The sequence below is a fragment of the Schistocerca americana genome, chromosome 1 (genome assembly GCF_021461395.2).
Source record: "Schistocerca americana isolate TAMUIC-IGC-003095 chromosome 1, iqSchAmer2.1, whole genome shotgun sequence".
NCBI classification, from domain to species: Eukaryota; Metazoa; Arthropoda; class Insecta; order Orthoptera; family Acrididae; genus Schistocerca; species Schistocerca americana.
In genome coordinates this window covers 312609925-312731820 of record NC_060119.1, presented here as the reverse complement: position 1 = coordinate 312731820, position 121896 = coordinate 312609925, and the positions used below count along the sequence as shown (strand labels likewise).

Below are 121896 nucleotides of genomic sequence, written 5' to 3'. Positions count from 1 at the left end.
TCATCAATTTTCTGACTGGTTTGATGTGGCCCGCAACGAATTCCTCTCATGTGCCAACCTCTTCATCTCACAGTAACACTTGCAACCTACGTCCTCAATTATTTTCTGGATGTATTCCAATCTCCGTCTTCCTCTACAGTTTTTGCCCTACACAACTCCGTCTACTGTCATAAAAGTCATTCCCTCATGTTTTAACGGGTGTCATACCATCCTGTCCCTTCTCCTTGTCAGTGCTTTCCATGTATTCCTTTCCTTTCCGATTCTGCGCAGAACCTCTTCATTTCTTACCTTATCAGTCCACCTAATTTTCAGCATTCGTCTGTAGCACCTAATCTCAAATGCTTCGATTCTCTTCTGCTCCGGTTTTCTCACAGTCCACGTTTCACTACCTTACAATGCTGTGTTCCAAATGTACATTGTCAGAAATTTCTTCCTCAAATTAAGGTTTGATACTAGCAGACTTTTCTTGGCCAGGAATGCCCTATATGTCAGTGATTGTCTGCTTTCAGTATCCTTCTTGCTCCATCCATCACTGGTTACCTTGCTGCCCAAGAACTAAAATTCCTTAACTTCGTCTGCTTCGTGACCATCAATCCTGAAGTTAAATTTCTCGCTATTCTCATTTCAGCTGCTTCTCATTACATTCGTCTTTCTTCGATTTATTCTCAATCCACATTCCGCACTCATTAGACTGTTCACTCCACTCAGCAGATCACGTAATTCTTGAAACTTCCTGGCAGATTAAAGCTGTGTGCCCAAATCGAAACTCGAAATCGAGACCTCTGCCTTTCGCGAGCAAGTGCTCTACCATCTAAGCTACCCAAGCACGACTCATGACCAGTCCTCACAGCTTTAATTCCGGTAGTACCTCGTCACCTATCATCCAAACTTCACAGCTCTTCGGCAGACCTTACACAACTAGCACCCCTGGAAGAAAAGATATTGCGGAGACATGGATTAGCCATAGCGTGGGGGATGTTTCCAGAATGAAATTTTCACTCTGCAGCCGAGTACTGGCTGAATTAAAGCTGTGAGTCGTACTTGGGTAGCTCAGATGGTGTAGCACTTGCCCACGAAAGGCAAAGGACCCGAGTTCGAGTGTCAGTTGGGCACACAATTTTAATTGGCAGGAAGTTTCACATCAGCGCACACTCCGCTGCAAATTGAAAAATTCATTTTGGCATATAATTCTCCGTTCCTTTCACTCGGGATAGTAATGTCATCAGCAAACCGTAACACTGACAATCTTCATCACTGCTTCTTCAATGTATAAATTGAACAGTAGGGACGAAATACTATTTCCCTGTACTACACCCTCTTCAATCCGAGAACTTCGTTTTTAATCGTCCACTCATATTATTCCCTCTTGACTCTTGTACACTATAGGTTACCCCTACATTTCGGAGAATTTCGAACATCTTGCACCATTTTACATTGTCGAACGCTTTGTCCAGGTCGACAGTACCTAAGAACGTGCCACTATTTTTCTTTAGGCTTGCTTCCATTATCAACCGCAACGTCAGAATTGCCTCTCTGGTTCCTTTACCTTTCCTGAAGCCAAACTGATCATCTAAAATAGTTTTCTCTTCCATTCCTTTGTATATTATTCTTGTAAGCAACACGGATGCATGAGCTGTTAAGCTGACTGCGTGATAATTCTCGCATTTGTCAGCTCTTGCAGTCTTCTGAATTGTGTGGATGATATTTATCCGAAAGTAAGCTTGTATGACGCCAGCCTCATACATTCTACGCACCAACATGAATAGTCTTTTGGTGCCATTTCCCCCCATGATTTTAGAAATTCTGATGGAATTTATCAATCCCTTTGATACGCCCTGCTAAACCCACAGGACAGGACAGGTAGTTTAAATTGTGGAAAGGGGTCAAAATAAGCGGCTGTCAGTTACACTTGAACATACAGCTTTATTCATTTGACCAAACGTTACAAGTACCAAGAAAATGTTTTTAAAAAACACAGCACTATTTTTTGGAACTCAATTACCAGCTGAATGCGCCATACAATCTCATGCCTTAAGGGCAAGACCACTTTAGTTTAAAATCGGCAGAAGCCCAATAACTTAAGACTCAAACTGAAATCAGAAATTTAATAGGCAGAAGGCCTTATATTAAATCAGTTCTTTCAATTAGGCTGAAGGTCCAAACAATCTCACACCTTAAGAGTAAAACAACTTTAATTTTTAAAAAAAGTCGACTGATGGCCCATCTCTTAAGACTCAAACCAAAATAAATTTTTGAAAAGCCAAAGGCCTTACGTTAAAACAGTTCTTTAATTAGACTGAAGGCCCAGACAATCGTAGCCTTAAGGGCAAAAACACCTTAATTTTAAAAAAGTCGGTTGGAAGCCATACAAATAGAAACAACAAGAACAATTAATAAAAGGCAGTACACCCAATGGTGCTCAGAAGTTTCCGGGGGTCGGCCTGGAATTCAAACACTAATGCTCGCTTAGGTGAGACAAGCAGTCAGCCCAACCACTCTCGATACGACGACAACCCAACTGACAGACAGTCAACATACCCACTGACAAGATAACTTCCGCTCCACCCGATCAGCACACAACAGGGAGTTCAATGGAACAACGTAGAAACTATTGGCGCCCACAACTAATAATACATCGAGCTGTCAAACTACACGCTATGCTGGACAGCCACAACATGATGAGGAAAATACGCTGCCTGAATTTACGTCAATGGCCAGAGCAGATAACCGGAACGTTAACGGACACAAAGCAGAAGATTCCGCTGGTGCACTTCAATTCAAAACAACCAAGTACAGTTAACCTCCACCGGAGGGTGCCTAAAATTTGCCAACTTGAAAACACACGTTGTGCTCGCGGGAATATCCCAACAGCCGACAACGAAATCCGAACGACACAATGTGAACAGTCATGACTTGCTGGTAGTTTAAGTCAAAACCCAACTTTCGTGTCCAGGATCGGTGTGCCACGGACCTCGTAACAATGAGAACAGCAGCACACACTCTGACTGTGCGTAGACACCGCCAGTCGTCCCGGCCAAATTACGCGCTGCGGAGATTTCCTCGCTGCTCCACGCCAACTGACCAACTGCCCAGGCCCAGAAACGATGAAAGGACCTAGTATACATTGGCTGATGAGACGACCAACCGAACGACCAACCAACGGTCGTCCTGCTCCAATCCCCCCTCATCGGACAGTTCATGTGTGACGCCAGCGGTCGGCGAGCACTGGCTGTCGGCGCCTCACCAGCGCTCCATCCCCCATCTTCACTGCTGCTTCGTCCCGACTGCACTGCTAGTACGTCCCGAACAAAGTAGTCAGACACATGGCGACTGGAAATACTATCGGTCGCTCCAAAGATAGTACGACAGGGTGCTTATCAAAACGCGCTGCTACTGCCGCTCGTGGGCAAGTAAAGCAGGAAGCTAGTGATGCCAGTAAATGGAATAAGAAAAGGAGGCGGCAGTACCGCAAATGAAGATGAAAAACAATAAATGGCACGGACACGAGCCGTGCACGGCTCGCCCTTCTGCCTTATTTCATCTTAAATGCTCCAAAGCTCTTTTAAATTCCGATTCTAGTACTGAATCCCCTTACTATTCTGAAACGTCTCCTGTTTCTTCTTCTATCACATCCGACAGATCTTCCCCCTCATACAGGCCTTCATTGTACTCTTCCCGCCTATCCGCTCTAGCCTCTGCATTCAACAGTGGAATTCCCATTGCACCCTCAATGTTATCACCTTTGCTTTTAAGGGGCTCCGGAAAGGCTCAAAATCATGAAAAGTTCAATTTTTACTTTTTTGCGTTTTCTGAATCTGCAGGCTATTACCTTTTAATAGATATATAATTTATTCAATTCCGAAGACTACAACTATTTTTAATTTTTTTTTTTTTTTTTGAAATGTGTTCTACATGGGCGTGACCCACTGTGGCGCTGTTAAACTGCTGTCAAATGGTGTTATTATTAACGTCCGTGTTCATCAGGTACATTTTAGTGATGTGAGATAAAGTATGTGTTGTGGCTAACCTGTGATGGTTCGATATATATCGCTGGTGTGATTGTCGATTGTTTCATGTTTATTTACTCTGTCGTTATCTCAAAAATATTCGTAATTAACTCTGTTTCTTGAGTCTCTGTTTTGTTGAAGTATAATAATGAGTAAAAGTAAAGTTATTAGAAATCCTCTGAAGGCTTTTAAGAAAAGGAGAAATGTTGGAAAGCCAAAGGTATGTGTTATTACTGTAAACAATAAAGACGATAACCAAGTGAGTGAACCTAACCTCTCAAGTACACCTGCCCATAGCAGTCAAAGTGGGAAAGAAAATACTTCACAGAAGAAGCTTGGTTCAATGAGTGAAAACTATGAATGTTTTATGGGCGAATCGGATGTGAATGAAATATTTGATATGTCGGTTCTCAAAGGAATTTTTTCAAACTGTGTAAGATGTATTCATTGTAGTGAAGTTGGTCTGGAACTCTCCACAATAAAGCACATAGGACGTGCTAGTGAAATACAACTGAAATGTGATAAGTGTTCATACATGACCACCTTTTGGAACAGTGTTGCAGTAACTGCAACTGAAGAAAATGGTAGCAAAATTTACGAACACAACAACGAGCGATGCTTGCGTTAGAAAAGGAACGCCTTCGGGCTGCAGACAGGGCTGTAAAGAGTCTAGAAATACAAGCAAGAGTAAACAGGAGGAGGAACAAGAGGAAGCTGGAGGAGGAGTTTGCAGAGGATGAAGATAATCCATCCTATGGACCTGGAATGCACTAAAAAATTAATCCAATCTTTGTCGCTCGATTCCCAAAACTTTTATTTTCTCATACTAATTACATGTTTTCTAAGGATCTTCCAAACATATTTGTTTCAAACTTTCAGTAAATGTTACACAGTACTTTCTGCATAATTTAACACAGCCTTTTTCCAAAAAACTGTATATTTTTGAATATATAAATAAAAAATTGCAAAAAAATGTTGTGAATTTTCATTACAATTGAAAAAAAAATCATCTTTAATAACTGAACTAAAATTTTGTAAAATCCCTGTGTTAAGTTGTAGCCCATATTCCAATAAATAATCTGTAAAAAGTTCAACTTCCTAGCTCAAATACTTTGTGATGAAAGATGTAATTTATAAGCGTTATTTTAACATTGCAAGTATAGGGCGTTCCGGAGCCCCTTAATTTCGCTGAAAGTTGTTTCGACTTTCCTGCATGCTGAGTCAGTCCTTCCGACAATCATTTCTTTTTCGATGTCTTGACATTTTTCCTGCGACCATTTCAACTTATCTTCTCTGCAGTTCCTGTTTATTTCATTCCTCAGTGACTTGTATTTCTGTATTCCTGAATTGCCTTGAAAAGTTTTATACTTCCTTCTTTCATCGATCAGCTGAAGTGTTTCTTCTGTTACCCATGGTTTCTTTGCAGTTACCTACTTTGTACATATGTTTTTCTTTCCAACTTTCGTGACTGCCCTTTTTTGAAGTGTCCATTCCAACTGTACTGCCTACTGAGCTATTCCTCATTGCTCTATCTATATCCTTAGAGAACTTCAATCGTATTTCGTCATACCTTAATACTTAAATATCCCACTTCTTTGCGTATTGAGTCTTCCTGACTAATCTCTTGAACTTCAGCCTACTCTTTGTCACTACAACATTGTAATCTTAGTCTGTATCTGCCCCTGGATAAGCCTTGCATTCCAGTATCTGATTTTAATGATTCAAATAGATCTAAGCACTATGGGACATAACATCTGAGGTCATCAGTCCCCTAGAGCATAGAACTACTTAAACCTAACTAACCTAAGGACATCACACACATCCACGCCCGAGGCAGGATTCGAACCTGCGACTGTAGCGGTCGCACGGTTCCAGACTGAAGAGCTTAGAACTGCTCGGCCACACCGGCCGGCTTATCTGATTTTAAAATCTCCGTCTGACCACGATGTGATCTAACTGAAATCTTCCCATATCACCCGGCCATACATATCCCCTGCTCTTGTAATTCTTCAGCAGAGTATTCCCTATTGCTTGCTGAAATTTATTACAGAACTCTGTTAGTCTTTCTCCTCTCTCATTCCTTCTCCAATTCCATATTCCTCTGTAACCTTTTCTTTTACTGCTTCCCGTACAACTGCATTCCAGGCCCAATGACTATTAGATTTTCATCTTCCTTTACATTTTAGTATCCTCACGCGCTTTCTCTATATCTTCATCTTCATCTTGCGACTGCAGCACGTATATCTGATCTATCGTTGCCGCTTTGCTGTCGATTCCTACAAGAACAACCGTATCACAAAACTGTTCACAGTAACACACTCTCTGCCCCACCTTACTATCTTTCCACTCATAACGAATCCTTCTCCCGTTGTACCGTTTTTTGTCGCTGTTGAAATTATCCTTTACTCATCTGACCAGAATTCCTTTTCTTCTTTCCATTTCACTTCACTGACCCTACTATATCTAGATTGAGCCTTTGCATTTCCCATTTCAGATTTTCTAGATTCCTACCACGTCAACCATCTGACATTCCACTCTCCGACTCGTAAAATTGGTGTGTAGAATTCGTTGATAACGCAGTCTTTCTCTCATGGTCACCTTCCCCTTGACAGTCCCTTTCCGGCGATCTGAATATGGGACTATTCCAATTTTATGTTTAAATAGAGAGATCATCATGACATTTTCCATTTACAGGCCACAAGTCCTGTGGATACCCCTAATGCAGTGTGTTCCATTGCCTTCCGCATCCTCGTGCCGTTAATCATTGCTGATTCTTCCACCCTAAGGACAAGAGAGTGTCCTGAACCTTTGTCTGTTCCTCCGCCCTCTTTGACAAGTCGTTGGCAGAATGAGGGTGACTTTTGCCGAAAGCCTTCGGCTGCCAAGGCTGATTATTAATCAAAATTTAAGCAGTGGCGGATTTCGAATCTGGGACCGAGAACGTTTTAATTACTAATCAAAGAGGCTACCCCTTTAAAAAAAAAATAAGGAAAAGCTTTTTTTTTTAAGAAAACAAAGACTCCAATTATACTGGTTTCTCCTTCCAGTAAACAAAAATGATTCTCCTTCGTCTTGTTGGCGAAGAAGCAATCTTTTGGAACAAAAAAAGTTTCTCAAAGCCAAAATCAAATTTCTTTTTCCTTTAAGAACAAATTATGAGGAATAAATAAGGAAAAGTTTTTTTTTAAGTCGTCGTGCGACTTGTAGTTAAAGACCAGTTCTTACATGAGCTCCTGAAGTGTCTCCACCTACAGCATGCCAGCTAGTCCAAACGTGTCTTCTCATGGCGTAGGCGTGGGTTCTGGGTAGCAGATCTATTCCGTTCGGTTCGGTTTATACGGTTTTCAGCTTCTCAGGGCTTGGACGTTCCAGCTACTAGGTGGGTCATCGAAAGTGCTCCGTAAGAAATTGGAAAAATATTGTTTATAGTGTGGGTTGCGTATCAGGACGCAGTGTCGTTCGTTGAGATAAGTCCAATATCCTAGCGTAGACTTGTCGCCAGAAGTAAAAAGATAGCGGATCGTGTGGCCACAGATCGAATTCACGGAGTGAGTTTTGGCGGAGGGGTAGAAAGTCTTATCGGGGTACAAAAGCATGTGGACGTCGATCTGAGCCGGTGTCTGCCGAGTAAGAAACGCCAAAATTCGCCGCGCAAGTGTCCAGACGTCGAGCGCTGTGCCACAGTGGAACCGGTGGACATCCGTGTCATCCACTCCACAGTGGGTGCAGAGGGATGAATCGGCGAGATGGATGCGGTGCAGACGATCTCGGTTAACTTGTTTGGCATTCACGGTGATGTACCACGCTGATTCGAGAAAACGCGCATGGATCGCCTTCCATATGTGTCGCCACACATACTGTGGATACTTACGTTCGATGGGGTTGGACGGGCGGCACTGTTGTAACAATTCGGAGACTGTTTTTGTGAGGTACAAACGTGTAAGTGGTAAGGACCGGTAGATATAACTGAACTCCAGGAAAAATCGTTGGATGTAATAAAAGGGGGTTGGAATGGTCGATACCAGTACTGGGGCGGACGAGGAGACCGGTGCAAAGTTGTGAAGTAGGAGGCTAGTAAGGCTCTGCGGGCAACGATGCCAAAGTTTTAGTTGGGAACTGACGTGTAGTGCCTTGACACAAGTCGACACGTGCATGAGTCCCACCCCGCCACGATCTCGTGGCAGTGCAAGAGATTCATACTGCACCTTGAATAACATCCCCGAGCTGACGAAGGAGCCGAAAGCCATCAACAGTCGTCACGCCAGGAGATTTGGGACTGGTAGTACTTGAGCCACATGTGGTATACGGGAAGCATGATACATGTTCACGTATTGCGCGCGTTGGATAACGTCGAGAGCTCGTAGCCGGTGATCTGCGAGATTTGCTCTTATTGTCTGTAGCAAGCGTCTACCATTGATAGTCGCTGAGCGGCGCAGGTCTGCTGTGAAATCAAGTCCAAGACACCGTATGGTGGCTGCGACACCAAGGGGGGCAGCGCATCTCTCCGGCAAGCCCTCACCAATGAGCAGGACCTTGGATTTTGACACGTTGAGGCAGCTCCCCGACGCTTCGCCGTAAGTCGCCACCCATGTCAGTGCTGCTCGTACTTCATCTTCGCTGCGCAGATATAGTACTATGTCAAGTTCTGCAAGGTTCGCAGGAGAGCTTCTGTAAAGTTTGGAAGGTAGGAGACGAGGTACTGGCAGAAGTAAAGCTGTGAGTACCGGGCGTGAGTCGTGCTTCGGTAGCTCAGTTGGTAGAGCACTTGCCCGCGAAAGGCAAAGGTCCGGAGTTCGAGTCTCGGTCGGGCACACAGTTTTAATCTGCCAGGAAGTTTCATATCAGCGCACACTCCGCTGCAGAGTGAAAATCTCATTCTGGATAGTACTATGTCGTCTGCGTAGGCTGTACAACAAAAACGGTGGCCTTGCACAGCCATGCCTTCCAAACGTTGGCGCATGCCCTGGAGCAGGGGTTCCAAGGCGAAAGCATACAAAATTGTGGAAAGAGGGCATCCTTGTCGTACAGATCGTGCGATGACCAGGGATGGTGAAAGGCGACCATTGTACATGATTTTAGAAGTTGCACTACTCAACAGGCGCATAACCACTGTGACAATACCGCCAGGAAAACCCATATGCTGAAGAACTGTCCGTAAATAGAAGTGGTCAACACGGTCGAAAGCCTGGCTAAAGTCCAGTGAAGCCAAGGCGCCAGGGAGACGCTGATGATGCACTAATGCTATCATGTCTCTGTAACGGCAAAGGGCCGTACGGATGTTGTTGTCGCCTCCTAGGGAAGTCTGGTCGCAGGATATGACGTAACGTGCGACCTTCTTGAGTCGCGATTGCAGGAGCCGTGTGAATATTTTCATGTCGCTGTTGAGCAAAGTAATTGGTCGGTAGTCCTGGACTCTCGATAACCCGCGCGGTTTATGTACGGGTATAATAATGCCTTCTAGAAAGGCGCTCGGGACCACTGTCATCGGTGACATCAGCTCTTGTGTGATTGCCGCCCACGTGGAAGCCAACAAATAGTGAAAACTTTTATAAAATTCAATCGGTATACCGTCAGGTCCAGGAGATCTGTTATTGGCACCCGCCTTGATAGCGTCTACCACTTCATCTGTGGTTACGTCGTCTTGGAGGTCATGCACTGCATCCTCCGGAAGAGTGTTCGTAGTAAGCTGAGCGACTTCTGTGATCAGTGCTGCAGAATGCGGTACGGCTGCGTATAGCCCGGCAAAATGAGCATGGAGAGCACGACCGATGCTTTGTTGGTTGTCGTGCCGGCGCCCTTCCACATCAGTGAGGACTTGGATCAGAGCTCGTCGTCGTCGTTGTCTTTCCTGAAGGAGGTGGTACATCGACGGACGTTCTTGAGGGATTCGATTAGAAGCTCGAGAACGGACTACAGTGCCTTCCAAGTTACGCCGCATGATCAAGGAGATCTGCGCCTTCGTACGATGGACCATCGACTGCCGGGCTGGCGAGAAAGGCATCGTCGTTCAGTCACGTAGAATGGTGTAGTAGAAGTGCAGGGTATTAGTTTGCCACGCCTTTAATTCCTTCCCATAACTCATCAGAGTCTTCCTGAGGGTCGGCTTTGCACAGGAGAGCCACCATGATAAGGTGGAGTCATAGGCTTCTCGACGATGGTGGCAGCGTGCCCACGCTTCTTCGACCATACGGCGACAGTCTGAGGAGGTCAGGTGAGCGACATTGAGTTTCCACAGACCACGACTATGCCACACTTGCTGTCGGGCGAGAGTGACGTCACAGAGGTACGCATCATGGTCTGAAAAGGCCAAGGGCCAGACTTCCGCATGACGTGTGCCATCAGCAAGGGAGCGGGGAACGTAGATGCGATCTATGCGGCTTGACGAGTGAGAGGTGTAGAATGTATAGACCGGTTGAATTCCGTGGAGTTTCTTCCATGTGTCAACAAGTCGTAGACGGTCGATGACCACTGAGAGAGATGCACAAGGGGAATGCCACGGGAGTTGGTCTGCGGGCTCTTGTGTCGAGTTAAAATCTCCACCGAGTACCAAATCGTCCTGCGGACCGGTGAAGAGGGGTGTGACGCTTTCGGCAAAAAAAGTTTGTCGGTCATGACGGCGGCCAGTGCCGGACGGAGCGTAGATATTAATAATACGCACGCCGAACAGTGTGAGGGCCATACCTCGCGCAGTGGGGAGGTAGATGACGTCCTCTGCAGGGAGTCCGTCGCGTAGCAGGATGGCGACGCCGCTACCGGTGTCGGATGCGGGGGAAACATGGGCGTTGTATCCGGTGGGAACTAGGAAGTCAGCCATAAACACCTCTTGTAAGAGTGCTATATCAACACCCGCAGAGGAAATAGTGTCTCGGAACATGGCCAGTTTGTGGGGGGCACGAATGGTGGCAAGATTCATCGTGGCGATACGATATTGCTGTGTACGGCCATCCTCAGTATTTGCCGAACGTGCGGTAGAAGTAGCCGGCAGGTGGAGACCCGCCGGTGGTGCCGCGGTGGTAATAATTACTGGCGGGGCGCCAGCCCCACTGTCGCCGAGGTGGACTCCTGTGCAGACACGCTGGCAGTCTGTTCCACTTCTTCTTCAACGTCATCGGCCCAGGAAGCTGACGACGTGGACATGTGACGGTCACGTACTTCCGGAACGGGTGTTGTGGATTCCGAAACATGAGTGGCAGGGGGACCGCCGTCATCATTCGTTGACAACGGCGAGGACACGTCCTCGGCTGGGAGAGGAGGCGTCACAGGAGGGGCGCCTGTTGCTGCCACATCGCGTGACTGTACGCAGTGTGGGAGATCACCGTCAGACATCAGGTCGACATCTCGCGGGGCCGTCTGAGAAAGGGCGTTATCGGAAGGCGTTCGTCGTCGTTTCCTGTGTTTGCGAGGCGACCGCTGTTTTCTGATGTGGCCTTCTGAATCAGAATGTGGTCGCCCGTCATCTGACGCCGAACCTGTCTGGACAAAGGCAGACGTCGGCACGACACCGAGGTCGACGTCCATCGTTCCAACAGGAACATCGGTTTCGGCCTGCAACCCGGACGGTCCTGAAGCGAGCACTGGAGGCGACGACGTGCTTGTGTCCTCGGCGCGTTGTGCTGCGGCGGGTGGCGTTGACGATGCTGCTGGCGCAAGCGAGATTGATACGACGGGGTCCTGTGCAACCTTGGCGTAGGTGATGGGTAAGGACGTGACCGTCGAAGCCTGGGTCTCTTCACGTAAGCCGGCCGCGGTGGTCTAGCGGTTCTAGGCGCTCAGTCCGGAATCCCGCGACTGCTACGGTCGCAGGTTCGATCCTGCCTCGGGCGTGGATGTGTGTGATGTCCTTAGGTTAGTTAGGTTTAAGTAGTTCTAAGTTCTAGGGGACTGATGACCACAGATGTTAAGTCCCATAGTGCTCAGACCCATTTGAACCATTTTCTCTTCATGTACGTCTGTATTAAACGGCGGTGTAAGCATTCTGAACGTACATGTCCCTCCTGGCCACATCCTGCGCACGTTCGTGGCTTTCCATCGTACATAACGATGGCCCTCACACCGCCAATCAGCAGGTACGATGGGACATGTTTCGTCAGCTCAATTTTTATTTGCCGGACGCCATTTAATACGGGGTAGGTCGTAAATGTTTGCCACTTCTCCGCGACGTGACCCACGACGGTGCCATATGGTTGGAAAGCGGCAATGACCACATCCTGAGGCACCTCGAACGGGAGCTCAAACACCCGCAATGTCCGGAGACCGAATCCAGCATGGGCGACTGTCACGGCACCCATATGGCCATCAGAGTGTTTAAATTTCAGTCCGGTGGCATGACGGTGAATTATGTCATTGCAAATTTCCTCCGTCGACATCTTGATGTAGACAACACTTCCAGTGATGGAAAAATGTATGCCGTTTACGTCCTGGGGGTTCAAACGTAGATCCTCACGTACGAACTGTTCGACTTCGAAAGCTCTGGGTCGTGGATGTTCGGCCTGAAACGTTATTTTGATCGTTGCACGGCGGTACGAGTGCGCCATGGTGTACGTTAGTACTGGACTCGATAGACACAAACACCGCGACGCGGAAGTAAACACCACCGAGAGCGGAGCGTCGGTCGGCGCGCGGAGCAGCTCCGCACGCTAGCACGGCTGCGAGCCGACTGTGCCCCTAGACCACAGCCGCTACCAGTTATAATGCCTACCTCTAAACTACCTCCGTCCCATGACAGGGTTGTGGAGCAGCAGGATATCGTGGAAAATGAATGTTGCAATCATTTGGATACAGACTGTCGGCAGAGGATAGTGTATATCTGGAGGAACTGTGAGGGGCGGCATTTGACGTTTCCTTCCAAGATCCGGCGGTGGCTCGATTGCATTAAGCATGCACTGCGGCATGTGATGATGCATTGCGGTCGAAAGGCTATGTACTGGCAATGGCGCACCATGGAATATCTCTTTATGTTACAGCAACCAACGCCAGGACGTCAGGCTGAAATTCGCCGACTAAATTCAGAGAAAAACCACTTTGTTTACATGACGCCATCCTCAAGGCGCCCTTGTGTATGCACATACTAAAGACCGAATCAGGGCCATACGCTGCATCTAAGAAGGTCGCGCCGGCCGCGGTGGTCTCGCGGTTCTAGGCGCTCAGTCCGGAACCGCGCGACTGTTACGGTCGCAGGTTCGAATCCTGTCTCGGGCATGGATGTGTGTGGTGTCCTTAGGTTAGTTAGGTTTAAGTAGTTCTAAGTTCTAGGGGACTGATGACCATAGATGTTAAGTCCCATAGTGCTCAGAGCCGTTTGAACCATTTTCTTTTTTTTAAGAAGGTCGCAGGTGTCGAAGAGTTTTGATCCTCATGCTGGATATAGCAGATGGCCCAAATGGATATCGCCAACACATTCTTTGATCATTCAGGTGGTTCTACGCCACAGAAGACCATGATGTTACTCAGACAGATGAAATCCTCCACTTGCTGCCTCAGACCCTCGATGGGATACAGTGGCGACCCTCACGGTCTCCATAACAATGGAGGACGTCGCCGACTTCCTCGGTAAATGGACGACCAACGAATCGCTGGGCCTAGATGGTCTGCTGATAGCGTTTTATCGTATGTTACACGATGTTATGGTGCCGCGGTAGGTTATGATATGCCAAGAGTTGTTGAAACTTGCAGTGCAGATGCTACCTGCCTTTGTTGACAGCATTCTTATATTGGCCCCCAAGGTGACTGCTGGAAAGGGATTTCAGCATTACCAGCCTCTTACGCTGTTTACTGGCGATTTCAAGATGTTTACGAGAATTCTGGCAGCACCAATTCGTCTCTACCAGAAATGTCTCGGTTGTAACAGCAACATCCAAACAGCACTCAGTGATTACCACAATGGCATCGCACTGGCGGAGGCTTGTCGTGTGTGTATGGCCTTAGTGTCAGTGAACTTCGACCATGCTTTCGGTAGGGTATGTCACGATTATCTTGAGAAAGTACTGCAGCAACTGGCCTTCCCTCACTCCTTCACAAACGCCATCAAGCACCTTCTCCATGACATGGCTCCACAGGTTACAATCAGAGGATGCACAGTGGGCAAGAGCACTCTTTCCCACTCTGTGGAGCAAGGTTGATCCCTGTCGGTAGTTACATATGCCATTGCCATGGAGCCATTTTTACACAGACTACAATGCCGGTTACAGGGACTTATGTTGAAAAACTGTACCTTTGTCCGCCACATGTATGTGGACGATCTGGTGTTTTGGTGCATATGCCAGATGGATTGAACTGCTCAGTATGGTGCAGTCGCCAGAAGCCGCTTGAAAAAGCGTACTAGTAACGTGAAGTGAAAAATTTTATAGCAAAGACTAAGTTAAAATGCAGATTATCTCTCAATAAACGGTTTTACATGTGAAATGTACACAGAATTTCAACTTCAATGCAATTATCATGTGGTATACGTCGGATTCTGTAAGGTCCATTGTACATCAGAAAGAATTTGTGACTCAAGTGTTTCTTCTTATGTGACAATGAATGAGCTTTAATGAGATCTTTCTGACCAATATATAATTTCTTTGCATTTGCTTTACCATGTAGTTTTCTCCTTTTGTCTGCTGCAGTTTTTATATTTTTAATAGCCAAATCAATTATGTATTTGTGTCGAAGTCTATGTGTATTCGGAAAAGGTACAAGCTCTCTGATTCTGTTTGGTGGTTCTTCATTCTTCAGTACAACAATGGGTGGTAAAGCAAGTGGAGTCGTGAGGCATTGCATTCAGCACATTTTGAAATAAGTGTAAATATCTGTCCCAATACTGATGCTTTCTGTGACAATAAAGTCTGCAAAGCTTATTGATTTCTTTCATAATCCTTTCAGACGGGTTACAATGTGGTGAGTACAATGAAATAAAAGCAGGTTTGGATTTATGATTCCGAAGCATGTGTGACCAAGCAGCAGATCTGAATTGCGGTCCGTTATTGGAAATGACATTTCTAACGTGTCCAACTTCATGTAAGAAATTTTTAACAAAGGCGTTGCATACAGACCGTCCAGTGGCTTTACGTAAAAGTGTGAAAGAAACAAATTTTGAAGTAAGTTCAACAGCGACTAGAACGTACGAAGATCTATTCAATGTTCTGACAAAGGGTCCCAAGAGATCACCAGAAGCAAATTCTTTTAATTTAGAAGGAATGATAGGAAACAACGGAGCACGATATGAGATTGTAGATGGTTTAGCTTTTTGACAAAGTTTACAAATAGACAAGACTCTACGAATTCTCTTTTCCATATTGTTAAAATAACAAGTCGTCCGAAAATATGAAAACATTTTCTTGGACCAAAATGTGCGTAGCTGAAATGAATGTACCAGATGAGCTTATTAACAAAGCTTGTCACCAACAGTGCAGCGTTTGAAGAGATAATAACGCCGAATCTCTGTGTGTGTCTTTTCATGCCACTTATTTTTTATGTCTTTCCAAATCGGATCTTTATCTTGTTTATGAGCAATGTCCTTTAAAGATGTGGTGATGAAGTTTTGAAAGGCGACTTTCTGAATGTAAAGAATACTGAAATTTTTCTCGAGGTTGCCTTTTGTGTTACTTTTTGCCCAGCCGGTGCGCGTGACAGTGCGTCGGCAACAATGTTCTCCTTTCCGGGAATGTAGACTATTGTGAAGTGCAATTCTTGCAGAAACAATGCCCAACGTTTTAACCTGTCATGATTTAATTTTGAAGACATAAGAAATTGTAATGCACGATTATCTCTGTATACTTTTACGTGCTTACCAGAAAGAAAGAAACGGAATTTGTTAAATGCCCAAACGATAGCTAAAGCTTCTAATTCAGTAACGGAATAATTTTTTTCAGATTTTATTAGCACTCGGCTAGCAAAAGCAATGGTTTTATGAACAGTTGTGTCATTTTCTATGGCTTCTTGAAATAAACGGGCACCAAGACCGATCCGTGCTATGGCAGAAATCTTGTGACAGATTTGGATAAGCTAGTATTGGTGCGTTAAGTAGTGCTTCTTTCAAAGAATTGAATTCCAACTGTGCCTGTTCGTCCCACTTAAAAATAGTATTTTTTCCAGTGAGAGATAAAGTTTTGGTGTAACTAGAATTTGCATATTCAGAAAACGACGATAAAAATTTACGAGACCTAGAAAACTGCGGATGGAACTGGAATGGCTCTGATTGTTTCTAACTTTTCAGGATCCGGCTGAATGCTTTCAGCAGAAATAATATGCCCCAGAAATTTCACCTTTGACCTACCGAATTCAGACTTTTCCAAGTTAACTGTAATTCCAGATTCTGCAAAAATACGTAACACACTGTTGAGAATTCGATTATGTTGTTCCCATGACGCTTCTGCTATTAGAATATCGTCCACATATAAAGTGATGTGAAGTTTTGAGAACTCAGGTTATATGGAATTTAGCCCACGAATGAATGCTGCGGAAGAAATGTTCAAACCAAAAGGAAGTTTCCGAAATTGATAACAAACACCGAAACAAAGAAAAGCTGCGTATTTTCTGCATTCTGGACGAAGTTCGATCTGATAAAAGCTGGATCTGAGATCAATAGAAGACAACCCTTCTACACCTTTAAAATTTTGAAGAGGTTCTTCCAACGTTTGCGGCCTGTCTAAGAATGATGATAGTATTGATTTGTCTCGAATCTAAGACAAGCCTGATCGATCCATTTTTCTTCTCAACAACATGTCATGGATTGTTGTATGAGCTTACTGCAGGCTCAATAATGCCCTCGTCAAGCATGAATGTATTTCTGTTCTAACACAGTCCCTATAATGTGCCGGAATTACGTATGGCCTAAGACAAAATTTAGTATGCTCACGAACACAAAATTGGTGTTGAAATCCCTTGATTGTTCCTGTTTTGTGAGTAAAAATTGTGGAATGTGCTTGTAAAATCTCAAAAAGGTCCTGCCTATCAGTGTCATTACAATTCTGAATTGTTTGAATTTTATTCTGAATTAACTCATTAGTATCAAATACGCCGTCGATATCATCCCTCTCAATACTTAAGGAGTGATTGTTAGTGTCAAGTTCCGTCGAAAATTCCGAACTGTTGTCTAACAGGAGGTAAAGCCGATTAATTTCCTCGTCATGGTTTGAGAGCCAATCTTCAAATTTCGAAGCTGTTGACTTACCTTCTTTCTCTAAACTTATTTCAGCATCGTGAAAGTTTAAGATTGCTTCGTATTCACTCAAAAAGTCTACTCACAATATAATTTCTGTTGACAATAATGGAACGATAAGGGAGTTCATAGAGAAACAATGGCTTTGACAAAAGAATTCTAAGTTGGTTTGTTGGCATACATCTACGCTTTTACCAAAGATTGCACCTTGTACGTAATGTAATCTTACGTAACGGAAGTGTGGGGCAATCGTTCGATTTGTTGCATTTGCTAAAGCCTGTTTCACTAATTATTGAAATTGAACTGCCAGAGTTAAGTACCGCCGTAAATTCTACATCATTTACTGTAATGTGAATTACGGGATATGCAATGTTGTTATGTTTTACATCGTGTTCCTGGAGTAATATGTCCCTAATGTCTTCCATTTTTACGTAATTACTAGCTACAGCAGCTACGTCGTCAGCTTCATAAGTGCGTTTTGTGGCTGCCTACTTTCTCTTTGTTGGCTTGCGTCGTTATTGGGATTAGGAGACCTAACTTCTATAAATTCACCTTGCCGAGAGGGCCCTGCCCTGTTTGAATCCCGCCAGTTCTGATGAAATTCTTGTCTGTCGCTATGATTATATCGTCTGTTATCATGTCGGTAGTTTCCATAGTTTCTTTTTTGTCGGTCATGTAGTGGAGAATTTCTCCCGGAATCGTAACTGCGTGGTGGACCGTTTCGTCTGCAGTTATTCTGCCTCCCTTGATAATAATAATTTTGGTTCCCATATTGTCTGTTTCTCTGATTGTCTCTGTTACAATCATTACTGCGAGGAGGTGATCTTTCCCTGTAATTATTATTACTCTGCCAACGGTTGTCATATGGGTGGTGTTTGTTTTGGTCACGATTTGCATTGTAAGAATAGCCTTGTCATGTCCAGTTATTATTTCTGTCATCGTGGAATTGTGACGGATGTGACCTGTAATTGTTGTGTTCCTGTTTTCGCGTCCAGCGATTGTCAGTGTCAATTTCCAATTATTGGAACAGTCTCTGAAAAGCTTCGATGTCGTCTTTGGAGTCCTGCCAAAACAATATGTCGTAAATGTTGAGGCAATTTGATTAAGCAAATGCGAATAAGTTCTGAGGGGCTGTATGGGTTTGACAGATACTGATTCTTGTGCAACATGTCTTCAAAATATTTGACAAGACGAAAATTCAGTATGTTCTAAATGTTTCATCATTATGATGCTATGTTTTATGCAATCTTGAGTAGCTTGAGACCAGTATGCTGAGAGGAAGGCATGATAAAATTCTCCTTCACTGTGACAATCGTGAATGACCGATCGCATTCTTACAGCTGGTTCGTTCTCTAAGGAGCCACACATAAATTCTAGTCTGTGCTCTAATGACCAGTTGGGAGGAAAACAATGAGAGAATTGATGAAACCATGCTTGTGGATGAATGCCGTTGCCAGAATTCTTAAATGTTTTGAATTTACGTGTAGTAAGAAACAGCTTATAGTCAAAATCATCATGTCGGCGAGTCGCATATCGGTCATTGTTCCGTCGTTTCGGCAGTTCCAACCTTGCCAATTTCTTTCATAATTTCCGAAGTGCCCTGCGTTGTGGGTGTTCCGTATTTTTATATGCCTCTTCGGTATTGGAGCGCGAATCTCCTCTGAAATATGTAATTCTTGTATTAATTGTGCCAACTGATCCTGTACTTCCCGGATTTCTCTTTTGTGTTGTGCATTAATTTGATTTTGATTTTGTTTAAATTTCTTAATTTGTTCATACTCTTCTGTGTCAGTGAAGCCTACGGGTCTTGTGTCATTCAGATCATCATCTACCTTTGTAGATAAGTTAGTGAACTGATCCGAAAGTTCGGCTGTTTTCTCTGATAATGAACTGATTTAGTCTGTGTGTTTTTCTGAACCAAGGTGCAGAGTGTCCATTTGTGTTGAAAGCGTATCTACTGTGTCCTTTAAGTTTTCCTGAATTTTTGCAAGTTGCGTAACCGAATCGGTAGATAAAAGTGAGTCAATTTTAGCTTGCAAGGTGTCGTGATTTTCATGAACAATAGTTTTCAGCTCTTTTATGGCTGCTTCGTGATTCTGTAATGCATTTTCATGACGCGAAAAAATAGGTTGAAAATGCTCAGAAGTTTGTGTTTTTACGTCATTAGAGACTTTTTGACATTTCGATTCGATGTTATGTAGTTAAATCTTCACGTGTTTGTTGAAGTGTTTCTTTAATTTGTTTCTGATTTTTTTTCCATTTGTTGCTGTGTTTGTCTCTGATTTTGTTCCATTTCTTTATGATTTTGTTTCATTTGTTGCATTAATTGCAATAATAATGTGTTAGTGTCTGGAATCTGTGCATTTGCACTGGCAACATTCGCATTTTGAAAAGCAGAAAATGTGTCTTGACTTAACTGAGAAAAAGGTGAGGCCGCAAAACCTGAATCTACGGTATTTTCAAGATTGTGTCCAGTCATTTCGGGTTCCTGAGGTGAGCTGTTGCCGACCGATCGATCGACAATACTACCATGTTCATTAGCTGTTTCACTGTCTACACGATTATTTATTGCCTGATCCATTCCCCTATATACAACTACCAAATTACTATGTTGAACATTAGTTAATTCATTACACGGTGGCGCTAACACACTGTCATTTCTCAATTTACTTTGGAGCCTAGTATTACGTTTTTCACACCCTATAATTGTCACAATATTTCACATGATAACACAGAAAAGCACAATTTGAAGAGTAAAATAAGAAAACACAATAACATAGCAGTGAAAATAATATCTAGTTAATTGCAAGCGCAGCTGTGAAATACTTGATGCAAATCTACAAGCATGCTACAACTGTTTTACAGTACAACAATGAGAAACTACAACTTCAAAGAAAATTCACTCTACAATTACGCGCTAGCAACAAACAATAGCTACACTAATTACACAAACTACAAGAAAAAATCAAAAGATTCCATTGAGGTATCCTCGTCTAAGGGTCGACATATGAAACGTCCCCTTTTGACAATTTATGAATGACTGTGCAGGTAAACCTCTTACGTTATTTGATTTTCAAACAGCCGAGCAAAAGTGAACGTACTCAGACATTTCTCTCTTTACTTGTTCTCATCAACAGTAAACTGACACACACTATATTTTTTATCGCAAGGCAATCTGACTTACAATAATCCCTATAAAAGAATGGCCCTGAGTAACAATAACCTATACCTTTCATGAATCTCTTACCACACAAAAATCTTCGTTACTCAAACTACTGCAATACAGCGAGCGCCAATACTGCCAGCTAAATAAAAGATTCTAACTACGGAAGGCATTAACTGCTGATAGGCATAGTCATCAAATGAAAGATTTTGATAGAGAATAGGCAACAAACAATGTAGTTACCAATATATATATATAGAAAAAGGAAATTTGTAAGACTGGACGTCATGAACTGATATATATATATATATATATATATATATATATATATATATATATATATATGTGTGTCCAGATATATATCTGGACACACGTCCAGATCGCCCGACAGCGCTTTACTTCGGTGATCTCAACGGGAACCAGTGTATCCACTGCGGCAAGGCCATAGCCTATACATTTATAGAAAATAGTAATTATCCACTCTTGTGCTTGAGGTTCCGCGTAAAATGAACATGTTTTACAACAAACCGATGTTAAAGATCTGAAAATGACAGCAATGACTATTGGAACCGGCAACCTTAAATAAGGAACTTTTTTGTACGATCTTGGCTTTTGAATGGTTTTTAACAATTAAAACAGATAGTCCTTCTGTACTCTGAAAATGAGGAAATTGGACAAGTTACTTTATGTTTTTAAATATTTTAGCGATGACAAAACGTTTATAATGGACAGAGTTTTATCCACTTGATATCTTGCACGTGAGGTTCAGCGTAAAATAATCAGTTTGCAACAAAAGGATGTTAATGACCTGGAGATGTCAGCAATAATGGTTGAAAATGGGCGTCTTTAATTAAAAAAGATTTATACGATCTTAGTTTTTGAATGGTTTTCTTTAAATAGTATAACCGTTGTACAATCGTACTTGCAAGTTGCAAATACATTTGACAGCCTAGTAAGATTTCTGCTAATTTTTAAAAATGGGTTACATGAGAGAGTAAGTCCGAGTATACCTTGAATCAGACTAATAACGCAATCTAACTGCAAACAGTTTGTGAACAATCACCTAGGCTGTGAACAGCACCAATTTGCGCAACGATTTACAATGGACGTAACAAAACCTAACTGAATACAAGTGAAACAGAAAAATCCCAAAAGACATCTCACCTTACGTGAAACATGCGTAAGTGCTTGCTATAGCCACGTTCAGCGCTGGAGACACGGGGACCCAGTCGGTTAAAATAGCTTACAATTACAAGACACCACATGATCTTACTTTACGTCGAACGAAGGACTGACACTCTCTCAGTTGCGTCATCTTCAACATCTACCCCTTCAAAATGCTTCAAATGGCTCTGAGTACTATGGGAGTTAACATCTAAGGTCATCAGTCCCCTAGAACTTAGAAATACTTAAACCTGACTAACCTAAGGACGTCACACACATCCATGTCCGAGGCAGGATTCGAACCTGCGACCTTAGCGGTCGCGCGGTTCCAGACTGAAGCGCCTAGAACCGTTCAGCTTGAACAGCCGGCTCTACCCCTTCGATAACCTCAGTCCACCTGTGTTCATGGAGCAGTTACCCATAAAAAGCACTCATAATTCACGTGGAAATAGTTCAGCGCGCAAAACCCTTTCCAAACAAGATATTGGAATGAGAGTTGGCAGTAAGCATCAATCAATACACAGTTCGGCGCTACTGTCGAGCACTTATTTATATCACTAGTTTCTCATTTTCCTTTTTATTATTCCGTCCTCCACTTCTTTCAGTACTGGTGATATATCTTCAGTTTCCGATGATCCATAACGTACTGCCATGTAGAACAAAGGAAACAACTTCCTTTCCAAGACAAATTTCCTTAGAGAGGACAAATATGACCCTTGGAAAAACAGCCAATGCTTCTGGAGGGGCAGAGCTGACGTCACAGTGCAACGGTCGGCACCCTAGCAATGGCTGCCGCGTCTGCGACGACAGATAACCAGGAGGCAGTGACAATCTGAAGCGAGCACAGCCGGATCGCCGCTAAGGTCAGTACCAACTGCGTTCTGTGCTTGTAGTAAGCTGATACAGTGCTGACGGTCACTGGGTATTTTCTTTTATACAGGCACTAAGGGCGAGAATACTTTCTTACATCCTGATTAAGCGTAAAATGGGAGATGCTCATTCTACTCAAGCAACCGCCAAGGACAAGTGATGTTATTAGACTAATAGCCGATGCACACGTGTACACGGCATCAATGGGGAAACGGGATAAGTTTTACTCAGAAACATCAACCATAGAAAAATCTAATGGCTGACATTGCACGAAAGATTTTGTTTCCATATACAAATAATCATTTCGAGTCTCCACAGTCTGTACTATTTACATTGTAGACATCACCCTTGCTTTAATAAGTACAATGGCGAACTATTTGCAATTAAAAACATTAAAATACTCTCTGCCTGACTGCCAGTTTGGGTTCCTCGATTAGGACAGAAACGCTTAGCAAATTCATGAACATGAATCTAAAGCATACAACGAGAAAACGCATCCGGCGCGATTCCGTTATTTTCGTTATGTACTAATAACCTATTGCGTACCGAAGTTTTACCTTGGAGCTATGCTGTATTTACACTGATACACTACAGCATATAGCAGCAAATACAACTAGAGTGTTATATCTTTCGAGAGAGCGTCATAGAACTACACCCTGCTCATGAATGTGGCTCTACGTGTTTTTATTGCTTAGTTGTTGAACGCTGATCGAAGAAAGAAACGTTTTCCTGTAAGAAAATGTTCTGTGCATTCCCCCTTGACAAATTGTAAAAATGTTAAATATCCCTCCGAGAACAAATAGCTTTAATTTGTTGACAAGATTGATTTTGAACAAAATCCTTTCGGACATACCGCTGCGTCATTTTCATACATCTGTTCTCCACAAGCCACGGAACACTGCGTGACTGACTTTACCATACACGATACTGTTAATCCTGATTCCTAATGCCCTAAACTATTTTATTCATATTGATATTGGCAGCAAACCAAGCGGCACATACATGAAGAGTTACTCGCTTAGAACACTTGTTCCACAGTATACAGTTATCGTATGTTTCTTTTTTTTTTTTAATTTCCAAACACGTTCACAGGGATAGATGTAGTTATAGTAGCTCCGAAAATCGACAGGAAATCATTCCGTCAAAGTGACAAAACTAGTTCAAAACCCATGCGAACAATTTCAGAGGAAACCCAACTCTGCAGCTCCAGAACGTAGAGAAACGTACTTTACTTGTAGTAGATGACGCCACGCAGCTCGCCTCAGTCGGCGCTTAAGGTCACAGGTTATCAAGAGCTACTTCTCGCGTCCCCAACCTCAGGAGGCGAACGCCCTCTCGGTTGGCAGAGGCTTTAATTACCGCCTGGAGCGTCAAGGCGGATTGCTGATTAGAAACCAATGCGGCAAAGGGCTCTCCTGTTCGACACTCATCCATTCATTCAGGAGATGAATGTTCACAGTGACTTGATCAATCGGTATTGTTTAGCCCCGTAGACTGTAACGTTCTTCTTCTTCCTCATCAGCTTCTTTGCCTTTTTCCCGTTTCTCTGTGGCGTCGACATGAGATGCGGAAATATTACATTTGATGGCCAGATGCCCTGACGTCAGCACTGCCCCACCCATCACAGCCCCCACACCAACCCTTCCCCACGACAGAACCTGTGTAACCCGCCTGTTTGCGTCCAGTGCAAATCTCACGTACAAGTTGTAAGTAGGCTGTTTAGGTTTCATATTGGTAACGCCACATAACGCTCTATATGAAAATCACTGGCTGTGCTGTGGGCAGTCTGTGGCTGGTTGGCATTGTTGTAATATTCGCCACTGTAGTGTTGGGCAGTCGGCTGTTACCAGCGCGTAGCGTTGCGCAGTTGGAGGTGAGCCGCCAGCAGTGGTGGGCGTGGGGAGAGAAATGGTGGAGTTTTGAGAGCGGATGATCTGGACGTGTGTCCATCAGAGACAGTAAATTTGTAAGACTGGATGTCATGAACTGCTATACATATTATGACTTTTGAACACTAATAAGGTAAATGCATTGTTTGTTCTTTATCAAAATCTTTCATTTGCTAACTACGCCTATCAGTAGTTAGTCCCTTCAGTAGTTAGAATCTTTTATTTAGCTGGCATTAGTGGCGCTCGCTGTATTGCAGTAGTTCGAGTAACGAAGATTTTTGTGAGGTAAGTGATTTGTGAAAGGTATAGGTTAATGTTAGTCAGGGCCATTCTTTTGTAGGGATTATTGAAAGTAAGAATGCGTTGCGCTAACATATATTGTATGTCAGTTTAGTGTTGATCAGAATAGGTAAAGAGCGAAATGTCTGAGTACGTTCAGTTTTGCTCAGCTGTTTGAAAATCAAATAGCGTAAGAGTTGTATCAACACAGTAATTCATTAATTTCTCTAAGAAGATGTTTCAAAGTGTGAGAACGTTTTCTAAATATTTGCATAGAGAGTATCTATCGAGGTATTCACCTAGATAGATTAGAAATCCGCCTGTATACCACATCCAGACTGGCTGGCTCGCCAGCTATTACCGTTAACCCGTGAGGTTAATTCGATTCGTGTCATGCTCGCCTTCCGAATTTCGAACGCTTTCGGGTATCTGAGCGGATTAAACCTGCAACTTCAGGGAGGGTAACAAATAGCAGATTTTAACTTATTGTGTGTGTACAGTATTGTAGAAAGAACGCATGAATAAATTTTTAGGTGATTTGGGCGTTTGCACATGCGAAATTAAGGACTCACAGCTGCCACCTCTGGCAACACCAACGGTTCTAACATGGCAGGGCATCGAGTCGAACTGGGTCTGGCTGACATATACGAGTCCGTCCTCATATGGTGCTTCAAACGACTCATGAGCTGTGCAGTGCCTATGTGTGACTGCAGGTGCAAATATTTATCCACCAAATAATTGTTACAAATTCAAGGTGAAACCTTCGGCTGTCTTTTATTTCGCACAATTAGCTACTAGTATCGGTCAATGACCATTGTCAGGCTTAGCTGGCATAAACGACAGCAAATTTACACCATAGTTTGAAAAAAAAGTAACTTTCTCTTTTGAGCCAACCATAGTACGTAAAAATTTGTCACTATCATAACTGCGTAGGATTATTTTCGTCAAAGCTTCTTGATTTTTTTCGTCACAGCTTCTTGAGAAAATTATCGTACACAGTTATTGTGAAAATTTTTTTACGTACTATGGAGGGCTTAAAAGAGCAAATTACTTTTGTTCAGATTATGATATAACTTCCTTGCTGTTTATGTCAGCTATGCTTAACAATGGTCGTTGACCGGCAATAGTTGGGCATTGTGCTAAATAAATTACGGCTGAAGGTTTCATCGTGAATTTGTAACAACTGTGTAGCGCCGGTTCCTCGTCAGTCTCATAGTAATCAATGATCGCTTGTTTTAAGTGGTTCTGAGATATGAATAGCGTTCTGCAAATTACGACAGTCGGACACCTTCTGTGTCGGAGTACGTCAGCACAGCAAAAAAAACATGGCGTCTTGCGATATCTAGTTGGAAGACGACGCCACGGAGATGAATGCAGGCATATCCAGCAGCTGTAACACGTCAGAAACCTTATGGGTGGTATCCGAATTACCACCCATGGAACTAGTTGTCTGGGGGAAAAATTATACCAGCGGATGAAGAAAACAGGATAAAGAAAAGGAGACTTATAGAAACCAGAATATAGTTACAGATTGGAAGAGATTTCTCAGGCTCGAAATATAGAATGACATGGACCAATAAATAAGGATAGAATGGAAGAAAATTTTCCTAAGTAAATGGAATCTAATAGTTTCACTCGGTGATTTAAGAGTAAGGTATACACTGAGGTGACAAATGTCATCGGATCCCCCATACTATGGTGTCAGACCTCCTTTAGACCGGCATATTGCAACAACTAGACGTGGCAAGGACCCCGCAAGTCGTCGTAAGTCCGCTAGAGAAATATTGAACCACGCTGCCTTTATAGCCACCCATAATTGTGAGTGTTGCCGGGCATGAATTTGTGCACGAGCTGACCTCTCGATTAGGTCTGATGTCGGACAATATGTGTGGCCAAATCATTCCCTCGAACTGTTCACAATGTTCTTCAGTCCAGTCGCGAACAGTTGTGAGCTGGTAACAAGGTGCATTGTCATCCAGAAAAATTCCGTCGACGTCTATGAAATAGCTACAAATCGTCACCAAGTAGCCAAACATAACCATTTCCTGTCAATGATCGTTTCAGCTGGATCAGAGGCCCCAGTACATGCCATGCAAACGCAGCCCAAACCATTATGGAACCACCACCAGCTTGCGCAGTTCCTTGTTGACAGCTTGGGTCCGCGGCTTCGTGGGGTCTGCGGCACACTCGAACTCTACCATCAGCTCTTGACGAACTGTTATCGGAGCTCTTCAGAACGGTCACGTTTTTCCAACCGACGCGGTCACGAGTCCAGGAGAAACGCTGCGGGCGATGTCCTCGTGTTTAGCAAGGGCACTTTTCTTGGCAGTCTGCTGCCATAGCTCATTAACATCACATTTCGCCGCACTGTCCTAATGAATACGTTCGTCGTAAGTTCCACATTGATTCCTGTGGTTATTTTACGCAGTGCTGCTTGTCTGTTACCACTCACAACTTCACGCAAACGATACCGCTCTCGGTTATTAACGGAAGGCCGTCGGCCACTGCATTGTCCGTGGTGACAGGTAAAGACAGAAATTTGGTATTCTCGGTACACTGTTGACACTGTGAATCTCGGATCATTGAATTCCCTATACCTACGTTTGTAGCATTTGTAGACTTAGAAAAAGCTTTAGACAAATTGACTGGAATACTCTGTTTCGAATTCTGAAGGCGGCAGGGGTCAAATACAGGGAGCGAAAGGCTGTTTACAAATTGCACAGAAACCAGATGGCAGTTATAAGAGTCAATGGACATTAAAGGGAAGCATTGGTTGGGAAGGGAGCCTATCCCCGATGTTATTCAATCTGTGTATTGAGCAAGCAGTAAAGGAAACAAAAGAAAAAATTGAGTAGGAATTAAAATCCATGGCGAGGAAATAAAAATATAACATTGTAATTCTGTCGGAGACAGAAAAGGGCCTGGAAAAGCAGTTGAAAGGAATGTACAGTGTCTTGAAAGGAGGATATAAGATGAACGTCATCAAAAGCAAATTAAATCAGGTGATGCTGAGGGAATTACATTAGGAAATGAGACGCTTGGAATAGTAAGTTGCTGTCTGGGAAGCAAAATAACTGATGATGGTCGAAGTAGAGAGGATACAAAATGTAGACGGGCAATGGCAAGGAGATCATTTCTGGAGACGAGAAATTTGTTAACATTGAGTATAGATTTAAATGTAAGGAAGTCTTTTCTGAAAGTATTTGTATGGGGTGCAGCCATCTATGGAAGTGAAACATGGACGACAAATAGTTTAGACAAGAAGAGAATAGTAGCTTTCGAAATGTGATGTAGATCAGATGGGTAGATCACGTAACTAATGGGGAGGTTCTGAACAGAACTGGGGAGAAGAGGAATTTGTGACACAACTTGACTAGAAGGAGGGGTCGGTTGGTAGGACATGTTCTGAGGCGTCAAGGGATCACTGAATTAGTATTGGAGGGAAGCGTGCAGGGTAAAAATCGTAGAGGGAGACCAAGAGAAGAATATACTAAGCAGTTTCAGAAGGATGTAGGTTGCAGTAGTTACCTGGAGATAAAGAGGCTTACACAGGATAGAGTAGCATGGATAGCTGCATCAAGCCAGTCACTGGACTCAAGACCACAACAACACCAACGATTTCCGAAATGGAATGTCCAATTCACCTAGCTACAATCATCATTAAGCTTTCAAGATCTGTTAATTCCCATTGTGCGGCCATAAAGACGTAGGACACCTTTTCACGTGTAGCACTCGAGTACAAATGATAGCTCCGCCAATTCATTGCCCTTTTATATCTTTTATACGCCATACTACCGCCATCTGTACACGTGCATATCGCTATCCCATGACTTTTGTCACCTAGGTGTATGTGTCTGACATATTACTTTTGAAGTACACATTGTGAGTAGTAACGTTCACATACTTACAAGGCTGTGGTTGAAGAAGCTGTGAGCTCTCCAAGGGTGTAAAAATTAAATCAACGACAAGAAACAAATAATTGTATGCCATGAGAGTCCAGTTAATTGATCATTTGTAAAAGGACGGAGATATTTACTTATGTCATAAGATGACACTGAACTCGCCAGTAGCGAAATTGAAGTCCTAACTTCTTCAGATAAAGTTCTTAACTCTGCTGTCTTTATTTCTATAATTTTCACCACAAGACTCTGCTCGGAAGTTTCGTTACTGAAGGCACCCTAGCTGTTGAACTGTTCGACGTAGATGACATGAAGAAGTGTAATTCTATATCTGAACTCCGTCGACTCTCGTGGGCGCCATAAGAGTGAGGGTAACCGACAATATGTGCTACTTTTCTCTACTCGCTTAGACTTTGTCCACCGTTATTTTCCGTAAGTGCTGACATTTTATTGTGGCTGCCAGAACCGGGAGTTACGCAACCGTCCATTCGGCTGCGACGCTACCCCGACACTCCTCACGTACGGCTGGAAATTCTGCTAACTTGCTAGGCGCCCTTAAGCGTACGTGCTTTCATGAACTTGGGATGCAGCGTAACATTAACCACCCGCGTGCTACGTGCACCGTATAACTCCCATTTAACTTACCCTGCGTCACACTGTGGTTTTTAATAATATACCATCACCCTCCTTATTCGTCGTTTCCTCTTCATTCTTTTTTTTAGGAGGGCGTGCTAAAAAGTAATGTCCATAAATTTGTTATGGGGAAACTCTTAAAGCTTTTGAAATAAAACAAACATTATTAACATTATACATATTTGTTCTTCATAACAGCTGCTAGACGGCTCCGAATTGTAGCGTGTAACCAGCCGATGTGTAACGTAACTGTATCGGTGAGTGAGAAACAGCTTGCTGTAATAGAGTTTCGAATTCGAAGAATTTGGCCACAAATGGAAAACCATCTCCTTCATCATGACAATGCCAGTCAGCAAACGAGCGCTGCAACATCCTCCACACGGGCCTGACTCGCCCCCATACTATTTTCATCTGTTTGCAAACTTTAAAGAACACCTTCGAGGACTTCACTTTGGTAGTGATGCAGCGGTGCTAGCAGAGCAGAACTTGTGGCCTCGTCAAGTAAGACAAGTAAGTTTTACGGTGACGGCATCAACACGCTGCTCTCTCGTTATGAGAAATGCGTTCGTCGCTAGGACAGTTGAGAAAGCAATATTCAGCTATGAAGAATGAAGATATGTAATAGAATGTCAATAACGTTTCTTTTTTTTATTTAAAAAAAGCGGTTCTAGACGCTTCAGTCTGGAACTGCGCGACCGCTACGGTCGCAGTTTCGAATCCTGCCTCGGGCATGGATGTGTGTGATGTCCGTAGGTTAGTTAGGTTTAAGTAGTTCTAAGTTCTAGGGGGCTGATGACCTCAGATGTTAAGTCCCATAGTGCTCAGAGCCATTTCAATTTTGTTACAGTGCAGGGGGAGCTTAAATATCCAAAACATCGTCCCAAATAAGACCACCCGTTGCTGATCCTCGTTGTTGGATATTTGTACGCAAATAAGGACACAAGGCTTTAAAAAAGAAAAGTCCCATATTCTCACATGAGATAGGACTGGACGAACCTAGAGACATGACCACTTTACTTTTGCCTATAATTCTGAGAGTTCAAGGTTTAGCCTCTCTCCTTATTAACAGGCTACCTTACCCCTATCCCACCAGAGGGAGACACCAAAGCTGCGATTGCCACAGCGGCGCCACCGGCAGAAACGGAGGGCGACTGCGTCACACTGCGCGCTGTGGCGCGCTCTTCAAAACAGCAAATTTTACCACGGCTCATTATGGTATGAGTGGGACAGCACAAACGATTTAATTCATATTTAACAGGAAGAATGCAGAAGTACAGTACAGATAGCTTGCAAAAATAAGCTGAGTCCCCTAACTGGGGAAGTATTAAGAATGGTGTCCCACAGAGTTCAGTCTTGGGTCCCTTATTGTTCTTTATATATATTAGTGACTTGCCCCTCTATATTCATGAAAATGTAAAGCTAGTTATTTTTGCTTATGATACAACTATAGTAATCACACCCAACAAGCAAGAATCAGCCGAGGAAGTTGTAAATAACGTAGTTCAGAAAATTATTAAGCGGTTCTCTGCAAATGGACTCTCACTAAATTTTGAGAAAACACAGTTTATAAAATTCTGTACAGTAAATGGCATAACACCATTGATAAATATAGACTGTGAACAGAAGTCTGTTGCTAAGGTAGAATATTCAAAATTTCTGGGTGTCTGCATTGATGAGAAATTGAATTGGAAGAAACATATCGATGACCTGCTCAAACAATTAGTAAACATATCAGTTAGTAAAAATATGAGTAAATTAGTTTACTACGCCTATTTTCATTCACTGCTTTCATGTGGCGTCATATTTGGGGACAATCCGTCATCCAGAGAGAAACTATTCACTGCACAAAAGCGTGTAATCAGAATAATAGCTGGATCACCTTGCACATATTTATGTAAGGAACTCGGGATACTCACAGTAACTTCGCAACACATATATCCACTTATGAATTTTGTCATTAATAACGCATCCACATTCAAAAATAACAGCGAAATGCATAGCTACAACAATAGAAGAAGGGATGATCTTCACTATTCTGGATTAACTGTCACTTTGGCACAGAAAGGAGTGAATTATGCTGCCACTAAAATCTTTGGTCATTTGCCAAAGTGTGAAAGATAGTCAACCAACATTTAAAAGCAAATTAAAAGAACTTCTGAATGAAAACTCCTTCTATTCAATAGATGGATCTTTAGATATGAGGTGGTAACTGTAAAAAAGGGAAAAAAGAAAAAATTATTAATTTATTATTTTGTGTAAAGAAAACTTATGTTAAAGTGACATGTTCCACATCATTACGAAATGTCGTATTCACGATCTATCGAACAACGATTAATGAATGAATGAGTGAATGAATGAATGAATGCTCGCTTCAGACAAAGACTGGTCGCAAGATATTTCATTCTACATCCAGTGTCGATGATAAACAATACTTTGACTTTCAACAAAAACAAAATGTCTAAATGTGCCCTTTGCATAAAGAATTTTCCAATTAAACTGGTTTGGTATTCATTCCAATGGCGTAACAGAAAAACACGCTTAACTGTCAGTATTTCTCTCTGCGACTGTCTACGGATATTATTGCTCACTTTTTTTTGTAGGAGCGCTCTATCTAATTAGTTCATTCACTTCGACATCTTGTGACACTTTTTAGTCACTGAAGATTCTGTTAAGGTGGCTAGTTAATTAAAAGTTGTTTACGAAGCAGTTATAGAGAGAAACAAAAATGTTTTTCAGTGTTACACTCGAATTTGGTTCCAATCTGACGGGAATGCATTTGTTACAGGGATAATACGTTTTAAATCATTCGGATGAATATAATACAGACAATAAGACATGTTCATAGGGTGCCTCCTAATCCACCTGTATAATTTCCAGATTGAATCAGTTCAGCCATGTGGGCCACGTGGAAGATACCTATTCTGAATCAGTGCTGCTGTGGCTGCTCTCTCAAGAAGGGAAGCATCATTATTGGAATCCTGGGTATAGTAAGTACAACCTATTTATGACTCATATTCACAAGGAAAAAAGTTAAAGACTGCGTCCTCCTGTTCGTGTGCCTAAATTCGTTTGCCTTTGACCGAACATGATGCACAAAAACAGTCCTTGGAGGGTTGACGTCAGTGATGTGAAACTAAAGGAGTGAAAAGAGTTGTAAGCAGGCTGTATAGGTTGTTTTTTTTTAATTGGTAACGCCACGTAGCGCTCTGTATGAAAATCACTGGCTGTGCTGTGTGCAGTCTGTGGCTGGTTTGCATTGTTGTTGGCTATTGTAGTGTTGGGCAGTTGGATGTTAACAGCGCGTAGCGTTGCGCAGTTGGAGGTGAGCCGCCAGCAGTGGTGGATGTGGGGAGAGAGATGGCGGAGTTTTGAGAGCGGATGATCTGGACGTGTGTCCATCAGAGGCAGACTGGATGCCATGAACTGATATACTTTTGAACACTATTAAGGTAAATACATTGGTTGTTCTTTATCAAAATCTTTCATTTGCTAACTATGCCGATCTGTGGTCCCTTCAGTAGTTAGAATCTTTTATTTAGCTGGCAGTAGTGGCGCTCGCTGTATTGCAGTAGTTCGAGTAACGAAGATTTTTGTGAGGTAAGTGATTCATGAAATGTATAGGTTATTGTTAGTCAGAACCATTCTATTTTAGGGATTTTTGAAAGTCAGATTGCGTTGCTGCTAAAAATATTGTGTGTCAGTTTAAACACAGTCATTGATAATTTTTCTAAGGGGACGTTTCAGAGTACATAGGCTTAGGTACAAAGAGTAGCTCGTTGGATTTGCTCTGAATTAGAATGTGATATAACTGTAGGTAACTACAAAATTATCTTTGTCATCTCGTAGGACTGGGCGTGCTGTCTGTGGTTCGCATCTTCTATTCTTCTCTTCAGACAAAGACTGGTCGCAAGATATTTCATTGTACATCCAGTGTTGATGATAAACAATACTTTCGTCGTAACTCGGTGTCACATCATTGAACTAAATTCAGAGTTCTCCAGAGGCGGAGTGAGACAAAACCGATTACGATGTGGATCTCTAACCATCAGCCGTACTGGCAGAGACAGGCAATACTGCCAAAACGACAACATTGAGCATGCTTCATGTGACACCTGATGAAGACGTCGAGTTACGACGACGAAAAATCGTTTTACGATACGCGATCCACAGGCAATACACCCAGTTATACGAGATGACAACGGATGGCCTGGGAAGTTTAAGAAAAGAAAAACTATTTTTCTATCTTAAAAATTGTTTCGTGTTGCTCTGCAGTTTATATTATGTTGCATTTTCATTACACAAATATCGATGATAGTCATCCTTCCATTATCCGTTATAAACTGTTGAGGTGCATATTTCAGTGACTGTTAACGAAAGAAATGTGCTTCTGATGAAGTCAGTATATTACAAAGACTGTTTCATGGGATACAGGCAATATTTCTGGAACTGTTAGTACGAAGAACTTAGTGATAAACTTTCTAATAGTTAAGGAGGTTCAGCCAAGTGGTCATACGAGAGGAAAAAGACCTTCGAATAATTAGCAACACATGCAGCTACTCCAGGGTTTGGTGGGTGACGATACTGCTCAATGTTGTCGTGTTGGCAGTACTGCCTGTCTCGGCTAGTACGGCTGATGGCTCGAGATCCACATCGTAATGGATTTTGTGCTCACTCCGCCTCTGGAGAACTCTACTGTGAATTTAGTTCAATGATGTGACGAAAAGACGCATAATCTCAAGCAGACTCACACATACGTCGCTATTACTACATACTTCACAGTTTTCTTTCATGCGTATTGTTGCATGTTTGTTCTGTGATACATTCGAACATTGCTATTTGTAACCATATATCAAGACAGTCCTTAAACGGAAAACGCCTTCGTATTCCTCATGTATTTTTTGCGTCTGATCTTGTACAGTGATTAATTAAGTCGTAATAACTTCAGCAAACATTATGCGTATTTGTTTTAATACAGAACTATTCTTGTGCACAAACAACAGTATTCATCAAGTACGCAGTGGTTCATACACTGTACTTAGTTTTGCTCTGCTGGCTCCTCGTATTTTCCACATAATTAACGGCAGTGTAGTGGAGTATAATCCGATGAAATGTTCACTGTTCGCGATCACCTCTTTTGACTGGTCATTCTGAGATTATTATATTTAGGTGACGTATCGCTAAAGATTGCGTTCTGGCCCTGATAGACCAGAAAGAAACGCACCGTCTTGTAAGCAAACAATGCGCTCAAATAAGAGCAGATGGTCTCTTTTAGATTGCGTGTGCGTTTGAACCTTACAAGATGGTTTCGGGGAAACAAATTTTCTGCAGTACGTGCAGGTAAATATACATTCAGTTACAGACCTCAACAAAGATCAGATGCTTAAGTCTGTTGTTATGCGGATGAAAAGATCTGTACGTATGTGTGAAGTACTAATTTCAAGTACATGATAAGCAAATGTAATTTTATAAAGCGATTAATTTGATGACAAATTTGTCTCTATTTTACAGGTACACGGCTTAGCGACTATCACCGAGACAGTTCTCCGTAAGTCTGACGTTTCATTCATTCTTCTTTATTGTCTCAATGTATTAGTTCCTTTAATGAATCTTATACGCAGTTGCATTTCCACGTCGTGGTGTAACATTAATAAAGTTTTTGCATTCACAGCTGCGGATTCTACCTGGTGTCTGTTCATTCGGACAGACACCCCTCATTCATATATTTTTGTTTTTATTTTTTTTTCTGAGAGTGTGCAAGATTCTGCTGTTCCTGTGTGTGTATTTTTCGACTAACGCGTGTGTGTGTGTGTGTGTGTGTGTGTGTGTGTGTGTGTGTGTGTAGTAAGGTATAGTGGTTGGAGTGATAAGTCCTAGCCGGCCGGAGTGGCCGAGCGGTTAAAGGCGCTACAGTCTGGAACCGCACGACCGCTACGGTCGCAGGTTCGAATCCTGCCTCGGGCATGGCTGTGTGTGATGTCCTTAGGTTAGTTAGGTTTAAGTAGTTCTAAGTTCTAGGGGACTTATGACCACAGCAGTTGAGTCCCATAGTGCTCAGAGCCATTTGAACCATTTTGATAAGTCTTAACTTGTGTGAGAGTGTAGTGCTTTTTTAATTATTTTTTTTATTTTTTAGCAGGGCGAATGAAATGTCCGATGGTGTGCACACGGAGACGGTAGGGAAGATGTCCTGTTCGGAATCGTGTGCGTGTGTGTGTGGAGGGGGGAGGGGGTGGAGGGGCGCGAGTAGAGGAGATATCTGTCCTAACTTACATATGCACAAATTTTTACTTCGTTGAAGCTATTTCATTATGACACTGTTGGGGTGATAATGAGAGGGAATGTTGGTTCTTTTAATTGATACTGTTTTCTTGGTCGCCAGAGGTCACTGTCCTTTATCTGCCGTATGTTTTATTAATGTAAATAACGTTGACTTGCTGATGTTTGTTTGGTAGCTTATTAAGAAGTTCTTGTTGTGACTGACAAATTAATTTTGAAGTTTTCTTTAAGGAGATGATTTTTCTTACTGAATATGATTATTTTCATATTTGTTTCTATTGTGGTGCTAGTAGCTTTCTTACCGGAGGTTTCCTGCAAATGTTTTCGGTGTTTTATGTTCTCCATATCTTACAAGTGAATCCTGCAATTCTTCGCAAATGCAAATATGTATGGGAACTTTCTCTCGCTCTTCTCCTCTGCCCTCTCTTTGGCCAATTCTTCTAGTCACCCCTCTGTAAGTCACCTCCTCCCCCTCTCTCTGTTCAGCTCCACCTTCTCCCTCTCTTTGTTCATTTCCTCCCCCTCCTCCCTTATCTTGAGCCTTGATTATTGTTACTGTAAACGAATCATTCATTGCTAATTGAAGTCGTTTAAGATGAATGGGTAAATCGGTTTGGATCATTGGTAAATGTAGTATGAGAGACACCTTTCTAGCTGCTGTATCTGTCAGTATAGTACCTTTAATGACAGAATTTTACATAGTTTCAATCTGTGAACGGATAGGATAAAAAAATTCAGATGATTCAAATCACATGATAGCATTCTAATCACAAGCTAATAAGACATAAATACAACTTCCCTCTTTTCTGCAAAACTGATGGTGAAGAACAAAACAAAATAGCCCTTTACTGTGTATACAATTTTTGTTTCAAAATATGGATAAGGAGAAACAATCTGTATGGGAGAAACAGCTATGAAGCTGAAACCAACTGCGCAAAAAAAAAAAAAAAAAAATAAAAGAAAAAAATCGAAACTACACATTTTCACAGCCTAGCACATTATTTTCTTTCTCGTAGTCATTTTTAACAATAAACCTGTACATTGTCGTTTAGAAAAATATATAACTATGTCTGTGTGTCTGTACGGTACTTTGCAAAAATTTGAGGTAAATCGGCCAAGAACTTTTCGATATTTTTGCAAATACCATTTCCTCTTTCTGTGTTTAATATGTATCTACGTATTAGACATATCAGAAAATATATAGCCTATATCTTTCCGACTGCCCATTATTTATGAGGTCTGTTCAAAAAATTACGGAACATTCGTAATTTCGTGCCAATGGTGTATTGGAGGAAAGTGCAGTTGGCATCCCTGCACACGATTGTGTTTAATCTATAATTGCCAGTAGTTTCACTGTTGTAATTCCGTTAGTTGTTGTTCAGTGCTGTACTGAGTGGAACGTTGTGTTACACTATTTGTGAATTTCGAGATGGCAGAGTTAAAGAAGCAACGGGTCTGCATTAAAATTTCCGTAACACTCAAGAAAACCTTTACAGAGATATACCAAATGATGCAGGAAACCTACAATGATGAGCGCTTACGCCCCACTCGGAGTTACGAATGGTCCATACTCTTTAAAACTGGCCATACGGAAGTTACATGTGACACTCGTTCAGGACGCTCTTCCACTCTGCCAACGACGTTCATGTCAGGAACGCTAATGAAATTGTGCATGCCCATCGAAGACTGACTGTCCGAGAGATTGCATAGGAACGTAACTTTTCATTGGATCATGTCACAATATCCCGACACAGCTTCTTGGAACGGATCGTGTTGCCGCCAACTTCGTCCCACGGCTCAATAGCCAAGACCAGTGAGACCTTCACCTCGCAGTCTATGAAGAGCTTTTGGATCGCGCAAATGAGAACGAGGTGTTCCTTAAGTGAATCATATGGTCCCTGCGGTCTTTTCTTTATTTCCAAAGTTGAAAATCCCGTCGAAAGCACGAAGATTTGCAACGACAGACGAGATAAAAAAACTTTGCATGCAGCACTTCACGCGATGCGGCAAGAGGTGTACCAAGACTGCTGCCGGAGGTGGGGACGGCGTTGGGAGCGGCGTATCAATTGTAGAGGTGTCTATTTCGAAGGAGACCGCGCACAATAAGTAAAAGGTAAGTACAGAAAAATTTTATGGACAAAGTTCCGCGGTTTTTTGAACAGACCTCCTATGTTAAAAATATATAGCCTTCGTCCGTGGCTGTGTTTATAGTATCGTACAAAAATCTGAAGTAAATTTGTCAAGATATTTTGGAGAATTTTGATAACGTTAATGTACTGTATATATTAAAAACATATAGCATGTTCAAAATGGCTCTGAGCACTATGGGACTTAACTGCTGGGGTCATCAGTCCCCTAGAACTTAGATTTACTTAAGTCTAAACATCACACACATCCAAGCCCGAGGCAGGATTCGAATCTGCCACCGTAGCAGTCGCGCGGTTCCAGACTGTAGCGCCTAGAACCGCTCGGTCACTCAGGCCGGCTCATAGTCTGTGTACTTCCCAAAGTTCACTAGAACATCAAGTAAAAATTTGAAGTAAACTGAAACATTCCCCTTTATATATTACATACACATTTATACATTGTGTATATTAAAAAATACGTTGCCTATATGTCTGAAGGTCCGTTAGAGTATTTGTTATGTAATAAATTTGAAGTAAATTGTTCAATCTCTTTTCGAGAATTTTGCTAACAAAGTTAAATAATGACTTGTCTTTATGTAGTAACATAGACATCAAATGTTCTGCTCGGCTGTCCGAAGTATAGACGATCACATCTGTAGGTAAGGGTAGATTTGCTATTTTTATCACAGTCTTCCTCGTCCTTCAAACCTTTCAGTATTGAATCATTACTTAAGTAAGTTATTTTCATTTCTTGTTTAATAAAGATGTTATCAGTGCTGTATGTCAGCTAGTTTCTGTATGTGTCTACCAGCTTGACTATTGAGGTTTTGGGCTGTGTGCTTGTGAGGCTGTTCTGTTGTTACCGTGTGTAATTGTGGTGAGTTTTGTGGGTTCCTGGATGTGTGTCTTATTTTGCCTTACTTGTTTAACTTGTTTGATTTTCTTGTCTTACTGAATTTATTATTTAATTTGGTGACAAGAGATTATTTGCATCCACTGCTGTTTGCTGTTCAAGATATTATATCTAACTCACTATTGTAATTGTGTTTGTTTAGTGGCACTGCAATGTGAATAATATGTATCTGATGAATGCTTCTCTTTGGGATTGTGGTTTGGTGTAGCATTTTGTCGGTTGTGGTGTTTTTTCAGTATGTAATAAGAGTTTTTATTTTTTCATTTCTGTTAGAATTATCTTGGAAATTTATTTTTCCTCTCTAAAGTGAACTCCTTGATTCTGTGTAGTGTGTTTACGTCTGTGTGTAGCTGTTCTATCACTATTATTAGTGTTTGTGGATCATCTGCCAAACATGGAATGTAATCCATGTATTTCTACCAGTGTGGTAGATTACATTTTTCTCTAAGTACTTATTCTTTTATTTTGCTCATGAAGATATTTCCTAACTTCCCTTAACTGGGTGACCCCTTTGGCAGTCCTTTCTCGTGAAAGTAGAATTTTTAAAAGTTTCAGGAATTACTGCAACCAATCGCCGTTTTTTCTTCAATTTTTATTTATTCATGACCCATTTCGAATCACCTGGCGATTCATCATCAGATGATACAATTTAGTTTGGAGTATTGTGGGGCTCGTGCATCAGTATCGTTAAATACGAAGTAAAACAGGCACTTTTCCACCGATGGCGACTCCCACATCGTCATGGGAGTCATTTCCCTTGTAGATCCTGCACTACGCTACACAATTTTTTCCTCTGCAACTCACATATCGTGCTTGTGTTTCGAAATGCCTGTCACGCTTTCTCTCTCTTGTTTCAGAATGTGATTCGTGCCTGACAACGTACAAATTCAACACTGGAGAAAGTAAGTACCGTAGAATCCTACTTACTACTTATAATCAGTTTCTTACATCAATTTTTTTTGTTTGAACTGAACATGTTTGTTCGCAGGTGTAAGGGCATCTGCATGTTATGATATTTCACTCACATACTGAAAATAAGTGCTTCGCTTAGCTTAAAATAAGAAGCAAACATGTATCAGCAACGTAGTGTAGTTGCTAAACTTAAATTCGACCATTATAGTTCTTCGCTCATAAAAAAATTTAAAAAAACCACACACACACACGGGGCTATACTCTCATCTGAATCTTTCGTTAACATCCTGAAGACTACAACGCCACGAACGACACGTTATTTTTATAGACATCCGTCCTAATACGAGTTAAATGCAGCTCTCCATCCTAGTCTCTCTGTTCAAGCCTCTTCTTTTCTGTACACCTGCAGCGCCTTAGACTCATTTCAGTCCGTTTGGTACATTCAAGCCTTGATCACTCACTATAGTTTTTATGGCCTCACACATCCCTACCGTTAGTATGTTAACTATTCTTTGGTGCTTCATGGCGTGTCGTATCAACCATGACATTTTACGCTATAATGCACTTTTATCTCCTCTTAGACTGAATAGCTCTTCATTAGATATTTAATCTACACATCAAATTCTCATTCCATACAAAGTTACTCTACAGAAGAGACCTCCTAACACTTATATTTATTAAAATTTTGTATTTGAGGAGATCCACAGCCTCCACATACTTAATATATGTAAGCTTGGTCCGTAGTATGCTATAGTATGATTTTTATCTACGCAAGATTAAATAAAACTCAATTACCCCCTACTGCAGACCATATTTACTTTTATACTTAAATTTATATTCTATTTTAACATATTTGTCTTTTTCAGAAATGATTCTTTTACGGTTGCTGGTCTACTCTTAATGTCTTGTTGGACCGTCGACAGTCATTTTGTTAAACCCATAACAGAGCGCGTCTATTACTTTGAGCGTCTCCTTTCCTAAACTATACATAGTTCTTTCAGCATCAACTGACATAATTTAGCTACACTCTATTGGCCTTCTTCTACCCATATTTATGTTTAGCTAATAACCTCTTTTTTGCAAACTTCCATCCCGTCTAAGGAGCTGAGCATTACAATACAGGGGGACTAAAATAGAATCATAACAGTATATCTACTACACAAACGAAGATAGAAACTTGAGGTGGATTTCAACTTTCATATAGGCCAAAAAAGTTTTTATTTTCAAAACAACTGTACAATCTCGCAGGGGTGTATATTGCACTTTCATACACATAAAACATTTGGATAGTATTTACAATTATGCTAGGATCGCAGTTTTCATTTACCTCTTACGTATGTTCAAGGTGAGCATCTGACGGACGATTAACATTCAGACGATAATGAGACTCATCTCTGTTGCGAGTATGTCTAGACTTACTGTACTCACTGTTGTTGTGGCCCTTCGCATTTCCTCAAAAGTTGTTGGAAGGGCAGGTGTACAAATGGAATCTTTCACAACCACCCACAAAAAAACCACAATCCGTGAGATCAGGCGACCTTGGAGGCTAATAGCGCAATGAAAAGTCCGTACACACCTACACATCATTTGAACTGTCCTCTCGACGAAACCCAGACTACACAGTTGTAGGTGAATTGTATCTGTAGAAACAGAGAGAGCTAAATATCTTTTGTTGCTGTGGTATTGCCATCTCGGCTGGATGCTTACTGAGTACTGAACAAGCACCATGAAGGACCCCTACTGGCAACTACAAGAACCATCAAATAAGAAACCACAGAAGTGATAAAAACATGCAAAGTAATGTACATCTTACATCTTTACATAGAGCACTCGCTCGAAGCAATGAGAAAATACTAATCACAGAGAGCTGTGCTGTTAATGATTGAAATCTACTAGTGCTTTCAGTATCTTCCACTGAGCTGACCGAGCGAGGTGGCGCAGTGGTTAGCGCACTGAGCTCGCATTCGGAAGGACGACGGTTCAATCCCGTGTCCGGCCATCCTGATTTAGGTTCTCCGCGATTTCCCCAAATCGCTTCAGGCAAATTCCGGGATGGTATCTTTGAAAGGGTACGGCCGACTTCCCTCCCCATCCTTCCCTAATCCAATGAGACCGATGACCTCGCTGTTTGGTCTCTTTCCCAAACAACCCAACCCCCCAACCCAACCACCACTGATATGACATCATACCTATATCACTGATGAAACTCGAGGATAGTTGAGGGTAAGAGGGTCTGAAGTGGCAGGAAACAGTGCCGGGATGAATGTCCATGGTTTACGTACAGCATGCCTAAACTATGTTTCAGCGATCGCATGATATAATTGTCTTCATCTTCTGTGAGTCGGCTTAAAACACTTTTTGCGTGATTACATTTACTTGGTTTTATCCAAACTACAGCTTCGCTAAGTTTACTGAGACTACCAGTCTCCTAAATGCTCTGAGGACATAATATAAGACGTCGAAATGTTCCTCCTACATAAACTGAACTGGACGAGGTACAAGTATGCTTGCCCAGTTGTATTGGTGAGTGTGTGGTAGCGAGAGAGGGCCCTACCTTCAAGTGGCATGCAATGATCCTGACTTATTTGCACCCTTAACTATCCTCAAATATGTGTGATGACATACCGGTGAAGACACAAAGTACTGGCAGTACAGCACAGCTCTCTGTGATTAAGATTTTCTCATTGAAAATAGAGCGGTGGTGGGCCTATCACAGCAGGTGGCATATCTCCACCGGCGGCAGGCTGCCTAGTGGTGCAAGCTCATCAAATGGAGCAGTGGAGAGTCTGTCGCAGCATGCGGCGCATCCGTACTGGCGCCGGACTGACTAGCGCAGTGAGTTCAATGAACGGAGCGGTGGTCAGTGAACCGCAGCATGTGATGTATCTGCACCGTCAGCGGACTGACTAGTGGGGCGAGTATAGCAAACAGAGCAGTGGTGGGTCTATCGCAGCATGCCGTCATACCAAACCTCTGGTGGTGCCAACCCAATGAGACAAGTTTGGACAACGTTAGATATACATAAACAAAACAGGCACCATCCTTGCATAAGCGGAGCCCACTGGACTCCCCCTCCCCCTTCTAGGAGTCACTAATCTTAACACTTTACGTGTGCTCTTGACAAAAGAACTGTCTGTATTGGACAGCACTTCTTATATTTAAACTCACTGGAAACGAACACAAAATACACTACTGCCTTTTTGCATTTTCTTGAATATATGAAATGCATTAGTGCTAGTGCTCACCCTAGGTTAGCACTGTGTCTTTCATCAGAAATTTCATTAGTGACGACAGGTTGTGTCCGGCAAAGAAGCGAACGTAAAGCTCAGCACAGCTTTCATCTATTATCAACACGATGGTACAGGGAAGCTCACACTTCTGTTCATCTTCTGTGAGTCGGCTTAAATCACATTTGGCATAATAACATCCACTTGCGTCTTTTGAAACTCCGACTTCGCTAAGTTCACTGTGACTCTCAGTCTCCAAAATGCACTGAGGACAAGATGTAAGATGTCGAAATGTTCCTCCTACGTCGATTAACCAAATTAAGTAACATATACATCGGCTACAATGGGCTTCACTATTTTATGCCGCGATACCTGGTAAGCGCTCTTATAAAGGTGATGGACGATACATTCAAAAAATGTTCTCCTTTGAAATTGATAGCTCCGATCATTGTGCCGAAACTCAGTGCAGCAGGACATGCCAGTTACTGCTTGTGAAGTCAAACTATTCAGATACTTTACACCATTAAATGACTGTAATTCCGTCTAGAAATTTTCGGGTTGCTCCCTTTGCAGAAGAATGGTGTAGTTGATTGCTCTAGCCTCTAATACAATCCTTCCAACTCCGTTTCACTTCAGCACTCTATGGATGAGACTGCTGTACTCTCTCTTTAATCGCTTGATGATTTCCGTATCTAGAATCCTCTGAATCTCTTCATCAACGGCAAGCTTCTTAGCTGATGGCACACAGGAAAATTTTATGCAAGATACGAGGTTTCGTTTTTAATTTGCTAACACATCTTTTCATTAGTCTGGTCAGGAACGAAAATATATCTTGTTAGTAGCGCAATACCTCGCCAAACTTTTCCTTTTTATGCTAGTCAGGTTCTGTTAACATATTCTGTTTCGCTTGAGTACCTGCGGCAGCATGATTCACATCATTCCACGCCATCACGTCGTTATCTTTCCGGCTAAACTGCGGAGTCCCAACTCCCGTGTCTAGTTTTATGCTAAAAAAAGAGCTAAGGTTCACACTCGCAGTCCTTCACAATCTTCATCTACAATTACTTCAGAGAAAATCTTCATTTCTTCTACCTGATTCTTCTACAACATCTAATTGGCAACATCTTTCCGTCATGCAGTCAGTATCGAATACGATTCTAAAGTTCAAAAACGAAATAACAATAATAGCCTGCACAAAATCTTCTAACAAAATTTTGTATATTTTTTTTAGAACTCGATCTCAAAATGGCTTGCTTCGATTCCAGAAAGCGCTTACAATTCTTAGTCCAGTTAACGGAAAAACTGACGTCCCCGCGCTTTGAGCTCTTGAAATAATTTTTCTGTTACTGCACTAGCCTCCAGGCTAGAACCTAATTCTTTCACCTTAACATCTGTTTGAATTCGTCCTTGGTATATTGCTCATCTTCACTTAATTAATCTTCCGTAATGTCACGTCCGTTGTGCGTAATCTATCCTGCTATATGTGACGTCACGTCCGTGTGTTCAGTTTCAGAGGGGGATCACGCCTGAAACTGAAATCAGTTTTCCTGCGAATTCCGGAGTGGAATCGAGTCATTTTTCTTCTGCGCTGTGGCAATCGGTCGTCGTTCCTCTCGAATTCGCGACGACAGCCCTGTCGCCTTTCACACTGCTGCCTGCGGTCGTCTTGTCTTCTTGTTTCGCTGAGATCAGTCAGTCGATTTGAAGCGAAAGCCCGTTCATTGCTATATTCATTTCACGATGCATCATTGACTCAATTTAGTACATCGCAATGATTATTCTCATGCCGTCTTCTTCCGGTGTCAAGGGCTTCACTCTCATTGACATACGTTTCGATATTTTTGTATCCTACGAGGCCTAATCTATCACGAAGAGTCAATGTGATCACTGTAAAATAATGTTATGAGTTCCGTATCCTTGATGGGCTGATCCAAATATACTTCAAGGAGCTGATACGTATGCAAAAATTCAGCAATGGCACTGCCACTGCAGCTGCAGCTACAATGTGGCGACGTCAATGATTTTGGCTTGACTGCCCACTGTTGTTCGGCAGACCAAAATACATTCGAAAAGGCAGCCTGAAATTTGCTCAAATTATGCTGTAAGCCAGTCCAATCACCAACGTGTATCGATGTCTTTCAAACTGATCATAGACAGATCTGATTTTTGTTTATCAGAATGCGGTTTGCGAACGCATGTCTGAATTGACACACAAAAGCAACAGACGCAGCCCTTGAGCGTTGTGAACCTGTGAAGCGGTGTGTGTTCGCAAGACTAGTACCAACAATGAAATTTGTTGCTGCACTCAGCGTACCCCAAGGTATGTCCTGTATTTCTAACATGCGAGCTGTTGCATGTGTTCTAATTTAGCGGCCAGATTCGTATGTTATGCCTGTAAGTCAGCTACAATGATAAAGAATGATTCTTTATGTTGCGAACTTCAACTCTTTACTAACGAGATCTCCATGCTGTGTTTAGTGATTTTATCTTCCACCTGACCGGTCGCGGTTTTATTGTGCATACGATCTACGTCTTCCTCAGAGTTTAGTGCCTCATCTGAGTTTTCCTCCATCATAACTTCGTTATGTGATTCTTCGTGTTCTCTAGTGATGTGTTGATGAGTTCCTTTCGCGACTTACCAAATTCTTCTCGAAATTCTTGTGTATTCTCTTTGAACTGATCCTTCACCCTATAAAACTTCCGTTTGAATTCCTGTTGGAGACCATCAGTTTTCTTTTTAGTCTGCTGTCGGCAGTTCATTCGGGATCCGAGTTCGAAGCTCGGTCCAGCACACAGTTTTAAGCTGCCAGGAAGTGTCGTATCAGCGCCCACTCGACAGCAGAGTGAAAATTTCATTCTGGATTATTCATATTCTTGATGTACTTAAACAATTAACTTAGTCCAACCGTCAATGGTTCATGGGTAATCTGCATTCCTCTTAAGAACAATCTCTTTTCGCCATTGTAAACAGCACTCATCTGAAACAAAGCTTTCTAATCAGGGCGCTTATATTAACTAGTTATTTAAACTGATTAATTAGAATACAGTAGAAGTGGCTGGTATGGGTGTGTGCGATTTTCGGATGTCCAGGAGAAGCTCTCTGCCCCGACTGTTGATGCACAGTGAGTAGCAATCAAACGCAGCGTCTTCAGTTATTTTTTGTATATATTCTCATCTCTGTCTTCTCCTTATGGAGTTTTTACCCTCTACAGCTTCCTCAAGAAGTATAGAAACTATTCTTTGATGTCTTAATAAATGTTCCATTATCTCGTTCCATCTTCTGATCAATATTTTCCACATGTTCCTTTCCACGCCACCTCTTTGGAGCACCTCCCCTTTTCTTGCCATATCACTCTACCTAATTATCATCATTCTTTCATAGGATCACGTCTCAAACGTTTCGATTTTCTTCCGTTATTTTTTTTAATTGACGTGTCTACCATCTCGGTATCACTATCCTTTGGGCCTTCATGGCCTACTCGGGAGGAATTAAGTTTTTTTGTCAACAATGAAAGCAGATCGAATGTACTGCAGTCCGCGAGCAGAGAACGAATTTGCCATGCATACGTGGACTGCACAATGCAGTTGAAAATTCGAGCAGGAACTGTACTCTGAGCTGCACGGTGCGGGTTTACGAGTATACAGGGTGTTTCCATAACAGCGTACAAAAATTTAACGGCACATAGAGGGTGCTCCACTGAGCAGTTTGAGGTAGGGAACATGGCGTCGGAGACGTCAGCTTAAGGAGATAACAGGAATATAAATCAAATTACTGAGTACTTTTTTATTTACATTAGTTACCTGAAAATATCATCATTGACACGACGAACGTACCATTTCTACTGTATCTTACAAACTGTATCTTGGCGTATCAACCAAGATCAACTCAACATCACTATTTGGCGGGGAGATAAAATGTCACTGAACTCAAACGAAATGAGAAAATTTTATGAGCATCTTAGTCTACCGTTAAACGTGTGGCTATTCAGTTAAATCAGACCTTTTTTTCCTCTCTACAATTTGCCAACAATCTGTTAGGCGCCCCATTAGAAATTCATTCATCCCCGAGTAATACGCACTAACACCATAGCTCTTAGGCAATAGTATGCACACACAGGTATTGAATTGCATTGTGGTAGTCAGATTAAATTGAAAACGACAACTTGAAACGCGATATACGCCTGAACGCAAAGGCAGACAGGCTACAGCCATATCTTTCACAATATTTTCCATGGGGTATGGTTTCGAATATGTCATGTTGTTGTTGTGGTCTTCAGTCCTGAGACTGGTTTGATGCAGCTCTCCATGCTACTCTATCCTGTGCAAGCTTCTTCATCTCCCAGTACCTACTGCAACCTACATCCTTCTGAATCTGCTTAGTGTATTGATCTCTTGGTCTCCCTCTACGATTTTTACCCTCCACGCTGCCCTCCAATGCTAAATTTGTGATCCCTTGATGCCTCAAAACATGTCCTACCAACCGATCCCTTCTTCTAGTCAAGTTGTGCCACAAACTTCTCTTCTCCCCAATCCTATTCAATACCTCCTCATTAACTACGTGATCTACCCACCTTATCTTCAGCATTCTTCTGTAGCACCACATTTCGAAAGCTTCTATTCTCATATAGCAGATTAAAGTTTTTGTGAATTACTTGGATGTAAATATTAAATAATGTGCATACAATAAGAAAGGAGCCGGAGGCTGTAAAAGGAAAGCCGGCAGAAAGAGGGACGGTCCCTGGAAGAGCGCTTAAGACCCAAGCTTACCCGCTGGAGGGACATGTGCGCACACCCACGTGGCGAGAGAGCTAGTAAGCGCAAGCTCCGACCGGCCACTGCAGTTTGCTGAAATCACCGAAAATTATGCTTCGAAAGGAGTGCAAGAGTTCGTGTAAGGTGTCAGCGACACTGCGTGCTTCCCCTGGAGGCTGTCGTTCTGACTCGAGTTCGCAGTGATGACCACATGTCTCGTCTCCACTGATCATTCGTTACACTTCCTTCCTTGGCATAACGCTGCAGATGTTCGAGAGAGTGCCATTCTGTGCATGCTTCCTGTGCCTGTTGGAGACTGTGTGGCGCCCATTGGGTGCAACATTTTATGAAATTTCAATCCGTCCTTTAAGACGGTGCGAATACTTCCGACTCTCAGTCCGACCTTTGCGGCAATGACTGCTACCGTAATTCCCCAGTCTCGAATAAGGCCATTCACCTAGTGAACTACGGCGACGGTAATGCGACGTGGCGTTCCAGACCGTGCTTCATCGGCCAACGACATCCAATTAATTCCTGCTCCGTGTCAGGGAATGCGCTACACCCCTTTGCTCTTCCTTTGAAGCCCCTATTTCAATTCAATCTGCCGCGCGGAGTGACCGCGCGGTTTGAAGCGCCATGTCCCGGACTGCGCGGCCCCTCCCGCCGCAGGTTCGAGTCTTCCCTCGGGCATGGGTGTGTCTGTTGTTCTTAACGTAAGTTAGTTTAAGTAGTGCGTAAGTTTAAGGACCAATGACCGCAACAGTTTGGTCCCTTAGGAATTCACACACATTTTCACTCCATTCAGCGCGACAAAGTGCAGTGGCCCGTCGACGCATGCGCTTCCTCGTTCTGTCGTCATGTTGGTGTGCACCTCTGTCTCCTTAGAGGATAGTTTTGGACCTAAGCGCTCATACAGTGACCACGACCTCTTACGCTGCAGTGGTTTCCATTTTACAGCATCTGGCTTGTTTCTTTTCGAATATCCCTGATATACACTGACATAATGGCGAATTTCTTTCTGCATTGTTCACTTTATGATGTTCACTGCTTTTTCGGGCAATGGTATGAGTACAGTGTTATTTTGTGTGCCCGACTAACAGGTACGGGGTTGGAACTGGTGCCGGTGGCCGAGGTCATCCACGGCTCCGTTCTCGTCTTGTTCGGTGCAGCGCTTGTACTCGGCAGCATTATGGTGAGTCCATGTCGCTAAAAAACGTCTTTCAAATGCGGTACTGCAGAAAGATACTTTGCAGATTTTTCACCGAGCGTACATTATGTCAAGTCTGGCACACTTAGTTGCAGTAAGTTCTCAGCGATAGAATGCGCTTTGCCCACTTGCAATAGCGACCGAAACGTCGGTAGTTTTACATATTGACAATGCTGTTAGAAACCCAGAAAATTTTTATTGACTGTGACAATGGCCGCAGAAGCCTACGTTTACATAGAGCAATTTTGTCGCAAGATATCGAATTTTACAACTGTAGTCAACAATGAACATGGATGACCATCCGGTCTGCCGACCGCTGTTGGCAAGCGGGGTGCACTCAGCCCTTGTGAGGCAAACTGAGGAGCTCCTTGATTGAGAAGAAACAGGTCCGGTCTCGGAAACTGACATACGGCCGGGAGAGCGGTATGCTGACCACATGCCCCTCCATCTCTGCATTCAGTGACGTCCGTGATCTGAGGATGACATGGCAGCCAGTCGGTACCTTTGGGCCTTCATGGCCTACTCGGGAGGAATTAAGTTTTTTTGTCAACAATGAAAGCAGATCGAATGTACTGCAGTCCGCGAGCAGAGAACGAATTTGCCATGCATACGTGGACTGCACAATGCAGTTGAAAATTCGAGCAGGAACTGTACTCTGAGCTGCACGGTGCGGGTTTACGAGTATACAGGGTGTTTCCATAACAGCGTACAAAAATTTAACGGCACATAGAGGGTGCTCCACTGAGCAGTTTGAGGTAGGGAACTTGGGGTCGGAGACGTCAGCTTAAGGAGATAACAGGAATAAAATCAAATTACTGAGTACTTTTTTATTTACATTAGTTACCTGAAAATATCATCATTGACACGACGAACGTACCATTTCTACTGTATCTTACAAAATGTGCTGAAACTGACATCGTCGAACAAGATTCTGACGCACGCTTATGAATATCTCTTGTGTGTTTCGAATCACATCACAGGCAGTGCCAGTTCTGGCAGCTAATTCCATCTCCTTATCAACTGGGGTTTCATACAGAAGTGACTTTAGATACTTCCATAGGAAATAATTAAAAGGTCAGGGTGTGTGACCTCGCAAGCCATGGAATAGGGCCTCCCAAACCAGCGACCAGGAAACGCTGTACGGTACTGCTCCATCGAATTGTACTGTACGTCTCTGAATAGCACTGACTAATAAATGGGTACGTCGTTGATTCATAGCACGTTCTGTCATGGGACAATGTAAATACGATACAACAGAGCCACCTTGTGGACAAGAAAAGTAAGTAAAACCCGCGTCATGACTTCCTGGTAAACAGGCTCGTTCTGCTTGTTTCCTTGCAGGAAATAAAGAATGTACACGTAAATAAACAGCACAGTATGTGCAAAACTGGACACACGTTAGTTGTAAATCTGCTGGAAAGCAGTAGTGCTAGCCAAAGCGGCAGACAAGTTTACTTCCATATCTCCTTAAGCGGACTTCACCGACCCCAGGTTCCGTACCTCAAATTGTTCAGTGGAGCATTCTCTATGTCCTGTTACGCTCTTAAGGCAAAAGCACTGTGCACCCCCAGGCAGTACAGCATAGCTAGTGAACTGACGAAATTCTTCAAGCCAGTTCGAGATGTTTATGGATGATAAAGAGGTGGGAAGAGCGTAGTGGAATGCTCGCTGCGGGTGTAAATGAGAGCATACACACACATACACACACACACACACACACACACACACACACATACACACACACACACACATAGAGAGAGAGATAGAGAGAGAGTCCGTACAGCCGCATGTGCGGTGACAGGTGTCGAGTTGCCACGTACCTACGCATACGAGCTACATTCTTTTGTTTCTAATTTTCGATCGTGGCATTATCGTAGATTTATTACGCTGATTATCGCCTTATTTCGACTGTTACACTGAGAGAAAAAATAAGTTTTATTAATAATATTATTTTGTCAGAACCCTTGCAGAGGCCTTGCGGAGGCCCAGGGCTCCACGGAGTACACTTTGAGTATCGTTGCTGTAGACGATCTGGGACGTGGATGAGCACTGCCCTTGACAACGGCAGTCAGTCTGCGACTGCTGCTAATCAGTTCCTCGATTGCCTGGACATTATCGTCTAAGACCGATGTTGGCGGCCTTCCTTCCCCGTCAGGATCACCTAAGTCTGTGTGACCTTGGGAAAATTGTTCGCATCATTTCATTACAGATCAACGCATTACTAAATTTGTACTAAAGTATCTCATGGTGAATCCGTCTGCAGTTTAAATGTTTCGTCCGCAAGAATCGTACAGAGTCACGTCCTTTGGACTAAGTTTCCAGTTCCCAAGCAATTACACTCATCCATTGTATTTCAATTGCTCTCCATACTGCAGCAGAACTGTCTGCACGAAACCAGGAACACACACTTTTGTCTGACAATCCGTCAGTGTGTACCGGTCGCACTGTGGCATTACATGTCGAACTTGATTTCGGAAGTCCTTTTGTACATATGGAACTGCAAGTGAGCAGTTCCAAAAGGCCAATTACAGTTGTACAGTGTGGGGCAAATAGAAGTGGTCCGGGCGAGTGGATACGATTGGATGTGAATGTATGCACATAACAACACTCCGTGACGCGGACACCACGTGTATGCGCGCTACGTGATACACGCCGTATCAGAGCGTTGCGCGGGCTGTGTCAACGAGACTGGAGCAGCGCAAAGGGGACGATGGTACTCACTGTGGAGCAGCGAGTATTCGTTGTGAAAAGTTACGTGATAACAACGTCGTATAAACGGTGTGGTTGCTTGTTTGCTGAGAAGTTTAACGGTGTCAGTGCCAGCAAAGACTGCCATGCAACGCTTAGTTCTAAAGTGGTGCCAGATAGGATCTGTTTCGAACAAGTCAAAAACCGTTCCGAAACGTGCCCGCATTCTAGAAAATGTGGGTGCAATTGACCAAAAAATGCCTGAGAGTCCTACCAAATCAACTCGATTCCTGTAGCAAGAGACCGGCACGTCATGTAGATCAAGCGAACGAATACTCCACCTGGACCTGGAAATGCATCCCTACCGAGTGTCTGTTTTTCATATATTAAAACTAGCGAATGTTCCTCAGCTCTTACAGTTTTGTGAGTGACTATTCCTTGAGGTAACAATGGCTGACGGACATGGATCTGTTCTTTATGTGCGATGAAGCCTGGTTTCACCTGGGTAGTTATGTCACATCACTGTATCACAGTTTCTGGGCAGCGGAAAATCGGAAAATCAGCGTGACTTCCACGAAACACCATTGCTTGATCAGAAGATTGCGGCTTTGTGCGCGTTCTCTGCACGCCGCATTATTGGTTCAAATGGTTCAAATGGCTCTGAGCACTATGGGACTTAACTACTGAGCTCATCAGTCCCCTAGAACTTAGAACTACTTAAAACTAACTAACCTATGGACATCACACACATCCATGCCCGAGGCAGGATTCGAACCTCCGACCGTAGCGGTCACGCGGTTCCAAACTGACGCGCTTGGAACCGCACGGCCACACCGGCCGGCGCATTATTGGTCCCATCTTCTTTCATTAAACGCTATATTCGGGGCATTACATTGCCAACATTTTGAAACCATTTGTGGCAGAATTACTTCCAATAGAATGGAGCAACTGCGCATACAGTCGCCCGAACCTTCAAGAACATTTACACAACCTTCACGCCTGACAGAGTTGTTAGCAGAGGTTAGTCTGGCCGCTCAGGGCACCTGATCTCTCAAGTGTGTGATTACTTCGTATGCGGTACCCTCACGTCTATGGTGTACCGCAACAACCATCATAGTCTTCCAGAACATTTTGGATGAGATTGCAACAATTCAAGCAGTCCAGTTTCGATACGTGTTCGGCAACTTGCTGACCCGGGCTCAAAAGCACCAAGAGATAAATGGCGGTCACGTTCAGCATATGCTGTAGTCAGGTTAGTACTGTATTTCGTTTCCTTTACTGTATTTCTTTGTACCCTCGAACTTTTATTTGACCATTCTATAGTTCCCAATACGGGTAACACTTGGAATAACCTTTAAGGGCCGTTAACATGGGACAATGAGACGAGTTTTCCGATGGCAATCTTTTTTTCCTGCCCAACAGTCTGTTTGCTAGGAGGCTCTCCTCTCTTAAATATGTTTGAAAAAGATTTGAATAACACAGATATAATTCTTTTGCAGAATGGTACTGTTTTAACTACCTCACCAGCTTTATCCCCAGATCTCTAAAATCATTTCTTTAGTAAGTTTAAAATTTTAAACTGAAGCTGTTGTGTCGTCAAAAGCCTTTTCCGGCCTAATATAAAATCAACGTCCAAACAAATTTTTTTTTTTTTTGTCTGACATAGCTTTGATTCCAATGGCACTTAAATGTGTTAACAAACTTTTTATAAATATAAACATATATTTGCAGTTTTGTGAGTGATATTCCTTTACATGTGTGTTTAGGAAAATTTTATGTACAGTTATGTGATATTTTATAGAATGGAAAACACGTGTGTCATATAAGATCCGTCACTAAGCAATTTGGCTTCATCCAATCGGAAAAGAGTAAATAACTTTTCCATTGGTGGAATGCGGATACAGCGAGAGAGCTTTAAATTTGACAGATATACTACGGACTCTTTAACGTGACAGTCGACCACAAGCGTAAAGAAACGACATGACAGTACGGCACATGGACATGAGAGGGGCAAGGGAGGAAGTTACACCTCCCTCTCGGGGGGCGGACAGTCTACACCTGTGCTTGGTGCTTATTAGTATCTTTACTCATTTCAAAATAAGAAAAGATTAGCAACTCACAACACAAAGAATTTGGTAATGACTACTGCGCAATCGCTTGTTAAAGTTGACAGTGTTGTAAACGAGAGAGAACAGGCCAGATATTTGCCGGTATCTTGCGTAACCATAATTCAAAGCACCCCCACATAAAGCAGCTACATTAGAAAGTGTCTACACTATATGCATTGACTAGAGTCAGAACTCGTCACACTGCAGTATCTGGAAGCCGGTATGTGTATTTACTTCCCTTTTTGGGTGGCTATTTGGGTGCAATATTCAGTTTCACCAACCGCGACACAGTCGCGTGTACAAACAGTGATCCAATACTGACAAATGTTTTTTATTCCATTCTTTGATCACAATATCAATTCTTTAGACGATGACCGGTTTCAGTCCGTAATGACCATCCTCAGATCTTTTTTACACCATTATGGCCTTATCACTTTAGAACATGGTGTAAAAAAGATTTGAGGATGGTCATTACGGACTGAAACCGGTCATCGTCTAAAGAATTGATATTGTGATCAAAGACTGGAATAAAAAACATATGTTGGTAATATTCAGTGATTTATGATAACCATCATATTTTTATTTATCCCAAGATTATGTACAAGAGACGCTCATTTCAGATTTCCTCTCGCTTGTAACATTCATTGCCAGATTCCACTTTAATTTGAAGGATAATTATTATTGCTCTGGTAGAAATAATGTTAGGGTCGACCCTGTTTTGTTAGAAATAACAACAGACCACAGAACATTTGTAAAATGAAAAATAAAATCCAGTAACAATGTATTGATTCGAATATTGTGGTTGACTTGTGAGTCGCAGAAGAACGTATATTTCATGACGTACCGAAATCCATGTTTAAATAATTACTTATGAGTACAGAATCGCTGACCTACTCACAGAAACGGAGATCGCCTTGGATGAAGCAGACGCTTCCTCGATAACGACAAATGCCAGCAAAGAATTCACCCATAATTACACCACAATGAGACATAATCTGTGCTATGTCTTCCTTGCACGCTGTGTGGTTCTTTAGTGGATACAAGAGCGAGGGACACAGGCTGTTCGTGAACAGAGAATTAAGATAATAATTTATTCTACATCTAATATCAAACAGGAAAGATGACAAACAACATTTTTGTAGCTTCAGTCGCTAACAGTAGATTTTAATGTAGAAAAATTGACAGATACAAAAGATTTACACATCTGTCATACTTCAGTACAATTTCAGAACATGTCGAGACCTGGCTACTATGAAAGTCTGTAAATGTCATTCAACTGGCAAACACACAAAATGGGATCAGCGCACGATTGTTCGAACTAATATACACCCACCGCTGGAGCTCCTGAGAGGGCATGCTTGCATCTCATTGGCAGTGGCGTAATAGTTGGTGGCAGCGCCCTCGTACCGGGGTGGTGGCTGTGGAAAACGCGCCGGCGCAACTGGCGGCGCGAGTATTTGAAAGAGGGTCCGACTGGACAGCGGGCGAAACTGCAGTCTGAAGGTAATGTAGAGCTTCAAGTGTGCACGACGATAAAGCGGTGTATTTGCGGTGAATCGGCAGGAGGTGTCGCACGTGGTGTGGGGGTGGCTGCTGGCGCGCACCCTCCTGTCGCTGCTCACCCTCTTCCTGGTGCCCGTCAGCGTCGGCTTCCGGGTCGCTGCGAAGGACACCAGCGCACCCATCCTGCTCGCCGCCGGCGTCGTCGAAATAGGTAATCCATAGTTAGCTAGTTACTCCGTTAGTTTCATGTACCATGGATCATTTTCCACGATAAATCGTAATGACGTGGAAAGAGCCATTGTACATTCAGTTTACAAATTAATTTGTAAATGTGACTACATGCTGGCCGTTTATAAATTGCTATTTTTATTTTTATTTTAAAAAACCTACAGATGTAATGTTAGGAAGAATTTCACTAACAGCTGGTAAAATTGTTTATTGAAATACAACAGATTTTGCCGTCTAAAGCCACATCATCAGTTGCAAACTACATCGTAAAGAGCAAAGTAGGTGTCACCACATTTTGAGTAAATTAACATTGTATTGTATTGTATGTTGACCGGGGACCTAGAAACGACAGAGAGGCTCCGTCCCCGCCGCAGCGGCAGTGTTCCACAACCCCACGACGACTACTGCAGACCACCCCTCCGCAGCCCCACACCAAACTCGGGGTTACTGTGCGGTTCGGCCCCCGGTGGACCCCCACAGGGAACGTCTCACACCAGACGAGTATAACCCCTATGTTTGCGTGGTAGAGTAATGGTGGTGTACGCGTACGTGGAGAACTTGTTTGCGCAGCAATCGCCGACATGGTGTAACTGAGGCGGAATAAGTGGAACCAGCCCGCATTCGCCGATGCAGTTGGATAACCGCCTAAAAACCATCCACAAACAGGCCGGTTCACCGGACCTCGGCAGAAATCCTCCGGGCGGATTCGTGCCGGGGACCAGGCGCTCCTTCCCGCCCGGAAAGCCGTGCGTCAGACCGCACGGCCAACCGGGCGGGCATAAATTAACATTAATAAGGGAATGTCTAAAATATACACACAAAGTTACAAGGTCACAGGCATACTTATCGCTCCTAACCAAAACTTCCTATTCAGTGAATATTGCCAATACTATGGCGAGGGAAAGTAACGAAGACATGCTCCATTCATTTAGGACAATTGCTGACAGTTGAAACTTGCGGTTGCAGAGCCATTAAAAATTTTAAAGGGGCCGGATAGCCGATAAAAAATAATAATAGCATTCTTTTAAAGGTAGCGACCCGGTGGTCCTAGTCATGAGTAAATGACGTGACTCTGTCACATGGGTAGCTTCCCTTCCGCTACCCAGCTATTCGCCCTTTGTCGTTCGATCGGACCGCTTTTGCTTTGCCCAACACCGCGTCGCCCTGCCGTCATACAGGTAAGACACTCCCACTTCATACACTACACACAATAATTTGAATTGGGCCGTGACTAATCATGTTAACACTGTCATTTTTTTGTCGCCAACCTGGCTGTTTTAAAAATGTTAACGTCCTCTCACTACAAAACATTTTTGTTTTTTTCTTTTTAGATGCAAGCAAATTTTAGAGCATGGTTCTGTCACCGTGAGTTTCACCTATCAGCAATTTGTCCTTAATAACTGGAGTACATCTTCGTTAACTTTCGCTCGCCGTAGTATTGACAATATTCAATGAATAGTTAATTTTGATTAGGAACGATGGGCATGCCTATGACCTTTTAATGTTATGAGTATATTTTCGACATTCCTTTACTAATTTGAATATCCACAAAATGTGGAACACCGTATTTTTCTCTTAACCAATAGGTTGTACCTGACGATGGGGCTTTAGGCTGCGAAACAGCTTGTGTTTCAATAATCAACAGTTTTACCAGCGTTCAGTGGAATTCTTCCTAACAGCATGGCTTTCCGCAGCTGCGGATACCCGGGATATAAAATAGCTTACAGGTGTGAATTAATAATTCCTACCCCGCCACCTTTTATGCATTACAATAATAGAAATTCTCCTACAACATAGCAGTTGCCACGGAGAAAATGTTTCAGTTTGTTTTCAAATTTCACTTTGCTATCTGTCAGACATTTCATATCCCCAGGTAAGTGATAAAAAATTTTAGTTGCATCATTGTGAACTCCTTGTGCAAAAGACAGCCTTAGTGTGGAGAAACGAATATCACTTTGCATTCTACTATTACAATTATTTACGTCACTGTTCCTTTTGAACACCAGTGGATTATTTACAGAATACTTCATGAGGGACTAAATATACTGTGAAGCAAGCTTTCCTTCAAAAGATGAGCTATCCCAGAACATTATTCCATGTGACATTTTTGAATGAACGTATGAAAAATACGTAACCATACTGATTTGTCTCTTCCAAAGATTTTCAGTGATTCTAACTGCAAATGCGGATAAACTGAGTTGTTTTAGCAGTTCACCAAGCGCTTTTTCCGGTTTAAATTCTTATCAATATGGACACCAAAACTTTTTGAAGTTTCCACCCTATTTACTATTTCTTCATCATTTTTACGTTTATGATTGGTGTAGTACACCTAGATGTGCAGAACTGAATATGTATCTTTTTAAAGTTGAGAGTGATATCATAATACAAAAATATTCAGAAAAGTAGCATAAGATCGCAGGGTGAGCACAACGTTGCCGAAAGGGTTTCTCTCCTTCCATCTTCGCCTGAACATAGAAAGAGAGGGCATCCTTTCGGAAACGCCGCGTTCACTTTGCGACCTTATCCGACAGGAAACATGCGAAGATTTTATTGAAACGACAAGCCGCGAAACATTCGTGGGTATATTAATATGTAGAAGCATCAGTAGGGACCCAGAAGAATAGAACACCAAGGAAAAAGGGCTCAGATTAAAAACGGCGTAAGACATATTTACTTTCTTCACAACAGTTCAAACAGTAGATCAAATAAGCAGCGATGCAAATAAAACAATTATTCAGCAGTAAGGTCAGAATTCGGGGTGAAAAGATATCAGTCATAAGATTCGCTGATAACATTCTTATCAACAATGAATGTAATGAATAACTCCAGGATCTGGTGAATGCAATGAATAGTCTAATGAGCGTACCTGTGGATTGAGGGTAAGCCAAAGAGGAGCAAAGACAATTAAAACTAGCAGAAACGAGCTTATCGACAAACTCACATTCAAAAGTGGGCATCATGGGTTAGAAGAAGGCATTCCGCTGCCTTGGAAACAAAATTAGCCATGATGGGCGAATCAAGGGGGTTGTATGAAATAGACTAGCACAGCCGAAGAGAACATTACTTGCCAAAATAAGTGTACTGATATCAAACGTAGACCACAGTTCGAGGAATAAGTTTCTAAGAATGTACGTTTTTATAATAGTGAATCAAGGAAAAACAGAAAAGATCATCGAACCGTTTGAGACGTAAAACTTTGAACATAGCTGCTAAGGTTCAGTAACCGCGTCAGAATTATATTAGAACAAATAAGCCCTCGGTCACAAATATTAAGTCAAAATTGACCAAGTTTCGACGTTACTATGAGCGTCGTCTTCAGAATTAAACTAACTGTTCTAAAACATATTAGGTATATAATACATTAATAAAATTAAAGTTTGTACTGACTGGAAAGAGATGCAGTACTTACAAGTCACATTTTAAAAAATCTAAGCCGGAAAGGCGACGTCATGAATAGTTGTAAATAAGATGGCGAGCCGCTAAGTGCTGCTCGTACTTGAGAGAACAAGGGCTGCAACAAGACTGAGGTGCCCACGTTAGAAAGTGTGGGCAAGTAAACATGGTGTCGCTTTGAGCGCCATCTAGTAGCCGCAGAAGCAACTAGGCTACTGTATATTCAAAATTAGACACATGAAATTGTGATGAAGCCGATTCAGGCATAACGTAAGCACTAATAATAATAGGATGAAGTCACATATTTATCTGCTTTAAACAGAGATACATTTTGTAACGTAAAAAAAGTCAATTATGACACACAAGAAAACAGCAAAGATGTAACAGGAAAACACCATTTCGGCAAACTGCATGAGTAAATCTGACTCAAAGATCAAGCAATGGCTTTATACAGTCGAAAAAGCTTTTATTTCGCAGCTGCAGCTGTTCGTTGAGAATGAGGCCATCATGACGAGAGAGACGTTTGAAAATCTCCAACTCCTCTAAAACATCTAACCTACGCCCCTTCTTTTCGGTATGTAGAATATTGCTATCGTCTATGGCTTTAAGCACGTGTCCAGTAATTAAGAGATGGTGAAAGCACGTCCAGTTTGCCCTACATAATAGGAGGAGCAGGTATCACATATGATACGTTTGAGGCATGTTGCTGTAGGAGGACATTGACAATACAAATAGGTATTATAATAAATGAGGAGGTTTGCTTCAGGATCGGCAAGGAAAGGAAATATGGAAACATCGACAAGAGGAAGGGACAAGATAACAGGACATGTGTTAAGACATAACCGGATAACTACCATGTACTAGAGAGAGCTGTAGAGGGTAGAAATTGTAGTGTAAGCCAGATAGTGGAATATTGCACGTCCAACAAATAATTCCGAACGGTAGGTGTGCTCTGAGATGTAGTGGTTGGCACAAGAGATGTGTCGCATCTTCATCAAATCAGAGAGGACTGAGAGAAAAAAAGGAAAGTTAAGCAAAGAGAAGGGATGAGTACTTGGGAAATCTACAGCACCCTTCTGTATCGCACGCAGCACTGACGCAGCGGGCCTCCCGCAGTCTGCCTACGTAACAGTCTTGCAATTGTTACGCATCACCGTTACGTCAGACACATCGATATTGCTTCCAACTGCTTGATACATCAATTGAGATTAGTTTTCATGCGATTATTTCTGCATAGGTTCTGCTGCTGAACGGTATTCTTTACGAACATCGAATCTTATGGTTCAGACGTTTGGAGACAATACAAAAGCGCCTTTGCTCACCAGACAACTTTATCTTACGTTACGAAGGTGCTTACCCACCACCATGCAGTAAACACCACCAATCACACTAGGGATATGTAAAAACAAATCTCATGGATTTGGCGATAACTCGCAGACGATGGAAACATTCCAATATTAACACACAAAAATTCAGGCATTTACGCTTTAAATTGTGCAATGTGCGGAGTGATAAAGCATATTCATTCATATACAGACTTGTTAACCGAGAGAGGTGGCGTAGTGGTTAGCACACTGGACTCTCATTCGGGAGGACGACGGTTCAATCCCGCTTCTGGCCATCCTGATTTAGGTTTTCCGTGATTTCCCTAAATCTCTTCAGGCAAATGCCAGGATGGTACCTTCGAAAGGACACGGCCGACTTCCTTTCCTAATCGGATGAGACCGATGACATCGCAGTTTGGTCTCTTCCCCCAAATGACCCAACCCAATAGACTTATCTTACATTTTATGTTTCTTGTCTGAGAAGGGACCAAGTGGAAACTATAGTATGAGCAGAGATCTTGTTCACGGCTGCGATATTACATCGATTCTTACTAAACTACAAGATATTCAGTATCTACAATCGTAAACATTTCAGAATAGGTAGTTCATACATCGCCATCGATTCAATCAATAGGGTAATAGCACCACAAACTCTGTATCCTTTATGCTGTAATCTGAGCTTATAATGAATATGCAGTAAAGATACTGTTATTTACACTACTGACCATTAAAATTGCTACACCAAAAGGAAATGCAGATGATAAACGGGTATTCATTGGACAAATATATTATACTAGAACCGACACGTGATTACATTTCACGCAGTTTGGTTGCATAGATCCTGAGAAATCAGTACCCAGAACAACCACCTCTGTCCGTAATAACGGCCTTGATACGCCTGGGCATTGAGTCAAACAGAGCTTGGATGGCGTGTACAGGTACAGCTGCCCATGCAGCTTCAACACGATACCACAGTTAATCAAAAGTAGTGACTGGCATATTGTGACGAGCCAGTTGCTCGGCCACCATTGACAAGACGTTTTCAGTTGGTGAGAGATCTGGAGAATGTGCTAGCCAGGGCAGCAGTCGAACATTTTCTGTATCCAGAAAGGTCAGTACAGGACCTGCAACATGCGGTCGTGCATTATCCTGCTGAAATGTAGGGTTTCGCAGGGATAGAATGAAGGGTAGAGCCACGGGTCGTAACACATCTGAAATGTAACGTCCACTGTTCAAAGTGCCGTCAATGCCAACAAGAGATGACCGAGACGTGTAACCAATGGCACCCCATACCATCACGGCGGGTGGTACACCAGTATGGCGATGACGAATACACGCTTCCAATGTGCGTTCACCGCGATGTCGCCAAACACAATGCGACCATTATGATGTTGTAAACAGAACCTGGATTCATCCGAAAAAACCACGTTTTGCCATTCGTGCACCCAGGTTCGTCGTTGAGTACGTACACCATCGCAGGCGCTCCTGTCTGTGATGCAGCGTCAAGGGTAACTGCAGCCATGGTCTCCGAGCTGATAGTCCATGCTGCTACAAACGGCGTCGAACTGTTCGTGCAGATGGTTGTTGTCTTTCAAACGTCCCCATCTGTTGACTCAGGGATCGAGACGTGGCTGCACGATCCGTTACAGCCATGCGGATAAGATGCCTGTCAGATCGACTGTTAGTGATATGGGGCCGTTGGGATCCAGTACGGCGTTTCTTATTACCCTCCTGAACCCACCGATTCCATAGTCTGCTAACAGTCATTGGATCTCGACCAACGCGAGCAGCAATGTCGCGATACGATAAACCGCAATCACGATAGGCTACAATCCGAACTTTATCAAAGTCGGAAACGTGATGGTACGCATTTCTTCTACAACGCCGGTCAACTGCTGTTTGTGTTTGAGAAATCGGTTGGAAACTTTCCTCATGTCAGCACTTTGTAGGTGTCGCCACCGGCGCCAACCTTGTGTGAATGCTCTGAAAAGTTAATCATTTGCATATCACAGCATCGTCTTCCTGTCGGTTAAATTTCGCGTCTGTAGCACGCCATCTTTGTGGTGTAGCAATTTTAATGGCCAGTAGTGTAATATGACAGAGTAGTCTTTGAAATAATTGTTGCATTCGAACCAAATAGATTAGGAATATGTATGGAGTTAAAGCTATTCTTGTTGCAAGATATATTTCTTTTCCAATCGTTTATAATTAAACATATGTTTAACCATTCTGTTGTACCCCATTCTATTGACACATTGTTTCCATTTTATTCTTCCTTGCTTTACTTTTTGTCATTCACATAGCGTATATTAAGTAGAAGGAGGTGAAGCGCCGCGTTCTGGTCTTATATGGGCCAATCGGGACCGACCGACCGCCGTGTTATCCTGTGCCAATGGTATCACTGGATGCGGTAGCACAACGGTCTCCCTTCGTTATCGGGTTTCTTGACCATAGAACAGCTGCTAGTCCGTCTAGCGGCTTCTCAGTCCACCTCACGAGTCTGAGTCCAGCCCGTAGCAGTCCCACTACTAAGTAAAATCCCTGTCACTACCTGGAATCGAATCCGAGTCCGCGTATTTGATCTCTGAGTGTGTAGTCCGTTACTTTCCCCAAATATTGCTTTCACTCGACTGTATTCTTTTTATATCGTTCCTAGTCATTGTTCAGTATTCACTTCCCCTAGGTAATTATGGCGGAGGCAATTACTTTACAAAATTGAGCGTCAAATGGTAAAGCGCTTTTCATGGTGACCAAAATAATTTTATTTTTTATCTTATGACACGTTTCTGAAGAACCCGACTGTCAATCACTGGCGTGGAATATGGATTATACGTCAAGCTATTAAAAGGAGTAAGTTGCAAAAACGTAGTAACAGCGGAGAACACGGCTATTAAAATCGATACAGAGTATCTTGTCACTATTCCATAACATCATCAGTGGCAACTGCCAGGCAGGTGAACATAGTACAAGAAAAACAATTTCAGCAGTGCCATCGGTGAAGTGATGCATATGACACCAGGCATATAACTTCTACAAGATATATATTTTTAGAGACTATGTATATTATTTGAAATTTGTATGTAAAAATTGTTAATAATTGGATAAATTTTGTACAAACATGGTCGTAACTGTTAATTATATATAGGCCCATACACTGATGCAACGATATGTTATGCACACAGGTTTGGATGCCTACTTTCTGCTGGTGGTGTACAGCTTCTATCAACTAATAGCAGGCAAGGACACAGAGCTTGCGGACTTCTGACGACCGACATCTTGCGGCTTAAAATTGGAGACATCTCTGATGCCCAAGGCAGCTCTGTAGTTCGTGTGTGTGTGTGTGTGTGTGTGTGTGTGTGTGTGTGTGTGTGCGTGTGCGCGCGCGCGCGCGCGCGTTCGTAACAGCTTGACCATAGCTGGGCCTCAAGAATCAAAAGATTCTATGATGTATTTGTATATCTTCTTGTATTGTCACTGAGAACTTTCCTAAAGAAAACAAAAAACGCTCAGCACAAATATTATGTTATATTTTTCTGTTCCTTCTCTTTCCATTCTCTTGATAACAATGTGATGAATGCGAAACACGTAATTTAATTTTATGGTTTACAACGGGTCGGTAGGTATTTTCCTTGTACGAAATATTTACCCATGGGCACTATCCACATAGCCTAACGTTAATATCCACGATCTGAATGTGATAAATCATATTACAGAGTCATATTTTAAAGTAACATATTGAGATATTCTCGTTTCTCAAAGATTTTTTGCTTTTGCGTGATAGTAAATTTATCTGTTGAACCATAATCAGAGTCGCACTTGGGTCAGGGCGTGTGACGAGAATATCGTAGTAAGAGCGGCGATAAATCCGCTCGTTTAGAGCACAGAATAGTCTCTCGTAGCAGGTGGTGTTGAATTTTTAAAAAATTTATACATTTGATAGTGTTTGCCGGCCGGAGTGGCCGTACGGTTCTAGGCGCTACAGTCTGGAGCCGAGCGACCGCTCCGGTCGCAGGTTCGAATCCTGCCTCGGGCATGGATGTGTGTATTGTCCTTAGGTTAGTTAGGTTTAATTAGTTCTAAGTTCTAGGCGACTGATGACCTCAGAAGTTAAGTCGCATAGTGCTCAGAGCCATTTTTTGATAGTGTTTGAGGGCAAACGATTTATGAACTTTTCTATGACAGATGGGTCCGATATGTATTCATTTGGGAAGTTCTAGACTCACTGGTGATTCATTAAGCAGAATTTAAAGTTATAGGTAACTAACATAATTAAAAATTGGCGTGCAATACGCAAAAAATTGACTGTGTCAGTGAGAGCAGCAGGCAAACATAGGGTAGTTTTATGTGACACACCTATTCATTATACTATATTTTACCGTTTTCTGTACCATGATGTAATTCTGTAAATTGAAGGATTTTAGATAATATTTTTAATCGTAAACGTGTGATGGAAATACCATTTCTAACGACGTATCAGTAGTAAACCAATGAGACTATTACTAACAAATGTTTCTAGATTCATTTTATTAAATTATTATTTAGGTATTGACAGGCATTGAGACGGATACATTAGCAACAGAAATGGTTGAGAATCGCTACAAACGACGTGAGAGAAATTAGTATAAAGAGACACTTGGACTGTTGCAGACTGCCCTCGTTATGTACACTTTGAAGGGATTATAAGTTCTATAAGATTTACACGATACACAGTTCGCGTTATAATAAAGCACTTATTAACAATTCAACACTCTAATTGCTACTAACACTTAACCTTCTTAAGTATTACACTCCTGGAAATGGAGAAAAGAACACATTGACACCGGTGTGTCAGACCCACCATACTTGCTCCGTACACTGCGAGAGGGCTGTGCAAGCAATGATCACACGCACGGCACAGCGGACACACCAGGAACCGCGGTGTTGGCCGTCGAATGGCGCTAGCTGCGCAGCATTTGTGCACCGCCGCCGTCAGTGTCAGCCAGTTTGCCGTGGCATACGGAGCTCCATCGCAGTATTTAACACTGGTAGCATGCCGCGACAGCGTGGACGTGAACCGTATGTGTAGTTGACGGACTTTGAGCGAGGGCGTATAGTGGGCATGTGGGAGGCCGGGTGGACGTACCGCCGAATTGCTCAACACGTGGGGCGTGAGGTCTCCACAGTACATCGATGTTGTCGCCAGTGGTCGGCGGAAGGTGCACGTGCCCGTCGACCTGGGACCGGACCGCAGCGACGCATGGATGCACGCCAAGACCGTAGGATCCTACGCAGTGCCGTAGGGGACCGCACCGCCACTTCCCAGCAAATTAGGGACACTGTTGCTCCTGGGGTATCGGCGAGGACCATTCGCAACCGTCTCCATGAAGCTGGGCTACAGTCCCGCACACCGTTAGGCCGTCTTCCGCTCACGCCCCAACATCGTGCAGCCCGCCTCCAGTGGTGTCGCGACAGGCGTGAATGTAGGGACGAATGGAGACGTGTCGTCTTCAGCGATGAGAGTCGCTTCTGCCTTGGTGCCAATGGTGGTCGTATGCGTGTTTGGCGCCGTGCAGGTGAGCGCCACAATCAGGACTGCATACGACCGAGGCACACAGAGCCAACACCCGGCATCATGGTGTGGGGAGCGATCTCCTACACTGGCCGTACACCACTGGTGATCGTCGAGGGGACACTGAATAATGCACGGTACATCCAAACCGTCATCGAACCCATCTTTCTACCATTCCTAGACCGGCAAGGGAACTTTCTGTTCCAACAGGACAATGCACGTCCGCATGTATCCCGTGCCACCCAACGTGCTCTAGAAGGTGTAAGTCAACTACCCTGGCCAGCAAGATCTCCGGATCTGTCCCCCATTGAGCATGTTTGGGACTGGATGAAGCGTCGTCTCACGCGGTCTGCACGTCCAGCACGAACGCTGGTCCAACTGAGGCGCCAGGTGGAAATGGCATGGCAAGCCGTTCCACAGGACTACATCCAGCATCTCTACGATCGTCTCCATGGGAGAATAGCAGCCTGCATTGCTGCGAAAGGTGGATATACACTGTACTAGTGCCGACATTGTGCATGCTCTGTTGCCTGTGTCTATGTGCCTGTGGTTCTGTCAGTGTGATCATGTGATGTATCTGACCCCAGGAATGTGTCAATAAAGTTTCCCCTTCCTGGGACAATGGATTCACGGTGTTCTTATTTCAATTTCCAGGAGTGTATATACTGACCACTTACTTTTAATGAAAAACGGGTTATTTCTGTTCAAACACACTTCTTTTGTGTTTTGGCCATACACGTGAATTGTTGTGACGAAGGGCTACGCAATTCAGCTAAAGGTCGAGTTTCTTTCCTACAATGACACTTTTTTTGTGCGTCGCACGGAAAAACGCTTCTAGGCAGTCCAAACAGTGCACAAATTGCGCAGTATTAAATCTATGTCACTTTATTACTACTTTCTCGAAATTTTAGTGAACACCGTTGGACATACTGGTACTGCAACATCTGAAAGTGCAGAAAGTACATAATCCGAAGCGCTTGTTGCTAAACAATAAGGAAGGATAGCTTGTAAAATTGTTCTTCGTTTATCTTTCATAATAAAGTTCAGCTTATGTTCAATATAAAGGAAGCTATAGTTACACCTTTTCTTGAAAAAGGAAGGTGTTTATCAAGTACCATTAGGAACAGCGAATCGAAGTACGAAGCTTGGGCATGTGTGGGAAAGTACGACTTAGGTACGAAAAATACAGTACCACGTAGTAACCATCAATAAAGAATGAAGTAAAGACATAAGATGATGTGATGAAATATATGGAGAAATTGGTTGCCAAGTATTAGTATTGTGTAACCTGTGCTACCACAAATTGGAATTTCAACGAACAGGCTGAGAGTGTGTCCTTGAGTATGGCATTAAGTAAATACTGTGTTACCACTTACAGAGCATATGATAGCTAGTATCGGATCGTAATAACGCAATATGTTGATTAATTAAAAATACAATTCTTTCCAACTATTGAAAAAGGAAGAGTAAGTATTAGTGTAAATAAATTCTTCTTCTTCCGTATCCGGATGCACCAATTATATCTTCCCTTCCCAGTAATTAGCAACGTAGTTTGCTTTGTCATTGACTTTCAAAATATCGTCTTTAGTGCATGTTATAGACATATCTGGGCAAATCAGTAGGTGGTCCAAGTCCTGTATTGCTCCGCATTCACACCTATCGCTATCACTGTAACCCCATTTAAATAGGTTTGATTTGCACCCAGTTACTCCAGTGCGCGGCCGGTTTAATGACCTCCAAGTTGTAAAAGGTAGTTGAAATCCTGCAGATCCCTCCTCAAGTAGTTCCATTGTGGAGTGTGGCACCATTTCTTCCCAAAGAGATAGCCGCCTTGCGACGGGCTTGGTGGCGAGCTCTTCGGTAGTTTCAATGAAACTCCTGCGGGATTTCAGCCGGACACGTTGTTATTGGTGCATATGCATCGGGTGTCGAGGATCATTCTTTTGTTTTGATCTTTCGATCTCGGCGGCTACTTGTCTGCAGATAGTGGGTGGTGCTATGCCTATGATGGGATAAATGATGTCTGTGGGAGTTGGTTTGAGGCATCCTGTGGCAATACGTACAGTTTCGTTTACGGTGACGTCAACTTGCTTAGTGTGAGCAGAGTTCCTCCAAACTGGCGCCGCATATTCCGCTGCTGAGATAATCAGCACCAGACCCGTGGTGCGCAAAACATGTGGTTGAGCTCCCCACGATGAACCTGTTAGTTTCCGCAGTATGTTGTTCCTGGCACAGACCTGTTTTTTTAATGTTGTGACAGTGCTGCTTAAAAGTAAGTGCTCTGTCCAATGTTACTCCCAGGTATTTTGGGCTGTTTGTATGTTTCAGCTCTTCCCCTTCCCCACATGACTCGGAGTTTCCGTTTGGCTTGTTTGTTCCTGAGATGGAAGGCGGATACTTGAGATTTACTAGGGTTTGGTTTGAGATTATTGCCGTCGTAATAGGTAGCAAGTTCTGTTAAGGCTCCTGTGAGATTCTCCTCCACTTGTTCAAAAGTTTTATCCTGTGTGGCCACTGCTGGATCATCAGCATATATGAACATTCGTGCCTGGTGGCTGATGGGAAGATCATTGGTATAGATGTTAAATAATATTGGAGCCAAGACACTACCCTGTGCAAGTCCATTTTTCTGTGTCCTCCATCGGCTGTTTTTAGATTGTAAGGTTACATAGTAGCGTCTGTTCTGTAGCATGCATTGCACGAACATAGAAAGGGTGTAGTCCTTAGTGACATTATACACTTTCTGGGTAAGCAACTTATGGTTAACTGTGTCATATGCAGCACTGAGATCCAGGAATGCGACCCCAGTTACTTCTCCTCTCTGATAGCCGTCTTCGATGTTCTGTGTGAGATTAAGGATTTGGCCACAGCATGATTTTCCTGGTCGAAATCCAGCTTGTTCGTTAATAAGGGCTTTGTCCACATAATCAGCTATGCATTTGAGGATCATTCGCTCCAGCACTTTAAATAAATGACAAAGCAGTGAGACAGGCCGGAAATTTTTTAGCTTCAGCTTGGTCTTTCTGTAAATAAATGAAACAACTACATATTCTTCTGGTAATAATTAAACAATATCAATATATATTATGACAATGAACGAGTGTGTGTATGTATGTGTGTGTGTGTGTGTGTGTGTGTGTGTGTGTGTGTGTGTGTGTGTGTGTTTACCACATCTCCTCCTAAACCACTAGGCCAATCAACCAAACTTGGTACAAGTATACCTCACTGTTAGCCGTAATTGCTGTTGGAGAAAGAGTCACCTGACCATCAGAGTGGTGTCGGTGAAACAGGCGCGCAGCCCGCGACGCGTCAATTCCGAGACTTCATGAATCCAGTATTTGAGAATGAGAACACTTAGCGAGTTAGAACAAACTTCACACACCATGTCAAAGCTTTACAATTTTTTTCTCGCTTTCAAACTGATGAAAGGAAAAATGTTTATCGCTCTCTACTTTTACGCTGTTCGTGCTGTAAAATTACTGCATGAGACATGACGCTATAACTTACTACTTCTTTAATATTAACTGTATTCATGGCACTTTTGCGGATAGTATCCACACATACCACTGAATGCATCAGCAAAGTTATGTCACTGTACGACACATAGTTCAGGACGGGGCCGACGAGATACACGGGCCCTGCAACGAACTTGTGACGTCACACTGATCGACTTGTCACAGTTCGCGAACGCTCGCCTTCGTGCAGGGCGCAAGGGAAATAAATACTGTATGTGATAAAAAGTATCCGTAAACCCCCCCAAAACATACGTTTTTCATATTAGGTGCATTGTTCTGCGACCTACTGCCAGGTACTCCATATCAGCGACCTCAGTAGTCATTAGACATAGTAAGAGAGCAGAATGGGGCACTCCGTGGAACTCACGGACTTCAAACGTGGTCAGGTGATTTTGTGTCACTTGTGTCATACGGCTATACGCGACATTTCCACGCCCCTAAACATTCCTAGGTCGACTGTTTCCGATGTAGTTCTGAAGTGGAAACGTGAAGGGACACGTACAGGACAATAGCGTACGGGCCGACCTCATCTGTTGACTGACAGCGATCTCGGACATTTGAAGACGGTCGTAATGTGCAATAGGCAGACATCTATCCAAACCATCACACAGGAATTCCAAACTGCATCAAGATCCACTGCAAGTACTATGACAGATAAGCGGGTGGTGAGAAAACTTGGATTTCATGGTCGAGCGGCTGCTCAAAAGACACACATCACGCATGTAAATGGCAAACTACGCCTCGCTTGGTGTAAGGAGCGTAAACATTGGACGATTGAACAGTGGAAAAACATTGTGTGGAGTGACGAATCACAGAACACAAGGTGCGACGAATCACAGAACACAAGGTGCGATCCGATGGCAGAGTGCGGGTATGGCGAATGACCGGTGAACCTCACCTGCCAGCGTGTGTAGTGCCAACAGTAACATTCGGAGGCGGTGGGGTTATGGTGTGGTCGTGTTTTTATTGGAGGGGGCTTGCACCCCTTGTTGTTTTGCGTGGCACTATCACAGCACACGACTACATTGATGTTTTAAGCACCTTCTTGCTTCCCACTGTTGAACAACAGTTCGGGGATGGCGATTGCATCTTTGCACACGATCGAGCACCTGTTCACAATGCGTGGCCTGTGGGGAAGCGGTTCGACGACAATAACATCCCTGTAATGGACTGGCCTGCACAGTGTTGACCTGAATCCTATAGAACACCTTTGGGATGTTTGCAACTCCGACTTCGTGCTGGGCCTCAACAACCGACATGGATACCTCCGCGCAACACTCCGTGAAGAATGGGCTGCCATTCCCCAAGAAGCCTTCCAGCATCTGATTTAAGTATACCTGTGGGAGTGTAAGCTGTAATTAAGGCTAAGGGTGGGCCAACACCATATTTAATTCCAGCATTACCGAAGGCGCCACGAACTTGTAAGTCATTTTTGATCAGGTGTCCGTATACTTTTGATCATATACTGTATTTAATTGAAAAGGTACCAAGTAAAGGTCTTAATTTTCTATTGCATCAGAAACGGTTTTGGAATGATTCTTGACGTGATCAAAATCGCTTTTACCATTTTTTTGTTTTGTGTGGTGGAACAAAAAGTTGTCGTTAGGCTATTAATCAGGTCAACTGAGGAATGCGCCGTTAATTCCACGTTTTTGTCCGTCAGATTATTAACTGTGTACGAGTGATGTCTGATGGCTACAAATGAAGACTGATGCGAGGAAGGATGATACATGTTATATACATGTTATACACTCTTCAGTATTTTCTGTTCTTCGTTTCTATGATCAATAATAGTGACATACTGTAGTAACACAGTCAATTCAAGTCATTAAGATACAATTAAGCCACACTTTTTCAAGGATGATACATGTTATATACATGTTATACACTCTTCAGTATTATCTGTTCTTCGTTTCTATGATCAATAATAGTGACATATTGTAGTAACACAGTCAATTCAAGTCATTAAGATACAATTAAGCCACACTTTTTCAAAATATAAAGACACAGCATGATATCATTCGTTTTATCATATTTACTTAATATGAAACATCCCCTTAGAAAAATTAGTGAATAACTGTGCTGATAAACCTCTTACGTTATTTGATTTTCAAACAGTTGAGCAGAACTGAACGTACTCAGACATTTCTCTCTTTATTTATTCTGATCAACACTAAACTGACACACAATATTTTTAGCGCAACGCAATCTGACTTTCAATAATCCCTACAAAAGAATGGCCCTGACTAACAATAACTTATACCTTTCATGAATCACTTACCTCACAAAAATCTTCGTTACTCGAACTACTGCAATACAGCGAGTGCCAATACTGCCAGCTAAATAAAAGATTCTAACTACTGAAGGCACTAACCACTGACAGGCATAGTTAGAAAATGAAAGATTTTGATAGAGAACAAAGAATGCATTTACCTTAATAATATATATATATATATATATATATATATATATATATATATATATCAGTTCGTGATATACAGTATTACAAATTTACTCTTTCTGATGGACACACGTCTAGATCGTCCGCTCTCAGAATTCTGTCATCTCTCTCCCCACATACACCACTGCTGGCGGCTCACCTCCAACTGCGCAACGCTACGCGCTGTTCGCATCCGATTGCTCAACACTGCAATACCAAAAATTCCAACAATGCAAACCAGCGACAGACTGCACACAGTACAGTCAGTGATTTTCATACAGAGCGCTACGTGGCGTTACCAGCATAAAAACCTGAACAGCCTACTTACAAATAACTCAGTTTGAGTTGTTGCAATGTATGTGCAAATGTTCTGTAAATGTAATAAATAATGTCATCTGTTAGTGGCGCAGATAACTACTTACGTGGAGATGTTTTTGTATTTTTGTCTGTGAAAAATAATGTACTTTGTTTCAGTATATTCATTATGGGTGACGAACTACAACTTCGATTTAAACTGGTGATTTATTGGAGCATAAATTTGCAACCAGTCGCTTTGATATGATTTATAGTGCCATAAACATGTTTTCTAGGTACTGCAGGCTCATCATAGCTTGGAACTGTTACAGGAACATCATATCGTGTACCAAGTATAGCTAGACGCTATCGTGATGATGAGTACACTACAGCGTAGTAGCCATAGATAATCCGTTCTAATAATGTACATTACCACGTGTACACACTGATCAGGCACAACATTATGACCAAAGACCTACTATCGATGTAAACCTCTCCCCGTGATAGCAGAGTAAACTCGCAAGGAATGACTGCTGGTCAGACACAAGCACGGTGCATGTAGTAACAGTGAGGGTGCGGTCCGTGTGTAAAATGGGAAATACTCGCGATCTGTTTGACTTTGACAGGGGTCAGATTATGATGGCCCGGAGGATCAGCACGAGCATTTCGGAAACGGCATGACTTATCCGGTTACCGAGGAGTGCTGTGGTGAGTGTCTTCAACACTTGGCGAGACCAGGGTGGAACCACGTCCACACGTCGTGGGGTTCTGAGGCCACCGCTCATTGCATACGTTGGACCTCGTAGGCTGTACAAGCTGGTAAAACCTTCTTCATCATGCCTATCGGAGGGCGCGAGTCCGTCGTCTTCTAGTGGATCAGTTTCTTGACACTCGTACTGCGGGGCAGAGACAAGCCGGCGGCGACTCCGTTGTGCTTTGGGAACATTCACGTGGGCATCCATGGGTCCACTGGACCTCTTACAAGACACCACAACTTCCTGACCAAGTCCTCCCCTTCATAACTATCATATTTCACGATGGCTGTGGCACTTTTCAGAAGGTAATGCGCTGTGTCATAAGGCCAAGAGTGTGATGGCGTGGTTCGAGGAACACAGTGGCGAGTTCCTATTGATGTGCTAACCCCCAACTTGCCAGATCAGAACAACATCTGGGATGTGATCGAACGTGGCGTCAGAGCTAATTGCTCCCCTCTCCGAAATTTACTGGAATTAGGTGACTTGTGTCTGCACTCCCTCCAGCGGCCTACCAAGGTCTAATTGCTTTCATGCCACGATGCTTAGCCAATGCTACCCGTGCCAAAGGTTGACATACCGCCTATTAGTTAGATGGTCTTAATGTTCTGGCTGATCAATGTATACAGTGTTTAGCTGTAGACTTACTTAGTTTTGCGCTTATTCGCAAGAGTGAAATCAAGAGCATCTAAATACTGCGTATATTTGTGTGTACACTTGATATGTACATTATAAGAACGGATTTACTATGGATACCACGATGTAGTGCAGACACCATCACCACATTGTCTAGCTATACTTGGTCCACGGTATAAGTTTCCTGTAACACATCCATCTGCTGATGATCCTGCAGTGACTAGAAAACTTGTTAATGGTATAATAAATCATATAAAAGATCCAAAAACGTTATTAGTTGCATATTTATTTCTATATAAATCGTTAAAGCGCACTTCGTTTCCTATCATGCTGGAAAATCTGTTTTTTCTGCTGTTAACACACGTCCTACTTGCACGATTTTTCGATCGCGTATCTCGCAATCTTCATCAGTTGTTCCCTGAGGCTCAAGGATGAAGATTGCGAGATACGCGCTCTAAATGTCCTGCAAATACTACGCGGGTTACCGACAGGTAACCTGATTTTCCAACACGATAACGCCTCGCCGGGAAAGCTTGAAGACCTGCTCTATTTCTTGTTTCTTGTATGTTTCACTTTATTAAAATCCCAAATAACTTTCAAAACGTTAAATGTGTAGCGTGAAACAAAGACTTTGTACAAAAAATTTTGTGAACATGTGAAGGAATACTCAAATGGTTAGGTTTTTATTGTTAAAAGAGTAGCTTATGTTCTCCTTAGCTGAGAGTCAATGTGCGAGGCAGTGTGCGTGAATGTGAACGTGTACATTACGGTGCTCGGAGGAAAGAACGTGATCAACACGTTTGTAGCCGCTATTTCTTGCGATATCAGAAGAAGAAGTTTGCCGCTATGAATTACCTATCACCCGTCACAGAAAGACTAATGGAGAAGACGAGAAAATGCCTATCCGCTATTAAAATCACGACGTCCACAGCATCAATCCAGGTAAATTCGACATCTTGTTGTTTGTGTGTAAATGCCTATTTCCATATTTTTTCGACATAATTTCAAGTGACTCTGAGCACTATGGGACTTAACATCTATGGTCATCAGTCCGACATAATTTCATTAAAAGACTTTTAACGAATTAGCATTTTTATTAATAATTGTGCAATGTACCACCATAAAAAGCTGTGTTGGTCATTACTTGAAGTTTGGCACTGTTAAGTCGTTTAAAGTCACTTCACTAAAATCTTCTTATAATTCCTAAACGTCGTTGCAATAATATAGTGATTTCGTTAGTTGCACGCTATCATTTGTATTAATATCAGTGTTGGTTAATGCATAATTAATAGTGAAGTTTGTGTGAATGAGGGTAAGCGTGAGCACTATTAACGTTATTATGTCGTATCGTCATTATATGAATAAGTTCTAGAGTATAATACATCATTAGCAACACCCACATCAACCTTATAACTATCGTCAATAGTTTTCTTTTTTCGTTTTGATTTCGATTTCTCATTTTTGTGCACATAAAAATAAAATACTTGATGATTCATCAAGTTCACTGACCCTTTCGATGCTCCTTGGTAGCACAACATAATTATCAGTGAAAGGTACAATATTGTATATTTCCTACGGGATTAACTTATTTAGCTAACAGTCTTCCTGCTTACAGTGTCCCAACTAGTTAATAATGTTGGTAAACAACACTGGAAAAGACGTTACTCATCTAGACTAAGCACGAACCATCCCCTGATGTATGATTTATCCTAACTGGGGCAGCAACTTGGTACGACACCACCTCCTCTCGAGCGCAAGAGTTAAAGCACTTAAAAATAACTCACAATTGTGCAATGGGTGGGATTTTTTGTGACCGGGAGAATAAGGGCCTTCAATAATTTTGCACTCTTTGTTACCTATTAGCGAATAACATTTGCTCTTGTGTAACATAAAAATAAATATAGGAAACACACAACCAGTGCAGCCAACAGGCAAGTAAGACAGTACACATTTCTCCAATCCTTAGTTTTTTTCTCTCTAACCTTGCTTCAGTTATACATGGCGTGCTTTCCCTTCTGCGAAAGAATCTATTAGCTCATCAAAATTCGTCTCATACGTAGTTTTATTTCCAATGATTAGGATCGTGAGGTCAGACAGACGTTGCTGATTCATTGTTGAACGCAGATAGCTTTTATTTAGTTTCAGTCTGCTAAAGATCTGCTCACAGGTTGCAGATGTCGTCGGTAAGGTGCAGTATATCCTTAAAGCTATGCTACATTAAGAAACGCTTCTTGTGCAGATGCTATAACATGTCGAATTGACTTGGTTATTCACTAATTTAAGTTACCAGCTTTTTGAATACAGTGATTTCCTGCATTCAAGTTTTTCGAATATTTTCGTGCTAGATCGGCTCCATTTTCTGCAGATCCTCAGTCGACAAACTTAAAAACTCGCGGCCACTGAGAAGGCGAAATTTTCAAGTAGACTCTTCGTGGTCTCTACCCTTGTCTCAACTCGACTTGAAATTTGTCAATTACTACCATTATCTCTACGGAAAATAGCTCAGTCGAATCTAGTGCTTGATTCGACTTCACAGATTTCATACGTTGCCTTTTCCTTTTAGAAGTTCGCTTGGTTTTGAGGACTGGCAGGATTTTCAAGCTTTTTGATACATGTGCAGCTATTGGTTTTCCTCTCGTTTCTTGCATGATCTTAACAAGACCTTGTATTAGCGCCACAGGACGCAAAATGATGATGTTCTCTTTCTGTATTTCGACCTTCACTCTATTAATCTCTCGAAGAATGTGAGTCCAGATTGTTGAGAATAAATATCATCTCTGTCACCACATATAGGGCATTACCAGCTTCATACTTAGGTTGTGCGGCGAGATAGGATTCTTCAATTTCTTCCAGAACTTTGACTATTTCCGATAAATTATTTAATAAAGCTTTCACAACCAGGGGTTTAGCCGATAATCTTCGTTGACCATTTCCTTGTATGTTGGTTTGTGTACACTTTTGCATTATTTCCCACTGCGTGGTAGACCCAAATAAAAATAATGTTTTTATACAAGCCCGAACAGGCTAACTGATTCTAGACATCATGAAGCTGAGTGGACGCCCACAAGATTCAAAGAGTGTCCTAGACATTGAACAAATCCTGTCTGCTCGTTTATTTCCATACCTCTGGATTGGAGTTCTCTATATATGCCAGCCATATTATATCTGTTACTGTTAAGTTCTTCCATCCCTTTTTTGCACATCGAAACCGTCGGCTCCTTGTTTTTCTAGAATTGGTAGTGTGATGTATAGGATGTACACAATTAAGATTACCTTTTAAAATGCTGTGGAAAGACAACAGCATATATTGACGCAGGGGAAACGTCATGGAACAAAAAAAAATTAACGAAAATTCTACCAGCAGTTTATATGACTTTTTTTAGCGTCTTAATGTAAATGGGATCGGCTAAAAACGGCAGATGAATCGCAATACGACCACCATGGTCTGAGATGTACATTACCTCATCTGCACTGTTCAGTGTTCATGACTGCACAAATTTGGCAGTCAACGGTTGTGACACGCTGGGTTAGGTAAGTCCATCCACCACGGCAAGGTCGTGCACACTGGATGGGAAAAACCCATTTTCAGTTGTCTTGAGGCCAAAAATCGCATAAAAAGCAAAATGGCATCGTTTTTTGTCCTGCTTACAAAAACTACATAAAAAGGAAAGTGACATCGGTTTCTGGTTGTCCTTGGCCCAAAATCGGAATAAAAAGCAAAATGACATCGGTTTCTAACTGTCCTGAGACTGGCGTATTGCATTTTTAATATGCTCTCCACCGTTTTCTGCCGCAAGCTGAAATCGAGAAACGGCATATTCGACAACATATTAAAGTGTCTACAGGGTCATGATCAGGAAGAATTGTGCAATGCGCGCCTTCAGGTCAATTACATTTCTAAATGGGACACTGGACACATCTTTTAGACAATCCCACAACCAAAAGTCACGTGGGTTAGCTCAGGTGGTCTGGTCGGACTGGCTGAAAGGAAATGACGGCTGATTATTCTAGTGTTTACGAAATGCCTCTGCAACATCCGCTTCACTGGCTATGCAATGTGCAGAGGAGAGCCATCTGGCATAAGAATGATCCTACACACACATCAACGCTGTTGAAGGTTAAGAATGACGCTGGTGATGAAAGGACTTTCATATATTTGCGGCGATGGTACGGGTAGCAGGATCCTCAGTACGCATCTCCTCAAAGAATCACTGGCCTACTATAAACGCTGCCGTCAACTCAATCACATCGCCACCTTAGCAGAGTGAAGTGGTACCGGTTGATGTGCCACGGTCGCTGGTTCGAATCCTGCCTCGGGCATGGATGTGTGTGATGTCCGTAGGTTAGTTAGCTTTAAGTAGTTCTAAGTCTAGGGGACTGATGAGCTCAGATGTCAAGTCCGATAGTGCTTAGAGCCATTTGAACCATTTTGAAACGGTTTAAGTGCGTGCGGCTTTTCCATTGCCCAAAGACTGCAATTCTGCTTATTGACGAGTCCTTGGAGATGGAAATGGCATTCGTCTGCCCATGCAATGTTCCAAATGCATAGTCGACATGTAATACAGTGAACCCTTATCTCTGTTGTACACTTCACAAATCTGAAATGTCCGATGACCGATGACATCACGTGAATTGAAATTATCTAGACCTTTTACTTTATCGACTTTTGGTCCACATACAAGAGCAACGGTGACCCAGCCGTTACCGTGTTCATTCGTATCCTTATTAGGGACAGTTAAGTTCAAAACTCCACCGCCTACGAAATCCTTGGTAGTAATAGAAATGTTGTCTATTGCTTTAAAAACTGTAAGGCGCGAACGCCTACTCCTCCTAAAATAACTTCCAGGCGAACAAGAAATTCCGGAGTGAACGTTTGTCTTCCTGGCAGGTCAGCAGGAAGCAATTCCTGAATATGGGTGATTTTATTTGGATAGCAATGCAGGATCTTTCATAGGATTTAATGCACCGTGCTCGCAGACACGTCAAACGTTTTACAGTTCCCCGTGCCCTGTATGCTTGCACACCACCCCCTCAACCCCTCCTGCAATGCAGTGGCCACGGTTTCGACAGACATCGGATCAACTACTTCCCTTGTAAGTAGGCTGTTTAGGTTGTTATGTTGGTAACGCCACGTAGCGCTCTGTGTGAAAATCACTGACTGTGCTGTGTGTAGTCTGTGGCTGATTTGCATTGTTAGAATATCTGCTACTGTAGCGTTGGGCAGTTGGATGTGAACAGCGCGTAGCATTGCGCAGTTGGAGGTGAGCCGCCAGCAGTGGCGGATGTGGGGGGGGAGAGATACCAGAGTTTTGAGAACGGACGATCTGGACGTGTGTCCACCAGAAGAAGGAAATTTGTAAAGATGGATGTCATGAATTGTTAGATACATATATGATAACTTTTGAGCGCTATTAAGGTAAATACATTGTTTGTTCTCTATAAAAATATTTCATTTGCTAACTATGCCCATCAGTAGTTAGTGCCTTCAGTAGTTAGAATCTTTTATTTAGTTGGCAGTATTGGCGCTCGCTGTATTGCAGTAGTTCTAGTAACGAAGATTTTTGTGAGGTAAGTGATTCATGAAAGGTATAGGTTATTGTTAGTCACGACCATTCTTTTGTACAGATTATGTAAAGTCAGATTGCGTTGCCCTAAAAATATTCTGTGTCAGTTTAGTGATGATCAGAAAAAGTAATGAGCGAAATGTCTGAGTACGTTCAGTTTTGCTCAGCTGTTTGAAAATCAAATAACGTAAGAGGTTTACCAGCACAGTAATTCATAATTTTTTCTAAGGGGACGTTTCACCCTCTCTCTGTCACTTTGCACTTCAAAAGAAGCTGTCTTTCCGAATTCTGTAGAAGTTTTCCCCAGTTCCTTAGCAGACATCGGACCAGTGCCTAACTTCATACCCTTGAGAGTCCGGAACTTCTGCAGAGCTACTGGCGCACAGTCATGTTCTTGTAAAAGAGCGTTACCGCAGCGTGCAATCCTTCATGGAGACAGTCGTGCTGGTCGTCTCGGATGCAAACAGCCGTGTGCCGCCCATCTTTTGGTGCGCATGTTCTGGCTCTTACGTCGCCATCTGTGAGTCAAATTTTCATTGCATTCTTTTTTTTACACGTTGTTTCCCACTGCATCAATAATATGTTGTTCTAACTTGACGCCATTCTGAGTAGTGATTCTCTTTCTACAGCGTTTTGAAATGGAAGTTTAATTGCGGACACCCTGTATTCTCCGGTCTTCCCGCCAACTACTATAAAATCAGTAAAGCTTTCCTTCATTTCACATTCAGTTCCTGTTATTTTTCTAAAATGAATCATCTGCCTCATTTGTTCTGTGTGAAATACATGCGAAGTGCAGTCAAACATGATGGAAAAACAGTTGGTCTCGTTGATCTCTGGTGAAACAGCTGGTCTTGTTGATCTCACTGAAAATGATATTTCGAACTTTGTTTTCCATTACATCGATGATTTCATTTTACATTCTTTTTCGACAGGTAAGGTACCTGTCCTCTTTATAAGTGGCCTAACTGGTACTTGGGACTAAGATTGTGTTTTAGCGTGCATAGTTACCAAATTAAGAAAATTTCCTTGACAGAATTGAGTAAAATTTTCAGTGAGATCACTCAGTGTTTCTTTAGAATTTCGAAAAGGAAGTTTCCAATATACATTGTCCATTACTACACATAGAATATGTCTCCAATTTTTTTTTCTCATAGCGAATTAATCGACCATAGTCGCAATCGATGCCCTGACACGATTTCATTTGCTGGAGACGGGTTTTGCATTTGGTAAAACATTCTTTATGTGTTTGTGATGCTTCATGCTCAAATTATCTTTCTGAATCCTTTTTCCTATTAATGAGACCCTATGTACACAAGTCTGATGTAGAAGTGCTGCCGTATAGCTTGCAGGCAGTACCTTAAACTACATTTTTTTCGAATAAACAGGCCGAACTTTTAATATTCTGCTTGTTAGCATACGTGGTATGTCGAATGGCCACCGTGACATTCACTGGACCTAAACTCTACGGATTTATTAATACACTTTGTTTGCTGAAGAATGACATTTGTTGATCTGTAATTTTTTTGTATTCTGGCCATGTACATGGATCCATTAGCTCTATAATTTTGTCTCTGCTGCTCGACTGCAGTAGCTTACTGCATGGTAGCTCAATGTCATACTCCTACTAAATCAATGTCATACTCCTAATGCCGGCCGCTGGTGGCCGAGTGGTTCTGGCGCTACAGTCTGGAACCGCGCGACCGCTGCGGTCGCAGGTTCGAATCCTGCCTCGGGCATGGATGTGTGTGTTGTCCTTAGGTTAGCTAGGTTTAAGTAGTTCTAAGTTCTAGGGAACTTATGACCTCAGCAGTTGAGTCCCATAGTGCTCAGAGCCATTTGAACCATACTCCTGATACCAACGATGAAGACTGTTTACCATCATCTGCGCCTTGAAACTTCGACTGTTCGTTCGAATTATATGTCTTTTTTGTGACTATCAAGCACGTATTTTTTGTTTTAGCCTATTTAGAAGTCTGACATCCTGGCAAAAACTTCCTGCCAAAATTTGATTTTCTTGGATACATTTCATGTCATTTTGGAGCTATTTGATTGGAATATTGCACTGATAACATAATATGTAATCTTTCTTACCTATTATTCCCATTAATCGTTTATTTCCAATACGGCTGTTTAACTCTATGCACACCGCTGATAATTTAATAGCGCTGATTATTTGCGTACCCAGTTAAACACATAACACTTACACTATGCATGTGTTCAAAAATCAACTTAGGGTACGTTCAGAAATCACCTTAGAACGTATTCAAAGACGAAATGGGATGCATTTCAAAAGCAAATGAACAGTTGATGAAACAACGTGCGCTGGATTCCAGGCGCTTTGTGAAACAAATTGTTTTCTTTAAATATATAAATTTGGCACTGCCTGAAATCGTGAAATTGCCACCCAAGGCGGATACCCCGGCTCGTCTCCCCCCCCCCCCCCCTTCCTTTCCGCGCCCCCTAAAGCACTTGTCCTGACTGTGATAAGTTTTATATTGGTCAGCCAGACAGAGCCATAACATCTAGGTTGGTTGAATTATGAATCTTCATTTGCTGGGAATATACTGAGTGAGGAACACAGCCGCCAGCCGCAGTCATACGTCCTTCAGTTAGCAAACAAAGGCCAAAAACGCAACTGTCGCAAGCCCTGAAAATCAGCGTACATTTGGGCCACAATCCTGATTTAATACACTCCTAGAAAATGAAATAAGAACACCGTGAATTCATTGTCCCAGGAAGGGGAAACTTTATTGACACATTTCTGGGGTCAGATACATCACATGATCACACTGACAGAACCACAGGCACATAGACACAGGCAACAGAGCATGCACAATGTCGGCACTAGTACAGTGTATATCCACCTTTCGCAGCAATGCAGGCTGCTATTCTCCCATGGAGACGATCATAGAGATGCTGGATGTAGTCCTGTGGAACGGCTTGCCATGCCATTTCCACCTGGCCCCTCAGTTGGACCAGCGTTCGTGCTGGACGTGCAGACCGCGTGAGACGACGCTTCATCCAGTCCCAAACATGCTCAATGCGGGACAGATCCGGAGATCTGGCTGGCCAGGGTAGTTGACGTACACCTTCTAGAGCACGTTGGGTGGCACGGGATACATGCGGACGTGCATTGTCCTGTTGGAACAGCAAGTTCCCTTGCCGGTCTAGGAATGGTAGAACGATGGGTTCGATGACGGTTTGGATGTACCGTGCACTATTCAGTGTCCCCTCGACGATCACCAGTGGTGTACGGCCAGTGTAGGAGATCGCTCCCCACACCATGATGCCGGGTGTTGGCCCTGTGTGCCTCGGTCGTATGCAGTCCTGATTGTGGCGCTCACCTGCACGGCGCCAAACACGCATACGACCATCATTGGCACCAAGGCAGAAGCGACTCTCATCGCTGAAGACGACACGTCTCCATTCGTCCCTCCATTCACGCCTGTCGCGACACCACTGGAGGCGGGCTGCACGATGTTGGGGCGTGAGCGGAAGACGGCCTAACGGTGTGCGGGACCGTAGCCCAGCTTCATGGAGACGGTTGCGAATGGTCCTCGCCGATACCCCAGGAGCAACAGTGTCCCTAATTTGCTGGGAAGTGGCGGTGCGGTCCCCTACGGCACTGCGTAGGATCCTACGGTCTTGGCGTGCATCCGTGCGTCGCTGCGGTCCGGTCCCAGGTCGACGGGCACGTGCACCTTCCGCCGACCACTGGCGACAACATCGATGTACTGTGGAGACCTCACGCCCCACGTGTTGAGCAATTCGGCGGTACGTCCACCCGGCCTCCCGCATGCCCACTATACGCCCTCGCTCAAAGTCCGTCACCTGCACATACGGTTCACGTCCACGCTGTCGCGCCATGCTACCAGTGTTAAAGACTGCGATGGAGCTCCGTATGCCACGGCAAACTGGCTGACACTGACGGCGGCGGTGCACAAATGCTGCGCAGCTATCGCCATTCGACGGCCAACACCGCGGTTCCTGGTGTGTCCGCTGTGCCGTGCGTGTGATCATTGCTTGTACAGCCCTCTCGCAGTGTCCGGAGCAAGTATGGTGGGTCTGACACACCGGTGTCAATGTGTTCTTTTTTCCATTTCCAGGAGTGTATTATTAAATGATCATCCACAGCTCAAATGTCCCATCTTGAAAACTTCACTTAATCCTCACAGTTTGCCAAATGCTTCCCTCATTATCTGTTTCTTTCTATTCCTACATTTTCCTGTATTTATTTATTTTACTGTGGGTGCCTATGTACTCCATAATTTTGCTATTATGACTGTCAGGTCTATATTTTACTCTGTTTATATATCCCTTTCCATATGTAATACCTGTTCAAGCCATTATTTAGTATTCCTATGAAGTAATTACTTCATCGTGATCGTTATTTTATTTTAAATCGCTGTATAGGCATTGTTGTTTTTAGGTTAGTGTTAAAGTGTCCCCATTGTTCTTCTCTTTAGATTTATTTACTTTTCAGCTTTTTACCTTTTCGACTGCACTACTGCTGCACTACCAGAGATGATATTTAATGTGTGTTCGTGCCTCTTTACCATTGTTCATTAAAAATATTGTAATTTCTTTTATAACGTTAGTTAAAATCTGTCGGTGGCCTTATAATCCGAAAACCTATTAGCTAAATAAGTTAATGCTGAAAACAAACATAACATTGTGTTTTTCATTGAATAATTTATGTTGAAATACGTTGTTGGACGTTCGATGCTCAAAGTCAAATTTCCAAATTAAAGAGGGTAATTATATAGCAAATCCCGACTGTCACATTACGATGTACAATGTAATCAAAGAAGCAAGCAAACATTAACTTGGACGTACTTCTCGAAAGAACCACTTTTGTTAGTTTCGCTTCATTTTGGAATGTCCTGACATATTACTGTTCAGTTTACGGCTCGTATGATAAACTGTATCGAAGTGTTATCTCTTGTTACAAATGAATTTAGCATTTCCTTGCATCAACAGGCACTAGTCTGCTTTTAGCTTCGACTAAATTGTTTCTTAAAGAAACAGTGTTGCAAGAAAATTGAATTTTTTTTCTGTAAACGAAGTACTCGGTCAGTTTCTGAGCTGACATTGTTGACGCAATAACAAATGACAAGATTTTAAAAGAATAATAATATGACTTTCAATAGAGTACTTAAGTGGTCGTTTCTAATATCATAATAAGCCATTTGGATATACTGTTCACGGGATATTGTGCTTTTTCTGTTGGCTCGGCAGCATTTTCGGCGATGCCCTGCAGTCAAGCAGTGTGCGAAACTTTGCAGAACATTGTCAAAATAAACTCCCCAATCTCTCCTTAGACGCGGAATACGGTGCTATTAGTTGTACCATGTAGCTCATCTAAGGTATATCTTCAATGTGTGGACTGTATCACACAAACGTAAACAGATGTGCACTTTTGTATTTTACCGCATACTGTGATTTTTAAGAATGAACAATCATTTGTCAGCTTTACTTAACGGACAGTGCCATGTGCACAAGATGTTTATTAACTGTAAATGTTTTATTTCTGATAAACCTTTGTACGAAATGCTGTATTTTGTCCACCATAATGACTACATGACATGAGGCACTAATTCACAATGAACACGTTTAGTAAAAGAACTTTTGTTGAGACCAGAAGGTGACACTTATGTGCGTCGAGATCGTTCGATAGGAATAAAAACTAACTATGCGGTCTTGGCTACTGACAGTTTTCTAACAAATAAAACACATCGTTCCATATAATTTCTCAACGTGAGAAAAATTCACCTTTTCTTTGACGAAGAAACTCACAATCACATTCATGTTAATCGATTTAATGTTCATTTGCATCGTAAAATATCACACAGTGAGCATGGAATTCAAGCTATTGACTTACATTAAGATACAAAGGAAAAACAATTTTTTTCAGTATCACCCCATTTTAAAATGTATAAGTAGTCACAGAGAACACAAATTTGTCATGTAAGAAAAAAATGAAAAACACATCGCTGTGATTTTTAAGACTGAACAATCATTTGTCAGCGCTACGTAACGGACGTTGCCATCTGCACAAGATGTCTATTAACTGTAAATGGATGTGGGTCTACACAAAAAACATGGCGTTTTTTTTAAGTGAGCAGAGCAGATGCAAAAGCAGTTAATATGGCGATTAGCAGAACTGAGACAATCGGGAAAAACTCGTCCCATTCAAACTATTAAAGACCTTATTTCTTTTTTAAAAATAAGTAAAAGTTAATAATTACGCGGTAGTAATGACTGAAGTCTGCGATTATTTTTATACTTTAAAATCTTAAATGAAATATTATCTTTGGGTTTTTTGCTCTCGATTTATACAGGTAGCAGGTTTTGCAAATCTATCGACCCATTTATAAACAAACATTCGGCTGTAAAACCCGTGATTCGGTGATGTGTTAGGAACGACAGAAGGATGGAATTTGAATATTTCAAATATAAACAGAATACGTTCTATTTAAAAGAGAAGTCTGAAAATTCTACAAAACTGGCATATAAAAAAATGAAAGCGACATTATCTTACCAGAAAAAACTGACTTATTTAACGTCAACAATAGAATAAAAATAAATTTTCAATATTAGGTTTTTCGAAAAAAAATACGCCATCGCAGTTTAGACATCACAACATATTGTACAAAATAAAATGAGCACCAAATTTCATCTTAGTAAAACATCAACAAGATTTTAGAAAATGAAAAAATTGGTGGAAAGTTGCATCATGGCTAAAACAGCGACGAAAAATCCTAGAAAATGAAATTGACTGAAACCGCTTTTAAGCGACGTCGACCTCAACGCTATCCATCAACTCAAAATCACTTCCTATTTCTTCCTCGTTCTGAAGATTGGCAGCGGTAGGAGCTATTCTAGGAGTGCATTTCCATTTCTGCATGTCGAACACCTCGATGTAGAATTTGAGTTTGTCATTGATCACCCAGTCTTCAACAAACTGGAGTTCCGGAAGCTTCTTGACGTTGCCGAGTTTGGTTTCTTAAACTTCTCCACCTACTGTAATTGGTGTTGCGCCGCTTTCTTTGTTGAAATATTCTTGAAGATGCTCTTCCCCTCTCCAGCTTCAAAACTGTCGAAGGGCTCTCTTCCTGTTTTTGCTCTTCGCAAACACGATTTCTTTAGTTTTTTGGCCGGCCGGTGTGGCCGAGCGGTTCTAGGCGCTTCAGTCTGGAACCGCGCGACCGCTTACGTCGCAGGTTCGACTCCTGCGTCGGGCATGGATGTGTATGATGTCCTTAGGTTAGTTAGGTTTAAGTAGTTGTAAGTCCTAGGGGACTGATGACCTCAGATGTTAAATTCCATAGTGCTCAGAGCCATTTGAATCTTTTTTTTCTTTTTGTTTTTTGAATCCGGAAATGCCAGTTACCAGTAACTTTCACTTAGCCTTCCGCGTGTTCTTTTCAGTCTTGAACAGGACTTTCATTTTGTCCTAGACGTACTATTGTTGCAAATTTCTCAATGTGCTGAATCGATACCACAAGTTTTCGATGAAACTCTATTTGTGAAGTTGTCTTTCGATGTTACCAAAAACACTGACATTTGGGATGAATGAGAGGTCCACTGTCGGGAAGCACGTTCTATTTCTTCAAAATTTTCGGAAGCTTCGATAAGAAACTAGTCCTGTTTTTATTCTGCCCTCCACATCCGTCGGAAGACAACCGAAGTTTTTTGGCTCCTTCGAATTTTAGGTGAGTTAGTTTGTGATAAACCATCGACCCTATTTGGTTTAATCCATTGATATTCACGTTCTAACCAAATGTAGGAAAACACCATGTCATCAGTGTTCTGTGAGGGGGGGGGGGGGGGGGAGGGCAGACGGGGGGGGGGGGGGGGGGAGGGCTGTAAAATTGTAAAGAGACGTTTGACGGGAATAATAGGCCGCTTGGTCATGCACGTTTGATAGTACTAGATTCTTTTGACACTTATAGCTGATAATTACTTAACCTTCTTTTTTTTTCAGAGTTGTATAGAAAACATCAGCTCTCATTTGGTGGACTTCGAGCTGGGTTTGCAGGCTCTCCTTTTCGGCGCTTCGTTTTTCCGCTTCAATACGATAGTCCAGCGGTGAGGTTGTGGAGCAGGTATCAACTTGTTTGGGCACCAACGCCAATATTGAAATCTTGGCAAAAAAATTCTCTTGTAGTGATCGTATTTGACAACGTCTTCGAGGTTCTCTTCACAATACATTTTCCACATCTTCGTTATGCTCAATTTGTTACTTATATTGATACTTGTATTGCTTCCTCGCGAGTAGTGACGGGATGAACTTCTTAATGTGATTTTCGCTTCATACAACTTGATTCTTCTGTCGCCTCCTCTCGTCTCAGTGGGAACTGCATCTTGGTCTACAATTTCGTGGCACAACCCGGTGACGCTGTCTTTCTTAATTTGTAAAACTGACAGAAAGGCGATATTCAAATAGCGACGTTTTGCTTCTCCTCGCCCCTCTTTTTGGTAAAAAAAAAATGGGTGGTGATGGTTCGTTTCCTTTTTTTATCCTCGCCAGATCTTCTTTTATGGGACGTGGTAGAGACATGTTGAGCTACATTGTTCTTTAGCCACTCTCGGGTTCTTTTCTGGTAAAAATTTTGATGGTCTGGCATGGTAAGTTCTTTACATCTTAGTTTAATGAAGATGTATCTACAATCAGGCGTCTTTGGGAAAGTCGTGCGTTTGTGTGTGAAACAAAGTCCCTTGCTTAAGTAAGCAGAAGCAGTAAACGGTGATGAGGGTGGATGGGTAGGGGGGAGGGGGGGGGGGCAGAAACCACATCACAGGTCTTGAAAAGTAGGCAGAAGTCTGTACACGCATATAAAATAAAAATGATAGAAAGCACGAAGAGCTAAGTTAAAGAAATCAAGTAGCGCATAGAAAAAGGCTTGATTAAAACACATGATTGGTAGAAAATTTCATTTTTTACTGGCAACACCCCCTCTGCCAGAGGTTTCTTAAAATCCTCCAAATGGGCAATTCTTGCGAAACGAAAACTGGAAGCCACCTGGCAACAGTGTGAGTGTAGTGCACAGCCCAACTACATTCCATCGCGCGCACTCCTTACTACTCCCTGCGAGATCTACTGCATTTAACACAAATTTTCTTTCGTTTTGCTAGGCACCACACTCTTACTTTGTTGCTAAGTAGCTACCAGCTTCAGTTTTGCAGGAGTTGTCCATTAAACTGGTCTGTCTAGAGAAGTGCACAAATCGTACCACGAATTTGTTGAGGTTGTGTCAGAACCACAGCTTTTTTACATAATATAGCTTTAACAATACTTTCCATGTTCTTACCTTTCAGTTTTGGAAACATTTCTCTTCCACTGGTCAGGACACCTCTTCCTTTCCCAGAAGGGACCGTCGCCCATTTGCAGCTGCTGCGATGGGATTGATTTCTTGCAGAATTCCAACTATTTCAATCACTCTTAATTCGTTTGTGCCATCTTCGTTTTAACACCTATTACACAGTAATCTCTTTTTATTTATAGGTTTCTTTACAGCGACTATGTATCATGGAGTGTCCCACTCCTCGTGAACTGTTCTACTGGGTACTTGTTTATCCAGTGCATGGTCAACTATTCTTTCAAACTTGAGACTAATAAAGTGTCTTGGCTGGGCAGCAAAATCTGAGGTCTTACATATAGCACAATTTCGTGTCATATGTACTTCATTTTATAGGCACAATTTTGTTAATATCGTTGCTCTGTCTTGATTGCTATTTTCGGTAGTTGTATCTGTAAATTCTTCTGAATCGTAATAAAAGAAAATTAACCAGTAGTCCGTACTTACTGATTGTGGTTTGTTTAATGTTATATTGTTATTGGTGTGACTTTCAGTATTTTCAATAACGTGACTACCCAAGCTGTTAAAATGTAGGTTAATTTATGTGATGTGGAATCAATACTATTACTGCTGCTTGTCCTCAAAACGAGCGTGTGAACAGTATTCTTTATCATATTTTGTGAGGATTAATATACATTTTGCTGCTGATGGTTTCACATTGTCTTGTTGCTTGTCGTGTTGTCCCAGTATGAATATGAGTGTCACATGTATACGCGTCATGTTGTACAACCTTTGTTGCGACATGTCATATCGTCTGAGAGCGAACCGCGCGTAACATTCGTGAAATGAATTAGCCTGCCCCGACTCACGACCTGAATCCCATAGAACAGTTTTGGGTTGAATTAGTGCGTCGACTTCGGTCCACGTCCCATTGTCCAGCATTAATACCTTTTCTGGTTTCGGTTTTTGAGAAAGAATGGGCTGTCATTCTTCCACAGACATTCAGACACCTCACTGAAAGTGTCGTCGGCTGAATTCAAGCCGTCATAAACACCCCCTATTAATGTCTACTAACAGCTGTTTGAGTACTTCCGACCAGACAGTGTATATGCACGAAGCGGTTCATTGCAACGAAAGAAAAGCTTTTCAAAAGCGTTTATTCCATATTATGAAATTTGTGCAATACCTGGGTGGCATCCACATTTCTTGTTTTTCATAAGCAGTCGTCTCAGCTGTTAACGCAGTCTATGCGCTCCTCCCACTTCGACTCAAACTTTGGCGTTGATGATTTCTTCTATCATTTTTGAACACTACTAACAGTGGCTGTCCCATGGGATATGTTAAAATATATTTTTTTTGTTCTATTTTCAGTCTACAACACAAAAATTGCTGTCAGACTACCGATTTAGATCAAATGGTTCAAATGCCTCTGAGCGCTATGGGACTTAACTTCTGAGGTCATCAGTCCCCTAGAACTTAGAACTACATAAACCTAACTAACCTAAAGACATCACACACATCCATACCCGAGGCAGGATTCGAACCTGCGACCGTAGTGGTCGCGCGGTTCCAGAATGTAGCGCCGAGAACAGCTCGGCCACTCCGGCCAGCCAGAACCTAGAACTACTTAAACCTTACTAACCTAAGGACATCACACACATCCATGCCCGAACTACTTAAACCTAACTAACCTAAGGACATCACACACATCCATGCCCCAGGCAGGATTCGAACCTGCGACCGTAGCCGTCACGCAGTTCCAGACTGAAGCGCCTAGAACCGCACGGCCACACCAGCCACCCGATTAAGATCGGTAGCGACAATCTTGAGATATGCAGAGAAAGGGTAAACCCAACGCAACTGAGTACATTTTAAAAATAAGGTACTAAGGTCATATATGTCATCAATTACATCTGTTTGAAATACATAATAATGTAAAAAAAGGCAAAGTAGCTTCGTCAAAAGGTGAAAAACAAAATTAGTGCAGGCATCATCGAACAGAATTAATAGAACTAACAATATAGCGCCAAGTAGGCCACACTGCCGGGAGAGTCATAATGTGAACGTCGCTACTGTTCACAGCAACATGGGGTGCAGTTTCGACACAAAAAATACGTTTACAACGTAAACGCATCACGTATCGTTACTGTACATATATTAGACAAATTGTACAAAACTAACTGAATTATTGGAGTTTGTTTTAGCCTATGCATTTTTTTCTTTCCGTGTCAAAATACATTATCTCAAGATTGTCGTGGAATGGGTAATAGTCTGTGTGGTACTGTACCAGAAATGTTTGCTGTTGATTTGTAAATGTATAATTTTTTGTCGAGTTCCACAGCTAAAAGAATAATACCCATTTGTTGGAAATGCTACGTTGACGATATGTTACTGCTGCTAGAAAATGACACAAATGATGTTAAGGCATTTTCTGAAGCAATAGGCAGTGCTGTGGATGGCACAACTTCTGGCACCATTCTGCTGCGGCCAAAGGGCGGAGTGTCAGGTCGGTGGCGCGCTGTGATAGACTGGTGGTCGAGAAAAACGCTTCATTACAATTTATTAAGCCCAACGCCGGCGCGGCGGGCTGCCATCGTCGGCAGCAGAATTACTCGTAATTATAAACGACGAAGTCAAGAAAGACTGTGGACTATTATTAATCAGTAACTTTCAACATGTTACCCAAATATTCAATTTACATGCAGACAGGACAGCTAGTACTTTTCCATACAAAATTAGGCGCCTATAGTTTACAATTCCACACCCGGTTTCGCGTCTGTCGATAGCCTTAGAGCTAATCTGTCTCAAGTAGCAGTAGGCGTTCCGTTAGCTCGTGTTTGTAAAGCGTAGAGTTTCCTTCGTTGGTTTCGCACTTGTTGATCAATCACCCCTTACATTCTCCCTCCTGATGGCTTTTAACCAATACTGAATTTGCTTCTCATTGCTTTGTTGTGACCTTCAGTACGAAAACGGATTGCCTGCAGCTCTCCACGCTCTTCTGTCCTGCGCTAGCTTCTTCACTGCATAGCTCCTGCACCCTACTTCCATCTGAACTTGCTTACCACATTCAAGCCTTGGTCTCTCTACGATTATTACCCTACATACTTCCCACCGTCACCAAATTCACTATTCTCTGATGTCTCAAAATGAGTCCTGTCAACTGGACTCCTATTTCAGTCAAATTGTGTTGCAAATTCATTTTTCCCAATTTTGATTCAGTACCTCCTGAATAGTTACTCAGCCTATCCTCATAATTTTCAACATTCTTCTAAAGCATCTTACTTAAAAAGCTTCTATGCTCTTCTTGTGTGAACTGCTTATTGTCTACGTTTCATTTTCGTACAAGGCTACACTCCATATAAATACCATGACAAAAGATTTCCTGACACTTAAATTTATTATGAATGAAAACCACACGCCACTCTGGTGTAATTTTCTACAGCATTCATTACTATACAAACAGATTTTCGGGTGTTACGCTGTCGTCAGGCACAAAGACAAATGTGTGTGGCTGTGAAATTTATGTGGGATCAAAATTTTAAAATAGCACAGCTACAGAGAACGTCAGATGGTTTGCAAAGATGAAGATTGATAACGTTTGATTTGTGACTAAAATGAGAAGGATTATTTCAGTGAAAATGCTATGCAAAAATATTTAGGCTGGACAAAATGTACGACACATTAAATAATGAACTACATGACAAATTATACAAATTGTTCTGAGAGGAAAAATAAGTTAAATAATACATAGTAAAGTTTAATAAAAATTTAGAATGGCTGGACAAGATAATCTTGATCTTAAAACGCCCAGTATTGCAAACAGGCACAGTATAACACGTGGGAATAAAGAGGTAAATGATAGGACTGTTTTAATAGGGCAGATAAAACTACAGTAAGTGAAATTAAGAAAAAAATTAAGCTCGTGAGTAGGAGGGGTAACTTACAAAGTGGTCGGCATGGGATTATTAACAGTATTTGCAGTTGTAAGTGACGATAAAAGGAATTGTGTCTGATCGCGTAGTACTAGGTTTGGGTAAGTGGACATATGTTTATTATTTTCCATCATTCTTATGTAGAATTTCTTGTTACGACTTGTAACTGTGGCTTTTTTTAGGCAGATGCTATGCAAAAGCAGAGTCACCTTTTCTAAGTCTCCAGCTTCTATGGTGTTCCTTCAAGCGGGTGGATACTGCCACGTCAGACTGGCTATACAGAATTTGCGACATTTACAAACCGACTTTGTATATACCACCCTTTTTGCAAAGCTGAATGGCTGTCTTTACCATTGGGAAAAAATGTCCAATAGTCTATCAACATAAAATGTTTTGAAGTTCTTGGATTTAAGCTATCTGGCCACACACGGAGAGACTTTTCCTAGAAGTGGTATCTTGAAATCTTTACTAGCTCTTGAGGTAGTGGGTCGAATTCAGGGTAAAGAAGAGAGAAAACCTGTTGTTTTTGTTTTTTATACATTATGGAGTCCACCAAGGTAGAATGTAGCCATGATGGAATTGTTTGGAAGTTTTCATCAGTCACGCAGGTTGATATTAGTTAGTGTTAACAAATATCTCTTTTTCAGGCACGATTTTGTTGCTATTACCAGTCTGCATTTTATACCCTCTCTACTTTGGTCATCGTCAGTTATTTTCCTGCCCTAGAGCAAAACTCATCGAGTTCTCTAGTGCCTCAGTTCCTTATCTAATTCTATTACAATCACCTGATTTAACTCATTTGTCTTCCATTACTTTTGTTATACTTTTGTTCACATTTATCCTATAACCTCTTTTCAAGACGTTATTCATTCCATTTAATTGCTCTTCCAGGTCCATTGCTGTCTTTGACAGAATTACAATATCCTCGGGAAACCTTTTATTTTTTCTCCCTAAGCTTTAAGTCCTTTTCCAAATCTCTCATTGGTGTCCTGTACTGCTTGGTCAACGTAAAGATTGAATAACACTGGAGAGATGCTACAACACTGCCTCACTTCTTCAATTACTGCTTCCTTTTCACGCTCTTTGACTCTAATAACTGCAGTCTAGTTTCTGCATAAACTCTACGTCACTTTTCGCTAACTGCATTTTACCTTTGTTACGTTCAGAATTTCAAACGAGTATTAATCATGGCATCTCACGCACTTCAGGCATCAGAAAACGAAGAGTATAAATAATAATACCTCAAATACTTCACTGTCTGTCATCGACAAAAGCTACCCACATTTAATAACACTTTCATCTATGTCGCTGGTACAACAGTTTTGTGGTTTACGACATCAAAAAAAAATTCCCAAAAAAATTGCTTTGCAGGCATTTCTGATAAAACAAAAACATATCACAAAAGGAAAAGAACCTGCTCTTTCTGGTATCGCCTACTAAAAACGAGTCCGCTACGTAATGAAAATCGTATATGAACGTAGTTCCCAATCAGTGTAGCATTTCACCTGAATGCATTTGCTGGCAGATGAGTCCCGCTCAACTGAATGCATTTCTCATTTCCGCATCAGCCTTGTTTCTCACGTTTTGTATTACCCCTCGGCAGTCAGCGAGGGAGCATCGGAAATCACGCGTGCCAGCAGGGTGACAAGAGGACCGATGTAATTCTGTACCGATAGGGGCGCATTGGAATGTAATAGCACCCCACGTATGACATGAAAATTTGACAGTGCGCTAACTGGAGTTCACTGCTGAAGACAGCCTAATGTTATCTCACTGCGTCATTACGTGAAGAGACTGTGCATCTTGGATTTGCCCATTATAACCTTCTTAATGTCACAAGATCACCATAACATAAAACTAGTGGTTTTGTAGAAACTGCACTATCTGGCTGGGAATTGTGAAAACTATCATATGGTTTTCTTGTTTACCTGATTGTATGTTGCGTACCCCAAAACGAATGCACGTAAAAAAAAATCAACCCAGTATTCGTCTAAAATTGTGTTGCGTAAGTTCTTGCCCTAAGATCTGAGGTAATTGTTAAAAATCTCATGAATTCCGGCAAGAAGGGCAGAGTTGGTACCACGCAGCTATCGATTACCAGCATCAATATCAGTATTTCAGGTTAATAAGCGGGACTCTTGGGAATGTAGTTGTCGAAAGTGATCCGTCCCATTTAATATAACTAGCTATTCTTGGCAGCATTTGTGTCTGGAAATCTGAAACGGAAAATTCGTATAGGCTCAAATGCAGACAAAAGGAGTGCCAGGCGTTGATTCATCGGTAGGATACTGAGAAATTATATACGTTTATATACGTAAAAAATGTAACCCATACGGCATTCGTGATGATGATGTTTAGTTTGTGGGGCGCTAAACTGCGCGGTCATCAAACCCCAATTCTTGCACAGTCCAATTTATACACAGTCCGATATAGCCACTGTCATGAATGATGATAATGATGATCTGCATCTACATCTACATGGATACTCTGCAAATCACATTTAAGTGCCTGGCAGAGGGTTCATCGAACCACCTTCACAATTCCGTATTATTCCAATCTCGGAATACATGAACACCTATGTATTTCCGTACGAGCTCTGATTTCCCTTATTTTATATTGGTGATCGTTCCTCCCCATGTAGGTTGGCGTCAACAAAATATTTTCGCATTCAGAGGAGAAAGTTGGTGATTGGAATTTCGTGAGATGATTCCGTCGCAACGAAAAACGCCTTTCTTTTAATGATGTCCAGCCCAAATCCTGTATCATTTTTGTGACACTCTATTCCATATTTCACGATAATACAAAACGTGCTGCCTTTCTTTGAACTTTTCCGACGTACTCCGTCAGTCCTATATGGTAAGGATCCGACACCGCACAGCAGTATTCTAAAAGAGACTACAAGCGTAGTGTAGGCAGTCTCCTTAGTAGACCTGTTACATTTTCTAAGTGTCCTGTCAGTAAAACGCAGTCTTTGGTTAGCCTTCCCCACAACATTTTCTGTGTTTTCTTTCCAATATAAGTTGTTCGTAATTGTAATACCTAGGTATTTAGTTGAATTTACGGCTTTTAGATTAAATTGGTTTTTCGTGTAACCGAAGTTTAACGAGTTCCTTTCACCACTCATGTGGATGACCTCACACATTTCGTTATTTAGGGTAATGCCACTTTCGCACCATTCAGATATCTTTTCTAAATCGTTATGCTGTTTGTTTTGGTCTTATGATGACTTTATTAGACGATAAACGACAGTGTCATCTGCAAACAACCGAAGACTGCTCAGATTGTCTCCAAAATCGTTAATATAGATAAGGAACAGCAAAGGGGCCTATAACACTACCTTGTGGAACGCCAGAAATCACTTCTGTTTTACTCGATGACTTTCCGTCGATTACTACGAACTGTGATCTCTCTGACAGGAAATCACAAATCCAGTCACATAACTGAAACGATATTCCATAAGCACGCAATTTCACTACGAGCCGCTTGTGTGGTACAGTGTTAAAAGCCTTCCGGAAATCCAGAAATACGGAATCGATCTGAAATCCCTTGTCAAAGGCACTCAACTCTTCATATGAATATAGAGATAGTTGCCCGCATCTCGTGGTCGTGCGGTAGCGTTCTCGCTTCCCACGCCCGGGTTCCCGGGTTCGATTCCCGGCGGGGTCAGGGATTTTCTCTGCCTCGTGATGGCTGGGTGTTGTGTGCTGTCCTTAGGTTAGTTAGGTTTAAGTAGTTCTAAGTTCTAGGGGACTGATGACCCTAGATGTTAAGTCCCATAGCGCTCAGAGCCATTTGAACCATTTTTATAGAGATAGTTGTGTTTCACAGGAACGATGTTTTCTAAACCCATGTTGACTGTGTGTCAATAGTCCGTTTTCTTTCAGGTAATTCATAATGTTCGAACACAATATATGTTCTAAAATCCTGCTGCATATCGACGTTAACCATATGGGCCTGTAATTTAGTGGATTACTCCTACTACCTTTCTTGAATATTGGTGTGACCTATGCAACTTTCCAGTCTTTGGGTACGGATCTTTCGTCGAGCGAACGGTTGTATATGATGGTTAAGTATGGAGCTAATGCATCAGCATACTTCGAAAGGAACGTAACTGGTATACAGTCTGGATCATAAGTCTTGCTTTTATTAAGTGATTTAAGTTGCTTGACTACTCCGAAGATATTTACTTCTACGTTACTCATGTTGGCAGCTGTTCTCGATTCGAATTCTGGAATATTTACTTCGTCTTCTTCTGTGAAGGCATTTCGAAAGGCTGTGGTTAGTAACTCTGCTTTGGCACCACTGTCTTCGATAGTATCTCCATTGCTGTCGTACAGAGAAGCCATTGATTGTTCCTTGCCGCTAATATACTTCACATACAACCAGAATCTCTTTGGATTTTCTGCCAGGTTTCGAGACAAAATTTCGTTGTGGAAACTGTTATTGAAGTCCGCGCTAAATTTGGAGCTTCTGTGAAACATCGCCAATCTTGGGGATTTTGCGTCTGTTTAAATTTGGCATGTTTGTTTCGTTGTTTCTACAACAGTGTTCTAACCCGTTAAGTGTACCAAGGAGGATCAGTTCCGTCGTGTGTTAATTTATTTGGTATAAATCATTCAATTGCTGCCGATACTATTTCTTTGAATTTAAGCCACATCTGCTTTACACGTATATTATTAATTAGGAATGAGTGGAGAGTGTCTCTCAGGAAGGCGTCAAGTGAATTTTTGTCTGCTTTTATGAAAAGGTATATTTTTCGCTTATTTTTCGAGGATTTGGGGATTACAGTATCCAATCTCGCTACAACAACCCTGTGTTCACTAATCCCTGAATCGGGTTTGATGCTCGTTATTAACTCAGGATTATTTGTTGCTAAGAGGTCAAGTGTGTTTTCACAACCGTTTACTGTTCACGTGGGTTCATGAACTAACTGCTCGAAATAATTTTCAGAGAATGCGTTCAGGACAATTTCGGGGGATATTTTATGCGTACCTCTGGAATTAAACATGTATTTTCGCCACATATCGAGGGTAAATTAAAGTCACCACGAACTATTATCGTATGATTCGGGTACGTGTTTGAAATCAAACTCAAGTTTTCTTTGAACCTTTCAGGAACTGTATCATCTGAATTGGGAGGTCGGTAAAAGGATCCAGTTATTATTTTATTCCGATGATGAAATGATGAGTACATCACAAACGCCCAGTCCCCGGGCACAGAAAATCGCCAACCCTGCCGTGGTCCAGAGGCAGTAACGCTAGCCACTTTTTTTTTACATGATTACATTTAGGAAACGTGTACAAATGAGAATTCTAGGAACTCAGTGTTACAAGTAAGTGTTAAAACAACAAAGGTGGCATAAAAGAGTAATAAAAAAAATAAAAATGTAAATCATTGATGCAATTCCAACTAAAAGGTTCTTCAATAAATGTAACAGGTTCCACTTGGTGCTTCGCCATCGTTATCTGATATCTCCAACAGCGCCTTTGAAGGGCATTTGCAACGGAGGCATTCTGCTTCGCTAGTGCCTCAGGGAAAACAGCATCCTTGCCGCAGCCTGTCTCTTCCGTCGCTCATGGCTGATAAGGCAGAACGTTCGGTCGTTAGTGTGATGCGGCACAGAACATTAACCGCAGCTTGGCACTCCCCAGCTGAGTGGGGGGTAAGCGAAAACGCTGCGTAAATAATTTGCGAAGAGCGTACGGTATTTCGGTGTGCGTTCGAGGGCACTGTGAGCATTTTGTAGGAACCACCAGTAATCAATCTGCTCTTTCTCTCCGTCGCTAAGTATATAGGCGACGGTGAGTCCTTTGAACCATGTAAGCGCATGATATTTTGCGGCCGGAAAGTAAGTTTCATCTGGACAGAGTAGGGTCTGAGGGTCAATCATATCAGGTGTGACCGGGAGGTAACAAGCCCATATCTTCTATGTTAGTCGCCAAACTCCGGACGATGATGCGCAAGTAAAACGATGTTCATCGGTATCCAAGAGGTGACAATCTGGGCAATAAGGTGAGTCTGCCAGTCCAATAGTGTGAAGTCGCTGTCGTGTGGCATATTTTTTGTTGGCGATCTGATACCACTTCGAACGCACCGTGGATGACAGAAAGTTGTGGTGTATCATGTTCCACACTCTTGGCCAGTGAACCGTAGGGTACTTGTTTTCCACCACGTTATGGGGAACAGCCCGCAGATAGTTGGTATAAAAATCTTTCGCCTTTGGTGGATGTGTGGCGGAGAGGTTCGAGCTGACATAGCTGTGGTGCGACGTTCGCCACCGACACCGGCGGGACGTGAGAGGCTGGCATCAGAACCTGTAGTAAACGACTCATGAGAGAGGTATATTGACTTTTCCATCGTTTCCTCATGTTGCTCATGTAAAGGGCAGCTGCTGTCGCCCTGACGTTGACCAATCCCAGCCCTCCTTTGTGCACTGGAAGGGTAAGAAGGCGTATCGTACTTTAAATATATGACCTGCGGAAACGTAGTAACTGAAGGCCGCCTGAAGCCGGCGACTTATCTGCAGCGGTAGTGGGAGGACCTGTGCCACGTGGTTGAGTTTTGATGCGACGTATAGGTTCAGGTATTCAACACGTTGTAGCTGATTCAAGTCCCGGAGCAGGTTCTATCGCACCATTGCGCGTATGATCTGTAGTTTGCTGCAGCTGTTTTACGTACATCTTTCTTGAACGTGATTCCCAAATATCGCAGATCAGAAACTGGTAGAAGGGGAACGAGGGTTTCCGGTCCGAGACCACGCTTAATATCCAACGCGGCCGACTTGTTGATGTTCAGAAGACTGCCTGCGGCCTGTCCGTATCGCTCAACCCAGGTTAGTACGCTTTGAACTTCGTCATTGGAACGAACCAGCAGTAGCAGGTCGTCAGCCTATGTCCTATAGCGAAAGGTGACGTCCTGCAGCGTGATGCCAGATAGGCGGTGGTTAATGCCCCCTGGGAGTGGCTCGAGTGCGATTGCATAAAGGTAGGTAGAAAGGGGACAACCCTGTCGTAGAGACCTCTTAATGGGTACTGGTCCTACCGTCCTTCCATTGACCTGTACGTGTGAGCTGGCTGCGGTCCAAAGACGCCGTAGCGTGTCGATGAGGCCCGGGGGGAATCCCATACAGTCCATCACGCGTAGGAGGAAGTTGTGGTGCACTCTATCAAAGGCGCGGTTGAAATCGACGGAGACGATCGCCGCTCTCAGACGGCACGCAGAAGCGATCGCTATTAAGTCCCTGCAGTCACCGGTGGCCATGTGTATGTTGGCTTCTCCCCCCTGCGACGCCTGTTCTGGAGCGAGGATCATCGGCAAAGTCTTCTTAATATGGCTCGCCATAATCCTGGCGAAAATCTTGTAATCGGCGTTCAGCATTGTAAGCGGCCGACAGTCGTTAATCGATAGCCCTCCACCTGGCTTGTGTACCAGTATGAGAAGACCTTCTACAAACGCTGGCGGCACAACACAGTCTGGAGACATAAGTTCGCGGAACATTATAACCCAGCGAGGCATCATGATGTCACGGAGCTTCCGGTAGAATTCGATGGGCAATCCATCAGGTCCAGGAGGCTTATTGGCCGCACCTTTGTCCACGGCGTCTTCGACTTCTTCGAGTGAGATTTCCTCTGTTAGTGCATTCACGGTAGTCTCGTTGATAGTACGTATTACCTGCTGTAACACTTCAGCAGTGGCCTCGTCATCGACGGTTCTTTCCTTGTAAAGATGACGAAAATGATCCTCCACCGCCTTTACTATGGTTGCTTAGGTCGTACATAAGCGACCGTCGTGTGTCCTGAGTTGTGTGATTAAATGTTGGCGTTGTCGGCGCTTATCCTCCACAACGTGGTGCACAGTGGGTTCCTCTGCAACCGTACGATCGTGCCGTCGCGAGCGGACTACTGCACCTTCTAGTCGGCGCTTCGTCAATAATAGTATGTGAGTCTTGATTCTGGTTTGGTCATGTTATCTCTCCGGGGAAGGGGGTAAGGCGTCGAGGTCCCTGAGTGCCGCGTAGTAAAAATCGAGGGTCTGTCGATGCCACGCAGTCACGTCCTTGCCATATTGCATAATTGTCCTACGGATTGCTGGTTTGGCACAGAGGAGCCACCACTCCAGGGTCGAGGTGTATCGTGGGTGGCGGCGTTCACAGTCAGTCCACGTTGCTGCAACTTGCCTACGGCAATCCAGGTCCTGGAGATGAGTTATGTTGAGCTTCCAAAAGCCATTACTGCGCCAGATTTGTTGGGGGCGTAGGTGTATAGTGCAGATATAGGCACTATGATCGGAATAGGCTTGAGGCCATAGTTCGGCGTCCACCACACCTTGTGTGAGGTCTTGTGACACATACGAGGGGCGTTCAGAAAGTAAGCTCCGATCGGTCGCGAAATGGAAACGACTATGAAAATCCGATAAAGCTTTGCACAGATGTGTTGGGTAGTGTCTCTAGTACAACCCCAGTTAGCATCACGTCGCTCTTCTCATTTCTGAGCTCGCAGTGAGTGCGTAAAGATGTCTAGAAAATAGTGTCTGCCGCCAAGTACGAGGGCCTGGTGAGAAATTTCGCCTGAAGCTATGCAGCTAACATTACATAACTGTCGTGCTGTTTCTTCTTCAAGACAATTCTCAGCCGCATTCTGCAGGGGCAATGAAGATGCTCCTGCATCGTTTTCAAATGGAAATGTGAGATTACCCACAATACAGTCCGCAATTGTCTCCCCCTGAGTTTCATCTCTGGTCACATGAACCGCTGTCTTTGAAGACAACATTTTGACACAGACAACGAGGTGTAGGCCAGCGTGGAGAATTGGCGGAAAGCACTGGCGGCTGCCTTCTATGATGAGGCTATTGAAAAGTTGGTACAACGCTATGACAAAAGTCTAAGACAGAACGGCGACTACGTAGAGAAGTAGCTGAAAGGTGTAGCTAATTGTTACAAGTAAAACATTTCTGATGTTCACTGTGGTTTCAATTTGGCAATCAATCGGAGCTTACTTTCTGAACAGGCCTCGTATATGCGATCAAGTCGGCTGACCGAATGATTGGTAAGATGAGGGTGGCCAGAGCGGTTACCGTGGACTTTTTCCCACGTGTCGTACAAGTGAAGCTCTTGGATCATCGCACCCAATTCCGGACAAGGCATGTAATGTTGTATTTGGTCCTTGGGGTGAAGTACGCAATTAAAATCGCCGGCGAAGACGCTGTGGTCGTATCGTCCAAGGAAGAGGGGAGCGACATCTGTGGAGTAGAATCAGGCGCGGTCGTGACGTCTTGTGGTACCCGACGGCGCGTAAACATTAATGAATCGGGTGTTGAGCGCCGTAAATGCTATTCCTCGCGCGGAGGGAAGATACGTGACATCGGTAACTTCAATACCATCACGCACTAACATTGCCACTCCGGTGTCTGCAGGGCTACCGGGCGTCACATGTGTGGCGTAACCGCAAAAGTTCGGGAGTGCAGTCGTTTTCACTTCTTTTAGGGAAGCAAAGTCAACTCCCATGGCTCGTATTGTTTCTTTCAAAAGTTGGATCTTGACAGGAGAACTTATCATGTTGATATTCATTGTCGCCAGGCGGTAAGCCTGGCAACGCGTTGTTTGGGCGAGGTTATCCATGTTGATGTTGGAGAGAAGTGAACATCGGAAGTGATGTCACCCCCCGCCGAACGCTGTCCTCCTTGTGCTGCTTATGCTGCATGATCCGGCGGCGCCTCAGCTGGCCGCGGATCGGGATCTTGTGTCTCGACGTCCTCGGCCCACGAATCTGGCGCGGATGTCTGTTCTTCTTCCATAGACTCGGAATGTTTGATAGTAAGGGACCGGGCGACTTCGCTGCCTGCACTGGTACCTTCCCGCTGCTCACTGTTTCTGTCAATGGGCTGATCCTCGAAAGCTGCATGTTTTTCTGTCTGTTTTGCAAGGTTGGAATAAGTGGAAACATCCTCAGCTTCGCGGCTGGCTTCTTGAGTGGGCAGTTGTTCTTCCCCGGCCGAATGCGAACCGCAGTGTTCCGACACGGTCCGACGACGGCGCTTTCGGCGTTTCGGTGATCGCTGTTTCCGTACATGGCCTTCATTGTCAGAAGACGGCACTGACTCACGCTCCGCCGGAACAAACGCTTCGGTCGGTACAATAAGGGAATCAATTGCCATCTTGCCGGCGTCAATGTCTGTCGCGTTCGGTAGCTCCAGAGTCGTAGTACTATTTTCCACCACTGGTCAGGTCGGCGGATCATCCAGGTTTTTGTCCGTGGAAAGTGATTCTTGTACCGCTGAAGCGGTCGTCCGTGTCTGTTGTGTGGAGAACGTCGTGAGCGCCGCCGCGGAAGTCACGGGTAGAATAGTCTTCGCCGCTGGTGGTGCAACGTCCTTCGGTGGGAGTTGTGTGATCCGACGCTGGAGGCACTCGGAACGAAGGTGTCCTTCTTTGCCGCATCCGGAACACGTCTTCGGCTGGCCGTCATAAATAACTATGGCCCGGCATCCTCCTATCTGTAGATAGGATGGCACGTGTCGTTGGAGATCTATGCGCACTTGGCGTACTCCATTGAGTACTGGATACGTCTTAAACTGGGTCCATTTTTCAGCCACGTGTTCGTGTACCGTGCCGTAGGGGCGGAGCGCCGCTACAACTTCTGCCGCCGGGAGTTCAAATGGAAGTTCGAATATGCGGATAGTCCGCAGTCCCATTGCGGCATGGCCGACCTCGACGTTGCCAACATTGCCATCTGCGTGGCAGAAGCAGAGTTCTTGTTTCATCTCACGAAACACCTTGTCGCATGTAGTTTCGTTTATGAGCTTTACATAGCCCGTGCTACTGACGATCGAAAAGTGAATGCCGACAATGTCGGCAGCCGGGATCTTGGCTTCCTCATTTAAAAAGCGTTCGGCTTCGAGCGCCTTTGGTCGGGTAAAGTCGTTCCGAAATGTGAATTTCAAGGTTGATCTTCTGTATTGGTTTGCCATGGTCTTGTAGCGCTACGGCGTCACGTTAGTGTCGGCCGAAGAAAGTAAACAAGGCGCGCGGGCCCTCGCTGACGGCGGAGAGCACACACCGCACATCTGCTTCGCTCGGCTGCGAGAGCCGCACTCTCCATAGACCACTACGGCCTTCGTGTGTGTTGTGAGACCTCGTCAGGCAACCAGTCAAAGAAAGGCGAGAACACCTGCATACAACATACCGAGAGCTGTCTTTCACGAGAAAAATCGAGAATATTCCTCAGCCTTCTACGCATCAGTCAAAACAAATATAAAATTATGTTAATAACAGCATACTCAAGGCACATAAAGAATCTCGCAACACTTCATCTGTGATTAGACTGGGAAGGAACGTAAGTCGATTAAAATATGAAAGCTATCCTCTTCATGAGCCTTATAGCGATTTACAGAATGTTCAGGATGAACCAAAATTCACCGGCAAAATTTCGGAGGTTGTTCGTGGATATTTTACGATTATTTTGATACAAGGGACCCGAAATTTCCGATGGCTCGTTACAGAGTAATGGCATTTTGTTTGATTTCTTAACCCCGTTTGTCTTCGTATCTGTACTGCACTGAAAATATCTGCAGAAAAGTGCAAATGCCGGCGGTAAGCACTGGTGTGTCTCCTTCGATCCAATTCTGTTCCATTATCTCACGGTAACTGCCACAGAATAAATCGTAAGTACATCATTCTTCTATAATCTAGCCACCGAAGGACAGGCCTCCCTTCTACCAAAATATTCAGAAAATTTCTATGAACAACATCGGTAATTTTCAAGATGGAGTTCTGGTTCACCTGTTAGATATTGATTAATGTGGTACCGATTATGGCGGCAACGTTGGTTTTATTTGGGAGGGATAGCCAATTGACTGGGTTCGTCAACTACGAAGTACAACACCACATTTTACATGATCTCATGATCACGTTTCAACAAAGCTAGATTCAATGATGAGTCTGCATAAGAAGAGGCACTGAAGACTGGAAAAGACGTACAGTATCTAGTCGACGATTCGTTGGACACAACTGTAAGAGAGGCCTGCAGTGCGTTGTCCATCACCAAGTAAGTGGAAGTGCGAATTGTGTGGGCTAGAGGTCTGTCCAGAGGCCATAAAAGTTAACGACCCTAGAGGACACACAGTTTTACGAGAGCACAAATGTTTGACAATGTATCGAAAAATTAATCGTTTTTGCCCAATGCCTATAGATGAAACATTTCTTTGTTTAGTGAGCCTACTGTTACATACTAGCAACGGTTGCTAACGAATAATTTAGCAGGATTCAGAACCAGTGCTCATCAGTAATAAAAAGCAAGAAGCAGCCCAGGGTGCCTTTTTGTAGACTGTCGAGGAAGAAACGACTGAGGCTTCGGTTCTATTACTTGCTTGACGCACGTCGACCTCTGATGAAAGAGACACTGGTCCGAGATTGCTGCTGGAGGTCGCTAATAATTTTGGTCGTGAGTATAAGGGATGACATTCAGGGCCATAGCTGGCACATGCCTGGCACCATTTGTCCTGGAATGGCTGCAACCACGCACACACACACACACACACACACACACACACACACACACACACACACACCAGAAGCTGTTCCCTCTCTCTCCCGAGAATACCAAGAATGCTATGTCTTGCCTGAGTAGATGCACTTATCATTACCCAACAAGGAGAGGCACCACCGTCACCTAAATATCTGTTTGACAAAGTTGCAGTTGTCTCACAGTAACAAATAACTGACATCCAGTCAGTGACCCTTACACTGTTATTAACAGAATGGTCATATTTTTGTTTTCAAATTTTGGTTTCTGATATCAGTTGCTTTGTTTAAACAAATTTTATTAATAAATTTGGTGAAATTTAAATGTCATTAATTTTGCAATGGACCAAGCATAAGTTATGCGCAAATAAAATTGTGCCACTCTAACATTAAAATCCTGTGTAGTGTATTCTGGACTGTCATCATTCACTTGTTTTCGATTTCTCTGATTTACTGTACTTGGGCTTTTGATTCCCTCTGCCAGGCACTTACGTGTGATTTGCAGAGTACCCATGTAGATGTCGAAGTAGCTGATTTAATTTCGGTTCCCTCATTGCCTGTTTATGGTGCAGACCTTATCACAATGAGTCTGTGAAAAACCCATTTGATCGTAGATGACTGCAGTTGCATCTTGGCGCTACCATTTCGTTCAAGCTGCACTTTAACAATAGGGGCAGACATAGCCTCACAGATAGAAACGGTGTATTTCAAATCGAGTCCTGTGCCCAAGCGATAGTAAAATTCACAACCTTTTCTTGTTTTTTATAGGAGGTATCAGTCCTACTCCAATACCACGAAGGCCAGCCAAGTCCATAATGAGCGTGCAGGGCAGTTTAACTTTTACCCGCCAGGGTGGCCGAGAGCGCTAATGCGATGCTTCCTGGACTCGGGTAGGCGCGCCGGTCCCAGATCAAATCCGCCCGGTGGATTAACGACGAGGGCCGGTGTGCCGGCCAGCCTGGATGTGGTTTTTAGGCTGTTTTCCACATCCCACTAGGTGAATACTGGGCTGGTCCCCACGATCTGCCTCAGTTACACGACTCGCAGACATCTGAACACGTTCGCCCTATTCCATGAATTACACTAGATGCAGACAGGAGCGGTACACTAATTCCGTCCCATCTTTGCACATGGGTGGTTTAAAATAAAGAATTCCAGATAGCGTATCGGATGTGAATGCCAACAAATCGTGGTGTTTCGAATGGAGAAATCATCATCAGCTACTCTGATGGAGTAACATATTTTCAGGTTGTCCAAGAGGAAGACCAAAGCTTATTACAGTAAGAAGATAGGTTGCAGTAGTTTCGCAAAAATGAAGAACCTCGCACAGAATAAATTACCATGCAGAGCAGCAGCAAACCATTCTTTGGACTGGGGGCCACAACAACAGTTATGCTTACTGTTCAGATAGCCAATTTCTCTTATAATATCTGGGTCTCCTCTCGCGTCACAACAGTGTTTCTATAACTGGATTATCTCAGAAAACAGACAGGCAGTTCCTCTGTTTTTGTAGATGTATACCAGTTCACATTCATATAATAGCTAGCGAGTTGGTGGAATGGTTAAGACATTGGAGTCACACGTGGAAGAACTGACATTAAAGCTTAGCTTTAACCTACCACCCCCACCCCGCGACCATTCAGTTGTACGTTCCCTGTAATATGACTAAATCAGTGAAGGTAGATACCTGGAAGGTTGCTCAGCCAATCTATCACATCGTAACCAATCCAGTCTTGTATTTTGCCTGCAGTCTTGTCGTTGATGGGACTTGAAGTCTAATTTTCGTTTCTTCCTATTTCTACTACTACCTTTTATGGCTTAAACTTCCCAGTACTTGCTCTCAGCCACTCACGCCCACCGCGCTGCTGATGGTGTTCCGCTACGTTGGTCCTTCAGTCCAGCTCGATGCTGTCATACAGTGTATGATCCGCAGAACTGACCACTAGATGAATCAAGAGGAGGACCCGCCAGTATTGTAGGAGATGCGGAGTAATGTAGTCAGCATAGAAGCAGTTACAGCAAGACAGGTCGGGCAGGAGAGCTCAGCGGCTTCGAACGTGGACCAGTCATTGGATATCACCTGTGCAACAAATCCATCAGGGACATGTCAACCCGTCTAAAACTTCATAAGTCAATTGTTTGTGATGTGACCTTGAAGTGGAAACGTGACACAATAACCACAGCTAAATGAAAACCACAAAGACCTCATGTAGTGACAGACAAGGGCCGTGAAGCATTACGAAGTGTAGTTATAAGAACAACATGAATCAGTTGAAGTAATCACTCATGAGTTGCTAAGTGCTGCTAGCCTACACTTAGCACCGTGGCTGTGCATAGGAATTTAGGAAGAATGGGTACAATGGTGAGTAGCCCCTCATATGTTACACATTTTTGTAGTCAGTACAAAAAGCGGCGCTTAAGGTGACACCACTGGAAAGTGGATGACGGAAACGAGTGAACTGAAGTGATGAATCACGATATGATACTTGTAAATCTGATCGAACGGTTTGGTTTCGGAGAATGCATGGGAAACATTGCCTGCCATCATGTGCAGAGCCAAGAATGATATGGTGTCACCGCCAGACACCACACTTGATAGGTGGCAGCCTTTAAATCGGCCGAGGTCCGTTAGTATACGTCAGGCCCAAGTGTCGCCACTATCAGTGATTGCAGACCGAGCGCCGCCACACGGCAGGTCTAGTCTAGAGAGACTCCCTAGCACACTCCCCAGTTGTACAGCCGACTTTGCTAGCGAGGGTTCACTGTCCACACACGCGCTCATTTGCAGAGATGACAGTTTAGCCTAGCCTTCAGCTACGTCATTTGCTACGACCTAGCAAGGCGCCATATTCAGTTACTATAATTACTTCAAGAATGTATTCTGAACAGATAATATTGTGAATCATCTACCGTCAAGAGCGACGTTCATGATTAATGGATTAAAGTTAAGTATCAAACTAATTACGTCCGCTTTCTGAATTCTCATTCCTTGTCATGTTCAAGACCTCACGTCAGTAAAGTTCTTCCCTTCTCACGCCAGTCTGCGTGAACTAAAACGCGTGCATTTCGGCTTCCACTCGTAACACGGTGTTGGCTCTTCTGCTAACACAAAAAATGAAGTATGGAGAAGTTACTTTTAAGATATGGTGGAGTCTTACGTAGTTAAGGTGTAGCCCCCTCACTGCGCTTAAGAAAACGCTAAATGCGGAAGGTTATGAGCATATTTTACAGCATTGTGTATTGTGGTCAGTAGAGGAACAGTTGTGAGATGATGATTGTTTCTATGAACATGACAATACACCCTGTCATAAATCAACATCTGTGAAGTAATGGTTCGTGGACGGTAACATTCCTGAAATAGACTAGGTCGCCCAAGCTCCCTAACTGAACCTAATGGGAACTTTTAGGATGAGCTACAACGGAGACTTCGCTGCAGACTCAAGCGTCCAAGCGTCTAGTTGTTGGCTCTTGGAGATGAAGAGTCTGCCATTCCTCCACAGTCGTTCATACACCACATGGAAAGTGTCCCAAGCGAATTCCAAACCGTCATAAAGGCAGAGGATGGACACACCCCTCATTAATATCTACAAATCTTTTTTTTTTCCTTTATTGGATTTTGATTCCCCCAGAAGGGTGCGGGCTGGCAGCAGCTTAGTACGCTGCTCTTCAGCCTACAGAATTTTTAAAACATAAGAAGATAAGAAACAATAAAAGCAGGTGATAAAGCGATGACTTAAATAATAAAACGGCGGAAAATTATGGAAAGTTAAAACATAAAACAAATGGTGGGCGATGATAATAAGATACACAGGAAGCAGACAGGGAAAATAGTAGACAGACAATTAAAAAATCACGGCGACAGCCTGGTTTCTGTTCGCAAGAGATATATGAATCACACCCTGCAACAGTATGATGTCCGCTTGCAACATTTTGGAAAAGACGCACAACACTTAACAATCACTGGAAACACTGTACTAAAAAGTCAGCACGTAGATGACACACCACAAGCAAGGGCAGTATCCGGGGGGAGGGGGGGGGGGGAACCTGGACAGATGACGGGGAAAAAAGGGAGGAGGAGAGGAAAAACAAAAGGCGGGGGGGGGGGGGGGAGCAGGGCAGACGCAAGAGGGAATGGGGAAAGGCAGCGGAAGGAAACGCAAAAGGACTCGGGGGAGAGAAGGGAGGCAGAGAGAGGGGAAAAAACAGGATGGAAAGGGCGGGCGGGGGGGGGGGGGGGAAGAGGGAGCCTAGGAAAAGGACAAAGGAAAGGAGGGGGAGGTGAGGATCAGAGTTGATAGAAGGGATAAATGGAGGGAGAGAGGGCATCATGTGGGATGTTTAACACATTCGTAATTACATGAGTGACTGCAGATGCTGTATGTAGCAAGCGTCTTGCCTCACCTGCGACGGAAGGTGTGGACGCTGCGAGGGTGTACGACGGCGAGTCCTCCCTGTAGACCCGCCTCCCTCTCCGCACGCCCCCATTCACGCATGTCCACCGTCCGCACTAGGCGTCGCCACAGCGGCTGCAGGTCTTCATCATCACCCATGGCAAGTTCCAGCATCTGCCAGCAGAGTCCTATGAAGGAGATCAACACTGGTCGAAATTTAAGTACCAGGTATAAATTACTGTGGTCCATAAATGGAATAAAATAAACAAATTGCTTTCATATATTTTATGAATTCCTGTACCCTCCAGAAGCGTCGTAACGTATATCAGCAGAATTTTTAATGTAAAGTTTTATAATCATTCAATGCCGGACCTCCACGATTAGTCCACATGAGCGATCCCTCATCTTAGTCGTAACACAAGGTCTCATTCATCTAACATCCCTGTTGTGTCTATCCAAAAAGCACTCCCATCTCTCGAACTCATAGCTCCTGCCCAAAAAAATTCCTCCCTCAAACAGAAAATAAAATGCCCCTAACTTCTCCTAGTTGAAATGAACGGACAAATTTTCTACCGGTTGAGGTGCTCATCCGAAGTTGCACCAACGTAGTTTACTGTTTTCTGATACTGTGTTCGGAATCCGTCGAAAAGAATAGAAAGCAGTTGTTCGTGAAATTCACAACGTATTAATTCTGGTTAGTATACTAAATTTAGTTGGCACTTTTGGGACTTAGTTTGCGACCAGCTGAACATTGAAGAGCTGTTTGCATTCATCTCTGCGACGGCAATATTCATGTCTTCACGTCTGGTACTTAACCAAAGCTGGAGGTCGTAGGCATATAAGTATAAATTTGAAAACTGAATAAATCACGGAATAATGTAGATAGAGAGGTACAAATTGACACACATGGTTGGAATGACATGGGGTTTTATTAGAACCAAAAAAATACAAAAGTTCAAAAATTGTCCGACAGATGGCGCTTCATCTGATCAGAATAGCAATAATTAGCATAACAAAGTAAGACAAAGCAAAGATGATGTTCTTTACAGGAAATGCTCAATATGTCCACCATCATTCCTCAACAATAGCTGCAGTCGAGGAATAACGTTGTGAACAGCACTGTAAAGCATGTCCAGAGTTATGGTGAGGCAATGCCGTCAGATGTTGTCTTTCAGCATCCCTAGGGATGGTTCAAATGGCTCTGAGCACTATGCGACTTAACTTCTGAGGTCATCAGTCGCCTAGAACTTAGAACTAATTAAACCTAACTAACCTCAGGACATCACACACATCCATGCCCGAAGCAGGATTCGAACCTGCGACCGTAGGGGTCGCTTGGTTCCAGACTGCAGCGCCTCATCCCTAGAGATGTCGGTCGATAACGATACACTTGCGACTTCAGGTAACCCCAAAGCCAATAATCGCACGGACTGAGATCTGGGGACCTGGGAGGCTAAGCATGACGAAAGTGGCGGCTGAACACACGGTCATCACCAAACGACGCGCGCAAGAGATCTTTCACGCGTCTAGCAGTATGGGGTGGGGCGCCATCCTGCATAAACATCGTACGTTCCAGCAGGTGTTTATCAGCCAGGCTGGGGATGATGCGATTCTGTAACATATCGGCGTACCTCTCACCCGTCACGGTAGCAGTTACAAAACCAGAATCACGCATTTCCTCGAAGAAAAAAGGCCAGATAACGGTAGATGTGGTAAATGCAGCCCATACCGTAACTTTCTCGTAGTGCAATGGAGTTTCCACACAGTTCTAGGATTTCCGGTAGCCCAAATTCTGCAGTTGTGGGCGTTGACAGACCCTCGGAGCGTGAAATGAGCTTCGTCGGTCCACAACACGTTACTCAACCAATCGTCATCTTCTGCCATCTTTTGAAACGCCCGCTCCCCAAATGGCCTCCGCTTCACTAAATTGCCAGGTAACAGTTCATGATGCCGATGGATTTTGTACGGATAGCATCGGAGGGTACGCCGAAGTGCCAACCAAACAGTAGTGTATGGAATGCCGGTGCGACGTGAGACTGCACGAGCGCTGACTTCCCCGTGCATAGACGAACCCGCTACAGTCTCCATTTCTCCCTGAACTGTCTCAGCAGCATTACGCCTTGTGCTCGGTCGGCCACTACGGGGTCTATCGTCTAAACAACCCGTGGCTTCGAACTACGAAATCGTTCTCGCCACAGCTGAATTTGTCAACGAACCTTTACCCGTTCGAATCCCCTTCCTATGTCGATAGGATCGTAACGCTGAACTAGCACATTCCTCATTCTGATAATACAGCTTGACTAAAAGCGCCTTTTTAGTTAACGTCAACATGCTGCGACTGCTGGCGCATCTGATTCTCTCTCTCATTACAGCTCCTTTTATACACGATTGTCATACGCAGTCACTGACGTTTTACTATCCAGCGCCATCTGTCTGACATTTTGTGAACTTTGTTTTTTTTTTTTTTGTTCTAATAAAACCCAATGTCATTCCAAGCATGTGTGTCAATTTTTACCTCTCTATCTACATTATTCCGTGGTTTATTCAGTTTTCAAATTTATACTGACTTTTGGATTACCCGGTATTTTCAGGACAGAATGAACGAGATGTCTCTCACATGCAAGAAGTAAAATAACGTGCTCAGACCTGACCCCTGAGATACTCTTGAGAGAAGATGCTTCCAGGACAACTTTTCATTCCCACAGAAAACACGTTGCTGTAGCTTTCGAAGAGTCTCAGGTTTGCTATCTGAAAATTTTAGGTGTCCAGTTTTTCTGAGTAGTATGTCAAAATTAACGGTATCATGTGCATTGATGATAGTGTCAATATGTTGGCTACACCGTTGATCAAAGCATATTTCAGGACACTAGTTACCTTAATTATGCTATGATACTTATAAAAACCATCCATACAGAATATTTAAGTGAATTACAGTCTTTCCTTTCAGATCATCCTTTAATGTAAGGACATAAAATGTTTAAACTTTTATGTGTCTAGGGTAGATGGTAGACCGAGCGAGGTGGCGCAGTGGAAAGCACACTAGACTCGCATTCGGGAGGGCGACGGTTCAATCACGTCTCCAGCCATCATGATTTAGGTTTTCCGTGATTTCCCTAAATCGTTTCAGGTCAATGCCGGGATGGTTCCTTTGAAAGGGCACGGCCGATTTCCTTACAAATCCTTCCCTAACCCGAGCTTGCGCTCCGTCTCTAATGACCTCGTTGTCGACGGGACGTTAAACACTAACCATCACCACCACCACCACCGCTAGATGGTAACTGTGAAACTAGGACTGACTGAAGGAAGCAAGCTACTTAAGACAGGTAGCGCACCTCGGCCGGAGGAGTGTAAATGTAGTCCTGCGTCACAGAGGCGGCAGCGTCCAGCAGCGTGTCCAGCTGGGGCAGGTAGTGCGGCGTGGTGTGGAGGCTGTAGAGGCAGCCCTGGAAGGCGCCCAGCACCTCCATGCCCGCCCACAGCAGGGTAGCCGCGACAGGCCGCTGCCCCCTCCACGCCACGCCCGTCAGGAATGTGGCGTATACGTCGAACAGCACGTTGCTCGCTGCATCCAAACCGAAGGAGCCGCCACTCTGAGGAAAACTCACTGCACTAGACTCACACATGTACACTACTGGCCATTAAAATTGCTACACCAAGAAGAAATGCAGATGATAAACGGGTATTCATTGGACAAATGTATTATACTAGAACTGACATGTGATTACATTTTCACGAAATTTGGGTGCATAGATCCTGAGAAATCAGTACCCAGAACAGCCACCTCCGGCCGTAGTAATGGCCTTGATACGCCTGGGCATTGAGTCAAACAGAGCTTGGATGGCGTGTGCAGGTACAGCTGCCGATACAGCTTCAACACGATACCACAGTTCATCAAGAGTAGTGACTGGCGTATTGTGACGAGCCAGTTGCTCGGCCACCATTGACCAGACGTTTTCAGTTGGTGAGAGATCTGGAGAATGTGCTGGCCAGGGCAGCAGCCGAACATTTTATGTATCCAGAATGGTCCGTACAGTACCTGCAGCATGCGGTCGTGCATTATCCTGCTGAAATGTAGGGTTTCGCAGGGATCTAATGAAGGGTAGAGCCACGGGTCGTAACACATCTGAGATGTAACGTCCTCTGTTCAGAGTTCCGTCAATGCCAACAAGAGGTGACAGAGACGTGTAACCAATGGCACCGCCTACCACCACGCCAGGTGATAAGCCAGCATGGCGATGACGAAAACAGGCTTCCAGTATGCATTCACCGCGATGTCGCCAAACACGGATGCGACCATCATGATGCTGTAAACAGAACCTGGATGACGTTTTGCCATTCGTGCACCCAGTTTCGTCGTTGAGTACACCATCGCAGGGGCTCCTGCCTGTGATGCAGCGTCAAGGGTAACCGCAGCCATGGTCTCCGAACTGATAGTCCACGCTGCTGCAAACGTCGTCGAACTGTTCGTGCAGATGGTTGTTCTCTTTGCAAACGTCCCCATCTGTTGACTCAGGGATCGAGACGTGGCTGCACAATCCGTTATAGCCACGCGGATAAGATGCCTATCACCTCGACTGCTAGTGATACGAGGCCGTTGGGATCCAGCAAGGCGTTCCCTATTACCCTCCTGAACCCATCGATTCCATATTCTGCTAACAGTCATTGGATCTCGACCAACGCGAGCAGCAGTGTCGCGATGCGATAAACCGCAATCGCGATAGGCTACAATCCGACCTTTATCAAAGTCGGAAACGTGATGGTACGCATTTCTCCTCCTTACACGAGGTATCACAACGACGTTTCACTAGGCAACACTGTCGACTGCTGTTTGTGTATGAGAAATCGGTTGGAAACTTTCCTCGTGTCAGCACGTTGAAGGTGTCGCCACCGGCGCCAACTTTGTGTGAATGCTCTGAAAAACTAATCATTTGCATATTACAGCATCTTCTTCCTGTCGGTTAAATTTCGCGTCTGTAGCACGTCATCTTCATGGTGTAGCAATTTTAATGGCCAGTAGCGTACATCTACATCGTTACTCTGCAATTCACACTTAAGTGCCTGGCAGAGGGTTCATCGAACCATTTTCATACTACTTCTCTACCATTCCACTCTCGAATGACGCGTGGGAAAAAGGAACACCTAAATCTTTCCGTGCGAGCTCGATAATTTCTCCCTACGTAGGTGGGTGTCAACAAAATCTTTTCGCATTCGGAAGAGGAAGTTCGTGACTGAAATTTCGTAAATAGATCTCGCCGCAAACAAAACCGCCTTTATTTCGGTGATCGCCACCCCAACTCGCGTGTCACATCACAGACGCTCTCACCTCTATTGGGCGATAACACGAAACGTGCTGCCCTTCTTTGCACTTTTTCCATGTCCTCCGTCAATCCTACCTAGAGAGGATTCCACACCGCGCAGCAATATTCCTGCAGAGAACGGACAAGTGTAATGTAAGCTGTCTCTTTAGTGGGTTTGTCGCATCTTCTAAGTGTTTTGCCAACAAAGTGCAGTCTTTGTTTCACCTTCCCCACAATATTATCAATGTGGTCTTCCCAATTTAAGTTGCTCGTAATTGTAATTCCTAGGTATTTAGTCGAATTGACAGCCCTTAGATTTGCGTGCTTTGTCGTATACCCAAAATTTATCGGATTTCTTTTAGTACCCATGTGGATGACCTCGCACTTTTTTTTGTTTAGTGCCAATTGCCACTTTTCGCACCCCACAGAAATTCTCTCTAGATCATTTTGTAATTGGAATTGATCGTCTGATGATTTTACTAGACGGTAAATTACAGCATCATCTGCAAACAATCTAAGGGGGCTGCTCAGATTATCACCTAGATCATTTATGTAAATCAGAAGCAGCAGAGGGCCTATGACACTACCTTGCGGAACGCCAGATATCACTTCTGTTCTGTTCGATGATTGACCGTCTGTCGCTGCAAACTGTGACCTGTCTGATAGAAAATCATGAATCAAGTCACACAACTGAGACGATTCTCCATATGCACGCAGTTTGATTAATAGTCGCTTGTGAGGAACGGTATCAAAAGCCTTCTGGAAATCTAGGAATATGGAATCGATCTGAGATCCCTTGTCGACAGCACTCATTACTTCGTGGGAATAAAGAGCTAGCTGTGTTGCACAAGAACGATATTTTCTGAATCCGTGTTGATTTTGTGTCAATAAGTCATTTTCTTCAAGGTGATTCATAATGTTCGAGTACAGTACATGCTCCAAAATCCTACTGCATATGGAGGTCAGTGATATGGGTCTGTAATACGAGTACAATGGGTTACTCCTATTTCCTTTCTAGAATATTGGTGTGACCTGTGATACGTTCCAGTCTTTATGAACAGACCTTTCGTCAAGTGAGTGGTTTTATATGATTGCTAAGAAAGACGCTATTGTGTCTGCATACTCTAAAAGGAACCTGATTGGTATACCATCTGGACCGGAAGACTTGCCTTTAAGTGATTTGAATTGTTTATGTCACTCATGCTAACAGCTGTTCTGGTTTCGAATTATAGAACATTTACTTCGTCTTCTTTCGTGAAGGAATTACGGAAAACTGTATTTAGTAACTCCGCTTTAGTGGCACCATCATCGGTACGACCAGAATCTTTTTGTGTTTTCTACCATATTTTGGGACAATATTTCATTGTGGAAACTATTAAAGGCATCTCGCACTGACATCCGCACTAAATCTCGAGCTTCCGTGAAACTTAGACAGTCTTGGGGATTTTGCGTTCTTCTGAATTTGGCATGCTTTTTTCGTTGCTTCTGCAACAGTGACCTGACGTGTTTTGTGTACCATGGTGGATCAGTCTCGTCTCTTATTAACTTATGCGGTATGATTCTGTCTATTGCTGTCGATACTGTATCTTTGAATTTGAGCCATATCTGGTTCACACGTTCAAAATTAGCTTGGAAGGAATGGAGACTCTCTCTCAGGAAGGCATATAGCGAACTTTTATCTGCTGTTTTAAATAGATATATTTTGCGTTTAATTTTAGTGGTTTTGGTTGATATGGTTTAGAGCCTCGCTTCAATGACCTTGTGTTCACTAATCCCTGTATCCGCCATGACTCTCCCTATTAGATCAGGATTGGCAATTGTCCTAACGGTGGAAATTTCAAGATAGCGGAACTCCGTGTCTGACAACGAAATGAATTGTGGTTCCTGTACACCTAGAGCATGAACAATTATATCCTGGCTGAAGGCAGTCACAGCAGATGTCGTATTGTAAACAGTTACGGTGTTTTTTCTGCAGTCGCACTGTAATATCAAGGACCTCCCCCAGAGTTAATAGAAAGGGTGTTGGGGTTTTTTTGTATGACAGTTATGGTTTTTTTATTATAAACATTTGCATCCAGGCAGCAGGTAGCGCATGTGTGCCAACCATCAGGGACTGCTGAACACAGTGTGTCTGTCTGCTCTTGCTGATCACCAGCACCCTGGCAATATTACTTCTTTCAACGATTTTAATGTAAGCTAAAAGTTACAAAGATAAGCAGTCATTGTAGATCAGTCAGCAAGGTAACTCATTCTTAAACATAGGTTGATACAAAGTATATTGCTCCCATTATTATTCCCCCCAGATTGGCTAAGCTCTAATGGCAGTGCATTTTTTATCTCGTGTAGTGAGAAGTTGGTGATTTCATTTGTATGAAAAAGCATGTAATACGTTAAAAAGTATTTGACTGGTCCTCTTTATGTCTTCTACAACTCACTTTAATAAGGGGCCACTGATTTGCTTATAACAATGTTCATACTTAGAAATAAATTCGTCATTCTGAAATCCTTCAGACAATTTCTGAAAGCTGCAGGAACTACCAAATAAAATGGATCTCAGTTGTTTAGCACACAAATAATAGTCAATTTCGTTCAAATCACAACCCTGTTCTGCAAGGTTTTTGTGTATTTCAAAAAATAGTTACACACATTTTTTAGTTTTAAGCCACTCTAATAAGCACTAACCATTAATACTCTCTTTCTCGGTACAATCGCTGGCACTGCAGTTTCCCGGTTGCAGCACTGTGATGCATTAAGGAACAATTTGTTCCAGAATATTTACGACTTTAGTACTCAGCAGATTTCATGAAAACACCAACGTTTTACAGTCATCATCCACTTTAGCTGTGGTTGAACCTTTGAGGTCAAAGTACCGAGAGATACTTTATTGTTCAGAAACTGTAGTATATGTCCATATTAATCACTTACATTAACAAGTAATATTGTTGCTCTGCTTTTATCAGTTTTTGCGTCAAGTGTCATAACCTCACTCATTTTCAGCTGTATCTGAAGAGACAGTTTGAGTGATAGCGATAAAATTGCAATAGATCCCGGTGTATTTTTATTTTATACCTGAAGCAGAAATATGATGATTTTGAGCAGAGATAGTATTGCTGTACAATTTGTATTTTAAAGGTACATGCACTGCTGCAATTTAAATGAACAAAAAAACAGCTGAAAAAGCATTTTCCCATCTATATAAGAAATCTCAAAGGGTGAACATGTCAAAATGTACAGCAGCACCAAACGACCCTCATTACAGCAGCAAATAATCGCCAAGTAAGTATTAGTGATGATGACAATAGATTGTCGACATACACACACACACATACATACACACCCACACACGTGTGTGTGTGTGTGTGTGTGTGTGTGTGTGTGTGTGTGTGTGTGTGAGTGAGTGAGTGTGTGTGTGTGTGCGTGCGCGTGTTTGGGTGGGTGCGTGGGTATGTATCAGAGACGGTTCCTGCGCACATTTGTAGGTTTGCGCTGCCCCCAAAATAATTTCGTTCAACCATGTTTGTATTTGAAAGCGGCGCTCGGAGGGCCACAGCACCAAGTTATGACACATGAAGATGGACTTATAAGAGCCAGAAACCGGTCATGTGATAATAAAAGAACTTTAACTGAAGCGATATTCTCAAGCTTTGACAAGTGGAGTAGTAGCGCACCATTTATCTCCCTGAACTGCCTGGTCACCAGCTCCAATCACCGAACAAACCTCACCCAAGCCACCCTGGCAGTCGCAGAAACAGGGTCGGAACTCTTCCGAAGAGAACCACAACTGACAGAGCTTCGAACGAAGTGGAATTCTCGCAGTTCCTTCCCGTTCATGTGTAGCTGCCAAGGAAGTAACAATTTACTGCACATTGTGTTCGTTGTTTCAGCGTGCGCTATACTGAATTTTGAGGCTCAAGTAACAAGCGAATACGTGAAATAATGGACCAGGTAATTTCCTTGCTCTCTGAATCTCTCAGCTTACGCAAGTCTAAAGAAAAATTAAGGCTCTAGAGGCTAGGAAGGCCGACTACTACTTCGAGAATTTTACATACAAGTAAAACGAAAAGTCATCGATTATACAGAAAATTTAACTCTGAACTGCACAGCAAGCATAATTGGCTGTGTGGTTGTGATTTGGAAAACGCCTTTTTTTGTTTTCCTTGCTCATTATTTGGAGGAGAGCTTTCGTGACTAAAGACCGAGTCTGTGGCATTCAGCACCTCCCTGACAAAATTAGGAAACACGAACTTTCTTAGTCCATGCGATTAACGTTTTGAATCTGGCAAGTCTAGGCAATGTAAAATAGCTACAGTGGGCACAGAATATCTGTTGCAGTACAAATCCAAAAAGCTACCGATAACAGGCATTTACTAAAGCTATTTATTAACTAAATACTTTTTTGTGGTGTGATGGAACTTGTTCTTAGAGGACATAACGTGACTGAATCATCTTTATATCCTGGTGGTTTTAGTACCTTGATTAATTTTAATGTAGAATTAGACTCCGTATTGAAACCACATGTAGAAAAAGCAACAGTTTTCAACGGTACCTAAAAAACCAGCTAGAATGAACTCCTCCAATGCATGCTTCAAGTCTACCAAGAGTAAATTAGAAAATAAATTAAAGATGTGGTTTTTTTTTTTTTTTTTTTTTTTTTTGCTATAATAGCTGATGGAACTAGTGATGTAGACTGCCTCTTCCACATGGCTATAGTGTACAAGTACATAATTAATAATAGGCAAGCTGAAAGATTTTAGGACTTCATAGCACTACGAGAAAAACGTGATACCGAGTCTTTGGCAAAGTACTTCATAGTACAGACAAATCAGCACTTGGAGAACTGTCCACACAACCTAATAGAACAAACATATGGTGCAGCAGCAGTCACGAGTGGCTCGTTACGTGAAGTGCAGGCTATTGTTAATGAAAAAATTTCCAATGCTTCATCCATTCATTGCTATGGCCATCAGGTGAATCTCATTACACTTGAAGCCACTTCGATTAATATAAATGTGCGAATATTTTTCGCTAAACGTCATGTACTTTGCAGCTTCTTTTCAGCATCTCCACAAAGAACATCAATTCTTGAGGAAATAGTACGAAAATGACTGACACGTCCAGTGTCTAATGGATGAAATTTCCAGTCAAGGAGTGTCAATAATGTTTCCGAATATAAGGACCATATTATCAAGCGCATGAGTAATGTGAGCAATGGGGAAAAACTCTTTAATGAAAACACCGTTCCACAAGCCTGTTGTTTAGTAACGATTTTAAAGGACGAAAGGTTCATTTTCTTGCTCCACGTGGATATCTTATACAACCAGCTACAAAAAAGTGATATTGACCCAACTTAGTCTCAACATCAGGTAACAGCTTTTGAGTGTGAAATTACAAAAATTAGAGAAAGAGTGAATGAAAATTCAACAGATTTGCAGGAGTATCACAAAAAAGGGAGTACTGAAGATGCCAGAGCGATGTGCAATCTACTGCAAGAGGCAAAAAAAGTGATGTTATGAGTTACGAGGGGAAAATGATTTACGTTCACTGAACGCCTAGTTGCAGTATCTCTATTTCTACCAGAGAAATTCACCATTTACTCTTCCAGTTCTCCAGAAACTTTTTTCGGAGTTTCAATTGAATATTATTCGTTTTTGGAAGCAAAAAACCCTTATACGGATCTCTGTGTTATTTATGGAAGAGAGGAGATCAAGAGTAAGTGTGGTGTTTACATTAAGTGAACCTGCGAAATTCTTGAAAGCGATCATTACAATTGCAATGGTCACATCAGAAGCAGAATGTTATTTTTATCACTGAAACGCATCAAAACCTTCTTGTGAAATACTATGCGCCAAGTAAGACTATCGGCATTTTCAATGATCTACATTGAATGAGATCTCGTTTTTAGGAATTCCCGGCTTCAGTCAAAGTGTGTCTGAAAAGTTTGCTACCATGAAGGAAAGAAGAATGGAGTTCCTGTACAAGTGATCACCAGTACATCAAAATTCAGAGATACTTTTTCTGCACGTGGTGTTGCAATTTATTTTAATTTCTTTTATACCGTGAAGTAATACTTTATTCTGTGTACACATTTGGTTGTTATTGCTAGTAACTGCTGCAGTAACATGAGTGAGCGACATGTTTACATTACGCATTACAAAACAGTCAGCAGTGAGCCAATTCTCTCTCCACTGTTGATGTATTTCTTGATGTGCAAAGTGCACCACCGCTATTTTCGGTCACAAGCCAGCGCTGGTGTGGGGGACAGGTGGGGAGGGGTGGGGGTGCGCTGGTGTACGTGTGTTTTCACCACATTATTGGTATTTTTATGCAGATGGCATAAATGAGACAGTCGTCTGAACTGCATATAACACAATTTATTCCAAAAAGTTTAAATGGCGGCAATTGTAAGAACTTTAATATGGAAATGATGTTGGGTCGTGAGGTCTGACCAGCTGCAGTTTTTTTTAAATCCTCGTTGCAGCAGTAAAAAAGTGACATTGTGTTTGGATGAGTGAATTCATCTGTGTGTTACTTAACTGCAAATTTTTCCCATTTTCACAGAACACACAAACTCCCTCAGCAGTATTAGGCGATCATATGATCTCTGCAGAGGACGTCCCATGAACAGTTAATTTTTTAACAAGAAAGGGTGCACTTATTTGCAAGAGACAATGCTGAAAATCTTTGTGTATCTGAGTTAGCGACCAAATACGCTCTAGACAAACAACTAAGCTGGTAGCTATTTATGTGTACCGTGCCTATGAGAAAATATGGACCAGTTTGATAGAGTTAGGATACAAAACTCTACATCCTTCAGAGCAACTTGTCTCACAATATTATGATGCATGCTGTGCATCAGTATATAACAATATGCCTGAATCTACCATGCCAGATGTAGGCACAGAACTACTTTCCTAGGTAAACATATTCATATACCCAATTACATGGAACAGATTATAAATATAAAAGTGTAAGTCATGTGTATGTCTTCTCTCTATAAAGTACCTTGTATTCTAATGTAAATGTATGGTTATAACCATTGATGAGTGGACAAGACATCCTCATTGCAAGGACTTTGTAGTAACAAAATGGTTCAAATGGCTCTGAGCACTATGGGACTTAACTTCTGAGGTCATCAGTCCCTTAGCGGTCGCACGGTTCCAGACTGTAGCTCCTAGAACCGCTCGGCCACCCCGGCCGGTTTGTAGTAACAGATTGGGCCTACAATACTACTGGAAATCAGAAGACGAAGAAGAATCAAACACTCCTGCTGCCTATCAGTGTACTACAGATAATTGTAGATCCATCAGACTGTAGCAAGATGATTGTTATTATGTCATTGCTAATGCATCATCGTGTGCTACACATCATTATGGCAAGACAGACGCTTCTGTCGCAGCTCCGGTAAATCTTATTGGCTCGCTCGTCCCACACCAATGACGTGACACACAACATAATGAGTAGCACCCTATTATGGAGTAATAGTCTTCGAGACTTAACAAACTGTATCATTTATAGCATCCAATGATGGAGTAGTTGTCTCCAAAATTAGTCGTGCTAAAAAATCATTTACCACTGAAACAGCTTTCTCAATCTTATCAAGATTTTCAGTGGATTCCGAAGACTTCCTGGGCAATCAAAAATTGTGATTATTCTTGAACGTGTGTAATCACCTGCAGTGAAAATTTATATGAGGAAGAAAAACGCCAATGCTCCTCTAAAGAAATCATCAAGGTATTCGCCTTCAGCCCTGTATGGTAAACAAAAGGAATCTGAGAAGACGGGAAAAGCAAAAAAGCAAAGCCATTGAGACGTGGTGCTATACAAGAATGTTAAAGTTAGGTAGACTGATAAGAAATGAGGAGATTTTCATCAGAACCAGCGAGGAAAGAACGTGTGGAAAACAGTGACAATGTAATGTCACGAGCCAGAGGCAAGAGGATTGACTGCTACAAGAGAGCAACATGGCGATATACGATGGCTGAGCGTTACTCCACTGCACCTACCTAAG

At 42.9% G+C, this 121896-nt stretch overlaps 1 protein-coding gene across 1 annotated transcript; it reads left to right on the top strand.

The window, feature by feature from the left end:
- The first annotated feature begins 22227 nt into the window (after window positions 1-22227).
- On the top strand, window positions 22228-62997 carry LOC124622238. Its single transcript, XM_047147895.1, has 7 exons — window positions 22228-22335; window positions 31920-32029; window positions 34551-34587; window positions 39215-39259; window positions 48349-48440; window positions 54815-54965; window positions 62883-62997. Exons 2-7 carry the CDS (start codon window positions 31937-31939, stop codon window positions 62963-62965), a joined length of 501 nt encoding a protein of 166 aa, XP_047003851.1. The 5' UTR covers window positions 22228-22335; window positions 31920-31936; the 3' UTR covers window positions 62966-62997.
- The last annotated feature ends 58899 nt before the right edge of the window (window positions 62998-121896 follow it).

Bases quoted from the DNA above. Each gene is read 5' to 3' on its own strand.
- LOC124622238 (XM_047147895.1), top strand. From the start codon at position 31,937: ATGTGGGCCACGTGGAAGATACCTATTCTGAATCAGTGCTGCTGTGGC. The intron at 34,588-39,214 runs GTAAGTCTGACG...CTCTTGTTTCAG, and splicing joins TATCACCGAGACAGTTCTCC to AATGTGATTCGTGCCTGACA. The intron at 39,260-48,348 runs GTAAGTACCGTA...CCCGACTAACAG, and splicing joins CAAATTCAACACTGGAGAAA to GTACGGGGTTGGAACTGGTG.